The sequence below is a fragment of the Phodopus roborovskii genome, unplaced genomic scaffold, assembly GCF_943737965.1.
Source record: "Phodopus roborovskii unplaced genomic scaffold, PHOROB, whole genome shotgun sequence".
Lineage (NCBI taxonomy): Eukaryota > Metazoa > Chordata > Mammalia > Rodentia > Cricetidae > Phodopus > Phodopus roborovskii.
In genome coordinates this window covers 65,791,109-65,924,978 of record NW_026126418.1, presented here as the reverse complement: position 1 = coordinate 65,924,978, position 133,870 = coordinate 65,791,109, and the positions used below count along the sequence as shown (strand labels likewise).

General features: G+C 47.1%; 6 protein-coding genes and 1 non-coding gene across 15 annotated transcripts; 3 read left to right on the top strand and 4 right to left on the bottom strand.

Moving 5' to 3' along the window:
• The first annotated feature begins 2,390 nt into the window (after window positions 1-2,390).
• On the top strand, window positions 2,391-12,338 carry Noxa1 (NADPH oxidase activator 1). The gene is given in 13 exon segments (XM_051184786.1): window positions 2,391-2,601; window positions 5,053-5,135; window positions 5,875-5,983; window positions 7,113-7,247; window positions 7,445-7,552; window positions 8,447-8,500; window positions 10,850-10,895; window positions 11,041-11,129; window positions 11,300-11,454; window positions 11,676-11,790; window positions 11,918-12,032; window positions 12,150-12,218; window positions 12,221-12,338. Coding segments are annotated over 13 exon segments (1,314 nt in total). The 5' UTR covers window positions 2,391-2,424; the 3' UTR covers window positions 12,280-12,338.
• A 22-nt stretch (window positions 12,339-12,360) lies between these two features.
• Window positions 12,361-17,444, bottom strand: Entpd8 (ectonucleoside triphosphate diphosphohydrolase 8). The gene is made up of 10 exons (XM_051184785.1): window positions 17,388-17,444; window positions 16,090-16,230; window positions 15,885-16,002; window positions 14,927-15,077; window positions 14,641-14,800; window positions 14,297-14,524; window positions 13,944-14,207; window positions 13,654-13,764; window positions 13,129-13,263; window positions 12,361-13,040 (listed from the first exon to the last, which is right to left on the bottom strand). The coding sequence occupies exons 2-10, from the start codon at window positions 16,213-16,215 to the stop codon at window positions 12,849-12,851; spliced, it is 1,485 nt and encodes a 494-aa protein (XP_051040742.1). The 5' UTR covers window positions 16,216-16,230; window positions 17,388-17,444; the 3' UTR covers window positions 12,361-12,848.
• Window positions 17,445-42,609: 25,165 nt separating this feature from the next.
• Window positions 42,610-51,352, bottom strand: Nsmf (NMDA receptor synaptonuclear signaling and neuronal migration factor). Of its 8 annotated transcripts, XM_051184777.1 has the most exons (16): window positions 51,060-51,351; window positions 50,665-50,726; window positions 49,597-50,097; window positions 48,373-48,448; window positions 47,565-47,570; window positions 47,213-47,281; window positions 46,467-46,519; window positions 45,840-45,929; window positions 45,269-45,393; window positions 44,904-44,987; window positions 44,733-44,766; window positions 44,575-44,645; window positions 44,304-44,383; window positions 44,050-44,152; window positions 43,817-43,892; window positions 42,610-43,716 (listed from the first exon to the last, which is right to left on the bottom strand). In XM_051184777.1, exons 1-16 carry the CDS (start codon window positions 51,128-51,130, stop codon window positions 43,619-43,621), a joined length of 1,599 nt encoding a protein of 532 aa, XP_051040734.1. In that variant the 5' UTR covers window positions 51,131-51,351; the 3' UTR covers window positions 42,610-43,618. The 8 variants fall into 8 exon arrangements, with proteins under 8 accessions (XP_051040734.1, XP_051040738.1, XP_051040736.1 ...); XM_051184781.1 differs by lacking the exon at window positions 45,840-45,929 and having other exon boundaries at window positions 51,060-51,352; XM_051184779.1 differs by lacking the exon at window positions 47,213-47,281.
• A 360-nt stretch (window positions 51,353-51,712) lies between these two features.
• Window positions 51,713-118,707, bottom strand: Pnpla7 (patatin like phospholipase domain containing 7). Of its 2 annotated transcripts, XM_051184775.1 has the most exons (35): window positions 118,376-118,707; window positions 115,908-115,982; window positions 115,725-115,812; window positions 115,231-115,310; window positions 113,973-114,064; window positions 113,711-113,851; window positions 112,175-112,334; window positions 109,757-109,837; window positions 107,166-107,294; window positions 105,399-105,479; window positions 104,089-104,215; window positions 102,545-102,685; window positions 97,642-97,742; window positions 97,317-97,463; window positions 92,158-92,235; window positions 91,232-91,437; window positions 89,755-89,886; window positions 88,837-88,960; window positions 86,330-86,443; window positions 82,383-82,452; window positions 75,275-75,424; window positions 67,115-67,178; window positions 66,411-66,579; window positions 64,861-65,043; window positions 63,917-64,035; window positions 58,036-58,192; window positions 55,867-55,983; window positions 55,666-55,735; window positions 55,051-55,167; window positions 54,052-54,200; window positions 53,629-53,781; window positions 53,405-53,515; window positions 53,186-53,270; window positions 52,320-52,423; window positions 51,713-52,137 (listed from the first exon to the last, which is right to left on the bottom strand). In XM_051184775.1, the coding sequence occupies exons 1-35, from the start codon at window positions 118,403-118,405 to the stop codon at window positions 52,027-52,029; spliced, it is 4,056 nt and encodes a 1,351-aa protein (XP_051040732.1). In that variant the 5' UTR covers window positions 118,406-118,707; the 3' UTR covers window positions 51,713-52,026. The 2 variants fall into 2 exon arrangements, with proteins under 2 accessions (XP_051040732.1, XP_051040733.1); XM_051184776.1 differs by lacking the exon at window positions 107,166-107,294.
• Window positions 72,461-72,565, top strand: LOC127222898 (U6 spliceosomal RNA). The gene has a single exon (XR_007834582.1). It is a non-coding gene; the product is annotated as a U6 spliceosomal RNA (small nuclear RNA).
• Window positions 118,708-119,703: 996 nt separating the features above from the next.
• Window positions 119,704-120,566, top strand: Mrpl41 (mitochondrial ribosomal protein L41). The gene is made up of 2 exons (XM_051184773.1): window positions 119,704-119,789; window positions 120,011-120,566. The coding sequence occupies exon 2, from the start codon at window positions 120,034-120,036 to the stop codon at window positions 120,439-120,441; it is 408 nt and encodes a 135-aa protein (XP_051040730.1). The 5' UTR covers window positions 119,704-119,789; window positions 120,011-120,033; the 3' UTR covers window positions 120,442-120,566.
• A 2,458-nt stretch (window positions 120,567-123,024) lies between these two features.
• Window positions 123,025-132,161, bottom strand: Dph7 (diphthamide biosynthesis 7). The gene is made up of 9 exons (XM_051184772.1): window positions 131,891-132,161; window positions 131,354-131,487; window positions 131,036-131,123; window positions 129,396-129,487; window positions 128,754-128,926; window positions 126,253-126,322; window positions 126,098-126,163; window positions 125,575-125,747; window positions 123,025-123,644 (listed from the first exon to the last, which is right to left on the bottom strand). Exons 1-9 carry the CDS (start codon window positions 132,035-132,037, stop codon window positions 123,229-123,231), a joined length of 1,359 nt encoding a protein of 452 aa, XP_051040729.1. The 5' UTR covers window positions 132,038-132,161; the 3' UTR covers window positions 123,025-123,228.
• Window positions 132,162-133,870: the final 1,709 nt, after the last annotated feature.

The window sequence follows — 133,870 nt, the reverse complement described above, 5'->3', positions numbered from 1 at the left end:
AGGACTATGGACCCACACAGGGGTAAAAACCATATGTCTGTCCAACTGGCATACTGTGAACAGGACACTATGACTATAGCTACACCACAGGGTCCCTGACTTAAACATAAGCTATCTGGCCATTATGATGATCCATGTGAACTCTATGGAGAGCACATCATGCATGCTCAGGGGAAAGTCACTGTGACTGACATTTGGGTTTCATCAGAGAACAGCAGGAAATCCTTGTAGAATTTGGGACAACTTGCAACCTAAGAAAGTTGGTTGTCTTAGTTAAATTTCTATTGCTGTGTAGACACCATGACCCAGGCAACTTAGTGAAGAAAGAATTTATATGGGGCTTCCAGTTCTGAAGGTGAGTCCATGACCACCAGGACAGGAGTATGGTGGCAGGGAGAACAGTATTTGAGAGTTTGAACGGCTAGTATGAAGCAGAGTGAGAGGTGCAGGGTTTTTGAAACCTCAAAGCCCAATCCCCAGTGACATGCCTCCTCCATTGAGGCCTAACCTCCTGGCCCTTCCCAAACAGTTCCCCCATCTGGGTTCATTCTCATTCAAACCACCGCATGGGCTATGGACCACTCTAGGAGGAACTGTAATCTATGGAAAAGAAAATGGGCAGATGGGTGAGAAGGTAGGAATGGAGGCTAAGATGGCTTTCCAGGAAGGGGCACTGAGTAACAAAAGGGAAAGAAGTCCTCAAGAGAGAGGGCCAGCCTGCTCAGGGACAGTCCAGGATCTGGGGATTGGGGCAGAATGGCTGCACCAGAACCTAAGAAGACAGGTTAGGCTGGGTGCCGTGGCACACACCTTTAATCCCAGCACTTGGGAGGCAGAGGCAGGTGCATGTCTTGAGTTTGAGGCCAGCCTGTTCTACATAGTGAGTTCTAGGACAGCTAGTGCTAAACACAGAAATCCTGTTTAGAAAAACCAAAAGAAGGAGGAGGAAGAGGAAGAGGAAGCAGGTTAGCAGCACCCACCCACTCCAGACAGCAAGTTTAGGAAAACTCAGCCCACAGAAGAAAGCCAAGGGACACAAAGCCCCGGTCAATTTAGGATTACAAGCTCTGCTAAGCATCTACAGTTGATTGACACCATCCACATGATCTCATTCAGTTCTCATAAAGGCCTTGCCAGGACAGAATTGATCACTGCTATTGTTACACATAAGGATGAAGTGTATGGAAAGATAAATAACCATTCCAGGGTCACACAGGGAAAATCAGCTGTAACTCTTGAGCACAGAAGACCAACAACCAGGCAAGGAAGGCGAATGGGCTCAAGTTACAGTTGATCCTAGCTACATGAGTCAACCTGGCCAAGCCATGGTGCCCCAACACCCGGTCAGGAGAAAATCTCAGGAGGGATTTTTATCAGCAGCTTTAGACTGTGGGTGGGCCTCATCCACAGGCAGGATGTGTAAAGGTAGACATCAAAATCCATGAGCTCTGCACAGTCCATATTGGGCCACTCCTCCTGTCTATACAAGACACAGGCTCTGTCCAACTGGTTGTTTCTTTGGACAGTGTGGTCACACAGGGCAAAAGGCACTTGGAAGGAGACCCAGTCTCCAAGGCCAGACTAGCAAGGGGGAGGAGCAGCCAGGTCAGCGCCCACTACTGGAGAAAGGTCTTGCAGGCTGCACCACCGTTCACTCTGAGGCTTCCAACCCGGTTTCTGAGGGCCCTGGCTAGTTACACGGGAGCCAGTCCTGCCCAGCTTGTAGCTCCATCGGTTACTTCAGAAGGACATGCACTGGGCGGGGCTGAACCCTGTCAATCCTTGGACTGTTTATCCTTCAGGCTGCCCACCTGGCCTGAAGTCATTGACCACTGCGCAGGCAGCTCTGCCATACACTGTCCACACTTGTCTCAGGGAACTTGGCCCGATCGCTGCAGCGCTTCCGGATGATTTTCCCCTGAACACTCTTCCACGGTCCATTGAAGTTCTGAGTTTGTAGAGGGAAAGATGCGGTGGGCCAGGCTTGAATAAGGGGCGTGGTCACATCGGGCGGGAGGCATTAACTCCGAACGAGGTAGATGAGAGGGAAGGTCCAAATGGAGGTGGGCGTGGTCTTATTGGTGCTGAGCTGGGCCAGGGAGAGGACAGACTTAGAGGATGAAGGGGCGTGGCTATGTGGTCGGAGACCCAGTCCTCAGCCCAGGGGATTCAAGGGAGCTTAGGGGAGGGGCCTGGGACGGGGGCGGGGCTTCGTGTCCCCTAGTCAGTCACCACAGGGAGTATCAACCCCAGGTGTCTTGTGGGCTCATTAGTCGGGTCTCACCAGCTTCTTTTCTCTGCTGTACAGTAGCCTTGTCCCTGGCCCACAGCCCCCCAGTTTCTGTGGGACACCCTCCTCCAGCCCCGCACTCTCGGGCTAGACTCTCCAACTTCCTTCGCGGCACAGCAGGTATCTCCAGCTCCATGAGCTCTCTAGGGGATCAGGTACGGAACTGGCACCAGGGCGTACTGGCCGTGGCACGCGAAGACTGGGACTGCGCGCTGTGCCTCTTCTCAGACGTCCGGGAGCCGCCGGCCAAGATTTATTTCAATATGGGCTGCGTGCACCTAATGGCTGGGGATCCCGAGGCTGCGTTACGGGTAAGCACCCTGGGACTGGTGTCTGAGACCCTCGCCCCCATCCCTGGTGGAGGCCTATAGGGGAATGCAAATGAAGACGTGATGGTGGGCAGGAATCCTTATCTTTCAATGGACACCCTAGAAAAGGATGCCCTTTCTCCACCCCATAGCTGCCTGGAAGGAGAAGAATCCCTACCCTTTTACCTCGTCGTTTACCTAGAGATTGTTACACTAATGCCCCCTCTTAGTGACTGCCTGAAGCAGGTAGGAGCTTTGTGGTTGGGAGACCCATCTCTTAGTTGTGGCCAGAATGGGGCACAGGGCACACAGCCCCATGGACCAAATGCATCAGTCCTGTACCAGGCCAATCCATCAGGGCTGAGGGAGGGACATACTTGAAGACAGGCTGAAGGCTGGATCAGAGTCAACAGACTGGGACTCTGCCTGCAGTGATGGTGGCACACACAGTCTTCCCAGTTCTGAGCATTCCTATGTCTCCCCACCTGCTCCTCAGAGTAGAACTACCCAGGGACACACACTATAGAGGAGGCAGTCAGGGTATTCCCTACTGCATGTTCATTAAAGTGACAGCTATTCCTGGGTGTGTGATAGAAACCCTCAGCTCCCCACCTCCAACTCAGCATTCACATGGCAGTGATCTACCTGGACACCATGCAGATGAGAGGCACCAGTCTCTTCTAGTATTTCTTTCTTGAAATTATTATTATTTATTTACTTACAGGTGTGTGTAAGTCAGGAGACAACTTATGGGAGTTGTTCTCTCCTTCCACCATGTGGGGGCATCTGGTGATCAAACTCAGGTCATTAGGCATGGTGGCAGTGTCTTTACTCATTGAGACATCTTGCCAGCTCTCAGCTCTGCATTGGCATCTACAATTACTTCAGAATTCCTTCTTCATTAGAAGGCTGTTATTTGCCAGGCTGTGGTGCTGGCATATGCCTTTAATCCCAGAACATAGGAGGCAGAGGCAGGTAGGTAGGTACATCTCTGTGAGTTCTAGGCCAGCCTGGTCTATAGAGCGAGTGCCAGGACAGGCTCCAAAACTACACAGAGGAACCCTGTCTTAAAAAACAAAACAAAAAGGGTTGAACCCAGGCATGGTAGTGCCTGCTTTTAATACCAGCACTAGGAAAGTAGAGGCAGGCAGATATCTGAGTTTGAGGCCAGCCTAGTCTACAAAGCAAGATCCAGGACAGCCAGGGCTATACAGAGAAACCAAGTATCCAAAAAAAAAAAAAAAAAAACTGTTCAGGAAAGGAAATGTAATGATCTGTTACCAGGTAGTTCAACAGTGAGTCATGTGTTAGGCCAATCCATGCTCACCTCCTCACACTGTACCTAGAGAGGGGCTGGAAATGCTCTGCCATAAGAACAAGAGTGGCCACTGCCTTAAGTCAATAAAGTTAATAGATGTGCAAGCCTAGGCATATCAGTTACACCCGGAAACTCCAAGAAGCAGGTGGTACAGCTGCAATAAGGAAAACTATGGGTGCAGGTGTAATGTAGTTGCACTTCAACCTGTCAGTGTGAAACTTGTAATGTTGGATGCAGTTGCAAGCAGCCACCCAGTTTCCAGGTTGATTGTGGCATGTGAAAACTTCAAGTCAGATTCAATTCAACAGTCAGTCCACCGGGCCAGTTTGGCTATCAGGAAACTACACTAGGTTTAACTGATGGCTGCTTTTCCTTCTGGACACACACATTTCTGTGTCTGGTTTATGTAGCTGTGCTGCCTACACACAGAGGACTGCATTCTGCTTCTAATAGATATCTACCGTGCTATTTTGTGTGAACTACCGAAAGAGATTTTAAAAGATTTATTGATGGCATTTTATTTATGTGAATGCTGTGTCTGCATGTTCGCCTGCACACCAGAAGAGGGCATCGGGCCCCATTAAAGATGTTGTGAGACACCATGTGCTTGCTGGGAATTGAACATAGGACCTGTGGAAGAGCAGCCCTCTCCAGCCCCTGAAAAGAGATTTTTTTTAAAGCCAAAAGTCATCATGCGTTGGGGGTGCACACCTTTAATCCCAGCCCTCGGGGCAGAGGCAGGAGGATCTCTGTGAGTTTGAGCTCAGCCTGGGCTACAGAGAGAGTTCCAGGACAGTCTCCAAAGCTACAGAGAAACAACCTGTCTCAAACACATCAACAACAAAAGCCAAGAGTCTTACCCAGTTCTATCTCCCAGAGATAACTGTTCCTGACATTTTAGAGCACTTCCTTTTAGCTCTGTGTTCACTGTGGACAAAATGAGTTTCTATGCCATAGGGATATGCCCCGAGCTTTTTTGGTGCAGCTGAGGAATCTATGCAGTGATACATTTATCCAGGCTCTAGCTTGGCACCCGCTGCAAGCAGTTCTCATCAGTTGATAGATTTCCATTGCCATTGTGGCATTGGGTTCTTGGATTACTGAGTCTGCTGTTTGACTAGCATTTTTGTCCCTAGGCATTTGACCAAGCAGTGACCAAGGACACCTGCATGGCTGTTGGCTTCTTCCAGCGGGGAGTGGCTAATTTCCTGCTGAAGAGGTGAGCACAGCAGGATCCCCTGTTCCTTATTGGATGGTTCTTTGTCTCTGCAAACCAATGCTTGTACCCACTTCCTTCCCTCTCTCCCCCATCCCCTCCAGCATGGATGAGGATGCTCTTGTTAGGCTGGGGCCCACACATCCGGTCCTGTCTCTGTCAAGATTCACAGTACTCACTCAACATCCCTGCTTTCCTCCTCGTGTCTATAGTAGTGAGAACACTGTGTTTATAGCCAATTTGCAGGTGTGAAAACAAGGGCTTATCCAAGGATGTGGATGGCCTCCCAGATTTCCAAGAGTGAGTGAGGAAGGGTATTCAGGGCTGCAGGCTCCAGACAGCCCAGGAGAACTGATTGAGAGAAGTGGAGAGTCTAGTAGAGGACAGATTCCATCCAGTGTTGGAAGCTCAGAGATTAGAGGAGGCCCCATAAGGTTGGACCCGAGAGGCAAGAAACGAGAGTCCAGGACAGTGGGAAGAGGGTTTGGAATGTAAGCAGCGGCCCCTGTCAGGCAAAGAGAGCAATGCTCCGGAGGCTAAGCGGAATTGGACAGTAAACTCCCATTAAGCATGCTGGTCTGGACTTGAGTCCCATGGAGTGCTGATTTATAGGTGACCCCTATTGCCTTCAGGCCTCCCAAAGCTGTCAAAGATAGGAGGATGGGTGGGGTACCCCAAAAACACCCATTCACAGGCTCAGCTCCTCCCTTGTAGCTATTGAGAGGCCCCCTGATGCTCGCAGGTTCCAAGAGGCCATGTCTGATTTCCAGCTGTCCCTGGCACAGCTGAGGGGCAATGCTGCCATTGACTACACACAACTGGGTCTGCACTTCAGACTGCAAGCCTGGGAGGTGAGTGGGCATTTCACGTGTGCAGAGTTCAGACACCACGCAGTGTCCCTGGGGCTTGGAGGTACTCTCTGTGGCCCCAGGGTTCTGTTGGGGGAGTTCTAAGGTTCTGCCATTGCCATGGGTTGCAATAGGGATCCTAACATGTTGGCTGAGGTCCTGGCTGGAGTCCTAGGATAAAGTCTACAGTGTTGCCAGAGTCTGTCACCTTTATGTTGGTGTTACTGTCATAGTTAGCCATATGGAATGAGATGCCCTGTCTAGCTAAAGACTTTTGGAGCTCTGAATCCCCCAGCTCCTTGATTGGAGGCTGGAGTGGCAATGGACGGAGCAGACTGCTCACATACTTTGGAGCCAGCCAGCATGGGCTCATGTGGGAGAAAGTAGAATAGAATTGAAGATCATGGCAGAGTGACAGACAGGTGTGGGGGAAGGGTGTTAGCTCAGCAGCCGAGCCACAGGAAACAGTGGGTTTCTTATGCATATACCTCCCCAGGGTGAAGGGAGAATGGGTTCCTAGCATCATAAGAGCTCACATGTCACTGGGGCTGTAGGTTGGCCTTAACCCAGTCCACTTTGCCCATTAGAATGTTCTGAATGTGGGGTTCTGAATCTCCCTGGACAGCCAATGGGAACCCTTAGACATACTCTAGACTCGGGGGTACAGGGAGCAGTTAATGGGGGGTGTCAGAGTATAGAATTAGGAGGGTATTAGCCAAGGGAATACGTTGTGAGCCACCATGTGAGAGTTGGGGATCTAACCCAAGTCCTCTGGAAAAGCAATGAGTACTCTAACCACTGAGCCAGCCATCTCACCACACAGCCCCCCTACCCCCCCCCCCAGCAGCACAAGGGGACACTGTGAAAGGGAGAGCTACTGCTGCTGTTTCAAGTAGAAAAGCCCAAAGCAAAACATGGCCCTGCCAGGAGTAAACAAGATAACAGGGAATGACCATTTGGTATCTGGCAACTGAGCCAGGCAGGCAGCCAGGAAGCAGGTGGCCTGGTCTGTACCTTTAGCTCCTATGCAGCTGAACACACAGAAGGACCTTCAGCTACTGTGACTGGGGAGTTGAGATGAGGACCAGCTTGGGGGCCTGGCCCCTGCTGTCATGTCTGCCCTTGTTCCTAGGTCCTATACAACATGGCATCAGCACAATGCCGGGCAGGGCTTTGGGCCAAGGCTGCTGACACTCTAGTGGAGGCAACTTCCAAATGGCCAGATGGGGCCCAACGTATCCTAGACACTGCCCTGGACCAAGTGCAGGTGAGGAAGGCAGGTGACAATCACACTGGTTTGGAGCCAGGTTCTGTAGCTTATGCCCTCAAGACTAACTATAGCACATGGAGAGCCCCATACTTCCTGTAGCATGTCACATATGATGGGATCCCAAGCAGCCCCTCTGCTTCAAGACTCAGAGTTCTGGCAGCTATGGCCACCCAGGTTTACATGCTCCATTCCAGAAACAGGTACCCCTGCAGCTACGGCAAGTCCCCAAGGGTGAAGTCTTCCAGCCGCCCAGGCAATACCTACAGCATCTGAAGCCCATGGATTTCCTTGGCAAGGCTAAGGTAAAGCACTAGAGGTGCTTTCTAGGTTGGGTACTCAGCTGCCAAATTGGCAGTTGTAGCCTATGTCAAGCTTACGGTGTGGTGGCTCCTATACTGGATATCCAGTGTGTTTATGAGGACAATTGGTGTGAGGCCTAGGCCACTTGAAAGCCAGACAGGTAGAAAGTGGGCACAAGACTCCCAGGGTTAGGAGTGAGGCTGTTCTCCCGGAGGCAAAACTTACCGGAAGTCAGCTTTAAAGGGGGCGGGGGGGGGGGTTGGGCTCCAGCCTTTGGATGGGAATCCTCAGTGGTGCCCCTCCCCCACTTCCACTCATCTTCCAGTTGCTCCCAGTGTCTGTATTTCTGTTTCTCCATCTTTGCTACAGACAGCAAGGTCCCAGAAGGGATGTGTGTGGCATCTCTCACCTCCAAATAGAAGAGAGGAACTCAAGCAAATAGTCACTTGCGCTGTCACAAAGACAGGCCAACTTGCAGTTGCATCGATGGTCTCTGGGCTGGCCACACACCTATGGCCATTTGCCACAGCACTTGTGCAGGACCTGCCGTACTGTATGGCCATGTGCAGCTGCCTGAGGTTCACCCTGCCTGTGAATGTTCCCTGAGGTGGACTGAGTATAGGCGGAGAAGACTTATGCACCCATCACAGTTCACTGAGACCACTGCTACAAGAGACAGAAAGATTGAAAAAGTTGCACTAAAATTGAGTTGATATTAGTAGTACATGTTTCTCTTGGTCATACTTTCTTTTTAAGCTGTAGTGATCCAGCCCTCTTGAGCTAGGTGTAGGCAGCCCACACCCTACAGATTCCAGCCACAGAGATGCTGGGAACTAGGGACCTGGAGGAGAGGACTCCATGGGGCTCTAATCCAGCTGTATCCCTGCCCTCCCTAGGTGGTGGCATCTGTCATCCCTGACCACCACAACACAGATGGCTGGCCTCAGCAGGTAGGTGCGCAGGCATGGAGCAGACCCAGGCCCATCTTTGCCTGGTTTTTCAGAACTGTGTACTGATGAGGAAAATAAGGCTTAGGCAGGCTGAGCCAAGGGCTTGAGCCACATGGTGGGAAAGCCTTGAGAATGAGGGTACCCATTCTCCTACGGATGGGATGAAACCTAGACCTTCAAAGAGTTGCCATCCACCACATTCCCACTCCCGAGGGACAGCTCTGACCTGGCAGGGATGGCTGGTCACTTCCATCCATTCACTTGTCATGAGCCAAAGAGTAAGTGTAAGCTTCTGAGAGGGCAGGCAGCCTCACTGACAACCAGGCTGGGGATACTGTAAGAGTCAGTCATAGTGACCTGACCTCAGGGGATGGGCTAGTAAGGTCAACTCACTGGCACAAACTCAGACCTACCACAGGACCAGATAGGGCTGTCAGCAGAAAGTAGGAACCTCTGTTGGACATACAGTGGTCAGATCACATGACAGTCTGGGGAAAGACATGTCGGAAGGCCTAACCAAAGCCAACCTCCTTCCTAGCTATTGCAAGCCATCAGAGCCACTTGTGCCTGGGTGAGGAGTGGTTAGACAGAACCCCTTGCTGCCAGGCTGCACTTTAGGAGAATGTTTGACATGGCCTTATTACAGGACACAGGACAGTCACCTCCACTTTAGTTCTGCCCAGTATTCAGTTCATCCCAATCCAATAGTTCAATGTCTTTAACAGCAAACTTTTACAGCTAATCTCAAAATCTCCAGGTGCTTAAACCTGCATTTACCAGCTCCTGTACTGGGCTGTAAACCTCACAAGGGCCACACATTGCTTTTCCACAGTCTCCCTTTAAAACCAGTTCACAAGCCACAGCCACCCATGAGTGCCCAACAGAGGTTAGAGGTTTTCACCTCTTCGCCAACTCAGGGCACCCGAGGCTAGGCACCTATTTAGAGTTTGTCCTGGGCTTCTCAGGGTCAATGGAGAAGTCACAAAACTGGAGTTGGGGATCAATAGAATGCCTGGGAAGTGCTCAGTGGTGCTAGGTGAAAAGTTTCTGCACCCCGATAAGCCTCTCCATCAATGCAGTAATCCAAATCAGACCAAATTACACTGAATTAGAAAAAGCCCATGTTTAATGGATATAGAGTTCCTGGATGGCCTTCCAGCCCCCCCCAGAAAGAAGATGGAAAAGAGACTGGAAAACCACGTGACCATTTTCTGGGGGCCAGTTTAAATACCCTGCGGGAGTGGTCTTTAGCTAAAGCATCATTTGGTGGGCTTTCTGAGATGCAGCAGGATTTGAAGAGAGATTGGGAGGGGGCTTAGGTGGAGCTTCCACCAGAACATCCGGGACTCTTTGGGTCTATGAATGCCAGGGGCTGGGGTGAAGCTTCCACAAGAACACCAGGCACCCTGTTCATAGACTCAGCCCTGTACCTAGGTGTGCCTAGGACTTGGGCCTACCATGCATTTAGTCCTAAACTTCCTGCTAACTGCTCGCCAGGCTCCAAGACTACATCCTTAACCACTGGCTATGCCAGGACAGAACCCAAGGAGTTGCTCCCTTGAGCCCAGACCCACCACCTCAAGACCCCTATACTCTAGGTCCCACCCCAGGACTACACCCTTGCGGGGCAGGGGGAGGAATTTTTGTAAAGGTAAAACCACATCAGGGGGTGTTAAGCAAACAGCACCATTCAGCAGTGCTCTATGAATGCAGAACTTGACAATTAGAGAATAGCCAGGTTACCAGCTTCAATGAGAACTGAATACTTCAAAGGAGGGGGGAAGGAAAGGAGGCTATGAACACATTTAATCTACTTGACTCAAGGTATAAATTAGATTTACGCAGACAGAATACAAGAGATCATGCTTGGAGCAAAACCCTCCTGAGTGTAAAGGGTGAAGTCTGAATTGTAAAATTTTTAGGAAAAGGTGAACTCTCTATTGAAACTTGGCAAAGTGGTTTGCCTGAACTGTACTTTGCAATTATCCACAACATGCCCTGTAACTTCTTGACATACCAAGTAGGCTCTCAACATCCAGTTAAACATGCTTTTAAGTGGAAGGTCATAGCCCCCTGTCACACCTGGGCACATCTGTAGGTGGGCTCCTTATGTTGATGAAGTCCAGGGTAAGTCCTCCCACCTGAAGAAAAGTTGGCATTCTATATAATAAAACACTGGTGTGCATTCAGATCTTGCATAAATAAATTTTAAACCATTTATACAAAAATTGTTCTGCATAATGTAAGAGGTAACAAAACCAACTAAACAAAACATATCCAGATGGCTGCAGATGACGTGTGTGAGGACTGACACTGTTGAGGTCCTGCTACCCCTGTCTTCCTTTGCAGAGGTTCCAGGTGGAACAGGTTGGCCATCAGTCTCCTCCATCCACTGGTAAGAGGATCGTGAACAATAGGGGTAGGGGGAGCTGCCTCAGGAGAGCTGGGACATGGACACTTGTCCCTTAAAGGAAGTTTGGGGCTGGAGACAGCTACCTGCCAGTCATTCATCTACTACAAAGTGTCTCCTTTGTGGAAAGGTGGTCCCATGAGCCGTGCTCTGTGCTATGACTTGCTGGCATCTGGACGGCATGACCAGGGCCCCTCTGAAGACTCCTCAGGATCTGGGGTAAGAGCTATCCTGCCCTTTAATCTCTCCTCACTAGCCACTTGGGGCAAGGATGGCCCTAGCTCAGATTCCGTCTTCCTCCTTTCAGCCTAGCCTCTACCCTGACCCCTTGAGTCTAAGGACCGCCTGCTTTCAAAGGCTACACAATCCTGTCTCTGTCCTGTCCTCAGGGAGCACCAGCAAAGGACCCTGAATCTTTGGTGAGTGTCACTGTGCAGTGCCACTTTACGGTGCCCCTGAAGGCCCCAAGAGACACTGACCTGTCCAGTCTCCGATCATTGCTGGCTCAAGCCCTCCTTCACCAGGCACATATGGGGCAGCTCAGGTGAGTCAAAAGCTGCGAGGGAGGGGACCCAGGAGAAAAGGGTGGATCCGAGCTACAAGGAAGTGACGGCTGTCCTAGGTTTTCAGGCCTAAGAAGGGACCAAAGCTAAGGCCTTCTTAGCTCTATGCCTAGATCCTATGCAGCCACTGGAAGTAAGGGCCAGGACTGGAGAGCGACACCAGGCACTCCCCCACATACTGTAGCCCAAACTCCCTTTGCAGTTACCAAGTGCCAGGAGAGGAGAGGTTCTGGGTCCCTATCCCCACAGAGGAATCACTGCAGGGTGTCTGGAGGAATGTGACCATGGGCCCAAGAGGGTTGCAGCTCCAGTGCCGGGTGAGCAGAGGGTGAGGGGGTGAGGGGGAGGTGGGGTGGGGCTGTGATGCCTACTGTTGGCAGCCCAGGCAGGTGGAGGGGAAGCCCCTCTCTTGTGCCACCCCTGAAGCCCACTTTTCTGCCACAGGGGGTCTGGGGCCGACCAGTCCTGTACCAGGTGCTTGCTCAACATGATTACTCAGCCCAAAGGCCTGAGGATTTGGGCTTCCACCAAGGGGACACAGTGGATGTTCTGTGTGAAGGTAGACCCAGACTGCCCTTCCCCAACACTGCTGGCTTGCCCAGGCCTGGTGGGGGCTTCATTCTCTAGGGCTCGGTCTTTGCTGTAAGTAGGCACACCATCCAACATGTCTCCACAGTGGACGAAGCATGGCTGGAGGGACACCGAGATGGCTGCATCGGCATTTTTCCCAAGTGCTTTGTGGTCCCAGTGGGGCCTATGAGGAAGCCCTACCCATTCCAGGACTCAAGCTAGGAGACCAGCACTAGCAATACATGTTGTGATAAGAGCAGTTTTAATTTAAACAAACAAAAACCTATTCCCCTCATCCCTATGTGTTCTACCTTCTGGGACTGAGATAAAGGGGATCCAACCACAAGTTTTTGGGAGAGGGAAGCTGGGTTGGCCCACAGATCTGGATTCTGGCTGTCTGGTCCAGTCTGGTTATAGCGAATAAGCAGGGGTCTCTGCTGCGCTGGCCACAGCCTTTGGAGGTAGCCCTAGTCCCACAGCTGCCCCTCCCAGACCCCTTCCTGGTCCATTCCTTGGAAGATTACAGACCCCATAGCCAGTGTCACCCTGAGGGCAGAGGGGAGCCAGTATTGTCAGGAATTGGTCCTCCTGGTCTGCTCGATGGACTGGACCCCTTAATAGTCTGGGGTTCATGAAGGCAGGCATCCAGGATGTGTCTTGTGTGCTAAAGGCTTCCTTTGCTAAGGGCAGTTGATGGTGGCTCACAAGGTAGACAGTGCAAACATTTATGTTGTTGCTGCTGAATCCCAGCACTTGAATCGCTTCAGGTGCATTGCATCTGCGATCTGTTTCAGCTTGGTTTTATCTAGTCCTGGGTCCAGAAGAGCTGGACTGCAGCAGCTCCTAGAATGGCCACAAGGGTCAGCACTGCAAACACTACTCCAGCCATCCAGATGCTGTAGCTCTGCGCCCGCCACTGGCTCAGTGGCTCAGCTGGAATCATGCCTGTAAGGTTTAGCATGTAGCCCAGTGTCCAGCCAATGTCCATGCCACCTGCCTGTGAGACACATGCTGTTCAGGGCTGCTGGATGGCTGTCGTAGGCCCCATCCCATTCTCACCCTGAATCAGACATGCTGGCAATCACCTGCTTCTGGAACTGGATGTTGGGCCAAGTCTCCTCGCTGAATTTGTAGCCCTCCAGCAGCAACACCAGGATGTACAGGCCTGAGGCACAATAGTCCTGTAGCCAGCGTTCTTGCCCGGGGTAGCTGGCTTCCACCTTGAGTTCCAGAAGCCAATGAAAAAGTGAGGCCCCAAGGCTAGGGCACTCCCCTCCTAGCCATAGTGGGATCTCCATACATCCAAACAGTTTCCAGACATCGGGAAAGCGTTAAATGTTTTCAAAAGCCCTAAGTCCCTGTGGAGACTATCCTCCAGCTAGGAGTGGGTGGGGCCACCAACGTCATGACAACCAGAAGCTGATCCTGACAGGGCCCTGGAGACCTTTCTACCCAAAGCAAGCCACTCTCCCTACCACGGTGTTTTCCTCCCCAGTCCTGGCTTTACCACAAATCTCTGTCCAGCAAACCCAGTAAGAAGAGTCCAGAAGCCCTGCTTGCCATGGTGAGGTATACAGAGGGGGTGAGGGCTGGCATTCAGAGTCACTTACCAGTTTCCAAGGTTTCTGACAGAACTTCCAGACAGTGTCATTGACAATGTTCAGTGGCTGCCTGGAGGTGAGGTTCAGGAAGTGGAAAGTGTAGTAAAAGTTGGAAAATGCCTGGGGGAAGTAGAGAATGCTGCGGCAGTCCACACTTTAGACAAGTATTCTCTCCAGTTTCAGAATCCCCAGGAGCCACCCGAGGTACCTCCTGTTCCAAACTGTCCTTGGAGCCCCTGTGGTCCCAAGGGCACCTGGGGCGCCCCGGAAGGCAGCCAGAGCTTGTGGGCGGTGCTTACATAGAACTGACCGCGCACAGGAGGCTGGTAGACACCATTGAAAGCACAGTCTTCTTGGCCCTTACAGCTGGAGAAATTGAAGAGACGTTGGAGGGCTGCCACACAGGCCCCAGGGTTGCCTGTCCCTTCAACTGTGATGTTCTGGGTGAGGTTCAGGGAATCTGTAGTGTGGACACAGGGTGACTCGTACAGTGGAGCCAGTGGCAGTGTGGCCTGGTAGCCGCTATGGTAGCATGGGTGTCTGACCAGGGCTACTGGGCTTCTCTGCAGAGAGAGGAAAGGGCATGAACTCTAAGCCCTGCTACTCTACACCATGCCTCCCCACATCTCTGCCCTTCAAACACCAGCCTAACCTGTGCCAGCTCTGCTAGGAGCCTCCTTAGGACCTGGTCTCGCCCAAAGCACAGGTAGCTGTGAGTATAGATGCTGTAGTTGGCACCGTACAGGCGGAAGGTAGCCTGGGTGCTCTGGTCCAAGATGGGGCCTTGAGGCACGAAGCTGATCTGGGTGGAGGCCCCACCCAGGTCCAGAGCACCAACCAGCATCTTCTCTTCAGGCAGGATCCACTGTCCAGAGGAATACTGATCACAGATGAAATGCTTAGATCTGGGCAGCCACACTGGCCCTAGATTCTGGCCAGCCAGCCCCAGGCACTGACCTCTCAGACCAACCCCTTACCCTTGGGCTGCCCCTGCACCTTGAGGAGCATTCCCAGGACATAGTTGATAGTGATCCAACCAAAGGCACCTTCATCCTTCCCAGTCAGGATCTTGGCACCCCAAAAATCCACAGGAGAATTGCTTAGTGTCTGGGAGACTGCAGCTAGGATGTCACTTGCCTGAGAGCTGTTTTTCTGGCTGGGTAGAGAGGGCCATGCTGGAGGAAAGCCTTACGCCAACCTCCACTGTGCCTCAGCCCAGGGCATTCATTCAAGCCCGGCTTTCTGGAGGGACCCTGACAGATGCAGCTTGTTACTGTCTCACCTGAGCAGCCTCATTCCTGCCGTGGCCCCCAAGAATGTGGGCGTCTCTTGATGTTGGGTTTGTGGGATCAATGCTAGTGCCTTCTCCAGGCAGCTCTTCAGGCTTTTCCCAGCCTGTGTTGGGTCAGAAATGTAGGAAGAGATCCCAGGTCCTGAAATACAGTACCCTAGGAAAAGGCTCCAGGTCTGAAGGTTGGGACTCAGTGGTGACCACCAAAGATACGACACACCCTAATATTTAGAACCTGTGGATGTGACCATTTTTGGAAGAAGGAAGTTCCCAGGTTAAGGATTTTTGAATGGGACACAAAGGTGCTTGCCTATCATCTTAATACTCAGGAGGCTGAGGCAGGGGCATGGAGGGCTCAAGGTCAGTCTGGGCTACACAGCAAGACTCTGTCTCAAATAACAACAGAGGGCATGCATAGATAAGGCTAGTTTGGTTGCAGAATGGCCCCCAATCTAGTGACTACAACCCTTACATGGAAAGGTAGGAAACCCCATGTTTCTCCCACTTCTGGCCTTCTGGAGAGTGTGCCTCTGCCACCCCTGGGCCTCTCAGGCTTTTGATCTCTAGAAATGAGAGGAACACCAGGAAATGAACTCGGGCCCAGCCCTTGGAGGCTCCTGTCATCAGTGTGGTGTGGTACTTAGATGGGAAACTTAAGGAAACCAGAGAAGCAGATGTGGGATCAGATAGGGAGGTATTAGCTGCAGGGCCTGGGGAGGTATGGTGTCTGAGGTCTGTGTGTATATTCTCATCAGAACCAGCCCAGCTGTGTGACCCTGCCCCTCACTTCACCACTGTACGCCCTTGTCCATTAGGTTGGTGTGCTTTCCTGAGGACTAGAAATGTAGTTTCCACCTGTCACCAAATGGTCTCTCACACCGAGCCTCATGTCATTTGCCTGGGAGCCCAAGCCAGGTCGCAATGACCTGCCATGGGACTGCCCACTGACCTTCTATCTGGCAAGTCAGGGCCTGGCTGACCACTCCTGTGTCCTTCTCCTTGTTTGCTGGCCACTGGTACACAAACAGGGATGTGTGGGAGGAGCCGGCATCAAACACAATCCCAAACTAAGGACAACATTGGGATCAGAAAGGTGTGGAGGCCAACATCCTGGCCACCCTGCCCAACATCCTTGTCCCGCCTCTGAAGCAAACCTTGGTGTCCGCAGGCAGGAAGACATTGGTTGCCTTCACCAGGATAAGGATGAGCATGGTGAGGCCTGAAGCTGCTGCAATTCCCAAGAGGGCCATGAAGACCCGTTCCTTCAAGGAGAGTCCCATGGCAGGAGGGGTGGGCTGCAAGGATAACGTGGACAGCACTCAGACTTCACCCTGTTGTTCCAACCCCAGCTTTTTAGAGGAAGGATCTTAATATGTCCTAACTGACGGATGTTGCCAAATCTGGGACTCAGACAATCTCCCTTGTTTAGGTCAGTAGCCAGGACTGTCACAGTAAAAGAGGCCAAGATCAGGGTCCAGAGTCCAGCTGGGCAGACCCAATATTGTCACAATGCCTGGGGGCCAGTACACGAGGGCACAGCCTGGTGGAGCCAGGAGAGCCATTTCTGATGCCACTATCAACGGCTAAATGGGGCCCCATGTGAACCCCTAGACAGGCCTTGCGGAAACTCCCTCGCCTTCTAGGCCCCTGCTGTCTTGACTCCCCATAAGGAGCCTGAACTGAGCTGGAATGAACTCAGGGCTTCATACCAAGGACTCCCAGTGCAGGACTTCTCTCTGGGAGTCCAGGGGCCAGGTGCGGGCCCTTCACGAGGTCAGCTAGTATTCTATGCTTCTTAACAACGGCATCTGTTTCTTTTAGAAATCCTAAACTTGGGTTTCTCTGATAGGGATCTGAAAGATTTTAGCTGACCCTGAATGAACCTGGGCAGCTCACCAAGGCTGACCAAGGAATGCCATTATCCTTGGTACCCAGGGACAGCTACACTCTTTTCTATCCTAGAGCCCAGCAGGGATTCTGAGTCCTCACCCACTCCAGCCCACCAATGTGCAGAGTCCCTAGGCAACTCCCAGTCAACCCTGCTTCAAGGCAAGCCTCATAATGGATCACTGGACTGGTCAAAGCCAGAGTGTTCCCTGAGCCTCCAACAGTTTGAAATTCTGTCCTTTGTATCCTGTGGCGTATACTCCTAGAATGAAGACACTCCCAGCATTTCATGAGTGACAAACAGAGGTTAGGACCCCGGGAACAGACTAAGTGAAGCACGTGCCTCTGAGGGAAGTGAGACTGAGAAGGAAAGGACAAATGACCTAACCAGCACCCAAGCCACAGTGACAAATAGATCACAGGCAGGAACCAAGAAGACGCAGACCTCACCTCAGAGAATGTAGCTCCTGAGGCTAAAAAGAGGACAAGACACATCCCTCACCCAGGACAGGCAGTCCCCTCCCAGAGCCAGTCCACAGACCAGAACAGCCCCTTGGTCCCTCACCTGAGCCAGAAGCCAACCTTCCAGAGTAGCTGGAGGAAGTTATGTTCTGGGTGCAACCGACCTGCGAACCTGCTGTCCTCCACACCCTGTCTCCACCCACTTGAACCTGGGGCTGTGGTGGGAGGGGCAGGTCTGTTCTCTATCTCTTGCTCAGGGTCTGCCTTCTACTAGTTTTATTCTGTATCAACCCTGGGTTACATCTTGCTCCTGGGAAGGGAGAGAGGGCAGTGCTCCAAGTGCTCAGGGTGAACTTTAGAACTGTCCTGGGAATGACAGAGAAGGACCCCCCCCCCATTACTGTGGACCTTGCCCTCTGACCTACTCATTTGGGCCAGGCCAGAGCGGAGTCAGGTAACAGGTGCCTGAGAATCCAGGGCTAGAAGGCTGGGTGCTACAAACCTGCAAAAGTAGGAGAGGCAGATGAAGCCATTTAGACCTGTTGGGTTTTTTAAAAACATAAGGTACAGGGCCTGGACATGGCACAGTTGGTACAATAATTTACCTAGCATGTACAAAGCCCTGTGTTCAAGCCCCAGCACCACATGAAGCCACAGGTGCATAGTGACAACCCTAGCACTCAGGAAGCAGAAAGATCAGAAGTTTAAGGTCACCCTCTGAGTTCAAAGCCAGCTTGGGTCACACGAGACCTTGCCTCAAAAAATGAAAAAAAAAAAAAAAATGGGGCTAAAGAGATGGCTCAGTGGGTAAAGTGCTTGCTGTGCAAGCAGGAGGAGCCGAGATCAGAGGCATAGCCCATACATAAAAGCGGGTGTGGTGGCACATGTCTGTAATCCAGCACTTCCGACAGGGTCAAGGCAGAAGCAAATGAATCTCCAGAGAAACCCGGTCTCAGCTAGACAGACAGGCAGGCAGGCAGGCAGGCAGACAGACAGAAGATGGTGTCCTAGTTAGGACTTCTATGGCTGTGATAAAACCTTGTGACCAAAGCAACTTGGGGAGGAAAGGGCTTATTTTGCTTACACTTCCAGGTAATAGTTCATCACTGAGGGAAGTCAGGGCAGGAACTCAAGCAGGACAGGAACCTGGAGACAGGAGCTGAGGCAGAGGCCATGGAGGATGCTGCTTACTGACTTGCTCAGCTTGCTTTCTTATACAGCCCAGGATCACCAGCCCAGGGGTGACACTGCCCACAGTGAACAGGCCTCCCACATCAATCATTAATCAAGAAAATGCAAAGGCCAGTCCGGTAGCGGCATTTTCTGAGTTGAGATTCCCTCTTCCAAAATTATTCTAACCTGTGTCAAACTGACAGAACAACTAGCCAGGACAATTAACCTTGTCATCTTGAGATACACATAACTGTTAAATACTTTCCTTTCTTGTTCATCCCATAATCTCCTGTTAATAATATCACAGTATAAAACATTTCAACTTTTAAAAGCCCCACAGTCTTTAAAAATTCAAACATTTTAAAAGTTCAGTCTTGTAGTAGGATTTTTCTTTGGGTCACCAGCTCACAAATAACAACCCAGAGATTTATTATTAATTATAAAAGCTCGGCTTTAGCTTAGGTTTGTTCCTAACTAGTTCTTAGAATTTACGTTAATCCGTACTTTTTTTTGTTTATTCAAATTTATTTTATTTAGTTATTTATTTATTTTTATAACCAAGTCCATTTAAATGAAAACAAACATTTATAGACAATATTTGGGAATGTGGGCGTCATTCTTTCCAAACTACTTCCTGCTGGTAAGGGGCGCTGTCATGGGGGATTCTAAGAAGATGCAGAAATCCTGGCTGTAGTCTGCAAGGCTGCTTTGTCCAGCTGTTTTGAATGTAGGATCACTTTGTACTCTGTTTCAGGAGGTCTGGCTTGATCAAACCACATTAGTCTGGAAGGAATCCACAGCTTTTCATTTTCTGTGGAAACAAAAATAGAAATCTAATCCGTACTTTTTAATCTACATTCTTTCACAAAGTTAGTTACCTCATCTCTGTAGTGTCCATCCTGTTTCCTGTGCATCTTCTTCCCAGAGTCCTTTCTGTCCCCAGAAGTCCCACTTAACCTCTTCCTGCCTAGCTATTGGGCATTCGGCTCTTTATTAAATCAATCAGTGGGTACCTTGGCAAAGGCACATCTTTACAGTGTACACAAATAGGTACTTGTAGGTAACAGTCCAATGCTGAGGAAAGTCAGGGTAGAACCTGATGCAGAGGTCATGGAGGGATGCTGCTTACCAGCTGGCTGCTCGTGGCTTGCTCATGCCTTCTCATGCCATCCAGGGGTGGCCCTGCCCACAGTGAGCTGATCCCTCCTGCATCAATCATCAGTCACAAAAGTGCAGGGCAGGCTCTACCACAGGCTGATCTAGTGGGGACATTGCTATTTTTATCTAAGTTGTTCCATTTACCAATAAACTGGGGAGTCACATGTTGGAATGAAAATCTGCTAGATCAGAGAAGCAACCAGATGATCTTCCTTTTTGGCTGGAGACTCAGCAAGAGAGCATCTCTCCATCTATCCCAAACAAAAATGGCCTGACAATCTCTAATTGCTTCCTTACTGCTTCCTGTGGATCTCTCTATTCATCTTTCCAAGTCCTTTGTGCTCTCTATGGCTAATTCTTATCAACTAGTTGCTGGCTCGCTAAGGTTAATCTTATTAATACAGTCTCAGAATTTCACAGTGTGACCAAATATCCCAAAACAGGACATTTTCTCAGTTGAGACTCCTTCTTCCAAAATGACTCTATCCTGTATCAAGTTGACATAAAACTAGCCACCAAAGACAGACAGACAGACACAGGATAGAAAGCATTAGAAGCAGAAATACCCAGTATCTATTTCTAACCAATGCATACCCACACATAAATACAAACACAAACCATACATAAAATAAAAAATGAAATTTAAAAGGTACAAATCGCCTCACTTCTATGTAGTATGGAGTCCGTTACAACTATTGCCAGGGTCTCCCATGCCGCCCTGCCTCCCCAGTCTGCCTCATGCATGCTGCACAAGGTTCCTTTCTGTCTGCCCCCATGTGCTCTCTGTGAAGAGGGACTTCAGTTTGCTGTCCGGTGGAAGGGGACTGACTGAAGCTGCTGTAAATATCCTTGCAAGAGGATTCTTGAAGACTTCAGCTTCATTTATTCAAGGGCACATAAAGCCAAGCTTGCTGGCACACACCTGTAATCCTAGTGCTCCAGAGGTAGAGGCAGGCAAATCTCTGAGTTCCAGGACAGCCTGGGCTAAAAAAAAAAAAAAAAAAAAAACCCAGGAAAGGGATACTGGCATGCTTGGAAAAATCTGTTCAACCTGGTGTAAAATCATTCACCACAGGACACAGGAGACCCAATTTTTAAAACCTGTATCCATTTTCACTTCGGTCCAAGCTGATGCAAGGCATCAGTGTGAATATTAATGGCATTTTCATTTGGATTGAGATTTGAACATCTTCATGGGTCCTCTTACATGTATTTATCACAACCCTTACTTTAACACTCAGTTTAGAGGACCTTACACAGTCTTGATACTGACTGATTTGGGCTTGTAGTTCATGCTAGAGAGGTCATGATGGCAGCAGCTGGAGGCAGCTGGTCATGTTGTATCTTAAGTCATAGAAGCATGGTGGCACATGCCTTTAGTCCCAGCATTTGGGAGACACAGAGGCAAGACTGATCTACACAGTGACATCTATATGGTGAGATCCTGTCTTGTCAGGTGAGATGCTGAGTGAGGTAACCCAGAACCAGAAAGACAAATATAGTATGTACTCATTCATAAGTGGATACCAGACATAAAGCCTACAATCCACAACCCCAGAGAAGCTAGAACCTTCTTCTAGAAACAGATGGAAGCAGATGCAGAAATCCACAACTAATCATTAGGCATTGGGCCAAGCTCCTGGAGTACAATAGAAGTGAGGAAGGAGGCATAATATGAACAAGGAGTCAAGACCATGATGGGGAAACCCACAGAATCAGCTGACCCAAGCTAGTGAGAGATCCCTGACTCAGGCCTGACAAATGGGAAACCTGCATAAGACTGAACTAGGCTCCCTTAGTATAGGTGACAATGGTGCAGCTGGGACAATGTATGAGGCCACTGGCACTGGGTCCAAGATCCAACACTAACACACAAACTGACTTAGTGGAGCCCATTCTATATGGAGAGATACTTTGCCCAGTCTAGACACAGGGGTGTGGGGATGGAGAGGAGCCTTGGTCCTGCCTCAAGACTTAGTAGACCTCCTAGGGGAAGGAGCAGAAGAGAGCTAGGGGGAGCCATGGGGGGATCGAGAGGAAAGGAGGCTGGGGGAACTGGGATTGGAATATGAAAAAAAATAAAAGATGTTTAAAACTAAAGAGGAGGGATGACACGCTGCAGGTCCCAATGCCACTAAGATGAATGGAGAGGCGGGAAAGATGGAGGAGCAAAGTGGGTTTTTTGTCTGCTTGCTTATTTACTTATTATTCACTGGTTTTTTAAGACAGGATTTCTCTGTATTACTTTGGAGGCTGTCCTGAAACTAGCTCTGTAGACGAGGCTGGCCTCGAACTCACAGAGATCCACCTGCCTCTGCCTTTCCAGTTCTGGGATTAAAGGTGTGTGCCATCAACACCCAGCTGTTTGTTTATTTTTTAATTAATATTCTTATTTGTATTTTTTATTTCTTATCTTTATTGTTTCTTTTAAATTTTCCTTTGGCAGGGGACACTACAAGGGTGAAGGGCAGATATGGAGGGACTAAGAAATGAGTGGGATTGGGGTGCATGATGTGAAATTCCCCAAGAATAAACAAAAAAAAATATGTTTAAAAAAAAAAAGAGAGAGAGAAGAGGAGGAAGAAGCCAGGTGGTGGCACACTTCTTTAATCCCAGCATTCAGGAGGCAGAGGCCAGCCTGGTCTACAGAGTGAGTTCTAGGACAGCCAGGACTACACAGACAGACAGAACAAAAGGAGGAGGAAGTAGGGGCTGGGAAATGGCTCTTTAGTTAAGAACGTTTGTTGCTCTTGCAGAGGACCTGCGTTCATATTGAATGGTGAGAGCCAACTGTAATTTTGGCTCCTAGGGACCAATGTCTTCTTGTAGCCTCTATGAACATCTGCATGGACACACACACACAGGCACACATACACACATGAACACACACACAGGTACACTAATAAAAATAAAGTATAAAATTAAGAGGAGGAGTGATGCACTGGTGCTCCACTTGTTTGCTCTGTTCATGCGGTCCAGAATCCATGAAATGGTGTTGTCTCTAACAACTACAGCCTCTTTCAGCCAATATCTTGGCTGCACCTTTAAACTAGCTTGCATTCTCTTCTTCAATGAACTGTAAATTTATATCTTTCTGCTTGACTTTTTGCTCCTTTTTACTGTAGACTTGTGTGAGTACACAAAACAGTAACCACTCTACAGCCTGAATGCTCTACTGCCTGCAATTTCCTCCATAAAGCCTGGTGGTGGCAGCACACACCTTTAGTCCCAGCACTTGGGTTATAGAGGTAGATGATCTCTGAGAGGTTGAGGCTAGCCTGGTCTACAAAGCGAGTCCCAGGACAGCCAGGGCTACATAGAAACCCTGTCTCTAAAAAAACCAAAAAACCAAAAAAACAAAGCAACAACAACAAAAAATTTTCTCCCTCAAAATAAATAAATAAATAAACAAACAAACAAATAAATATGCCATTACCTTTTATATTAGCCGCACTCTATGGACCACATTCAGCTATATCCTTTGCCAGAATATCACATGAATGGCTCCTAGCCTAGTTCCTGATAGAACCCTGTTCACGTCTGAAACCTCACAAGCCCCTCCACTGTTCATATTTCTCTTGACATTCGAGTCTTCCAATTTCCCACATTCTTCCAATTGCCCATTTAGCTCTATGTGCAGCACTGTGGGGTGTTCATAGCACACAGCTGCAGACTCTTCCACACTCTCCCCCACAAACTGAGGGATTTGGAAGTTAGATGGGTTCCCTTGGAAGACAGACAGATAGGGAGAGGCACGAGGAGGAGGTTATAGAGATGGTAAACTTCCAAGATGGTGGGCTTCTTCTCCCCCTCCTTCCTGAGACAAATTCCTGGGCCTTTTCATCCTGCCTGCAGGCCCCATGGGATGGACTGGCTCAACAAGTTCAAGACTAGAACAGGACATGTTTATACAACAGCTTTGGCCCAATCAGCCAACCTGTTTTTCTTCAAATTGACCAACCTTAAATTAGAGAAGGAAAATCCTTCAGAGGTTTAAAAGTGCCAGCCTCAACACGAGACTAAATATGGAAATTTCCTGAGTCCCTCTCTGTTTTGCAGAGGGGCCTTTCTCTCTCTCTCTCTCTCTCTCTCTCTCTCTCTCTCTCTCTCTCTCTCTCTCTCTGTGTGTGTGTGTGTGTGTGTGTGTGTGTGTGTGTGTGTGTGTGTTCCCTTGCCCCTAATAAAAACCTTTCAGTCCAGCTGGCCTGCCCTATTAGAAAGCCTGGCAAGCAGCATCTCCTCCCCTGCAGCTGTTCGAGACTGTGCCTACAGGGTATTTAAACCACCTTCTTGAGAGCAGCCATGTGATTTTTTTTCTAGTCTCCTTCCCCAAATTCATCTCTGGGAACCGGAAATGACACCAAGGAATAATTTGCCCAACAAACCTGGCCTTTTACTTTTGATTCAGCTTGACTTGGCTTACTTTGTTATCAGAGACACTCAATATAGGGTGCCAAAACCTTTCATCTTGGTGCATTGTCTGGGAAGAGTTGAGTTTTCCTGACGGCCGACTATGTGAGAAACAGCTCTTCTCTTTACCACCCCCTCCGCCAGACTGGGTGAGTAACCCATTTCAAGTCATTGGCTATAGAGGACCAGACCTCTTCTGAGCCTGCTTTCAGGGTATCTTGCCAGGACACAGACGCACCAGGGCAACCCTGACCTGTTTCCATAGGAGCTCCTGTACAGGAGACATTCTGCACAAAGGGACATCCCACACTCAAACTCCACCCAAGCCTGTAGCAGCGGCCACATCTCTTTAGACGTTGGGTTCTAGCACAGATTTGTGAAACGTGGAGCTGCAGATCTAGCCCAATCCCCAAACGCCCTTGGGGTGTCTTTTACAAAATCTATTCAGATTGGGGCTGTCTGACACCATGTCCAGAGTGCCTGGTTTCTTGTGCTCTGAGGCCTGGCCTCAATTTGCTCTTGATAACTAGTCAAGATGGTTACTGGAGGACACCCTTGGCTTTTGCATCCTTTGTGACCTTGAAAGTTTCTTCTGACACGAGGACAAATGATCTGAACTCCCCTACATCCAGGTTTTCGGGTCTGTGCTCCTGTCCTTCCTTCTGCAGTCAGTGCCCCACGGCCCAGGTCTTGTTGGAACTGGGACCCTGAACATTCTGCTCTGACTGCGCCTTGGACTCACTGGTCACTCCCCCTTCCCCCTGGCCCCTACTTCCCCATCTCCCTCCTGTTCCGCCACATCCTCCATTCAAGGCCAACCTTCTTTTCCTTCATCAGCCTCTCTCCCCTCTTCGGGACAAAGGTCACAGCCAACTTCCTCCTCCTTACCCACCTCCCTCTCCCCCTCCCTCCCAATGCCCCTCCTCCTTCAATATCCCCTCCCTATCCTTCAATGCTACAACCTACACCCTAGCCCCCATCCACACACTGGCCTCCCCCTGCACTCCCCTTTCCTCTCTGGTGGCTTCTCATACCCAGTCTCGTGGTTGGGTTCATTCTCTACTAATCCCTCTGTTTATATTAAGGGGTTTCTTTATCTTTCCCAAGCCCATGACCTGACCTGGCATAACTTCTATGTAATCCAGGCCTCTACCCTCACTCCCAAGGAAGGAGGTGGCATTCAGGCAGCAGTGAGACAACATGCAGATCAAATCCACCTAGTGAACAATATGGTCCCTGTGGGTGATGAGCAGTGCCAGCTACAGAACCCTGCTGGGACTATCAGCCAGGTTAAAATGGCCACCAGAAGAGGGACCTCACGGTTCACTGCCTCCTTCAGGGTATGGAGATGGTCTCAGACAAATTGTTAATTTTGATAAGCTACAAGAGATTACACACTGAGCTGATGAAAATCTTGCCATTTTTTCTAAATCGATTACAATATACTTGCCTTGACCCAGCTTCCGCAGTGGAAGCCACCGTCCTGGCTACCCATTTCATTTCTCAGTCAGTGCCAGACATTAGAAAGAAATCTTAAAAGGTTGAGGAAGGTCTCCAAACCCCTTTTAGGTTTTTAATGCCCAAGAAGAGGCAGCTGAGTCTTCCTGACAGGCTCAGCTATAAGAGATTATGCTCCAGGCCCACCCCTTGGCAGCTGCCCGTGAGTGCCCAGGCACCCTCACCGGGGAACACGGGAAGCAAGTCCACAAGGCTCCATCCTGCCGGAGCTCAGCCCAGGTCAGCTCCAGGTCAGCTCCCCCGGGGGCCTGCTTCAAATGCAGCCAGGAAGGCCACTGGCCATGGAATGCCCCATGTGGCTCTATGCTGCCACGGAGGTCCAGCCTCACCCACCCTTTGAACCCCTTGGCCTGGTGGAAGACTGACGGCACCCAGTCTTGGAGACTCCCATCACCCTGCCAAAGCTAGGGTAACACGCCAGGTAGCAGGTGAGTCCATCACCTTTCTAGTGGACACAGGAGCTCCCTTCTCTGTTTTAACCTCTCACTCGGTCGGGTCCCACAGTTCCCTCATCAGTTTCTGTCACAGGGGTGGATGGGACCCCGCCACTTCCCTGCATTCTTGCAGGGCAATTCTTCTCACACTCTTTTCTAATCATATCCGTCTTCCCTGTACCTCTACTTGGCTGTGTTTTCCACATTCATCTTGGCCCCCACGCTCTTTCCTTAATAGCCTCACAGGTTCCTACCCTCCCCCACTGTCCTGTCCCTAACCTCCCAAATCAAGTAGACCCCCAAGAATGGATGTCTCCACCCCCCCCCCGTGTTTGCTACTCACCACCAGCCAGCCCTCGTTCACTTTAAGGACCCCTCCTCCTTCTCTTCCAGACTCCAGCTTCCTGTTTCCAAAATCCACTGAAGCCCTTTATTACCCTTTAATCTCCAGGACTTGTAGTTCCTATGGACTTGCCCTGCAGTACTCCCATTCTCCCTGTGTGCAAGCCTTTTGGGGCTTACCTCCACCTCATAAATGAGGCATTTGCTCCAACACACCCAGTTGCTAACAACCTTTCTTTCTAACACTCCCCCCACAGCTTCCCATTTTAACTTCCTGGACCTGAAAGATGCCCACTTTACTGTCCCCTTATACCCTGACTCGTATTTCCTCTTTACCTTCACCTGGGGGACCTGAACACATGGCCCTCCAGACAGCTTACATGGACTGTACTTCCTCAAGGTTTTCGGGATGGCCCTTATTTCTTTGCTCAGGCCTTGGCTTGGATCTTTCCACATCTGACCCTGGTCCTAGCATACTCCTCCAATATGTAGATGACCTCCTTCCCTCCCTGCCTCTGTCCCAGTGAGCCACCCCTCTGCTCCTGGACTGCCTGGGCTCCCTGGGATGTCATGTTTCCCCATCGAAGGATCAGCTACGCTTTCCCACTATGGCGTATGTGGGCATTCAACTCAGCCCTGAGTCTAAGAACCTCACCTCTGACAGAGGTCCCTTCCCCATCTCATACTCCCTTTTACTCCTTCCCAGAGGCTATGAAAACCTTATGCTCACCCTGAGCTCATCTCCTAGACCAACCACTCACACACCTCCAACTCACCCTCTTTGTTGATTTAGTGGAAATGACCACTGCATAAGCCTCCTGGCAGTTTCCCGGTCTGTCTATAAAAGATGGGGACCTCTTCACAAAGGGCCAAATAAATAGCCTTGACTAGAGCACTTCAAATACCTAAGAGTCAACAGGCTAACATCTATACTGACTCTAAATATGGCCTTTTAATAGCCCATACCTGTCCTTAGAAGGAAAGGGGCTTCCTCACTACTAAGGGCACTTCCATAGTTACCAAATCCCTTACAGTCAAGCTCTGGGAGGCCCTCCTGTAGAGGTAGCCATAATCTACTGTCAGGGACATTGGTCCTCTAAGGACCTAGTGATCTTAGGCAATGCCAAGACCAAATTAGTAGCCTGGGGACTGGCCTCCAGCTCCACTGGATCAACAGAACATATTTTGTTTTTGCATCCTCCTATCAGCCCTGTTATTAACCAGACAAAGATGAACTGAGAAACAGGCCACATAGACAAAGGATGGGCAGTTCTACTTAAATAACGCCTCATCCTTCCCCAGGACCATTTCAGACATCCACCAGACCTTACACATAGGACCCAAAGCTTTGCACCATTTCCTCGAGCCCCTCTTCCGAGCCTGTATTTCACAGGTCCACTCCTCCTGCTAGAAGAGTGGCAACCAACAGGGGGCCCTCCAGATACGCCAGCCCCTGCACCATCTCTGAGGATACAAACTGGGTGAGGACTTGCAAGTGACTTCACCCATGTGCTCACTCTTAAAAAGCTTCCAACATTTGCTGACACCTTTTCAGGATGAATACAGGCATTCCCCACCTCCAGGGCAATGGCAGATGTGGTAGCTCAGGTACTCCCTGAACACATCATCCCTCCGTTTGGCATACCATAGGCCACAGCCTTCACTTCCAGGGTCATCGAGCTTGGGTTTGAAGTCCTCAAAATCTCCTGGAAGCTCCATATTCCCTACTGGCCACAATCCTCAGGAAAGGTAGAGAGGGCCAATGAACACACCAAATAACAACTCACTAAGCTCTCCATTGAAGTCAGATTATCTTGGCCCTCTCTCCTCCCCATGGCCCTTACCTGTCTCAGGGCCACCCCTCTTACAGGCCTAAGCTCTTTCAAGCTCCCTTCTTCCTTAACCACCACCTCCCTGCCCAGACCCCTCCACTGGCCAGGTACCTACCCTGCCTCTCCCTTCCAAGGTCCCTTCTCCACTCACGTGCTGATAGCTATCTCCCTGCCCCCATGCTAATGGACCCAAGTACCTCTGAGCCCGCCCCACTCTCCCTGGGGGGACCTGAGTACTCCTCTAAGTCTCTAGAGCCCTGATGGACAGGACCCTACACCATGATTCTCCCCACCCATTCAGCTGCCAAGCTCCTGGGACAGCAATGCCAGCACCTATCCAGGATAATGGTTTGCAGCAGCTGGGACCCTCTGCCCTCCAGTTTTCCAAATTGTCCCAGTGAGGAGCCTATCTGCTCTTTTGCCTTGCTCATTCATCTTTGTCAGTACAACCAGGGCAGTTCTCCGATCCATTCTTACTGGCAATCTCCATGGCTAGTCCTGTTTATAGGGCCTGGGATAATACCTATTTTTTTTTTTTTCTCCTAGCAACCTTCCTTGTCTGCTTCCTTAAGAAACAGACCCCTGAGTTGTCCAGGGTGGCAGTTAACCACCAATACTTCTTCACTCATACCTCCCGCTGAGTATAAGCTCATTGACTCCCAACTCTCCCCCCAACACACACATCATCCCATGCCAACAGGAAGTAGCCAGACTTGAACCAGTGCCATATATTCAAGAAGGTTAGGATGTTCAGCTGGTCTGCCCTCTCGGAAAGCCCAGCAAGCAGAGGCTCCTCCTCCAGAAGTGTTCAAAACTGCACCTACAGAGTATTTAAACCGCCTTCTTGATAGCAGCATATGATTTTTCTGGTTTCCTTTTCTGTCTCATAGCTGGGGGCCAGAAAGGAGACCAGGGAATGCTATTCCTGATAAACCCTATCTTTTATTTTTAATTTGGCTTGATTTGTCTTTCGGAAACCTTTCACTTTCTGTCTGCTGCTGTCTCTGGGTTCCAGCTTTCTCTACTGCTCTCGGTTAAGCTCGATGGGGTGGGAAGGGGTTTCAAGACAGGGTTTCTCTGTGTAGTTCTGGCTATCCTGGAACTCACTCTGTAGACCAGGATGCCTTGAACTCACAGAGATATGTCTACCTCTGTCTCCCCAAGTGCTGAGACTAAAAGTATGTGCTACCACTGCCCAGCATATTTATTTATTTATTTGTTTGTTTGTTTGGGAGAGCTTGCCTTTTAGTTACTTAACTGGTAGATAATACAAACCCCATAAAGATACTTAGATGGTAACAAAACCAGTTCCAAAGGCCCAAGGACTCATGGTTAGGTTTATCACAGCAATGATCTCACTCTCAGTAGCAATTTTTTGGCTTATATTCTTGTCTTGTTTCTACAACAAGATACATTGCAGCAGGAGCTGGAGGCAACAAATCACATTGCATCTATAGTCAAGAAGCACAATGAAGAGAATGTTCTGGAAAACTTGCTTTCTCCTTTTCATTCCATTTGGAATCTGACCCATAGAATGTGCTACCTACCATTAAGGTCTTCCCACCTCAAATAACCTACTGGATAATCACCTGAGAGCATGCCCAGAGGCTGCTCTCCTACAGAGTTCTACATCCTACCAAGTTGACATTGTTAGCCATCGGTCCATATCCTTCACCTTTCACTTCAAATAGTCAACTTAAAAGACAAAACAAGATCAGCCAGTTCCAGACAGCTAGGACTATGTATGTAGCTTGTCTCAAAAACAAAAACAAAATTTTGAGGCAGGGTCTTTTTGTGTTGCATAGGCTGGTTTTAAACTTGAGATCCCCTTCACCTCAATTTTGGGGTTTGAATGAAATGTTCCTACTTGGTCCCCAGTTCATTGCACTGTTTGTTGAGGTTTTAACAGTTTTTCTGTCCCCTGATAACAGGTTTCTCTGCTAAAGCAGTAAGCCTAGTCAGGTCAGGCTGAAAAAGAAAACCAACAGATTTATTTGAGCAAAGCAACTCCCAGATGAGTTCTCCAGTCCCACAGATGAAGGCCAGAGAAGACTTGTGCCTGAACTAAATCAGGAAGATTATATAGCTTGTAGGCAAGGGGTGATGATGTGTCTGCCATAGCAGGGTTTGTAGTCAAGTATGGTCAAAAGCTGAACATTTTAGGTGGGGACTTGGGTTGCTAGCAACTTCAGGGAAGGAGCTGCCATAGCCACCAAGAATTCAGAATTGGGCATTTTGGTGACTTCCCTTTGTTTGGAGATTCTCTAAGAGGGTGAGGTCTGGAAAGACAGGAATGGGGCTTTCCAGATCAAGCACGGGCTGCAGGAGCAAGGTGGAGGTTCCAACCAAATAGGGTTAGGAGGCATTCATGGCCTTTTTGAAGGAAAGTATGCCAGTGGAGGTAGGCTCTGAGGTTTCAAAGCCTTGAGCCTTTCCCAGTGTGTTCTCTCTGTTTTATGCTTGTGGTTCAAGATATTAGCTCACAGAGTCCTACTCCTGCTGTCATGGACTCTAACCCTCTGGTACTGTAAGCCCAAACAAACTCTGCCTTCTGTATGTTACCTCAGACATGGTATTTTTCAAGGCAACAGAAAAGTAACTAATAAACTTAATTTCCCAAGTTAGAATTACAGGCATGAGCTACAAACTTTTTTTTTTTTTTTTTCCTTTTTGAGACAGGATCTCAGAGGTAGCTTTGGCTATCCTGGAACTTGCTATGTAAACCATACTTGCCTCAAACTAATATAGATCTGTCTGCCCCCACCTCCCAAGCTATGGAACTAAAGGCATGAATTATCATATCTGACTTTTACTTTTGGGGAAAGTGTTACATGTTTATTTTATTTTGTGTGTCTGTCTGTATGTCTGTGTACCACAAGTATGCCTGGTGCTGTGGGGCCAGAGGTGATGGATCCTCTGGAATTAGAATTACAGATGGTTGTGAGCTGCCATATAGGTGCTGGACATAGAACCTGGGTATGCTGGCTAGTTTTATGTCAACTTGTCACAAGCTGGAAAGGAGGGAACCTCAATTGAGAAAATGCCTCTTTAAATTCCTGCTGTAGACAGGCAAGCCTGTAAGGCCATTGACGGGGGAGGGCCAGCCCATTGTGGGTGGTGCCATCCCTGGGCTGGTAGTCCTGGTTTCTATAAGAAAGCAGACTAAGCCAGCCATAAGGAGCAGGCCAGTAAACAGTACCCCTCCAAGGCCTTTGCATCAGCTCCTGACTCCATTTCCTACCCTGCTTGAGTTTCTGTCCAGATTTCCTTCCATGATGAACAGTGATATGGAAGTTTAAGCCAAATAAACCTTTCCCTCCGCAACTTGCTTTGGTCATACATTTCACCACAGCAATAGAAACCCTAACTAAGACACTGAATCTTCTATAAGTGCAAAAAATGCTTTAAACTATTGACCATCTCTTCAGGCCTTTCTTCTTGCTACCCCACCCTCTAGTTGATAATCAGTATTGGCTCCATGTAATTCATCTATGGTTTCCTTTCCCAGCTCTCACTAGGGAAAAAATGTTTTTGGCACTGGCCCTGTAGATAAACCCTCCCAGGTATCCTGCTCTGCTCCTGAAAGTTGCAGAACCTGTTTAAGCATCTCTAATTAACTCAATAAACCCTTTATTTCAGAGATCCCTGCTTTGACTGTTTGATTTAACAGTGTACAAGCCAGATGGGATTGGTTTACTATAAAAACAGGATCTCAGATCATGGCCAACACTGTAGACAAGGAAGTCCTTTAGCTTGAGGACCCATCTGCAAATTTTTCTGTTGCAAAATGAAGACAGTTCATTAAGTCTCTAACCTTTAGTCTCAGCTTCCTTGGGGCCTAGAAATGTTAACAGAGCATCAACTAATTTAACAAGAGATAGACAAAGACTGGAGAGGGTTCTGGGATTCCTCAGCAAAGTTGACATTGTAAAAGTTATTATTAAGAACCTAGATAGTGTGCTGGGTGGTGGCAGAGCTAGGCTGATCTCTGTGAGTTTGAGGCCAGCCTGGCTACACAGCTAGTTCCAGGACAACCAGTGCTGTTACATAGAGAAACCCTGTCTTGGAAAAAAAATAAAAACAAACCAACAAAAAACCCAGGAAGGAAGGAAGAGAGGAAGGAAGGAAGAGAGGAAGGAAGGAAGGATGAACTTAGATAGTTTTAGGGGCAAGGTGGAAACCTAGTGCAATGGAAACTTCATGGAATCTACGAGAGTAACCCTAGCAAAAACTAGTGATGGAGGACATGGAGCCTGAACCATTTTGTGTAACCGGGAAAGGTCTCAAGTGGAGGGATTGGGACACCAACTCAGGCACAAAGCCTTTGACCTATAGTGTGTCCTGCCCACAGAGTGTTCTAGGACAGGAGCCTCACAGAATGGTCATCATAGAGACCACAGAGATTTCATCCAGCAACTGAAGGGAGCAGATGCAGAGTCCCACTGCCAAGCATTAGGTGGTGCTCAGGGAGTCCTGCAGAGGAGGAGGGAGCAGAGGAACCAGAGGACTTAGGGACATCCTGAGAATGCAACCCACAGGATCAACTGAACTAAAATCATAGGTGTCAGAACGTAGGTCTTTGCATATGTTATGGCTGAGTAGCTTGGTGTTCTTATGGGGGACTGTCTGACTCTTTTGCCTACTTGTGGGACCCTTTCCCTCCTACTGGCTTGCTGCATCCAATCTTGATGTGATGCCATGAGCCTGGTCTTTTTTTTATTTTATGTACATTGGTGCTTTGCCTGAAGATGTGGCTGTATGAGGGCATCAGAGCCCCTGGAACAGGAGTTACACAGCTGGGAATTGAACCTGGATCATCTGGAAGAGCACCCAGTACTCTCAACTACTGAGCCATATCTCCAGTCCTGTGCCTGCTCTTATTGTAGCATATTATGCCATGTTTGGTTGATGTCCCTGAGAGGCCTGCTCTTTTCTGAGGGGAGACTGAGTGGGAGTTGGTCTGGAGGAGAGGGGAAGTGGGGGGAGGACTTGGGGGGGAGGGAGGGGAACCTGTGTTTGGGATGTGATAAATGAGAGAAGACTTTAAAAAGGGAAAAAGAAATGAGGTGGACTGGAGATGAAGCTCTGTGGCAGGGAATTTAACTGGCATGTGGGAAAACCTGGGCTAGCACCACTGAGAGAGGAAATGAGATGAATAAAAGAAAAGTTGAAGGAATAAAACTGAGAAGGGAGGGGAGTCGTAGTGTCCCTCCAAGATGGAAACATCTAGGTTTTTACTGAGGCAACTAGTAAACAAAATGGATAGCAATTGCTTTTTTGAAACAGGTTTTCTTTGTGTATCTTAGGCCGTGCGGGTGCAATTGGAGGTCCCACTGAGATCTGAAAGCGAGGTAAATGGACGGGTCATCCCTTTTGCCATCCGGGACGTATTGGGGTAAATAGTAAACAGAGAGGTGGGGAATTCACCCAGAAAAGTTGAATTAGAATTTCAATTAAAGGAACTCCTAGAGGAACAGGTAACTGCAGTAAAGACAAAAACTCTCAAAGGCTTTTTAAAATCCATTCAACGGGCCAGTCTTCCGTTCATAATGGGTGGAGGCTTAAATGTGCCCAATTGGGAAGAGGTCCGGCGCGACCTACAGAAATTGCTAGAGAAAGAGGGACCTGACAGTCTGCCCCTCTCCTTATGGAGACTGGTAAAGGATGCACTTCCAACAGACAAGGTCTGCCTGTGACAGGTGATACAAGCTAGTAAAGAGGTTTTAAAAGAGATACAGGAGATGGAGACTTGGCAGTCATTATGCTCTGAGTCGGAAAGCAAAGAAGATGAGCCCCAAAACATATCCAAAAGGCAACAGGGTGCCCTTGCAGATCAGAGAAAGACCCTATTTTCAGGGGAGGACAGGGCCTTTCATAAGGACTCTGGAGTGCGGCCCACGGACAGATGGATAGTTTGGGCCTTGGTGAGGAACCCCCCCCATCCCCGTCCTGATGCCAGTTAGTCAGGAGAGCTCCCTGTTTCCCTCTTTCTTTTCCACCAATAATTCCCTGGGACTACCGGCTGCCAACGTGCCGCTGGAAACATCATTACTGAGTAATTTGACCTTCCTGACACAGGGGAGCCTTTGCTTACAGAGAGTGCTTAATGTTTCCTAGTTGCCCAATCGGTTATTCTCGGGGCCATACATAGTTTTGAGTAATGCTTCCATTGCTGATTTTCACCCCAAGGCCAGTATGAGCAATTGCTTGGGTCTCAGAGATATCCTATACCCTATAAACTTCTAGCAGGAACAGGGGAATGCTACTATATGGCCCCTTAGACCCAGGCCCCTATGCTGGAAGCTCCCCAGAAACTATGACTTGCATAGGCCCTTGCCTTGGGGACACTGTGCACCACAAGAGCCATGGCGATTGAAGGGAAAAGGGTTTTTGTGGTGGTTTGGACATCGCCCTCCCTATAAGAATTCCACAGACAACGGGTTGGAGTACCATTTTAGAAACCTGAACCAAGCAGGAGTGACCCCAACATTCTCAGGGATGTTTCTTTGTGGGTGCGGGCCTATGTGGATGCCTGGCCACTTGTTGTACAATGGGGAACCGCGTTTAATGCTACAGCCATTTGGAACCAGTCACAGGCTTTTGAGGACTCCTTGAGGGTTAACACATCTGTTGGGAGAAATTTCTTGGTTGTCAGCCTGACTTGTGTCTTGCCACTCTTTATGTGGTCCTTGGTTGGGGGGGGGGGGGACGGGACTCTCAATTGTTCTTCCAGAACCTTCTCCCTGAGCATCTTCTGGTCCCTGATGGACACTGGTGCCCTGGTAGTTCGAGTTCCTGCCCTCGCCCCCATGGTGGTGGAAGACCGACATGGAGAAGAGATTTTCCTCTACTGTCTGAAAAGAGACTTTGATATTACTGCTGCCATCATTACTGCCATTGCCGTGTTGGCGACTGCTGCCGCCATTGCAGGGATTGCTGTTGCTTAGTCCACGCCAACGCAGAGACTGTCAATCAGCCGGCAGGCAGAGTCAGCGAAACTCTGGCTACACAAAATGCCCTGAATGCTCATATTCAGTTTGGACTCCTTAACTTACATCAGCAAACTGCCTTACTTCAAGAACAAATTAATGTATTGTGGTTGGTGCAGCAGGACTCCTGCTTACACTTTTATCATTCCTCTTGTATTACCTTATTTGAAGTGCAAAATGTCGCTATAGGGGTCAACTGCCTCAATGCATACTTGATGGGGCCCTGGAATTCTTTGTAAACTTTACCAATGTTTTGGCTCACCAGGTATTAGAGGTCAATAAGACTCGAGTTACTCCTATTTCAGCAGAGGGCTGGTGGAATGCCATGGCCCAGATCGGAGGTTGGATACAGCGTTGGGGTGGTGTATTGTCTCTAGGAGTCTTGGGACTGGTAGCAGCCAGGGCAGGAATTCTTGCACTATGCAAGATCCGACAGACCTTTTCACAAAAGGGACAATTACATAGACAAGTGTTGCTCAGTCTGGCCATGGCTCTCCCGACAGTCATGGGGTCTGGTTACAGATGTTGCAGAAATGAGGATCACCTATGATGGGCAACTTGTAGGGAAACCTCCCGCCTAAGACAGGGAGGGGTTGCAAGGTCCCCCAAGGACAGGTAAGGGATAGTACACCCTACACGACCTCTAAGACATGGGTCTCTCATAGAAAATAAAAAAGGGGGAATTATGGGAATTGAAAGCCTTGGCTAAGAATTTGCTTCCCTCTGCTGCCCTCAGGTCAGGCAGCTGTAACCACAGAGAAAAACATGTTTACTGAAGCAATATGTTTCTTTGGTTCCTGGAATACTGGGACTGGCCCCTGAGACCACCCTGACCATTCCTTGAACTCTGAAATGACTAACCGCCCTCCTCCCCTTCCTCTTCTTCCATCTGGTACAGAGGTATAAAAGCCAGCCCTCAGAGTAAAATAAAGGAGAGAGCCTTCTTAACATCAAGCAAGAGTCCTGTGTTGTTAATTCCGACACCCTCCGCAGGTTCTCAGTCCCAGGCCATGCGGGCACAGCAAGCTCAGACCTTTTTCATAACTGGGCTTTGTTTACCCAGGGAAAATACATGTGCTCAAGTGTCACAGAAAAACCACACAGAAGGTACTGACTAAACATCATGTTTTCAGACAAGAGATGCTCAGTACAGCCATGATGCCTGTGATGTACTGAATGGCATTGCCCTCAGAGCAGTTAGGTTTGTTCTGGCAAGCGTGGCACTGTCCTCTAGCTTTCCTGATACACTGAGGACAAGGCAGAAGGTGCTGTTTGAGTGTGAGGGACCTGCTGGCATGAGGCTTGTACATGCTTCCTTCCCTCCCCTTGCAAGGTGCCACTGAAACCTGTAGTGAGATATTCACTTTGTCTCCTTCTGTGGCACTGACCACGCCCATTAGGGGCCTTTGAACTACAAGGGAAGGAGACTGGGGTGACTTCTGAACAGCAGCTACAGATATGTTCTCAGCCCTTTGTCAGAATACCACAGGCTGTGTACGTTTGTCTCCTCAGGGGAAACTTGCCAGCACTGGACATAGCCCTGTTGCTTGGTAGTGAACATAGTCCTCTTGCCCTGAGCTTGTGTAGCTCACCTTTTCTGAATGGAACAGGTGAGGCATCTGCCAGGTCAGTGGACTCCTACAAGTTGTCCTCTGTCACATGCACACCATGGCATGTATTCACACACATACGCACGCACGCATGCACATACGTGCATACACACACACACACACACTTAAAAATGGAGGGTTTGTGAGACTGGTTTATAGTCAGGGAAATATAACTCAAGGCATGGAACTAGAATCCAAAGCTGGATGAGGGCAGCCTTGTGACCTCCACTGTAGGTGATGAGATGGCTGTGTGTATGCTTGACAGGCATGGGACAGATGGAATCTGCAAGCAGAGTTGAGACCCCAGAAGAACCAGGCCCCTAACTCCTGGGTCTCTCACTTCAGCCTCTAGAACCATGACAAATCAGTCTGTTTTTCTTTGCTTTTTAAAAGGTTTACTATTTTATGCATATGAGGGTTTCCCCTGCATGCATGTCTGTGCACTACGGGAGTACCTGGTGCCTGTGGAAGTCAGATGAGGGCATCAAATCACGAGACTGGAGCTACAAGTTGTTAGCTGCCATGCAGGGTGCTGGGAGAAAAGACAGAGCTCTTAACTGCGAAGTCATCTCTCCAGTCCTGCTCTCTTTTATTTTCTTTTGCTGAACTTTCTAGTATTTTGAGTACTGTTTTACAACCTGCCCACACCTGTCCTCTTGTCCTTGCTGTTTGTCTTTCATGGTTCTTTAGTAGCAAAGTAATTCCGGCTGGTAGTATATTGAATCTTATTTTTGGGATTCTGGTGTTGTTTCAGTGCTCAATGGGCTGTGAGCTCAAGACCAGTCCCCTTCCCCAGCCACTGGGGCACTGCCTTATCTGGCAGCATCAGGTTCCACAGGAGGGACCTAGGAATGTGTCTGATGGATGGCGGGGTCAATTCTGATTTAATGGGAGTTATGCACAAGCACACTTACTACAAGTGGGACAGGGTAGCTCCCAAACCTTTGAGGTTCCCTTTTCTACTTCCCAGGCCCCAAGTAAAGGGGGGGAGTTGGTAACAACAAGTGGAAGAGCTGGCCTCCCTTCCTGCAGGTTTTGGGGCCACCTGCCAAAACAGGTCGTATGCCCTCTCTGCCCCACCAAGCACTGCACCCAGCAGTGGATATGACTGCCATGAAACCTCCATTTAAACATTTATTCCCAGCATGAATAGCAAAGGAATCACACCTTGGCACACCCTTAGTCCTCCAACCCCACTGGGATGGCTCCCATGCCTAAAGCTGGCACTCTGCCAAGCTGCACAGTGACAGGCAGGAGGATCTCTGTGAGTTTGAGGCCAGTCTGGTCTACAGAGAAACTCTCTCTGAAAAATCAAACAAACAAAAGGCATATCTTGAAAAACAAAAAACAAAACAAAACAAAACAAAACAAAACAAAACGGAGTAACCAGTCTGTCCTTCCTTCAAGACACTACATGGATGAACTGGCAATGCCCTGTTTATTGGCACAGCATGGCCATTGGGATCGTAGCCTCTTCATAGGTGCCACAGGGAGACTTCTGCCTGGAGAGTGTAGAGCTTGCCAACTGCATCTGCACAGCTGGTGGCAGTTAACTCTCCAAGAATGTTGTCACGGCAGAGCTGGTGTCTTTCACTCTTGCAAGTCAAGGTAACAAGGGGCCCTCACTACAGCTCATGGTGATTTCCTCATGATTTTCCTGGCCATTTAGCTTTTTCCTTTTTCCGTTTTTCCTTACATTGTCTCTTCAGGTCTTGGATCCTTTTTCTCTCTTGACCTTTGTATTATCATTCTGCAAAAGCTTTTTTAGGGGCTATAGAGATGACTTAGTGCTTGTAGGGGACCTAAATTCTTAGCACCTGTCTTAGGGTTTCTATCACTGTGACTAAAAACCAAGTTGGGGACGAAAGAGTTTGTCTGGCTTACACTTCCATATTGCTATTTATCATCAAAGGTAGTCAGGACAGGAACTTACGTAGGGCAGCAATCTGGAGTCAGGAGCTGATGCAGAGACTATGGGTAGTACCCTTTAGTCTTACTCCCCATGGCTTTGCTCAGCCTGCCTTCTTCCTTCCTTCCTTCCTTTCTTCCTTCCTTCCTTCCTTCCTCTTCCTTCCTTTCTCTTTTTTTGCTTGTTCTTCTGTCCATTTTTTTTTTTTTTTTTTTGAGAAAGGGTTTCTCTGTGTAGCCTTATCTGTCCTGGAATTCACTCTGTAGACCAGGCTGGCCTCAAATTTACAGAGATCCTCCTGCTTCTGCCACTCAAGTGTTGGGATTAGAGGGGTGCACCACCACTGCCCGGCTTTCAGCTTGTTTTCTTTTTAATGAACGAACGAATGAATGAATGAATTATACATTCCAGCCATAGTTTCCCCTTCCTCCTCTCCTCCCAGCCCCTCCTACCTGCCCTCTCCCTGTTCCCACTCTCCAAACCACTCTTCCTTCCTGTTTAGGAAAGGACAGGTTCTCCAGTAAGTATCAACAGAACATGGAATATCAAGTGGCAGTAAGACTAAGTCCCTCCCTATGTTTCAAGGCTGGGCAAGGTGACCCAGTATGAGGAGTAGGGTCCCAAAGCCCAAAAAGAGCTGTAGATAGCTCCTGTTCCCACTGTTAGGAATCCCACAAGAGGAGCAAGCTATATAACTGTAATGTATATGCAGAGTTCAGCCTGCTTTTTTATAGAACTCAGGACCACCAGCACAGGGACGGTACCACTCAGGGCCCTCTCTAATCATTCACTAATTAAGACAATGTCTTATAGTTGGATACTTTTTTTTTAAAAGGATTTATTCCTTAAGAATGTAAATGCTCTATCTGCATACACAACTTTATGCCAGAAGAGGGTACCAGATCCCACTAGAGTTGGTTATGAGTCACCATGTAATTGCTGGGAATTGAACTCAGGACCTCTGGAAGAACAGCCAGTGCTCTTAACCTCTAAGCCATCTCTCCAGTCCTTACAATTGGATCTTATGAAGGTATTTTCTCAATTGAAGTCCCTTCCTTTCAGATGCCTCTAGCCTGTGTCACATTGACATAAAACTAGCCAGGACAGCACCTTTGTTAGGCAACTCACAATTCTCACAGTTGCTTGTTGGTGTAATTTAAGAAAAAAGAAAAGCCATGCAAGAGAAAAAGGCACCATGTGACAGGACTCACTTCTCACTTGGAGGTTGGTTTTTTTGTCTGTTTGTTTAGGACCATAATTTAGAATATTTGTAATTAAGAAGGTTTTTCACATATTAAGTATAATAAGCTAAACTTGACAGCTACAAGAGAGGCTAGGAAGTAGCCTGCGCTATAGAATGATGGGTTCAAGGCCAGCATGGACAAGTTAGTGAGACCTCGTCTCAAAAGAAACATTAAAAGGGGATGGGAATTAGAGTTGTATCTTAATGGTAGGATGCTACTTATTAGCATGCCTGAAGCCCTAGGTTCAGTCCCTTGGCACCGCGAACACACACACCCACATCCTTCCTGAAACAGCTGGGTGGAGGGCTGAATGCCTTAATACCAGTACTGGGGCAGGGGGAGGCAGAGGGAGGAGGGACTTTGTGAGTTTGAGGCCAGCCTGATCTACATAGTCAGTTTCAGACCACCCAAGCTACACAGTAAGACTCTATTTAGGAATTAAAAACAAAAACAAAACAATATATATATATTTTAATGTTTGGGTACAGTATGGCTTATTTATTTATTTATTTTACATGCCGATCCCAGGTCCCTCTCCCTCCCTCCCTCCCTCTTACCCTCTCTCCCCCCTCACATGCACCCTGACCACCCTCTCCTCCCATCCCCCCACCCCAATTCCACATGTAGAGCAATGCCATCCAGGTGGGGTCATGTAAACCTGTCAAATAATTTGAAGTAGGGACTAGGACTTCTCTCCTGTCACAAAACAATATTCTTAACACCTTGCCTATTTTTAAAATATTTCTGCCTGTTTTTGGCTGTCTGCTAATTTTGATTGAGGAAAGTGGGTGGGTAGATGCCTCAGAAAGGCTCAAGGACATCTTAGATACCTGTTCCCATATCCATTCCATCTCCCTGCTTGCTGTCCTATACTTTCCCTATGTTTGGCCCTGGGTGATTTCTGGGTTTTGTTCTTTCTGCTGTATTCTGTCTTAGTGGCTGTGAACATGCTCTAACTAACCCTCAGGGCTATGGGCAGGCACCTCTACTACCCCAGCTAGATCCCAGGCTGAGCCTGCAGAGTCACTCAGAGCAAATGTTTGCCTGCTCTAGGGCTAAGCAGAAGTGTTGAAAGATGGGAACTGCTCTTGTCTGGCTTGTTTGATTTTACGCTGTATAAACTGGACATGCAGGGCCCACAGGAAAGTGACTGACAAACTGGACAGTTTAAAGTTTCCTGCTTTGCTGAGGAGTCTGCCAGACACACTATGGCCTATGGGCTAAAGATGAAACATTACAGAAGAACTTCAGGTGCCTGACCAGGTAGCAAGATGTCTCTGTCATTTCTAGAGTTTATATATTATCCATCTGTGGTCTTTGAAGGAGTTGAAGACAGATAGTTATGGTTATAGTTTTCCTTAGTTAGGATTAAGGATAAGTTACATATAGGACTTTAGACACACAAAGATAGGATAGATGATGGAATATTTTCTTTAAATATTGCTAAATGTTAATGGACTAAATATTGTTAACTGTGGTTCTTATTTGATAACTGTTTTGTTATATATTTTGCTATGTTAAGGTTAAAATCCTTCTTTTTATTTTAGACAGAAAAGAGAAGATGATGGGAGATGTCATTACGTAAATATGTTTCTCTTATTGGTTAATGAATAAAGCACTGTTGGCCAATAGGAAAGCAAGATAGGTGGGACTAGGAGACAAGGAGGATTCGGGAGTAGTAGGGAGGAGATTCAACATGTAGGACTTGAGAAAACAGAGGTCCGGATCCTCTCTCCAGTAAGACAGACCATGTGGAAATACTTAGATAATAGAAATGGGTTAATATTTAAGACAGTGTTAGCCAATAAGAAATGCTAGTAATAGGCCAACAGCTTTATATCTAATACAGAGTCTCTGTGTGTTATGTGGGGCTGGCGTGGCAGTGGGACAAGGCTGGTGGAAAAACCTACTCGTAAAAAAAAACAACACTATCCCATTGGCCTGTATAAGAGAATCATGTAGACTCCATGGGGCAGTGACTAGAAACACACACACACTCTCTCTCTCTCTCTCTCTCTCTCTCTCTCTCTCTCTCTCTCTCTCTCTCTCTTGGATTGCATGTGATTCTGTAAAAGAATAGGCTCATCTAAGCTAATCTTCCAAAACTGTTGATGGTGGCACCCAAACCATGCCTTCTTCCTCTTGATCCTTCCTGGAGTGTCCTGGTGGCAGTCCCTAGCACCTATCCTCAAAGCCTGCCAGGCTTTGTCATGCTGTATACTGTACCCCTACCCCACCCCCAGCCCTTGAACTGCCCAGCTACTCTGGTCCCTGGACAAGTAATAGTCAAGTAGCTAAGTCTGGTTACAGCTTGGACACTCTCTGGCTTCTTGCTCTGGTAATATGAACAGGGTGGCCTCAAAGAGGTTGGGGGCAACCCTCTATCCCATTCCCACAGATAGGGGCAGGGATAGGGACTGTTTCTGCTCACCTCAGACCCTACTTAGCCTTTTCCTGGGTTCACAGGTAACTCCCTATAATGATTGCTCCCTGGAAGATGCTGCCTCCACTTTCTCCTGTGCTGGTTGGTTGATGGACATTCTGGGAGATCACTACCATATCTTCCCATACTATGTATCCTTAAGGTGGATGCTTTGATGGCCTCACCCTTTCCAGGCCCAGGAGTGAGGGAAGCCGTGCAGCAGTGGCCTCAGGCTGGCATGCATATAGAGAGTGAGTAGCGAATGAGAAGACCCACACAGCAGCTGCAGCAGAGGGTCAAGTTTAATGGTCACTCTAGGGGATATCGTACATTGTTCAGAGCCCAATCCTAACTCCCCTTGGTCAGGGACACAGCCAGGTGCCCTCAGACCCCAGGCTCTACAAAAGGGGGGCCTGCCCCCAAGCTCCAACTATGTACAAGAGAGCCCACCCTGCTAGACCCTGGGCAAAACTGTGAGGGGAGTCCTGGGGACTTCACAGTTCACCAGCAACTTGACTTTCCAGCCTGGGTGACAGATCCAGGCCCCCACTACAGTGTTGGTGAGGGTCTGACCTTCCAGGGCCCAGCCCCTAAGCCTCTGTGCTTCCAGATCAAGGCTGGGAAAAGCTGAGTTCAACAGCAGCAAGGGAAATGAGTAGGCTTGAGGAGGCGGGCGACGGGGGGCAGCCCAGTGCCTCCTCAGAGAAAAGGGGAGGTGAAGCTCTTCCCTCCTACTGCCCAGGCTGCCCCTTGCCAAGATGAGGTCAAAGAAAGCAAGGGGTGACAAGAGGGGTGAAAGCAGACAGATTTGGCCAGTATAGACCGGGCCAGGCTAGGCAGCCTGACAGTGCCGGCCCCACATAGATGGGCCATCCTGGTGCTGGTGATCAAATACGTCAGGGCGGAGGGGCTGAGGGACAGGAGGACCTGAACACACACTGGGCCGGTTGTCTACACTGTAACTAGTAGCAGAGTGCTTAACTAGTTAACTAGTAATGCTGCCTCCCTTCAAATTGTTTCAGGGGTGTAAAAAAATTGCACTTATTTCTATGAACCCCATGGAGGGGCCCCAATGGTGCGGCCCCCAGGCGAGGCGTGACAGGACTGTGGCCTCTGTGGCCCACTGGTGCAGCGAGGACCAGACCCTACGAGAACCTGAGCAATGTCTGAGGGTCCCTGAAGTAGCTGTGGGCAAGACCAGGGCCACGTGGTTTTAGGTGCAAGAGGCGGCCCAGCTCCAGGTTCCCAGTCCAGAGGAATGGCCTGGTGGTGCCCGGGCATGGCCCATGCTTCTCACAGGACATCATCAAAGTCCAGCAGTTTTGAGTGCTGGCGGCTCTTCCACAGGCGGTAAAGCCGGAAGTCAAAGTAGGTCTCAATCATCTGCTTCCCTACGCAGGAGATGGAAAAGCCAGGAGGCTCAAGCCTGAGCAGGTCCCAGAAGGGTCAAACTTCCTGCAGCCCCCTACTCAGTCGGCTGGGACAACTCACCTTGGGCAGACAACTCCAGAGGTGACTCAAAGGTAACCTTGTAAGGAGTCATGAGGGTCCTGAGGTTCTGAAATAGCTTTAAGAAGGGCAAGGCCATGAGTCTGGGGCTAAGAACGGGGCCCACCCTCCTTGCTTAGGACCCCAGGCATGAGAGGAGGAGGACTCAGGCAGGAGGAAGTACCAGGACAAGCAGAAGGCCTTGTCCAGCTTTCTCACAAGTCTAGAGTTCCTACCTTCTCCCCATTGGGGTTCCCCAGAATGTAGCAGCCCATGATATGGATGACATTCGGCTCTGGGTTTACTTTGCTCATCAGGCGGCTCAACCTCTTCCAGAAGCTGGTGGGGATTACAGATGGCCTCAGCTCAGGGCTGAGGGCCCCAGGGCTGAACTCCACGGGAAGAAGCATGGGTGGAGGGAGGGAGTTGGAAGGAATATACCAGGTTCAAGAGTGCCCCACCCGCAACCCACAGTACCCTCCCCTCTCACTGGATCATGTCCTCTTCCTTCTCCACTTTGGCAAAGGTGGCCACCTTGTTCTTGAGCAAATAAAGGTGTCCAGGGCCGCCCTGTAAGAGGTCAGGTTCAGGCCTCAGGAGTACTAGAGGGAGGCTAGGATGAGATGTCCACATACCCAGTCCACAAATGTACCCACACATAAACACTCCCACCATGTGGACACATGCAGTAGAGTCTTGGGCTTGCTACCCCTACTACACTGACCTCTTCTCCTGGGCAAGAAAGAAAAGGCTGGTTCTACCTGGCAGAAAATCAGCATCTTCCAGATTTTGGCCCCCTTGTGATAGATGTTCAGTTTCTTCTCTATCTCCTCTGTGGACAGAGGGCTATGAGCACTGTCCCTCCCTATGCAGGCCACCCTTCCTGCCAGCCACCAGCTGAAGTGAGCAAGGTACATACCCAGAATGTCCTCGAATGTTGCATGCTCATGGTCCTGAGAACAGATAGACCACACATCAGAGCCCTTGCTAGCACCCCCTCCCCCAGGCATTCAGGCACCAGCAGCTGGACCCAGAGTGAGAGGCATACCCGGGATTTGTCTGGATGCATAGAGTTGGAAAGGACACTCACGTAGAGGATGGGGATGATGGAGGGGTCATCCCTGCGGATGATGGTAGGGATGTACTCAGCTTTTGGCACCTTGGAGGAGATCAGCTGTGGGGGACAGGGAAAGTCCTATGAGGTGCATCCCACAGCCAAGGGGGAAAAGGTCTTGTGATGACCCCCCACTCTGCTGTAACCAAGGGTAGAGCCCTCTGAAACTGCCCCAGGAAGCAGAGGGTTGATACCCTAAGGACCTTCACAGCTAAGGTGGAACCTAAAGACCCCTCCCCAAGCCAAGGATGGAGTGTGGGCATGGTGCAGAGGATCAGGGGACAAAGCTGTACTCTACTCCACCCACATGCCATGGGGATGTTCCCAGGGCCAGGCCTCACCATGACCTTGGGTGGCAAGAAGCCCTCAGTGTCACAGGCCATGGCCTCCAGGCCTTTCTCTGTGTCCCAGTCCAGGTCCTCACAAGCCTCATCCAGGGTGCAGTGTGAGCTCTGCAGGTCACTGCCTAGGAGGCAGGAGGGGGTCACCAAGACAGGGGCATACCACCCATAAAGCCCAGCCATGTCCTGGAGGGTGTTTGGGTAGGTTATAAGGTTGTAGTCACAGCACACTGAGGGCTGGGCCACTGACATCAGTGGAAAGCAGTCCCACATAGGAAGAGGAAGAGACATGTGAAGCTGGGACCCAGCACAAGTGTCACCTGTGGCCAAGTATGCCCTGAGAGACAGCGGGTGCCACCTTACAGATGCCCCAGTTAGCACTGCTTAGCCATTAGTTAACCCCACCTAAGAGATAGGAGATGCCAGGTACTCCCATCTCATAGACAGGTAAACTGAGGCTCAGAGAGCAGAAGCGCGGAAGCCTAGCAGTACTTGCATGGGACCCTTGGCAGGGATATGGGCCTAAGGGAATTTGTCAGGGAAGTGGGCCAGCCTACAACTGGACACCTACTGTCTCGGGAGTCGTGGGAAGTGTCGGCTTTCATAGGGGTGGGGTCGCTCCAGGACCGGCTGAAGCTCCGTTCGCGCCGCTCAGCGAACGCTGTAGTAAGAGCAAAACCCCCATTAGCCAGAGGGGGCAAAAAACAAAGCAGACTCAGGCCCTAGGCTGGGGGCTTGGGTGTGTGGAGAGGCAGACATTGACAAGGATGGGGCCTGAGGTCACATATAGTGGACTAAGACCAATGGTCTAAGTTCTGTGTAGTAGCACAGAATACTAGGAGCAGAGTCTGAACTTGGAGAACATTAGGGTGGAGACAAAAGGCACGGTGTAGACTATCGAGTGAGCTCAGGGTGGGGCCTAGGCTAGGTAGAGCACTGGGTTAGGGTACTGGTCAAGTAGGGCCTGGGTGACGTAGAACACTCACTGTTGGGGAAGCAAGACAGAACCCTGAAATAGGGCCGGACAGGAGCAGAACACCAGGAAAGGGGGCAAGGCCTGAGGGAAAGGCAGAACATGGCAAATGTGGAGCTACAACAGACTGAGGGAGGTGGACTGCCAACATGCAAAGCCCCAGCTTGCCATGAAGCCCCAGACTGCTAAGCACAGCACTACCCACTTCCCCGATACCCATCTTACTCTGGGCCTTCACCCGCCGACTGCCAACCATGCGCAGGTGTTTGCGGAAGTTCCTGAAGGAGAAACCATGGGGATGGGGGGTGAGTGTCCATAGAGGGGTGGATGGTGGCTCCTGCCCACCTAATCCCTGACCACATTGAGGCTGGACACAGAACAATCTTCCCAAGGCTCATATATAAGCCCTGCCTCCTCCTGAGATCCTTCTAGAACTCCAGAACAGAGGCATGTGTATCTATCTCTCTTGCCAGTTGTTTCTTGCTGAGGCGTCTCACAGTCATCTCCTCTGTTGCAGAGACACCCTAATATCCTCTACCTGAACCCACACCCACAAGTTTGTCTGGGGGTTTCAAAGTGTTCTTCCCCACTAGGGAAACAGGTTCTCTCTTCCCCCAAATTATGGGCCCTGCCAAGACCCCATGTCTGAAACAGACCAAATGTTTTCCCAGGCACACATCTGAGGTTGGTGGGAGTTGGAGAGGGTCGGCTGTGCCACTGGATGAACAGCTCTAGGCTTCAGGGCCACCTGGCTGCAGTATGACTATCAATGTACCATCCAAGGATAGGTCCAGAGGCTGAAATGCAGCCTGGTCACATGGCCTCTCCTGTCTGCCACGTCCCCAGAGCAGGGCCAGGCCAGTGGTCGCCACCACCCTTCCCCCATCAGGTCTTCCAGGGCCAGGAGGGCCCTGGCCAGGCCAGTGCAGACCAGAGACAGACCCTGGTGGCGAGTGGCTGGCAGGCCCTACCTCTGGATTACAGACGCGGAATCATTCTCCCGTTTCCGACGCTTCCTCTCCGCGTAGCCCCTGAATACCCTGAGAAACCGCCGCAAGTCAGCACTGCCCTTGACTGAAGGCAGGAGGGACACAGACGTGGAGACACAGGCGCAAGCACAGGGGCCCAGCGGGGCATCCCAGGCCCAGCTCCCAGCAGACCCTGCTGAGGCCTAGCTGTCCACAGGAAGCTGGGCTGATGGGAGCTCAGCACTACTCACTGCCCAGGCCCGGGGTCCCTGACCTGCAGACATCTGTCCAAGGGTGGGAGGGTCCCCCAGGACAATGGCTGTGTCCCTAAGTGCACATTGCATGGCATACTTACGAGATGCTGAAGTCACAGTGTGAAGAGGCAGCAAGAGAAAGAAGACAAAATGAGTGTGGCTCTCTGGCTTCCTTCAGCCCCCCAGGTCCCCTGAAGGTGGCTTCCTCCCAATAGGATGTCTACTGGACTCAAGGCCAGCTGTCAAAGGGCACCAGAGGCTGAGTCACTGGCACATACCACCAGGTGCAGGGTTCTGGCCAGGCAAGAATGGGGGGTTTGGCCTTACAAAAGCTTGCCTATGCCCTGTCCACTTTGCCATGGCAACTGAGGGTGGGCTTTGGGGGGGGGAACCTTGCTTCTGAGGCATATCCTTGGGAGGACAACTCAGACACATGTCACATAAAGAGGAACAGACCTCCAAGGGACCCCTGGTAACTGACACCTGCCATATATGAAGCAGAATGAGGCTGGAGTTTGGGGTACACATGAGGACCAGAATCCCCCACCCCAAACCACCTAGTGCCGGTGCTATCGCTGCAACTCTGTCTGAGTCAGGTCCCCTAACAAAAACAAAGATAAATGCCATGAGTAAATGGGCAGGCATGAGTGAATGCGAGGAATGTAAGGAAGGAAAGGGGCAGGGAGAAGTAAAAGTAAGATATGGTCTGAGGGAGCAAGCAGGTAGCCCTGCCTACTGGGACTCAGAGCCTCAGCCTGGCCCATCAGCAGACCTGGCACAAGCTGGTGCATGCAGCTGTTCACAAGAAGCCCCCAGCTGTGCCAGAGGCCTGGCAAGAGCTGTCAGCATTTCCTAACCCTAGGAAGAGGAAACCCGGGTCCCGGACTCTTGCAGTGGACAGTGACTCACGCTTGCATAGTTGTGGTTGCCGTCTGGAAGCTGAAAAGGTTTTCCTTGGGGAACCAGGTACGGATGGGGACATCATCTAGGAGAAAGAGGAGACTATGGCTAACAAGGACAGGTGTCCTGAAGCCCGATCCCTCCCTATTGGGAAGAGACTCTGGGCCCACTGGGCCAGCAACAGTAGTAGAGTCAAGGCAACAGGACAGAGTCCACTCAAGGAAAGAAAAAGCTGGCTCAGGATGGAGTTCTAGGAGGTAACTCCACCCACCCTCTCTGATTTGAAGCTCTAAAAACAAAAGACTCATTTTTAATTTTTCTTTCTTTTCTTTCTTTCTTTCCTTTGAGAGGGAGAGGGAGAGAGAGAGAGAGAGAGAGAGAGAGAGAGAGAGAGAAGGGGAGAGGAGAGGAGAGGTTGGAGCTGTCTGATTCTGCTGAAGCTGGAGTTACAAGTGGCTGTGAGTGGTCTGATGTAGGTGCTAGGAACCAAACCCTGGTCATCTGCAGGAGCAGAAAGTGTTCTTAATCACTGAACAATCTCCCCGCTCCCCCCCCCCCCGCTTGTTTAATTTTCCCGCTAGCTATTATGAGTATGAGGAACTTCCTCTAAAACTGGAGTCTGTCCTTGGACTGTCACATTTTTGTCTCCCCCTGGGCATAAGGTAACCCTTCTCAGCTGCTACCTGGCCCAGTAACCCTATCCTTATAGCCCTACAAGAAGCTTTAATAAGCTATAGGTCCTGAAAGTGGAGACTGCCTTGCTGAAGACTGTCCACTTCCCAGGATCCCTTAGAGCTAGTCTCTGAAGCCTGGGCATGGGGTTGCTGGGCTGTCCTAAGTGGGGTGCTCTATGGGGAAGGGTAGTTACTAAACACAGCATGCCCTTGGGGCATTCTAACCCTTGCCTCCAGTTAACGAGCTAATCTCAGGGCCCAAACAACTTTCCCTCCCTTGTAGTTTCTCAAGACAGCCTTGGCTTCCAATAAGCCATTTTTATACATATTCAAGATCCTCTCAGGCCCCCTCCTCCAGGAAGTATCCTTGATAAACTCTGGTATATTTGCTTGATCTGAGGGAGGCCACAACCCATAGGATTTGGGAAGGGTGGTGGGGAGCCCAAACTGAAGGGATTTTATCCTTCACACCATGATACCCAGCTGCACAGTGTTTGTTGCTGCTGAAGGCCAGCATGCTACCCCAAACCTGCCCAGGCCCAGAGATAAGGCCCCTCACCAGACACTCGATCAACACTATACATCCTCTCCAGCTTCTTGTGGCGGCCAGAAGCCTCAGGCAGAGGTGGCTGTTCCAGCCCAAAGGCCCGAGGGGAGGGACCGGGGACCAGCTGGGCACATCCTGGGCATTCTTTGGAGCCCTGGCGGCTGCCTGCCCAGCTTTGGCAGGGCCTGCTGATGTCCTCACGGCTGCTGCCTGGGCTGGCACGCAGGGGCTGGCTATGGTGGTGAGGGTGCCGCTCCCGCTGCCTCCTCCCTTTCACCACAGCTAGCTCAATGGTTTCAGCTTCAGAGCTGGGCAGCAGGGCTGGCTCTCTAGAGATGGTGTACACACGGGGTTGGGGGCCCTCTGTAGCCGGCTTCCCGCTGACTGCCTCATCTGAGATGCTGCCCTCGTAGCGGCCGTTGGAGACGAGGGAGAGGCGGCGCTTGTTCTGGGGGGCAGGCTGCATCTCTGGGGACCCTTCGTGGCCTGAGTAGGCGTCGGCCAGCAGGTGGTCTAAGGGAAAGGGACCAGGTGAACCTTCAACCTGCTGGTCTACCCTCCCAGTCTCCCGGTACACAAGGGCAACAGACCCCCAGCAAGCACCAAGCTTGATAAAGGGGCTCTGGTTACTAGAAAAGGTTCTTCCCGGTGTCCTGTTCCTCTCATTATTTGGGCCTGAAGCCCTTGTGAGAGTGTGAACTGGGGTGACAAACAGGACTTACTACCTGTGCATTATCATCAGAGGTAAGAATAGAAAGGGCAATTTCCCCCCACGAGTCTGCAGATACACCCATTTGCCTGGTGCCAACTTCTCCCCCTCCCCCCCAACCAGCTGGCCCCCGAGACAGTGGTGCCAGCCCTGGGGGTGCCAAGAGGCCTGTTGCCATGCCAACAACCCAGGCTGGGAGGGCGCCATGGAGATGGTGATTGGAGCTCCTCCTGGGGTTCTGGGCTCTGGAGGGCAGGGGATGTGAGGAAGGGAAGCCAATAAATCATCTAGGCTCACACTCCACTGGCCCTAGCCCTGACCTGGGGCAGAGAACTAACCCTACACAACCCTTTTGTTTCCTGTGCCCCTACCTGCACCGTTGCGGTTCTCAGGGTGACTCTGGGACAGGTACTCTCCAAACGCTCTGGCTGCTCTGCAGGGTAAGCAGAGGGAACACGGTCAGTGCATGCTGGCTACCAGCCTTCGACATTGGCAAGACCCTCCCCACCAGACCCACCCCCACCCTAGCTCTCCACATCAACATGAGAGGTGGGCTCTCTCCACCCACCACAGAGAGCCAGGACATCCTGACCACGGACCTCCGACCGCTTTCTGTCCAATCTGTCCAGCCTGTGGGCGTCAGGTTGTAAGGCCCGAGGCCCACTCTAATGGAAACAGGAAAGCTTCAAGGGGCCTGGGCAGCAGCACACACCACAGCAGAAGCCGGCAGCGGCTACCTGACCTCCGGTCTGTCCGCCGCACTCACCTTACTTTGGCCGCTACCGAGGACATGGCCTCGCTCCTCAGCGCCCTCCTCCTGGAGGCGGCGGCACCCATGGTCACGGTGCCCGCGCATCCCCCGGGCTTCAGAGCGCGCCCCGCGCCCGCCGCCTCTGCCGGGGGAGCCGTACCGTGCCTGAGGTCGCGCTAGGTTTCGGCCTCAGGGTCAGGGTCACACTCAGGCCCGGGCCCCGCATGGCCGCACCCAGCGCCCTGCGCGTCCAGCCACTCTAGGAGAGCGCGGCTGGACCCGGGGGCGGTGCTCCGCCTCCTGACGCCAGGCCTGGCACCACCCCCATGATGATAGATAAGGGCGTGGCTAGAAGGCGGCTCCTCCCGCGGGCTTTCTTCCTTGGGCGACCCTCTCCGAACTAATATAATGCTCTTCTATTTTAGGGCAGGATCCTTGTATGCCCTGGGACGAGGAACGCCTAAAAAACCCTAGAGCTCATCTTGGTTTTTTGGGTAAACCTTAGCTCCAACCAGACCCGGAGCATCCTGCCTGCCTAGATTGAAGCTGCTGCTTGGAGGTTGCAGGAACCAGCAAAAGAGTCCTGAGAAGTTATATGAACACCCTGCTGGGACCTGCTGGACCTCAGATCCATCTAGCTCTTTGCCATAGCAAACTTCACACCGGAGTGAAATATCCACACAATCAGAATGACTTTTATTAATATGGCAATCCCACTCTCCCATGCCTCACAGAGGCTTCAGAACCCCTCAGTATTGCTTGCTGTGGGGATGCAAGGTGTGTCCTTGAAGAGAAGAGGCCCATGACTCCTCTAATACAGCCCAGGTCCCTCCCTGGAAGAAACCAGATGGATACACCACCAGCTTGATCTTGTCAGGCAACTGAAGTAGCCTCCAAGGAGAGGGTGCAGCTTCAGTCTAAGGAAGGGTCAGGCCCAGCGGAGGACTGTGCTGTATTGTATTTAGTTCAGGCAGGAGAGGCATTAGAGTTTTGGTCCCTGCTCATCTTGATCAGGGAGCCAAGGGCAGGAGTCCTGGGACTGTTCTGGGGAAGTCACGCCTGAGGGCCCTTGCCACAATGAAGGCTCATCTTCCTGGAAGCAAATCATACAAGGTCAAGATATCTGAAGCAGGGGCTGCCAGGTCCCAGGAAGCATCACTTGGAGTGGGAGGGAGTGGCCAAATCAGAATCAGGGACCAGGGCAGGCACTGTCTGGATACCTCACATGGGCACAACCAAGGGCACTGGCAGGGCAGGCAGGGCCCGGCACCTCACCGAGTCAGAGTCCGATTCAATCCCAGTGCTCTGGAAGTCAGCATATGTCTCCTTGGAGATGTCTGGCAGCTCCTCCTCATACTCTGTCTGATAGTCAGATTCATCTGGAGCAGAAGAAAGGGCTGCATTGGTCCCTTCCCCAAGGATAGTGGCTGTGTCCAGCATAGCTAAAACTCAGGCAGAACATGGCCATGGACCCCCCGTCCATAGCTCCATGGTAACACATACACAGCCATCTATTCAGTCCTAGGGCTGCCACTGAAGTTGTGGCAGACTCAGCAATACATCACATTTGGCTCTGTCCACCTCACTCCACAATGTGTCCTATATGTTTTTCATAAAAACATGGAGTAAGCTGACCCTCCTTACCTACTAAGCATGCACAGGGGGCCTGGCTAGGATTGCATAAAGGGATACCAGCACACCCTGGGAAGCCCCTGGGGCACCTTTCAAGTTCCTCTTTAAGATGGAATACACAGCAGGGAATGCTGCAGGACATGTTGTTCTGTTTCACAATGGGGGTGAGGGTGGGGATGGTGTTTGATGACCCCATTGCAGGACGGTGTTTGTTGGACCTGGCCCTCAGGCTCCCCTGAAGGTCTGTGATGTGGTTAGGACACTACATAGAACAAGGGGAGAAGCCTGAATGGCCTAGGGGACAATCCCATTGCTATGGCAACTCTTGGGCTGGACAGATGATCTCAGGGTCTTGACACAAAGGAGCAGCAGTGGTTAAGCTTCTTGGTCAGTAGAGCTCAAGTGCCAGTGACTTCTTCAAGAGCAAGAGTGAGGGTCCAGAGTAGTGGGGTCTGGCCTCCTCTAGCCCATCACAACCTTTGTTCCCAGTTTCTGGACGTCTAACTCACCATCCACTGCAGGCACCTTGGCTGGCTCAATTCGTGACACAATCTCAGCAAGGTCCGTGAAGGAGGCATTGGGGCAGGTGAATGCCTGGAGTGAGGTAGAAGGCAGCACAGGGACTCAGCACATCACCTGTCTCAGGTTGCACACAGGTAGAGTGGACATAGAGAATGCTTTCAGTGCAGTGGGCCCCACCCTGCCAGACCCTCCACCCTGCTTCTCACCCCACAGTCCTTCCTCTTGCTCGTCCCCTGCTGGTCCTGCAGCATCTTCTCCAGTACACCACTCCGAACCCAGATGTCAAACACTGTCCGCCCATGTTGATACCCAACTTCCTGTGTACATAGGAGGTCCCATCAGGAACTTGGGGAGCCCCTTCTTGTGCCCTTAGAAGAGAGGCTGAAGAGTTAACAACCCTCTTCCCTTGTAGTCAGTTGTTGACACTCACACAGATCTCATCAAACTTGCCAAAGTCCAAGGTGCGGTAGCTATCAATGGGAGGTCTTAGATACTCGCAATAGTCACTGTTCTTCACCATCTCCAGCTGCCGGACGCAGCACACATAGGCCAGGCGTGTCTGAATCTCTGCCATGTTCAACACCTGCCAAGAATGCTTGAGTCTACTACCCTAGCCCTCCCTCCTGGCCTAGAAACATGATGGGCTCTGAGCCAGGGTCCTGAAGATGTGACCTACTGAGCCCCTCGTGTCCCAGAGTTAGTCCCAGGGCCTGGGAAGCAGTACAAGTGGCCCAGATCTGCTGGACTCTGAGCTTGGGAGGTGCTTCTACATCCCTGCTGCTAGGGATGGCACATGGAGGATGAGAATATAAGTCCCAGAGAGGCCATCTAGTCCATCTGGTACCAATCCTACCTTGACTTTTGTAGCCAAAGGGTTCCAGCGTTTCCAAAGTAGCCACCATCCAGACAAGGCATCACCATAGTTGGTGAGGTCCGTCTCATCCCGGCTGCCAACGTCAATGGCAATCACAACCTTCGCCCCCATGGATCTTGCCACATCCGCTATGGAGAAAAAGGTAGCCTGGTTAACACACAGGTTAAAAATGCAGGGCCAGAGGCCTGGAGAGATGGCTCAGCAGTTAAGAGCACTGACTGCTCTTCCAGGAGACTTGGGTTCAGTTCCCAGCACCCACATGGCAACTATACAACTGTCTCTAACTCCAAGATCTGGCACCCTCACACAGACAGACAGACAGACAAGTAGGCAAAATATCAATGCAAGTAAATTATTTTTTTTTTTTTAAATTGCAGAACCAGGGTATAGGGCAGCACTCCAGAAGGAATGGAAAAAACAGATTGGAGGCAGAGCCTGTATCACTGAGCACTAAAAGGGCCCTGCTTCTATTGCTGGCTCCATCAGGGGACCATGGGGTCCCTCTCTAGTATTCTTCCTGGGCCTATGGAGGCAGGAGATCATGTGCCCCAGCTTTTGTATAGCCATGTGCACAGAACTGTGTTCTGAGCCTTCTAAGTATGTAGCCAACAGGTAGCAGGTATGGCTTCACTCATAGTACACCCAACACCTGCAGGCTGTTAGTTTCCAACTGTGGGCACAGATGGAAATCAATTGCTCCTGGTTTGTCTCCTTGGCCTTTGTTCTGTTGCTGCTGCGCTAGCAGGCAGAGCCATATGCTGGGAGCATGGTGTGCGCATGTGCGTGCATGGGCACATGCGCATGTGTTCTCCATGAGCTGATGCCAGCCTGACATTTTCTCTTGGCATACTCCAAGGAAAACGTGTACCACCCCAGCCTTCCTGATGCGGAGGCGGTTGTGGCAGGCAGCCACAGGGCAGAATGACCAAAGAGCTATGTACCAGCATGGGGGGGGCACTCCCCCATCCTCTGCAGTACCTGGGAGGTTGTTGATGTAACCCCCATCCATCAGCAGGTGTCCATCCTTGGGGTCGCAGAGAGGGGGCATGTAGCCTGACAAGGACATGCTTGCACGGACGTACCTCCATAGAGAGCCTGGAGCATCAAGAAGGTCTGGTGGGAAAAGGGCTAGGAAGGAACCTTTCTCTGCCCTTTGTGGTCCTTGTCCTGCACTGGAGAATCAGAACCTTATCTCTGTCAGTATGAGAGCCCATACATCTACCTCCAGGGAGAACACTAAGCCGGACAGACCACCACCAGACCTCTCATTGCACAGGGCTTTGCCTTGAAAAGACATGGCATTGAAGTATTCCTCTATGGTCTCCAGATATCAAGTGAAGACTCCTGTGCCTGAGTGCATCCCTAACTCTGCTCATTTCCCAAAGGCCCTTTTATCCACCTGACATCCTCACTCCTGACTGCCCTACTTCAGTGTGCCTATGGCAGATGTGCTTGTGATGCTTGCTTCCTTTTTAAGACCCTCAGTGCCCTCATGGAGCTATCTGTCCATGCTCCCATACCTGCCTAAGATCCTAGAGCTGCTGAACCCACTAAGCTGACCCTTTGGTACTTTTGGTTGGGGAAAGCTCTCACCATCTGTGTGAACTCGCATGGCAGAGGCTGTGATGTCTGTGGTGATGGCAAAATAGGGGAGCCACAGGTCCTGTGGGGAGGACAGGGATCAGAGGAAATCTCCTCTCAGACTGTTCCCTGTCCCACACTGGCAAGGCCCATCTAGGGACAATTGAACATGGACAAAGCATCCAGTGCAAGCCAGGTGTGGTAGACACACACCTCAATCTGCCGGTCTCTGAAGATGCTGCTGATGCTGCTATTGAAGCCAGTTCCAGAAAACATAGATGTGATTGGGTAGGTAAGGTCCAATACAGCCTTCACCATCGATGTCATACCCTAGAGACGGGAGGGGGGAGGGGACGGGGGGGACGGGGGGGGGGGACACACCTTTGCTGAGGAAATCACATTTCCCCATCAGTACACAGGAAGCCAAGAGAATTCACAGGCCTCAAGTGTTAGGAGGTGAAGAGGCCAGCACAAGCTCCCGAGCTTAGAAGCTCAGGGCCTCACACAGCTATTCCTTGAGAGCCCCTTTGTGCTTTGGGCATCCACATTTTCCTACACAGGAGTGAGTACTAGGCTGGATATACTGAGCCACCAGCTTTAGAGCTTCCATAAGACAAGTGAGTGGCAAAGAAAACAAGGAATAAGACAGCTTGAGAATCTGCCCAGGGCCTGAGTTAAGGAAGCTGCTGGACTGTCCCATTGTCATCCATCTCTTTCGCACAGCTGGTGGGTAGGTATGTCCATAGCTCCACCCTCATTATGCCAGGGTGGCCACCTCAGCATGGTCCCACCACTTAGTTTACCCTCAGGATGTCAGGATGATGGGAAGAGCAGCCCAAGGTGCCCTGACTCTTCCCTTTGCTGATCCTCGGCACGAGATGAACAAGAGGAAGGAAGGAAGGAAAAGCACTTCTCACAGGCCCTGGGCTGGGCTCTGCAGCCCATGACTACACTCTAAACTGCTCTATACCAATTGAACACATTTTCCTGTGGTCACTGCTCTTAGAGGTCACCGACAGTGACTGCTGACATATCATTAAGGACAGGATGTGTCACCAGGTTCTCTTTATTGATGGTCACTCATACCATGAAAGAAACACTTCTAGACAGAGCCTTAGGCTGTGCCCTTAGCTTTGTGAATGCGGCAGACAGCCCACTCCTCGGCTTCTGCATGAGGATGACCAGTATGCTTGGCTTTGAAATGGAGAGCACAAAAATCTTCTGATCCCACGCATGGTTTCAGCAGGGCTCCATTTATCCCACAGAGCAGTCCAGCCTCGAGAAGACTATGAGCTGCCCGCTGGCAAGATGGAGCTAAGGGAACCTGCTCTGCTTCCTTTGACTCTGTTTGATGTTTCCATTTTCGTTCTGGTGTCCACTTATGACAAGGCTCAACTAACAGCAGAGAAGCTACATCTTCTGTGTAGCCTAGAGCCCACACTCAGCCCCTCCCTGGTTTGACTCATACCAAGCCAATACTCACTTCTCCAAAATCATCTAGGACTAGGGACCAGGCAACAAGGAATGCCTCCCAAGCATGCTGGAATGAGCCATACTAAGCAATCTGAAACTGCATATCCTGCCTTAGAAACCTGAGGCACGGCTGGGGAGTGGGAAACTCTTGGAGCTGTTGTGGGAGGACTCAAATGTGATCAAAGTGTACTTAGGAAATTCTCAAAGAGCTAATGAAAAGGTAAAAAGACATGAAGTTGGGAGGAAGACATGTTGGGGAGATTGTAGGGGAAGTGAGAGGGTTAAGTGGGAGGTAGACATGATATTATATATACATATAAAATTCCCAAGAATAAAAGTATTTTTTTTAAAAAAGAAATCTGAGGCCTGTACTCTTTCCTGATCTTGACTGACCCTAGCTCCATCTTTCTTCCCTGCCCACTGTAGTCCTGGTGTAGTTGCACCTCTTGTTTCCAGAGACTATAGGATCCACTAGCTCCCCTTTAATGGCACTGGCCCTCCATGTTGTCACCTGGTAAACCTGAGAAGACCACAGCCAAGCAATGGTGGCTCACACCTTTAATCCTAGCACTCGGGAGGCAGAGGCAGGCAGACCTCTGTGTGTTTAAGGCCAACCTGGTCTACGTAGTGAGTTGCAGGACAGGCAAGGCTACACAGTGAAACCCTGTTTCAGGAGGGTGGTTGGGGAAGACGAGAACACAAACCAGATCACCTCCCACTACCTGCCTTAGGTTCACATCCCCCCACCTACCTCAGGTCACTCCTGTCACCTACTTCTAGCCATCTCCCACCATCTGCCTGATCTTTTACTGCTTTATATTCTCCCTCTGCAACACAGGCCATGCCGTGACCTACATTCTTGTCTCTTTGAAATTAGAGCTTTCCTGAGTGTGGAGGGTACCTGCTTACCTCTGCCCACTGCTTGGCCCGGATCCGCATCTGGCTGTAGCTCCGCTCCTCAGCAAACAGAGCACCCATGAAAGCCCCAATGGATGTCCCTCCGATCATGTCCACGGGGATGCCACACTCTGCTAGGGCTCTGACGATACCTACCTGGGCACAACCTCTTCACCAGTAAGAACAGAGAAAGAAAATCAGCACCAAAGTCAGGCCAGCCCTTGAACTATATGCTCTGTGAGCCTCAGAGCAGCCCCCACGGTGAGAGGGTTCTTCAGAACCTGAAGTTTGCATGAGCACAGACAATGGTGCAAAGAGAGGAAAGGCTCCCAGAGGAGTCTGGATAGGATTTACGATCCCTCTCTGTGGAGGTGCACAGGTGACTGTGGGGCTGAGATGGAGGAGGTTTTACTAATGAGAGCCAGAGGGTGGCTGCTTTACCACACCTGTGGATGGGGAAAAGTGGAAATGAAAACCCCCTAGGGAATAAAAAGGGTCCTGGTAATCACTGAGGGTTGCCCTAGGAGTCAAAGTAAAGTAGAAACCAGCTAGCCCCAACAAAGACCAGAAATTCAGGTGCCCATTTTTTTCTTTTCAAACCAGGCTAGTTATGACCTAAAGCCTTAAAACTAAACATAGCAAGTCACAGGAGAAGAAAGGACCTCATGACTACAAGACAAGATTCAAAACAAACAACAGAAGTAAACCGAGGGATTAAAGATGGTAAAGTACTTGCCTACCATATGCACACTTGGTTTGATCCCCACTACCATACACATTAAAAAAGGTATAAACAGTCTCTGTGTTTAGCACCAGAAGTGTGGGTGAACAAAGTGTTGTGTGTAGTTCATGTGTTAGTATGCTTAGTAAAAGAGGCAGACACATGACAGATATATGACCCCAGTTATGTGAGGTATCTTGTAACAGGCAAATTCATGAACACGGAAAGAAGAGTTACCACAGAGTGCCAGGAATGGGAGTGAATGTGTAATGAATGCAGAGTTTATTTAGGATGATGAAATATTCTGGAAATGGATAGGCCTGACAACTGTATAACAATGTGAGCATATTTCATTGCACTATAATGGTTAAAATATTCATTTACTGTGTATATGTTTAGCACACAAAAAAGAACAATATGCAATACCACAAGAAAAAAAAAATTAAGTAGAACTTTTAAAACAAAGGTTGAGTCAGGAATAGTGGCACAGGCCTTTAATCCCAGCACTCGGGAGGCAGAGGCAGGTGGATCTCCTCGAGCTCAAGGCCAGCCTGGTTTATTTTTATTTCAGGTGTGTGGCTATTTTGCCTGCATGCATGTCTGTGCCTGCAGAGTCCAGATCCCCTGGAATTGCAGTTACAGGAAGTTTTGAGTAGCCATGTGGGTGCTGGGAACTGGACAAGGAAGAGTAGCCAGTGCTTGTGACCATTGACCCTTCTTTCCAGCCCCAAGCCTGGTTTACACAGTGAGTTCCAGAAAGACCTTGTTTCCTCAAAAAAAAAAAAAAAAAAAAAAAAAAAAAAAAAAAAAAAGAAAAAGAAAAAAAGAAAGAAAGAAAAGAAAATAGAGTTGAGGGCTGGGTGCACAGTGGCACACGGCTTTAACCCTAGCACTCTGGAGACAGAGGCAGGTGGCTCTCTGTAAACTCAAAGCCAGACTAGTCTACATATAGAGTTCCAGGCTGGCCAGGGTTATACAGTGAAAGAGACCCTGTCTCAAAAAAATAAAAAATAAAAACAAGTTGAAAAAATTAAAGACAGGATTGATAACTGACAGAGAATGTGAAACTATAAGCAGGATGAAGCGGAGATTATAAACATGAAACACATAACTGGGCTAACAAATGAGTTTAGAGGAAAACTAGACACAGATAAAGAGAGATAGGTATAACTCTATCGTGCCAGCATAACTCAGATACTACTGTCCTGAAATCACAGCAGCAGTTACAGTGCATGACACTCTCATACAGATGACATGGAGTTGCCAAGTAGGCTAGGCTGTACAGGCCTCCAGCGGCCACATTACCTGTGTAGCTAACACTTTACTACTAACCACCTACAGTAGCCTTACAGGGGCCTTCTGCACCGTACTCTTCTTCCTTTAACGGTTCTTTCAAAGCCCACACTTCTGCTTTGTTGACACTTTCTAACATATCCTTTAATTTCTGTTCTTGTCTGTTTATGGAGACACTATATCCCCTGCAGGCCTCAAACTCACCATCCTCCATCCTCCTCCTCAGTGTCATGGGTACACTGTTCCAGACTACAGACAAGGTGGGTGGTCTTTCCACTGTGTCAGAATTTACTTCATAAATAACAATAAACTCACAAGCTACCTTGGTTTTGTTGGCTGTGATTTAACCAAGCAGCCTGATTTCCCTTGATAGATGGCTATCCCATGCTCCTTTATTCCAATCTTAATTACTAATTAACTCTCAAATTGCATATGAATGTGTATCTGTGTATGTGAGAGAGTGAAAGAGACAGAGAGACAGAATAGCTACAAAGAGCTGAAGTAGAGTCAATACAGACACAATCACTGTAGGTGGTTAGTAGTACGCTATTAACTACATAGTTGTAGCTGTAGAGCAGCAGGGTTGAGGGGAGCCCATCCTAGCCTACTTGGCATCTCCATGTCATTAAAAGACCCTGTCTTTAGGCTGGAGAGATGTCTCTCCATGGTTAAGAGTACTGACTGCTCTTCTGGAGGACCCAGGTTCAATTCCCAGCACCCACATGGCAGCTCACAACTGTCCAGGATCCAATACCCTCACACAGACATACATATAGGCAGAACACCAATAAAATAATTTTTTTTTAAAAAAAAGACCCTGTCTCAAAAAGCAAGGTAGCGAGCAGTGGTGGCACATGCCTTTAATCCCAGCACTGTTGGGGGGTGCAGAGACAGATGGATCTCTGTGAGTTCAAGGCCAGCCTGGTCTACAGAGCTAGTTCCAGAACAGCCTCCAAAGCTACACAGAGAAACCCTGTCTGGGAAAAAAAAAAAAAAAAAAAAAAAAAAAACAATCAAAAAGCAGGGTAGATGATACTTGAGGAATGACACCTGAGACTATCCTCTGTGATTCCTGCCTCAACACACATACATAGAGACTGAGAGAGAGGGGCAGAGAGACAGAAAGAGAAAGGCAGAGATGCACAGAGATAGAGACAGAGAGAATGACACAAAAATTGTTACATTCATTCAAAGACAGAAGACAGAAGCAGCAGAGACTGGGATAGCACTGGCATAAATGCTCCTGGAAAGAATCTCAGTCAGAATAAATAAAGAACATTCCCAGCTCAATAATAAGAGTCAATCTCTTCAAAGTGGGCAGAGACTTCACTGAGATACTTCACACAGAGGAAAGAAAATATGTCCTCACAAAAACTGACATATAATTTTGTTCCTTATAACTGAAACCAGAAAACAACCAAACATCTTATCAGGAGAAAAGCTGTGCAAAATACGATGCTGACGGAACCCTGCCCAGCTGCACCACCGGGATCCCATCAAGAACACAAACTTCATCATCATGTCCAGTGGATGAACCTAGACATATGAGCATACATGAGATTTTTTTCTGGGGGAGGGGGTTGAGACGGATTTCTCTGTAGCTTTGGAGCCTGGAACTCACTCAGTAGACCAGGCTGGCCTTGAACTCAAGAGATCCGCCTGCCTCTGCCTCCTGCATGCTGGGATTAAAGGCGCTGGACTATATGGGAAATTTTAAGCAAACAAGCAAAGCAATAAATAAAAGATGTGTCAATGATAGCAACAATGCAATATTGTATTAGTAAAGCAATGAAAATGCCATGGGAGGAAAAAGCTGCTTATAATTCCAGCACTTGTAGGCTGAGGCAGGGTATCTCCGTCTCAAACAAAGTAAATAAAAATAAAATTGCAAGTGTTACAACATTTTAGCAGAAAAAAACAGTTGATACAATTGAAAAAAAAATTTCCAAGGAAACAGAACAAAAACAAAGATTAAAAAGATGTGAGAATCAGCTGTGTCTTTTAGGATAGCAGTATTAAACAGAGAAAAACAAACATTTTAAAATATGAAACACTTTGGGACTAGAGAGATGGCTTGGTGGTGACTAAGAGCTGCTTCTCCATAAGACCTGGGTTCAATTCCCAGCATGTACATGTCAGCTTACAACTGTCTATAACTATAGTTCCAAGGGATCCAACACCCTCTTCATGTCTCTGTAGGCATCAGACATGCATGTGGTGCACGGACATAGTGCAGATAAAATACCCACATACATAAAATGAAATAATTAACAGTGAAACATTTTCAGAGTTGAAGCTCATGATTTTCTAAATTTGAAAGGGCCTATAGAGAACCCACAGCATGGGTAAGAGCAACAGCACTATTGAGATACCACCAAACCCTTTCACGATACCAAGATTAAAAGAGCCCTGTAAGTCTCCAGAAAGAAAAGCATGACCAGTGAGTACAAATAGTACTGACAATCACAACAATACCAAAGCTACACACATGACACAACCATGCTGCAAATTTTCTCAGAGACTGCTTTCTTTTCTCTTTTGGTTTCAGATTCGGGGTTTCTCTGTGTAACAGCCATACTTGTCCTGGAACTCACTCTGTAGACCAGGCTGGCCTCAAACTCACAGCGATCCATCTGCCTCTGCCTCCTGAGTGCTGGGATTAAAGGCATGCCCACCATGCTCAGAACTTCCTAAAAAGGAAACGTTCAGAGTCCCATGGAAATGATTATCTCTGAAAGAGCTACACCCTCACAATGGAACCTCTGAGGATTATGAGGGAGAGGTATAGAGGCAGAGCCACAGGCAGATGAGGGACCAACAGGTACAGGTTATTTGAGGGTTAGGAAGTCAGTAGTCTAAAGTTTAAGGAAACACACAATTAGTCAGATAGGAATTAGTCAGAGTTGAAAGTATTTGTTTCTAGGAAGTCTACAGACTTGGTTCCAGGATGGGAGGCAGAGGCAGAGGCAGAGGACTGTTTCTTGTGTGCCTTGCAGAACCACTTGGCTTTTAAGTACACCTTGAGCCAATGGGTAGAGTCTTCAAAAAATGCTGCTGGCCTGACCTGCAAACCAGGACCAGGTCTGTACCTGTTTTAAGTTTCTACTATCCAGGCCCACAGGAAGGACCAGAGCCTTCCCCACCAGACAGAGTCACATCCCTCCTCTAGGCCAGTTCCCCCACAATTCAAGATATAATGGGCATGCACAGGGGGTTCACTTCACTACAGACTGAGCAGAGCCAGGACTTAGTTCATGGTGGGACAGCTCCAGAGCACCCCTCCTCCTGGAGAGATATGAGTCTGACATGATCCCTTCATGCATAAGTGGATCACTACTTCATCCTCCTCATGATGCCCTGGGCTTCCATTTCTTTCAGTTCAGAAGGGTCAGATGACAACTTGGGGGCTGGAATTATATGGGCTAAAAATCCTTTAAAGAACCTAAAGCCTAAGGAACTAAAGGATATTTCTCTAGTTCGTGAGCAGAGCAGGTCATTCCTCCATAGAAAATATATTAAAATGGAAAGAACCTCATGGGGAGCCCAATGGGAAACTGGCAAAGGACAAGAACAGACAATGTTCAAAGAGAAGACACATGGCTAACCAAACAAATGCTTCTAAGCACAGAAAGTCAGACAACACACACATTTTCTTCTACCAAACTGGTAACAGTAAAATCCAGAATGTTTAGGATATCAACACACATGTACCCAGATAATTTAGCATGTGGACCAACCACACCCTTGCCATCCATGCAGACTCTTCCCTGAGGACACTTTCCACCTGTGACACCATACTACCGTCCTCCCCATGCTCAGGGTAAAAGCCTGTGGGGGTGACTGTCACACACTATGGCACACAGTTGGGTGGGGGCTCACCTTGCTCCACCCCCTCCAAGTACCAAGGCAATGGCATTGCCTGTCAGCACCCGTGCCAGGCGGGAAAAGTCCGAGTGACGGTCTGGCGGTCGTTGGAAAATGCGTGTGTACATCTCAACCTGCAAGGAGCCAAAGGAAGAGGGAGAACAGGGAGGTTTGTGCATTTCTCCAGCTAAAACTCTGCATGTTCTGATTTGATTCAAATCCTATCCTTTCCAGGACACACAACACCTCATTAGCACTCAAGTGCCTGACAGGGTCCAAGCTCACCTGAGGGGTGCTGGCAGAGGACAAACAGACCTAGAGGGAGCTTGTAGACTGCCTAAGACCACAGAGCCCCTCACGATGTCCTCACAGGAGTCTCTCCACTGGCCCTTTATGTAGACAGCACTCTTGCAGGCATATGGTCTGGGCAGGGATACACTCAGGATGCTGACCACTGAGCTGTGGGTATTCAATGGGCTGCATGCAGCGTGGGGACATCCCCAGTGCTTCCCACTGAGCCCAAACAACTAAAGATGGCCTGAGGAAGAGGCGTCTTAAGATTGTATCTACTTCTGCTCTGAAGGGATAGCACAGTGACCTAACCATGAGATCTCTTTGGGGCCTCAACTAAATGTGAGACTTTCAGCCTTGATCGCTGAACCTAAGTGAAGCCCAGATTCCTGGATTCACTGGTTCCCAGGGCTTGATGGCCTCTCTGTGTTTGTGCCTCCACCATACTGTGACTTCCTTCATCTGCAAATTAGCCCAGGAAATTCAAAGTTATGGCCATAGAGACCAGAAGCAGAAGGGGGGGGGGAGCAGAACAGGCAAGCCCAATGAGAACCCAAAAGCCCTGATGCAGCAAAAAGGGGGAGAAAGCTACCTCTAAATGTATAACAGGAGGCCAGAGATAATGCAGTCAGGGCTCAGTCCCACTGCACCAGCCCACCAGGCCTTACCAACTTGGGCAAGCTCCTCTTAGAGAAGACGCGGCGTGGGCAGCAGAGGTGCAAGTGGCCAGAACACCAGCTTCGCATGTTGAGCCACTCCACTGTGCGGGCAGGCCCTGGGCCCTCCTCTTTGTGTAGCAAGATGAGTTGCTTCTGGGCACGCACAGCTGTGTTTTCCAACATCCGTTCCAGCTGGAGGAGAGTAAGGCCTGGTCAGCAAGTCCAGGTAAGCCTGAGGACTAAGCACAGTATAGAACCAAGGACCACCACAGAGCTGTCTCTAAGATCTACACTCTAAGATCTACTGCCCTGATGCTGGCCCCAGAGAAGACAGTGTGAGACCGGTCTAGTCAGTAGTTAGCCTATAAAGATGGCCCTTTGTGGGGCTACTAACACCCTGACCATATGGTCCACTTAACTGTGTGTGGTGGGTAGCCAACATGGCTGCAAGGGTGCTGGGGGTATGATATAGGAGTGCTCCCCCACCCGCCGTGTCTCAAAACTGCCTTGTGAATGTATGCTGTGACTTTCACAGATAATGCACTTTTGGGGCATCTACCTTACAAAATAGCACTGCTCCTGCATAATGGGAACACACACCAGAGGGAGGTGATTTTAGCTGCTCCAGGGTTAGACAGGCAGATGCTTTAAATGAAAGCTGAGCAGGTAGAATAGAGAGGAGATGGGAATGCTAATTCAAATGAAGAGGGGTCACTTCACACTACTTAAAGGTAAATGAGTAGATTCAAAGTGTTCATTCCTGGGGAGGACATGGAGGTCTTCAGTCATATCTGCAGCCACTCACAGAGGAAAACTGAAAACAAAACCAGGTAAGTAACTTGGCAGCATCTAGTAAGTACAAACATATCCTTTGGGGTCAGCAACTTAAAAAGTATTTGAAGAGAACTTGTACTTGCTTGTTACTATGAAGTAACTGGTAGAGAATGCATGAACAGATGGAGAGTGCTCACAAATGAAAAACTAAACAGCCATAAAAATAGATGAAGCAGTGGACTCTATCAAAACCCTAGGTATTAACGAAAAAGTAAATTTCTTGTGTGACAGTAGTAGCACATGTGGAAGGCAGAGGCAGGAGATCTCTGGGTTCAAGGCCAACCTGGTCTACATAGTTCTAGGAGGGACAGGGCTACACAAATAAACTCTATCTTGAAAAATCAAAACAAATAACATAACAAAAAATAGTAATTTCAGAACGATATAAAACAGGGCACTGCCAGGCAGTGGTGGTGCACTCCTTTAATTCCAGCACTTGGGGGAAGCAGAGGCAGTTGGATCTTATTTGAGGCCAGCCTGATCTACAGAGTGAGTTCCAGGACAGGCTCCAAAACTACAGAGAAACCTGTCTCAAAAAACAGACCTTCCCCACCAAAACAACAAAAAACCAGGGCACTATTTCTATGTAATCTTTAGGAGTGAATACAGCGAAGGTCTCTAAAGAGTGGATGGCAAATATGTGGATGCTCTTCTGCGTTTTTAAAATATTTCAGCTAAAAGAAAGGTAAACAGGTTCTGGGATGGAAGTCCCTCTGAGCGCTCACCTCACCCACTGCTGGCTCTTGCTCACCCAAACCCACAATGAGGATGCAGTCAGCCTGACGGATGCAGCGCTGGGTCCAGGGTGTGAGTGTGCTGTCTGCTTGATACAGCACAATCCGGTGGATGTCCTCCTGTTGCCCTAGCCAGCTGGAGAGCCGGTACTCATGGATACTGAAAAACATAAGGCAGGCAGCACCTCGCCTTTTAAAAACTTGTAATTAAAAAAACAAAACAAAACAAAAGAAAAGTAAAATAGGGTCTCACCATATAGCACTGACTGGCCTGGAACTCCCTATGTAGATTAGGCTAGCCTCAAACTCACAGTGATTAGCCTGACTCTGCCTCCTGAGTGCTGGCACCTCACCTTCTATGGGGTATCCCAAGGGGCCTCATCTTCATTAGCACCCCTCCCACAGAGTAGCAGTTGGAATTGGGCAGTTGAGCAGAGGCTGTGGCTTAAGAGCAGGTGAGATACAGAATTGCCTACATAAGAAGGGCCTGGTTGTCTCCTGGGACCTCTGATGGTACCCAAACAAATATATAGAGGGTATAGTTGAAATAGTTGGATGAGGAACATGCTGGAATATACAGATACCAAGGCCCAGAGTAATGGGATCCACTGCAGGACCATGTCAGGACAGCTAAGAAAGAAGTTTAGGCTGACTAAATTTCTCTACATGGGACCACAGGGGGGCCGGAAGCGCACCTGTCTAGAGCAGCAGACCCAAGGCGTTGTTTGATGTTGTCACTGGTCAGTAGCAGAACAGGACCTGAGAACAACCACCCATTTCAGAAATCTGTCTCAGCAGCCACCTCAAAGAACAAGAGTGTTTATGCCTTGTCCTGAGGTCAGCTCCCTGGGAGGGATTACTGGCAATTGGGATGAGGCAAGTTTCTAAGTTGCCTCTCCAAATCTGGGTCTCCTGCTGACATATGAGCCACGTCTTTGCAATCCTACCATCACGTGTGTGGACACAAGCTGGGGCAAGAACAGCATGCAACAGTAAAACTTAAATTCCTGTAATTCCCAAAAGCCACATCTAAAGTGGCCTGGATCTCATACAGATGCAAAGCTTTCACCTCCATGCCTCTCAAATTAGCCAAGGAAAGGTCTGATGTGGCTCAGAAGCAATGCAGAGTGGAGAGCAATGGTCACTCTCAGAAAGCTGCCTCAGGAGTACACTGGTCATAGATGGAAAAGGGTCTAGCAATGGGAAAGCCAATAATAACACGCATACTTAACAATAATATGTAAAATAATAATAATAATAATTAGTAATAATAATAATATCATTCTTAACAAGCCAGCAGACCCAGCCTTTAACCCCAGAGCTTAGGAGGCAGAGTCAGGTGGACCTCTGTGAGTTCAAGGCCAGCCTGGTCTACAAGTTTCCAGTCAGGCTAGCCTAGAGCTACAAAGTTAGATATTGCCTCAAAAAACAAACAAAAAAATCATTCTCAAACTCTTCCAAGCGTGTGTAATTAAGAGTTAATTCATGCTGAGTGGTGGTGGCGTACCCCTTTAATCCCTGCACTCGGAGGCAGAGGCAGGTGAGTCTCTGAGTTTGAGGCCAGCCTGGTCTACATAGTGAGTTCCAGGACAAGTAGGGCTACCCAGAGAAACCCTGCCTCAAAAAAATATATATATAAAGCTAATTCATAAGGGCCCCCCACCACACACACACAACAGGGCCTTATGCTGGCCTTGAACTCCTAAATTCAAGCAATAGGCCCAGCTTTGCCTTTCAAGTAGCTGGGACTACAAGTAAATACCCCTGTATCTGGCAATAGTATCATAGTTTAATTAGCAGCTGTTTCTTACAGGCATACAGAATAAAGGGTATCTTTACAGTTGGGAAGACTAGTGGAATGTGGCTATCACAACTCTAAGCAACTCTAAGTAAAACTGTACAAATGTAGCCAGGCATGGTGGCACATGCCTGCAGAGAAAAATGGGTCTCTGGGAGTTCCAGGACAGCCAGAGACACAAGAAAAGACCTTGTCTCAAAACAAACAAACAAACAAACAACAGCAACCAAAAAAAAAAAAAAAAAAAAAAAAAAGAAACTTTTTAAGCAGGCAAATCTGTCCCAGTACAGAAGTGAAAAGCAAAGGGCAGCACTTCCTGTATACTTCCTGTATGCACTTTGAGGCCAATGCTTCCTCAACCTGGACAGCAGTAGATGAGGAAACACATTTTTTTCACCACCTCCAGACAAGAGGCCTTCCTGCATAAGATAGATGGTATCTTGATACATAAAATATGGAGGTGCTGGTCTGACCTCAGCTTAGATCCACTCGCCTTCAGGGTACTTCTCCTGTCTAAGCTCCCCTGCTAGATTTGGGACTAGAGATAGTATTCTAGGCTCTCACAGCCAAGGCTTTCAGCTCTTCCCATTGCATGATGCTGACCATGTCTCTGTCTGCCAAAGGCTCTGGGTTCTGTGTAGGGAGGAAGGATGCTGCCTCCCACAGAGCACAAGGTAGGCAAATCTAGGTGAGGGGAGCCTCTGACCTCACTGGAACCAGATATTCCAAAAGTCAGGATGCTCACCAGAACTACCTGTCTCCACTCTATGGGGGGAAGCCCAAAGGCAGCATCCACCCAGGTTGCTATCCCAGGTCCCTGTGGACAGCACTGCCACCAGGCTTTCTGACAGTTTCTCTTCTAGGTTATTGGATCTAGAGAAGCTAGAGGACAAGGGAACAATACTGTCCTTGATAAAAGAAAACTTCTCAGATGGTCCTCAGGCTTGCATGGCAAATACTTTACCAACTGAGCCATCTCTCCAGGCTCTCCTCTTCTTCACAAGTCTAACATCCTTGGAAATGAAAGGAACACACCAAATGCAGCCACCTGATTCGAGGCAAAGGTGGGCACAATGTGGCTTTTCTAAATGAGGTTTCTGGTTCAACTGATAGGTCAGTTCTCCATGTGGCCTTGAACTTACCACTTTTCTTCTTTCTGACTTGTAGTTCTCAGGAATCACCATGGGATACGCTGGCTCCTGAGATCGGGAGGGGCAGGTCAGGAGAGCTGGGCTCACTCCTGCTCTTAGGCACAGGATGTTCTCCAATACTCTGACCCAGCCAGTCCTGTACCATGGGGTATAATACTCAAGGAAGGCTAGCCACTTTCCAAGTTCCTGAGTGGCCTTCTTGAGCCCTGGAGATAAGTTGGTAATGAACCAGTGTGCCTGCTGGTCCTTGCTGCCTAGTTCAATAAACTCGCTCTGGTGTTGTGTAGCAATTTCCTCCTAGATAAAACCTCCCATCTTAGAGAGAAGCTCATCAAGATATAGGATATTAAAAGGAGGTAAAACGTTATAAGGGGAGAGGAAGTGTTCCATCCTCTAGGAAAGTTCTATAAACTAAGGAAGTAAACAGCTCACATAATTCTAGGAAGTCACCGAAACTAACCAGATTCACTAGGTTCTGCCCTCCCCAAGGTTATATAAGCAACAAGAACTGCTGAGAGATGCTCTCGGACCTCTCAATGGCTTAGAAGAGGCAGATCAGCCAGGCTACCTCAAAGAGGCAGAGACCAGCTGAGCTACCTGAAAAGGACATTCTTCAACATGTTAAGCTGCCTATAGGTTATGTAATGAGTTCTAAGTTTTCAGTTTTCATGGCCATCACTCATGCTGGGGTAGGCTTTTGGTGATGCAACTATCTTTGAACTATCTTTGAGTCATTTCTGCTCCTGTAAGTAACCCTTTACCTGTATTCCTGTAAGAAACTGCATAAAACTCACTGGTTCATCAAGTTAGACTTTGGTGATATCCGTACTTTAGTTTGTCACTAGTTTCCCATCTGGGTTAAGTATCGAGCTATCTGTTCATGTTTTGTTGTGGAATATTTGTATACTGTACGACCATGTGTTGCTATGATACGTGTGATAAAAAGCTGAATGGCCAATAGCTAAGCAGGAGATATGGGTGTGAATTTCAGGCAAAGGGAGAACTCTGGGAAGGAGAAAGGCAGAGCTGCCAGGCAAATTCAGAGAGGAAACTGGAGGTGCAAGATGCAAGAGAGGTGATGCCATGTGGTACAACATAGATTGACATAAATGGGTTAAGTTCTAAGAACTACTTTAGACAAGCCTAAGTGAAAGGCCAAGCTTTCAAAATTAATAAGCCTCTGTGTCATTATTTTGGAGCTGGCAACTTAAAGATAGACAAGAAAGCTTGCTACAATGATTCATCAGGAACAGCATCACCTGCATGTGTGCACCTTATATGTGAGTATTCTCTCTCATCAGATTCAGAACACTGTTTGGTGATGACAATCCAAAGACATGGTCCCTGAATTAAGTAACCAGTAAGGTGTACTTGCATTATATAAAAATTCCTACTCTGTAAAAGATAGTGACCAGTAAAAATATTCACAAACAGAATGTCTTATGGAAAACGGTTATCCAAAATAGATACATCAGACTCTTACATTTCAACCATATGGAAACAACCAGAGAGCCTGGAGAGATGGCTCAGTTGGTAAAGTATTTGCCATGCAAGCCTGAGGACCATCAGCTCCCTAGCGACCATGAAAAAAAACCCAGGCTCACCTACATTCCCACACTGGTGGGACAGACAGTCACAGGAAGATACCTGGAGCTTGCTGGCTAGCTAGCCTAGCTGATCAGGGATGCATAGATGAACAAAGCACATGAAAAAAATATCCTGTACTACATACCACAAGGGAAACAGCAAAGAGATCAGAAGTTTTCAAGGGTTGCTTGAGGGAAGGGGTGAACACGCAGAGCAGGGGACCCTTAGAACAACTGAAAACACCTTGAGTGGTGCTGTAGTAATGAACACGCATCATCACATACACCTAAACCCACAGAACTACAGCAGGAGTGACCCTCATGTCCACTCTGAACTCTGGGCAATGGTGAGGCGCATAAGTCCCATTCTGTAAGGAACACTGGTAGTAGGGATAGCTGTGCATGGTGAGGGGGCAGGGGAGACATGGAAAATCCACATATCTTCCCAATTTTGCTTTGATCCTACAATTTTTCAAAAACCAAAGTTTTGTTTGTTTGTTTGTTTGTTTATTTATAGTCAAGGCCCTTCTATGTAGCAGTGACTGGCTTAGAACTCACTATGAAGATCAAAATAAAATTATTTATTTATTTAGAGTCAAAGTCTATCTATGTAGCAGTGATTGGCTGCTCACTATGAAGATCAGATCAGGCTGGCTTAAATTTGCAGCAATCTTCCAGCCTCTGCCTCCTAAGTGCTGGGATAAGAGGTATCACCATACCTGGTTTTAAAAAGTGAGTCCCCTTCCCCACCAGCCTCCACATTTCCAGAGAGCAAATCCGTACATGAAATGTTTAGTGTCATAAACCAACAGCAAATTAAAATTAGGGCATATGGACCAGGTATGATGGCAAATGCCTTTTTTTTATCCCAGCACTCAGGAGGCAGAGCCAGATGGAAGCCAGCTTGGGCTTCGGAGTGAATTCCTGGCCAGCCAAGGCTACACAGTAAGACCCTATTTCAAAAAAAAAAAAAAAAAAAAAAAAAAAAAAAGAAGAAAGAAAGAAAGAAAAGAAAAAATAAAACAAAAAAACTACAAGCAAACAACAAAAAAACAAGAGTTGAAGAAATTGAAGAACTTCAGGCCAGCCAAGACAACATGAAACCCCACCTCAAAAATATTAAGACTAAACAAATAAAATTAGGTCATACTATCACTATACCCCTATTAAAATAGCTAAAATTAAAATAGTGATGACACAGAATACTGGCAAGGATGTGAGGAAACTGGTCCTTCACACGTTGCTGGTGGGAATACAAATGGTACAGATACTGTGGAGAAAGCCTAGCAGTTTCCTATTAGACTAAACATACTCAGACTCCAAAGAAATGAAAATTCATATGTATGAAAAACCCATCCATTACACAAATGGTCACAACAATTCAATTCACAATATTCCCAAACTACAAACTACCCAAACACCCTTCGATAATGAGTGTCTAAATAAACTGAAACATGCCTTCAGTGGTGTGAATACAACATAGCAAAAAAAGGAAGCAAGTCACATTTGCTTTGGTAACACATATACTAAAACTGAATAAAAATAATACAAAGATTAGCATGGCCCCTGAACAAGGATGATATGCCAATTTGTGAAGTGTTCCATATTTTAAAAAAGAAAGAAAACCTCACTTGGCCACATGCTATGATTCTATTTTTGTAAATTTCCCAGAGCTACAAAAATCAGAGACTAAGGACAGTTGTTTGGATGTCAGTGTGAAGGGTGTTGATAGAATGCGGCAGCTTTAAAGTACAGCTGGAAGGGTTTCTACGGCAATGAGAGTTTTGCATTGCCTGGATACCTGACCATGCCTGTGTCAAAGGAGGGGGCACATGTGCATTTGTATACACACATGTGCATGTATACATACATGCCTTTAGGGAATTCTTAGCATCATATGTGGTGTTATAGGGGACAATGGAAAAAGTCATGGGAGCCTTTCTTTACTTCTTTGCTTCACCATTTCTTATGATTCTATTTCTCTTGAAATAAAAGTTTTCTCCACAGAGAAACTTGGCACTGCACTGGGTGCAGCCTAGACAATCTGACCAACATCTCTGGAAGTGAACGGGACTTTCTGTACTCCTGCAATATGGATTACAAAACAAAGATCAAGACTGTCAAACAAACCAGGTGTGGTAGTGCACACTCTTAGTCCCAGCACTCTGGAGCCAGAGGCATGCTGATCTCTGTGAGTCCATGAGCAGCCTGGTCTACATAGACAATTCCAGGACAGCCAGGGCTACACAGTGAGTTAAGACTCCAGCTCAAAAAACATAAACCAAAACAACAATAAACCTAATAATTTTAAACAATATATACTACTACATTAAGTTTTTATTTAAGAATAATTTATAAATAATAGATACTGTGGTATCTTTCAATTTTACAGATCTTTGGCTTGCATTTAATGTTTTATAACAGTGGTTCTTAACCTTCCTAAGCTTCCACCCTTTAATGCAGTTCCTCATGCTGTGGTAACCCCAAGCATAAAATTATTTCATTGCTACTTCACAACTGTAATTTTGTTACTGTTATGAATTATAATGTAGGTTATCAGATATGCAGGGTATCTGATGTGACCCCCAAAAGGGTCATGACCCACAGGTTGAAAACTATTGCTTTATATAATTTAAATATCTGTAGGGTAGAGGACATGTTTGTACTGTACTGAAATAGATATTCTAATAATATCTTCTTTTATGATCATTGAACATAACTACTGCATTCACTATTAGACCACCTTACAGAGACATTCCTGAAACTTTTACTATAACGTTCCAAAAGTATCTTATCATATGCTCATTTAAAATTACATAAACACTTGTAAATAAAATATTAAGAAATGAGGCCTTGAGCCAGACCAATGAACACTTGCAAAGAAAGATAATGAACTAAAGGGTAAACTGTGTGACTCAATGGGTCGCGCTATAGTTTTCACAATAAGATTTTTCTTTTTCTTTTTCTTTTTGTTTTGTTTCTTTATTTGGTTTTCAGTTTTACTTTTAATTTGGTTTTGATGGGGGGGGGAGTTGCAAGGGCAGAGGACAGATGCAAGGAGACAGGGAAGTAAGTATGATGGGAATGTAAGATGAAATATACAAAGAATAAATAAAAGTTCTTTTTAAATCTTAAGAAAAAAGACTGCTGGGGAAACCCACAGAAACAGCTGGCCTGAAGTGGGAGCTCACGGACCCCAGTTGGACAGCTGGGGAGCTGGCATAGGACCAAACCAGGACTTCTGAACATGGGTGACAGTTAGGAGGCCTGGGCAGTCTATGGGGCCTCTGGGAGTGGAGCCAGTATTTATCCCTAGTGCAGGAATGAACTTTGGGAGCCCATTCTCCATGGAGAGATACTCTCCCACCCTAGCTACATGGGGAGAGCCTAGGCCCTGTCCCAAATAACATGACAGACTTTGATGATCCCCGATGAGAGGCCTCACCCTCCCTGGGGAGTGGATGGGGGATGGGATGAGCGGTTGGTGGGGACATGGGAGGGAGAGGGAACAGGAATTGGCATGTAAAATAAGACTGTTTCTAATTTAAATAAAAATTTATTAAAAAGAAAGACAGAATACCTTATGACTTTGGAAATTCTCAAGAATTAATTTCCTATTTTTAGATTCCAAAATTTTAAACATACATTTATTTATTTATCTATTTGTGTGTGGGGGTGGGTGCACATGAGTGTGGAGGTCAGAGTATACTTGTGGGAGCTGGTTTTCTCCTTCCACCACGTAGGTACTGGGGATCAAGCTTAAGTTGTCAGGTTTGGTGTGAAACATCTTTAACTGCTGAGTCATCTTGCCAACTCTAGGCTTTAAAATTTAACAGCTTCTTCCTGACAGATAATCAGCTCTGGGTTTCATCCCAGGACTAAAATAGTCTAGCTGTTGGCCCAGAGAGTAGTCTCATTCTACCCAACCCCCTACCACAGCTACCTGGTCCCATCTCAGCATTTTCTATCAGGTCAGCAAGCTCCATGGCCATCTACCTACTCCAACACCCACTCTAGCAAGTGGGGTGCTGGCGTACACTCCTAGCAGGCTTAGGACACAAAACTATGGTCCGGTATGGGGGGACGTCTGTACAGAGGACAGGCATCTCTGGGTCCCTCCATCTTAAGGGTTTCTAATTCATCACACACTATTACATACTCTGTGCCCAAGAAGATCTCAGGGCCTGGAAATTCCTTAATGTGAAGGGTTCCCTTAGAATAGAGCCTCCCCTGGATCAAGAGTCACCCCCAGTGTAGAGGGCAGCCCACAGCTCCCGAGGAACTGAACATTTTTACCTTCAGGACCTCTGTGTAGCTTACCAATGGCACTGAGGGCATGCTGAAGTTCCAGAGCAAAAGCAGTTAGGGGCACATCCTCAGACACAGGCATCGCTGCTACCGTGGACAAGTTGCCAGGTGGGTTCCCCAAGTCCCATTTGTTGCTTGCTGTGTGAAGCCCAAGCTGGTGACCTGTAGGCACAGAGACAGAAATCAATTTGGAAGGCTGGACCACCAGCAGATCAGCTTCCATGATTCCAGATGACACAGGGTACCACCAAGAGGAATTTCACAATGCTAAAGCAAACCCTTGATCAATACCAAAATTGATGTGCTCTAGTTTTTGACCTGCCACAATGATCTTGACCTTCCAAAGCTTGAGAATTCAAGGAGCAAGAAAATTTGGAAAACACTCTGCCAGTTGAGAGCAACCCCACTCTCACTCCAATGGTCTCACCATGTAGCCTAGGCAAGCCTCAGATCTACCTCTCATAACAGTATATATACTACCACGCCTGGACAGACTTGCTTTTTATAGCTATTTTGTTTTGTTTTTAATCATTCTACAAACTGTCAACTTAGAAAAGCAACAGACACATCTTTGCCATCTCTTATCCACATGGGATTTTCAAAAACCAAAAAGCAGAGAATAAATGAGGAAGATCATTCTGGGGCAGGGGCATCCTAGGGAAACAGCAGAAGGGATGCCTGAGGGAGAAATTGAAGCAGGCAGAGCCTCCTTGAGATTGGAATATCCTACAGAACCTCATTCAAGACACCTAGAGAGCCTGGAGCTCCTCCCAGGGTCCTACTCAGCTGCGGAGGCCGAGGGCCACTCAACTAACACAAGTGCAAGACCAAAGACATTTTTGTTTTGCTATCCTGTGGCAGAAGATCCTGGTACAAGTTCTCTTGACTGGGTCCCTCCTGCATCCACAAAGGTGGCTAAGCACATCTCATGATAGGTATGCCCCAACTTGACCAGGGTTTCCTGTGATACTGTCATGCCAAGGGCTCCCACGTTCTTCTACAATGTCCTTCCTACCCCTGACATTCCTTTTTACTCTGACACAGACAGACCCATCTTTCATGTCTGGGCTGCCTGTTTTCCTTAAGGGCAGTTTCCAAATGCCTGGCTTCTCTCCTCCTGATCTCAGGAGCAGCTTCCAGAAACTATCAGATACACAGTTGCAAGATGTTGGACATGTTTCTGCACACAGACTGACTTAGAAGTCCAGTGCAGAGGTACAGGTTGGGCTCCAGGGCTAGGTAGAGTCCCATTTAGTGACCTATAGGCACAGAGCCAGGGATCAACTTGTAAAGCTAGGCCACTACAGGACAACCCCCACCTTTCCAGGTGACATAAGGTACAGGATAGTAAGAGAGAGAGAGTTTACAAAGGGTTTGCCATTCCAAGCAAACCTAAGAGCAGGGAGAAAGTGTGAGAGGTAAGGAGCCACACTCAGGCTGTGACAAGCAGAAATAATTCTGCATTTCTAAGAGGATACATGTATCTCACCGACACACATAATACATATGTAATACATACACCCTCCCTACATCATGTATATATCACAATACACTATATACATAACTCACATGCATATCTCATACACATCACAAATAAACCACACACACACAACTTGCATACATATCACCCAGACACCATGTATATATCCCACACAAACTCATATATGCACCTCACATAAACCATATGTGTATCACATATACACACCTCACATATATTATGTCATATACACACATACACAAAGATATTCACTGCAGTGTTGTTTAAAATAATTGGGAAGGCCAGGGATAGTGGCACAAATCTTTAATCACAGCCCTTGGGAGACAGCAACAGGAAGATCTCTGTGGTGTTGAGGCCAGCCTGGTCTATATAGTGAATTCCAGGCCAGCCAGGGATAGGCCAGCCAGGGATAGATAATAATACCCTGTTTCAAAAAATAAAACAGAACAAAAAAGACAACAACAACAAAATCACACAAAATATAAACAGAAATAGAGCTGAGGAGAGATGTTTAGCAATGGGAAAAACAGCTAAATGAATGACCCTCTTAGTTATCAAAAAATACAACACATCTTTAAGCCAGGTGATGGTGATGGTGCATGCCTTTAATCCCAGCACTCAGGAGGCACAGGCAAGTGGACCTCTGTGAGTTCCAGGCCAGCCAAGTCTACAGAGAAAGTTCCAGGGTAGCCAGAGCTACACAGAGAAACGCTGTCTTGAAAAAAAAAAAAAAAAAAAAAAAAAAACAACAAAAACCCCTACATCTTTATATAATGGTGAGAAAAGTTGTTGAATAGTATAGCTATAGTTAATTTATAAAAATAATTCCATTGTGAAATAAACATCTCAAACTTTCCAAACCGAAGTACCCATATCTCATTAAAACACATAAACAAATAAACAATAAACAAACACAGCCTGCTCAGCATGGCCCAAACACTCCCTGTGGACTGGGACCTAGTGGTCTCTGATCAACTCCTCAGTGCCTGTGCCTGGTACCATTTCCTGCTCACACATGCCTCAGCCCCAAAAGTAGCTCTGGGCCTCTGCTACACAGCCTCTTATGGCTCTGGTCACAAGGACTAAAATGGGCCCTCTTTGCTGCCACATTTCCCGGCTCCCTGTCTCTCACTCAAAGAGAACTGATGGTCACAGAGCTTGTGTGGCCCCTGTAATACCCACAACCTGTGGCTCCTGAGAGCCTCAGGGTTCCTCTGATATCTCCCCTCACTTCCTGGCTACCTCCTTGACCTACCCCTTCCCCTGCTCCATGAAGTCTTCATCTCCCAGGCCTATGGAAAGAGGTCTTCTTTATCTCATCCTCCTTCATCAGCTTCGGAGGAGAGTGCTATGGCCCTCTAACATGGCAGCTCCCACTCAAGCAAGGTACCCCAGTTGGTCCCAAGTGGCTTTCCCATCAACTGTAGGAGTGGGTGTTGTGAGGTGGTAGAGCCTCTACCTGGAGAGCCCACACAGAGGCACCAAGCACTCAACTGTCCTCTTCTCACGCTTATGCTGCTTCTGCAAACTGAGTGGTTGTTTACTGCTCCCATAATTAGGAGGAAACAACACCTAAGTAACAAATAAGTCACCCAAACCTCAAAGCCCACAACCCAGAGTACAGCCTAGCAGAAGCAGATGAAAATCAATGCTATATAATGACCTGAATACATCTTCCTTGGGTAACCTCTTCCACAACAGGACTTTCGTGGGGATTCCCATCTTTCTCCCATCTTCCTTTTCCACCCATCCACCTCGGATGTCAGAACCCTGTTTTAGTAGAACTAGTATGGCAGCTCTAGTGTTAGCTATGTGGAGTTCTTTCTTAGTCTTTAAATGAGGTACTTAAGGAACTTTTTATTGTGGTTCAAAGGGAGGTGGAGCAAGGAACACCTCATTTGGAGATTCTAATGGCTGCAGGAAGCAGCTCTCTCGATTCAACGGGTCAAGAAAAGCAGCTGGCTCTGTTTCTTTAAAAAGTCCTTTCCAAGGAGGCTGCCTCGGGAGCCTTACCACCTTCAACAAAAAGCAGCCTTTCTTGCTAGCAAGCAGAAGCCCTGCCCCAGCCAGAGCAGGGAGGTGGAGAGAGCAACTCTTCAGCTATGCTGTGCTAGTTTGATCAGAATCCGCAGAGAAACAGAACAAAGGACAGTACAGAGCTCCAGCAATCATACCTCTCAAGCAAACACAGCCTGACCAAACTACTAGGGCCTTCACAAATCACAGCCCAGAAAACTAGGGCAGAACTTGAACTATGAATACAAACACTCTAATATCTACAGAAGATTTAAATGGGGTATAATGTTTAAAAATATATTTGTTTTATTCAATATATTACATATTTTAAAAAGTTTAGTATACTCTGAATTACCAGGTACACCAAGAGCAAGGAATCTTTTCATTTTTGTTTTTGAGACAGGGTTTTTCTATGTAGCCCTGGCTGTCCTGGAACTTGCTCTGTAGACCAGCCAGGCTGGCCTCAAACTTAGAGATCCACCTTTCTCTGCATTCTGAATGCTTCGATTAAAGGTGTGCACCACCTCTAGAGCAAGGCCTCTTCATATGAATGAGAAAAGTCAGTCAACAGTCAAAACAACAGCACAAATAATGAAATACAACCAGTTACAGTGAGCAATCATGAAATCATGAACATTTCTGAAACAAACACAAAACCTTAGCAAAACAAAGAAGAGCCAAACAAGACAACAAATAAAAAATTCTCTGGGGGCCAAGATTGATAGTGGCATAAACCTGTAACCACAGCAGGAGATTACTAGACTAAGAGGGAGACTAGAGCAGGAGGATGCAAATTCTAGGTCAGTCTGAGCTATATAACAAGTCAGAGGGCAGCCTGGGATACACAGCAAGTTCCTGTCTCAAAGTAATTATAATAACCAAAAAATATTTTTAAACCACTTTGTATAGGCCAAACAAGAGAATAAAGGTGACAGGAAAAAGCAAGTAATATTGAGGACAGACCAAAGTAACAATTCTATTTGAACATCACAGAGACAAAAAGTTTAAAAAGTGACCAGTGCCCCAGATACCTCTGGGACAATAACAAAAGGCCCAGCAACCGTGACATTTTTGTTTTCAGAAGAAAGAATACAAGGTTCAAAGAAGATGTGAAGAAAGAAAAGCTAGGAATTTCTAAAATTTGATAAAAGATATAATCTATAGATTAAAGAAAAATTAACCCCAAAGGCATAAATCTAAAGATTTTCAAATTTCTGAAATGTGAAGATGAGAACAATTTAAGGGCAGGTCAAGTATCATTTATCTGAAATCCCTGAGACCAGAGTGCTTTGAGGTTCTGGCTTTTCCAGATTTTAGAACAAACCCATTCTACTGGTTAAACATTCCTCATCTGAAAGTGGCAAATGCTCCAAAATTCAACTTCTGAATGCTGACATTACACTCAAAAAGTTGCTGGATGGTGGTGGCTCACACCTTTAGTCCCAGCACTTGGGAGGCAGAGGCAGGATCTCTATAAGTTTGAGGCCAGCCTGGTCTACAGAGTGAGTTCTAAGACAAGCTCCAAAGTTACCCAGAAAAAATCTTCTCAGAGAGAGAGAGCTAGAGAGAGTCAGAGAGAGAGAGAGAGAGAGAGAGAGAGAGAGAGAGAGAGAGAGAGAGAGAGAGAGAGAGAGAGAGAGAGAGAGAGCTCAAGGGCCAGTGAGATGGCTCATTGGTTTAGAGCACTGGCTACTTATTCCAGAGGACCCAGGTTTGATTACCAGCACCCACATGGTGGTGGTTTACAACTGTCTGTAACTTCTATTTCAGAGGATCTGGCTCCCTCTTCTGGCCGCCAGGGGCTCTGCATGCATGTAGTGCACACACTTGCAGGCAAAACACTCAGATACATAAAAATAAACAATTTTTTTTTTTGTTTTATTTCAAGACAGGGTTTCTCTGTATAGCTTTGGAGCCTGTCCTGCCTGGCACTCACTCTATAGACCAGGCTGGCCTTGAATTCACAGAGACCCACCTTCCTCTGCCTCCCGAGTGCTGGGACTAAATGTGTGTGCACTACCACTGCCCAGTAATATAAACAGATCTTTAAAAAAGCAGACAACAACAAAACCCACGACACATTAAGAGAAGGTCACACAGCAAAGTGACCTAAATGGTGATAAGGCACTCTCATTCCAGTTAAAATGAAAAATATTGCTATTAATAAATGAAGATAAGCATAAAACATTGTATTCCCTAAAATAACCACAGACACCATCCAACAAAGAGAATGTAGAAGTCAGAGATAATAAAAATGGGATGCTTAAAAATGGTTAGGTAACCACGGCGATGGTGGCACACACCACCTTTAATCCCAGCACTCAGGAGGCAGAAGCAGGCGGATCTCTGTGAGTCTGAGACCAACCTGGTCTACAGAGCGAGTTCCAGGACAGGCTCCAAAGCAATACAGAGTAACCCTGTCTTGAAATACATATATATAATTAAAAAGATAGATATAAATCCTAACAAAACAGTTATGTTAGATGTTAGATGTAAGTGACCTAAATACTTATTTCAAACATAATGGTCAAACATAATGGTCAGACAGGCTGAAACCAAAGTAAGAGAGAAATCATGTGTTGAACAATATGGTGTCTCTCCTAAAATTCATGCCCAGTCAGAACTTCAGAATGTAATATCCTATGGAAATAGAGCCTTAAAGATGAAGTTAAATGAATTCATCCCAGAGAAGGATCACAGCTTCCTCTGCTGTGTGTACACTGCAAGCCCAGTTTGCTTAAATAATACTTAAAAAATATCAGATGTGACCCAAATGACGAGGTGTACTAAACGCAAAGAGCTAACCAGCAGCAAATTTGTCCTGTCAACAAATAGTCAGTAGTGTACACCAGTCTCAGTTATGTCTGTACAGGGACAGGCCACAGATGAGCTAGCCTGGGAGAACTAGCAGAAAATCAAACAAAGGTGAGGGCTGAGATGAGTAGAATAGGTGGGGAGGACAAAGAGGTATGCACAAAAATGCAGAATGGTAACCTAGGCAGGGAAGATGGAGGGAGGCAGGAGAGAGCCAAGGGCACAGTGCACAAAAAAATAACATAGTGACAAAGAGCAGCATGGGAATTCTTAAGTATCTGGGCTCCAGGGAAAGAAGACAGCCCTAGAACACCAAGTGACCAGTGGCTCCCAAATTAGGGACTCTTAGAGCTGGAAGGAAACAAACATGCTGGGGGAGAGTTTTAGTTCCTGACGCCCTACAGATATGTCCTCATCTCCTTACGCTTGGCACTTGACAGACAACGGCAGCTTCCAACTATACCACTCTTCCAGAGGCTTCATGTTCTACTTCCTTTTTCTAATCAGCTGACAAAAATAGAAGGCAGATATATCACATTGCTTTTCACAAATAGTTGAGCTTCCCTCTGTGCGGCCCATGTTGAGACATATCTTGGCAAAACATGCTGGCACTGTCACAATCTAAGTCCTCCTTACGCAGAGCTGTGCTCGGTGGGAGCTGGCGGATGTTTTTAAGAGTTATGCGGCACAGTATCCCACAATGCTACAGGGGTCTGCCCTGGCTTCTATGCTTCTGTCCCTGCCAGGGGAAGGGTGGGGCAGTAAGGGGACTGGGGAAGAGCTGAGACTCACCTGTTGCAGAACCCTGCTGGAGGCTGCCTAAGATCTTCTCACCCAAGAGATGAATCAGTCGGGTTACAACCTTGGGGTAGAGGAAAAAGGAAAATGGTAATATGCTGGGAAATGAAAATAACAATGATGTTCAAACAGCACCCTGGGGCTGCTTTTTCAAAACTGTCAGTGACTGGAAATAAGTATGTGCCACAATGAGACAGTGTTATTTCTTATCTGAGAGATGGGTCACTAGTCATGCCTTCTGGGATTGCCCTGATTACATTACCTGATGAGTAAGACCCATCTTAATTGTGGACAGGACCGGAGTTATAGAAGTGGGAAAAGGGAGATGAGTACTACCATGCATGCACTCATTGCTCTCTGCTCTTGATTTTGGATATAACATGACAAATGCCTCGTCTAGCTCCTGTCACTGTGATTTCTCTACTATGAGGGACAGTAATGTGGGACTGTGAGCAAAATAAAACATTTTTCCTTTGAGTTGCTTTTGTCTGGGTATTTGTATCACAATACAAGAAAAAAAGTTAAATCACCGGGGAAAAGGAGCTTGATTCGGGGAAGGGAGGTGTGAAGTGGTTGCTCAGTCCAATGGAGAAATGGAAACACAGAAAGTGCAAAAAGTGCACTCTCCAGGCTCTCACACTCACTCCATGTAGCAAATGATGAAAGGTGTGATGATATATTGTTTATGATTTAAATAATAAAGCTTGCCTTAAGATCAGAATGCAAAGCTAGCCACAGTTACAGAACCAGGCAGTGGTGATACACACCTTTAATTCCAGCACAAGAGAGGGATATAAGAAGCAGAGTCTCAGAACAGGCAATTAGTCTCCAGCCACATTGAGGACAGGGCCACCCCAGCCTGGGTAGAGGTGATGGCTCTCTGGTGACTTGGCTGCTTTGCTTCTCTGATCTTCAACTTGAACACCAATATCTGTCCCTGGATTTTTATTAATTCATGCTACATCTGGGTATAGCAAAGACCTGCCACAGGGCCACCTGAGAGTAGGGTTCATCTCACACAGGGCACCTGAGAGTAGGGTTCATCTCACACAGGGCACCTGAGAGTAGGGTTCATCTCACACAGGGCACCTGAGAGTAGGGTTCATCTCACACAGGGCACCTGAGAGTAGGGTTCATCTCACACAGGGCACCTGAGAGTAGGGTTCATCTCACACAGGGCACCTGAGAGTAGGGTTCATCTCACACAGGGCACCTGGGACACTTCTCTTTTGTTGGTGTAGGGTTTTGGGGATTTTGATTTTTCAAGAAAGGGTTTCTCTATAAAACCCTGGCTGTTCTGGAATTTGCTCTGCAGACCAGCTGGTCTCAAACTCAGAGATCCACCTGCCTCTGCCTCCTGGGTGCTGGGATTAAAGGAGTGCTTGACCACTTCGTGGCTCCAAGGCCACTTCTAGAATGTAAATTAGGGTTGCTTATTTGCCCCAAGGTGGCAGAGTCAGAGACACAGAAAACCTAAAAGAAACTGTCTACATTTTCAGATATGAAATAAAAAGTAGTCCAAGTAGAGAATTCTGAAAGTAAGCCTGAAAGTGTGATGCTTCCAGATGAGGCTACTCTTAATATATTTTGCTGTAACAGAAGATTTGAAACACATACAAAGCAGAGAGAAAAGTGCGGGAATTCCACTGTCTTCACTACCTCAGTAGCGCTATCTCATAAACAAGCCCTTGGGAGTACTCGTAGAATTGTATTATGAATATCTGAATGTTTCTCTAAAGGCCAAAAGCCAAAACAATAAACACCTATACTCAGCAAAGCATGATAATGTACACCTTCCTTACCAGCTGTGGGAGGCTAACACATGAGGATCTTAAGTCTGAGGCCTGCCTGGACCATAAGACCAGCCTGGGAACTTAGGAACACTGTCTCAAAATAAAATTTAAAAAGATCTGGGGGTTCAGTTCGGTGCTACAATGCTTGTATAGTATATACAAGGCCCTGAGCTTAATCCCCAGCACCATGAATAAATAAATTGCCACATTTAAAAAGAAGCAAATTCAAAGTGAGACTAATTTCTTTGTTGTTGCTGCTGGGTTTTTTTTGTTTGTTTGTTTGTCTGTTTGGGGTGGGGAGAGACAGACTTTCACTATTGTAGTCATGATTACCCTAGAACTCACTATGTAGATCATACTGGCTTTGAACTCATAGAACTCAGCCTATGACCATGCCTTCCATTAAAGCTAATTTTTTAAAAGGTTATTTCTGTGTGAAGTGGCAAAGATTCAAGGTAGGCCAATAAGTCCACAAAAAGGAATCTGGAAGCACAAATTTTCAGCACTGTAACATAATAGCCATAAGGACTGCTGGTGTAAAGCAGCTGCCTGAGTTTGCTAGCACTCTAGGCTCAGGAACCACATCACGTGGGGCTGGGAACAGCACAGCCACTTTGGAGAACTGTCTTCAGTTCCAAAAACACACATCTATCTTGTGACCTAGCAACTAAACCAGAGAAATGAATCATCTCTTTATAACAACATTTGTCAAGAATGTGGTCAGCAGCCTTTTAAACCCAATAGTCCCAAACTGGAAACCATCCCAACACCCACCAACTGGAGAGCAGACAAATGGACTGAGGTGCACAGTAGGATACTGCTGGACAATGAACAAAACCATTCACAAAAAGCTACATTTTTTTTGTACTAGTTCATTCATGTACAGTTAACTCAGAGGTAAACTGACTGCCTACTACACACAAAGCCCTGGGTTTCATTATCAGTCTCCCCCCCCCCACACACACACACACACACGAGGAGGAGTTGGGAGGGAGGAAGAAGAGGAAGAGTCAGAAAGAAAAAAAAAAAAAAAAAAAAAAAGAACAGACATCGGAAAGCAATTTTAAGAATAAGGGCAGTGGTAGCCCACACCTTTAATCCCAGCACTGGGGAGGCAGAGGCAGATGGATCTATGTGAGTTTGAGGCCAGCCTGGTCTAAACAGAGAGCTCTAGGACAGTCAGAGCTGTTAACAGAGAAACCCTGTCTCAACAAACAAACAGACTAAGGGCAGAATGTTGAGTGTTCCCTGGGGTTTTAGGTCAGAGTGTAGGTTTCCCCCTTCTCTCCTGTGACAACCTCATCACTCACAGGTAGGGAGGACAATAAGAAAAGGCAGCTGACCAACAGCTCAGAGATGCAGCCTAAGCACTCATCTTCTACCAACTTCTGGCTGATGCCAAAGCTCCCTTCAAGTGGCTATCCTAAGTTATAGGTATTGTGTAGCATTTTCCTTCTATAGAAAAATCTCCCATCTGAGAGAAAGTGCCTTAAGGCACAGGATATTTTAAAGGGGGTCATTAATTTATTCTGCAGGGAAGCCCCTCAAGATCAGGAAGTAAACTACTTACAGGCTTCAAGACATCCCTGAACTTATGGCAGACACTAGTCTCTTCTAAGTGTGAGCATATGTAAGCAGTAAAGTCTGCTGGAATCGCTGTCAGACCAGCATAGCAGAGCTGCCTGAAAAAAAACGCTCAGATCAACTGTCTATCTGGGAACGCTCAGATACACTGTCCAACCTTGTGGAGCTGCCTGCAAATTGTGCAATGGGCTCCAGGTTTATAGCTTTTGTGAGCCATCACCCATGCTGGGGCGGGCTTTTGGTCTCTGGGTCATTTCTGCTCTTTAAGTAATCCCTCATCATACTGCTGCAAGAAACCCCAATGAAACTCACTGGTTTATCAAGTTGCACTTTCTCTGATATCAATATCAATTCCATATCTGAGCTAAGTTTGGTGTTTGCTCATGTTTCCCCGAAATAGTGTCACACCACAATAGGCAAAAGAGTTCCTGTCTGAGGGTATGACCTCATGTGTCACTTTTACAACCTCCCACACACCTATTCCACAGTGTGTCTATGTGCACTTGACTAAATTCTCACCTGGGTCAGAAGTGCAGCTAGAACAGGGACTCTGCTCCACCTTACCTGTGGGTACCTGCGCTTGATGGCTGTCAGAGCTCCTGCTGGCAGCTTGGCCAGCTCTGAGTCCCGGACGGCATGCACTGTGGTTGCTCTGGCCTGGTGGGTTACTGTCTCCACCTAAGGAAGAAGAGCCAAACTCTGAGACCTCACACATCAGCCAAAGTTCCCAAAGGGCCAGGCTGACCGCACCTGGAGCCTAGCCACATGTATGTGCAGGTCGGGTTGGCAGAAGTGGTCTTAGAGTTTCTATTGAGGAGGACAGGGCTTATTTCATCTTATACTTCCAGGTAACTCCATCACTAAGAGAATTCAGGGCAAGAACTAAAGTCGAGGCTATGGAGAAGTGCTGTTTACTGGCTTGCTCCTCTGGGATGCTCAGCCTGCTTTCTTAAACCAATCACAGTGAGTTGGTTAACCCCACACCAACTATCAATCAAGAAAATGCCCCAAAATCTAGTGGGGGATTTTCTCAATTGAGGTTCCATCTTCTAAAATGACTCTAGCTTGTGTCAAATTGACATGAAAGTAGCAAGCAGCACAGCAGCCTATAAGAGCTGTGTCAGGAAGCATAAAAAGGATAAAATGACCTTGCCAAGCCCTTAGTGTACATGAAGCCAGTGGGCTCTCAATGTGACTGCTGTCCAAAGTACTAAGATGTTCTAGAAGCCATAAGCACCCCTAACAACCTGATGGTTTTCAAACACAGGCATGTGCTATATCTGAACATTCCTTCCGATGCAAATGCCTCTAAAAAAAGACATAACCTCTACTAGGGGCTCCACATCAGACATGTCCCTCAGAGCCTATAGGAGTCCTGGAGTGTGGAGGCACCTGTTTCTGAATGTTGCCAGCTATGAAAGCTTCTAAGTAGGAGTTTGCATTTGGACTCAGAGACTGCACACAGCATGGCTACAATACGGACAGGGAGTCCCAAACTCTGACATGGAAGACCTATTGCAAGGCAGAGCTCAGGAGAGACAAGGTGGGGGCAGCACTGCAATGGGGGCTGCACAAGAGGAAGTGGCCGTTAGCATATGCTTGCCAACATCAAAACGTTTGCCTAAGACCCTGTTGTCAGATAGCAAAAAGCCCCTGAAGTTCTAAAAAAAAAAAAAAAAAAAAAAAAAAAAAAAAAAATACCAGTTTAAAACTCAGAGGCAGGCAAATCTCTGTGAGTTCGAGGCCAGCCTGGTATATAAATTGAGTTTCAAGACAGGCTGCATTCCTCTACCTCAGTTCCTGCCCTGACTCTCCTCGGTGATAGCTTGTTACCTGGAAGCATAAGAGCAATAGCCCTTTTTCCTCCACAGTTGCTTTTGATTGGGGTGATTTACTACAGCAATGGAGACTTAAAAAAAGACACTGGACTACATAGTAAGACCTGGTCTCCAGGAAGAAGCAGAGTAGGGGTGGGGGGTGGGCTGCTGGGGTGGTAGCAGACTGAGTAGGATGTGATGGGGTAACAAAAAAACAACCAGATCCTAGGATGCAATGAATTAATATGGTCTTTTAGGTAATTTTTGTTTGTTCATAAAGTATCTTTTAAAAAAAATGTGTTTAGGCTAGAGAGATGGCTCATGGTTAAGAGCACTAGCTGCAACATGAGTTAGTTCTAGGATAGTCAAAGCTACATAGTGAGATTCTGTCTTAAAAACAAACAAACAAAACAAAAGAGCACTGGCTGCTCTTCCAAAGGACCTGGTTTCAATTCCCAGCATCCACAAAATGGCTCCGCTCACAGTTATCTGTAACTCAAGCTCCAGAGGATCTGATATGCTCTTTCTTTTACTTTAGCTCAAGCTGGCCTAGAACTCAGAGATACACCTGCCTCAGCCTTCTGAGTTCTGGGATTGAAGGTCTGTGACAGCACTGTAACCTCTGATGCCCTCTTCTAGTCTCTATGGACTCCAGGCATGCAAACATACTTATAGACAAAACACACACACACACACACACACACACACACACACACACACACACACACACACACACACACACGGAGCTGAGGCATCAGATTCACCACAATTAGGCCAGCTCAAGTCTCATGGGGAGTTACAAGCCTACCTGGGCTTGTAACCTGTCTCAAAAAGGAAAACAAACGAACAAAAAACAAACCAACAGAAGCCAGAAGTAAAGGCTGGAATTTACTGTCCTCATACCGCTCTGCAAGCCCAGGGGCTGAACAGTAACAGCTCAGGACAGAAAAACCCGCCTATGTAGGCAACACTCGGAAACTGGGTCAATTGCTAGTTACTCTCAGTCAAGTCCTTCTGGAGACTAGCCACCATGGTTTTAGCACTGGCTGGGTGCAAAGCAGCCAGAAACCAGGGGCCAGATTCTTGGACCTCCCAGAAGCTAAGATAGGGTTTTAGACACAGGACAGGGCCAGCAGAGAGGGGTGGGAGATGGCTATCCTCTTGCAGGTCACTCAGGCTTCCTCCTCCTCTTCAGGTAACCAACAGGCAGGTTCTAGAGCGTCATGGAAAGCAAAGAGGCTAGTTGGCACCTACCACACCAACAAGGTCTCCCCGGCCATATTCCCCTGCCAGGCGTTTTTTCCCATCATCCTTCCGGATCACAGAGCGCAGCCGGCCACTGAGAACGATGTAAGTACAGTCAGACTTGTCCCCTTGCCTGCAGAGACACAAAAGTGCTCAGATCCCCAGCCTAAGCTGCTCACCAAACCAGCCTCCCAACAGCCAACCAGGACCCAGGATGGTAATTTTTGGTTTGTAAAGTACAGTTACTTTCCCAGGCAGCAGTGTCACACACCTTTAATCCTTAAACTCAGGAGACAGAGGCAGGTGAATCCTTGTGAGTTAAGAGGCCAGGCTAGTCTACATAGTGAATTCTTAGTCAGCCAAGGGCTATATAGTGAGACCCTGACTCAAGCAAGTAAATATTTTTTAAAATGTATTTACTTTTCATTTTAAAATATTTGTGTTAACATATGGGTATACTACTACTTCAAATAATTTTAACTTTTTCTTGGCTTAAGTACCAATAAATATTGATAACAGTAATCTAGATCAGGTGAAGCCAGCAAAGGTAGCCCAGGGTCAGTTAGCACAGTAGCGCCTTACAAGACTGCTTCAAACAGGATGGTGAGGATTTATGTGTATGCACATGGGAAGATGTTTGTTGAAAATGCTTTTGTGTCTGTGCATATGCACTGAATCCAGGATGACATCAAAGAATGTTACTATGGGTGCCAGTAGTGGTGGAGTAGATAAGGAAACTTACCTTTCCATTATACAACCTTCACAGGGTGTGTGTAGCCTTGTCTATTAGCAATATCACTATATATCAATAGGGATTATTCAGCGATGGAGACACGTGCAGGCCTCTGTACACTGCACACCTCTGGGCCCCTCTATATACTGTCTACCTGTGGGTTCCTCTGTACACTACACATCTGTGAGCCTCACCTGTATATGGCACGCCCCGCCTCTACTTCCATCCAGTCTAGAGCAAAATCAATCTGCCGTACAAAGGAGGACATCCTCTTCACAACTGTGTGTGCCACGCCCAGGACGATATCTGGCCGTTTCCTCATGATCCTGTCATGCAATCTCAAGTCATGTCCATTCCCATCAGGTCTCCTCTCCCTTCCCAATCTTAAATCCAATCCTTCTAGATCCCCCTTCACACAGAGTCATAGCATTTGAGCTCAAGCAGAACCTTTAACCCCACCTACCATACAAGGACTCTTGATGCTTACTTGAGGGAAAAGTTCTATCTGTCTGGGTATGCCTCCTATCTGTAAAATGAAGTCCTCACACTTCACATGTTGAAAATATCATGGGACACAACATGGTACAACATGGGCACCAGGCCAGAGGCATTCAAGCAAGTCCTAGGAGAGGGAGGATACACTGGGAGGAAGCTTTCCCTTTACTGGCCCCTACTACTGATTTGGAAGCACCTTGGCTGAAACATATTTTTTTATGTATATTATGTCTGTGTGAGGATGCTAGATCCCCTGGAACTGTGGGTGCTGGAAATTGAACTCAGATCCTGTAGAAGAGCCAACTGTGCCCTTAACTGCTGAGCCATGTATTTCTCAGCTCTGAAACCTGGTTTTTTAAGCTGCCATGCTTCCTTCCACTGTCTTCTGACCCCTGACCTCTGTTCTCTGCCTGAACATCTACCCAACGTTTAAGCAGGAGAGCTACAAGGACACAGCAGACACCAGGTGACAATGAAGAGAGGCCTTCCAGAAATGTGGATACAAAGATGGATGCTGGCTAGCACAGATCAATGTGAGGGGAGGCAGCTCAGAAAAACTGTGGACCCTGATGGACCAAACCCCCCAGCAAGGAAGAAATTAAAATAGTTTTTAATCTTGTGCTCTGGAGCTCATAGGGACAAGCAAGAAGGCCAGCGGAGGATGACGCCTGCAGCCTCTCAGACAAGCTGAGGTTGTCACTGGGGCTGAAGAACAGAGCTGGTGGGTAGTTAGATCATAGTTTCTAGTCCTACAGTTATACAACAACTATACTGACTTAAGGAAGGAGAGTGAGTAGGACACTCCATAACCAACATCCTGACTTTCCATCCAGACCTGATCTACTGTGAACAGGATGATGGACAATGGGCCAGACCCTAATTCTCCCAATATGTGCAGCCTCAGAATGTACCAACAAAGAGATGTGACTGGGCCAGAGAAAGCAGCATATGTCAGATATCACAAGCCATGTGACGGTTCTCTGACTGAATGACTGAGCCTGTATATGGGTACCAAGGTATGCAGCCACCTAGCTAAATAGCCAGTTAAGGCCAGTATGTCTAACCCTGAGAGCCCTCAGGGACAGAAGACCCAGGGGACAGTTGAGCAGGTCAGAGAAGGCATAAAAAGTGCCCCAAAACTCAGAATGGTTCAGAGGAGGGAGCATGGTGACTCACTCATAGAAGTGGGCCTTAGAGATGGACAAAAAGCTGCAGTCTCTGTTGGCTTTGATGGTGAACATTAGGGGCTCTCCAGTGAGCACAGCTAGCTGTCCGACCATTTCCCCAGGATGTGTAAGAAACAGGCAAGTATCCTCCAAGCTGTCAATCTTCTGCTGGTATACATGCAGCAGCCCCGAGACCACAAACAAGATATTGACATCCTGTTAAAAACATAGAATGCTGACTTCAGGAAGCCACATGTGACAATGGCCCAGTATTCCCCATGGGCCCAGAACCCATGAAGCTTCACTGAGTCCCACAGACTCACTCACAGTACAAGCGGCTGCTTCTTTGCCTATTCTAGGTTATATATAACCTAGCCTTGGGCACATGTTTCCACTGAAAATACTATAGCAGTTATATAGCTTTATTATTTTGTTGAATGGTACCTATGATTTACTTACCAATTAAAGGACATTTAGTTTTCCAACCTTAGACACACATACCTTCCCTTCTCATACACCCTTTTTCTACTCTATATAAACATCAGCCAATTTCCCTACAGAAATGAAGGTGCAGCCCATCCCTTTGAAGCCTGTCTATAGAGCTATACCTCTGCTACCCTTTAGAGTCATATATTTTGATTCAACATCCACAAGGTCCAAATCCCAACTTCTTTGTATCAATTATGGGACTCTGCAAATCTCCTCACCCCAAGTCCCTCAATTCCAGAAAAGGAGTCAGGGTAGCAGGCACAACCATGGAGAAGCCTAGTACCTAGGCCTGAGTTTCCCAGAGACTAAGATAGTGCCCAGAGGTGAGCACTCTGGTATTGTGACAACTTCTAACCACTGTGGCCTCACTCACTCTCCATGCAGCACTGAGCTGCAGGGCTGGGAAAATTGATGATCAGTACTTTAGGATTGAAGTCCTTCACTCACTTGGTCTCCCTGTTTTGACACTATGGTGCCAGCAGGAACATGAAGAAATGAGACCCGGCCATCCAACAGGGAAGGGTCCTAAAACACAGAACAAATATCAAGAAGGATCATGAAGAGGTAATTAGGAGAAGGCACAAAAGATGGGGCTTGAGAGGATAGGACAGAGGCATCATGGGTAAGGTGGTATCAAGTGCTTCTGTAAGGACCATCTACTAACATGGACAAGGTGGTATTCTGCCTAAATACATCAGAAAATGCAGAGATGTAGATCAATATGCTTGTGAACTTACACAGAACAGAGAAGGAATCCCAGTAAGAAAGGGCAGATCATTTCATAAAGGTCACTGGCAAAAAGAGAATACAACAAATTGGGATACTCTTTCCATACTCATTACAAAAACTAGGCAACTGCCAAGTGTAGCAGTATGTACCTATAATCCCAAACACCCAGGGGGCAGAAACAGAAGAATCACTTCATCTCAGAATGCCGGGTCCAGCATGAGAGCTACTTCTTTCTTTTTTCTTCCTTTCTAGAGACATGGGCTCATGTTAGATAAGTCTAACGAGGGTACCTTCTCCTATCCTCACCTAAAAAATCTGACTTTCAACGAGGGTACCATCTTCTATCCCCACCTAAAAAAATCTGACTTTCCTACATGGCATATAATGTCAGAAATTGAGCTGGAATTCAACATGAGCAGGAAATTCAACAAAGCAGTCAGGAACCTGAGGGATCAAGTGACTGTATATTCTTGGGCATAATACTTGCAAAGGCTGAAAAACAATCCAAGTACTTATATTCACAGCTCTTGGTGATAGTAAAACAAAAATAATAAGAAAGGCCACTAGCCACCATGATCAATTAAGCTGGTTCAACATACAAAACTCAGTCAACGTAATCCACCATATAAACAAGCTGAAAGAAAAAAACTCCCACATGATCACCTCATTAGATGCTTAAAACATTAGACAAAATCCAACAATCCTTCATGATAAAAGTTTTGGAGAGATCAGAGATATAAGGAACATACCTAAATATAATAAAGGCAATATACAGCAAGCCAACAGCCAACATCAAATCAAATGGAGACAAAGTCAAAGCAACTCCATTACAGGAACAAGACAAGGCTATCCACTCTCTAAGTATCTATTCAATACAGTACTTGAAGTTCTAGCGATAGCAATAAGATAACTGAAGGAAGCTTGGAGGTGATAGTGAATGTCTTTAATCCCAGCACTCAGGAGGCAGAGGCAGGCCAATCTCTGTGAGTTTGAGGCAGCCTGGTCTACAGAGCGAGTTCCAGGACAGCCAGGGCTACATAGAGAAACCCTATTCTGAAATACAAACAAGCAAACAAACAAAAAAACAAACTTAAACTTTTGATTCATAACTTTAACATGAGGCTGAAAACTACATCACTCAAACGAGGTCCTGAGTTTAAATCCCCAACACTGTGAAAAAAAAAAATATCTAAGCATGGTCACATATCTGTGACCCTAGTATATAGATGGCCTGGGTAGAAACAAGTAGATCTTCAGAGCTTGCTAATTTTTGAGCACTTGGTTTAGTGAGAGACTCAAAAGTCAATATAAAGGACTGGAGGAGAGATGGCTCAGCAGTTAAGATTACTTGCTGTTCTTCCAGAACTCAAATTTCCCCACTCTTATCAGGCAGCTCACAACTGCCTGAAACTCCAGTTCCAGGATCTATGGATACCCACAAACATGTAGTATTCTCTCTCTCTCTCTCTCACACACACACACACAGAGGGAGAAAGAAGCATATGAGCATGTGGAGTGGAGGTTAGAAGACAATTTTGTGGAGTAGATTTTATCATTCCACCTTTACATGGTGTCTTAGATACAGTTTCTATTGCTATGAAAAGACATCATGACTACAGCAACTCTTATGAAGGAAAACATTTCATTGGAGTGTGCTTACAGTTCAGAGGATTAGTCCATTATCATCACAGTAGGAAGCATGGCTGTATGTAAGCAGTCACGGTGCTGGAGAGGTAGCCGAGAATTCTACATCCAGATCAGCAGGAAGAGAGTGTAAAACACTGGCCTGGCTACCAGCTGAAACCTCAAAGCCTGTCCCCAGTAACACACTTCCTCCAACAAGACCATACCTATTCCAACAAGGCCACACCTCCTAAAATTGCTGCTCCCTATGAGCCTATGGGGGCCATTTCTATTTAAACCACCACACGGGTTCCAGGAATCAAATTCAGGTTGTCCTGCTTGTACAGCAAATACCTTCACCTACTAAGCCATTATGACAGCCCCATTGATAGTATCTTTGTGTTTTGTCTAGTCTAAAAGTGAGTGGCTGTTACAGGTACACCTCCTCTATTGCCTTGTTTTGTGTATTTATTGTTGTTCAAACTTGTGCATACTAAACACAGACTCTTCCAGAGCTACACCAGCTCTATTGCTTTCATTTTTGAAGGACTGGGTTCTCTAGTTATGATGCAAGGAAAATCAGAGCCCCCAAAACTGTGTATGATCCCTGCCCTAACATGCACTATACACATAGATTTACTGTAACATACTTTTAATATTGGTACATGTGATATGCTATTTCAGCTCACTAGGAATCTTGCTCTGCAAGTAGAGTCTCCCTACCACAGACATATGTGCATGTGAGCACATACACACACCATTTCAGACCCAAGCATGTTTGTCTCATAGTATGCTACAAGGCACTTTTGTAGCATATGAAACATGGAAGGCACTGACTTCATTAGTGACTAGAGAAACTCAAACAAAAATTTGATTCTACACCTCCAGAACATTCATTTGAAATTGAAAAATATAGATGGGGTGTGGCTCAGGAACACAGTTCTTGCCTAGCATGTAGCATCTGTCTATCTATCCCTCATACAGAGAGGGGGGAGCACAGAGAGAGAAAGAGCCAGAGAGCGAGAAAAAGTTTGATGATCTCAACAGCTGGTAATGATACAAGTCTTGAGCCTCCCCACCCCAGTTTCTGAGGGAGAAAACTAGAGATGTCCATGGCCCACATCAAGGATGAACAAGATACCCACAGTGACTAGAAGCAACTGGGTCACTATAATCTCTCCAAGTACCCCTGTGCTGGCACTCCTATGTGTCCACCAGCAATGTGGGTGATCAAAGGACTAAGATCAATAAATATACAGAATGGGCAATGATGACTGGAACTAAATCCCAACTACAGGCCACCATGTGAATGAATCAACATGCTGAACATACAGCAATCACTCTAAAGAACATACTTGCCATAAATTACTGAGCTTAGGATCAAGTGAAATCAACAGGTCTAGGAGTAACAAGCCTAGCACAGAGAAGGGCTTCTTTTGTGGAAAGGGGGTTGGACATATGCACAGTGGGTTTGAAGGTTGTTCACAGTTTGCATTCCATCCATGTGCAGGCATGGTAGTTTGGATGAGAATGACTCTAGCTGGTTGGTGGTGATGCACACCTTTAATCCCAGCACTTGGGAAGCAGAGGCAAGTGGATTTCTGAGTTCTGAGTTCAGCTTGTTCTACAGAGTGAATTCCAGGAGAGCTATACAGAAAAGCCCTGTCTCAAAAACAAAAACAAACAAACAAAAAAAGACTAATATTTGAATACTTGGTCCCTACTTGGTGGAACTGTCTGGGAAGGATTAAGGGATGAAGCATGTTGGATTGGTGTGTCACTGGGGGTGGGTTCAGAGGTTTCAAAAGACTCACACTGTGTCTCTGCTTTCTGTTTGTGGGTCGGGATGTGAACTCATAGCAGATGCTCCAGCAACATGCTTGCCTGATGGCTATCATGCTTTCCACTATGATGGTGATGGGCTCCTATCCCTCTGGAACTATAAGCCCCAAATATAGCCTTCCTTCTAAAGGTTACCTTGGTCGTGGTGTTTTATCACAACATAAAGGGTAACTAATACAGCTGGTTTTGCAGGTTCTTATTAAAATGAACAGAGGTATTTTCCTAGCCTCTGTATGCAAGGTCTTCAACTTCTTGCCTTACAAGCACAAGGACCTGACTTTGATCCCTAGAAGCCATGTTTAAAATGCCAGACACACAGTAATATGTGCTTAGAATCCCAATGCTGGGGAGGCAGTGGCAAGGGGGTCCTGGAAGTTCACTGGTCAGCCTAACCATCAGGTTTCAGGTCAATGAGAGAATGTGTCTCAAAGGAAGTAGACATGTTCCTAAGGATGACACCCAAAGCTGTTCTTTAGCCTCCACACATATGTACACACACTGTGGTGATTTGAATAGGAATGGCCCCCATATGCTTGGTCATGAGAGGGTGGCACTACTTGACAGGGATTAAGAGGTGTGGCCTTGTTGGAGGAATCATGTCACAGGGATGGAAGGCTAGAGTGGTAGGCTTTGGGGTTTCAAATGTTCAAACCTGGTCCAGTGTCTCTCATATCCTGCTCCCTGCCCATCCAAATGTAGGACTCTCAGCTACCTGTCCATCATCATATCTGTCTGCATGCTGCCATGTGTGTAAACCAGCCCCAATTAAATGTTTTCTTTCATAAGCATTGACATGGTTGTGGCATCTCTTTACAGCAATAGAACACTGACTAAGACAGACTAACACACACATATATACACATATGTTCATGCACTTACAAAAATATGAGGGATGCCAGGTGGTGGTGGCAAATGCCTTTAGTCTCAGCACTCTGGAGGCAGAGGCAGGTGGATCTCTGTGAGTTTGAGACCAGCCTGGTCTACAAGAGCTAGTCCCAGGTGGCCTAGTCTACAAATAAAGTTCCGAGGCAGCCAGGACTGCACAGAGAAAGCTTGTCTTGAAAACCAAACAAACACAAAACAAAATAAACAACAACAAACAAAAAAAAATACACACATACAAAAAAAAGGGGGGGGGGAATTACTGAAAACAGATGTATGAGGGAGATGTAGTTCCAAGTGCCCAGGTGATTCTAAAGGCCTACTGCTAAACTGATTTAGGCCAAGGCTACACCTGCAGATGTGGATTTCCCACTACTGGCAGGCCTAGATAAAGAAGAGGACCACAGTTCAGGCCACAGATGCCCAAGGAAACATTAGAGGGATGTGCTTCCCAAAATAGGGAAACAAAGAAGCAGGTACAATGGGGATCAGGAGTTGTCACCACCTTCTCTCGGAGCCTACACACTTACATCTAGCTTCATCAGGGTAAGGAGGTCCTTTGTGGCAGCTTTGAAGATAGCATCTGTTTTCCCACTGCCTCCAGTCTCATTCCAGGAATTTTCTGAGTAGTGGAAGATGGCAGAGGGGATCTCTGCAACAATCACGCTTTTCTTTGCCTTGAAAAAGAACAAAGATATAAGCCATCAGAAGAGATGTAATGAGGAAAGAATGTAAATGCATCTCCATGATCCATTGCTGATACTGGTGATGTCAGATGTGGACCACATCCCAAAGCACTAGGAAACTGGAGAAGGCAAGGCCACAAGGGGACAATAACAAGAGGCAGGGATATACCTTATTGGCCACAGAGTTCCCAAGTTGCTCATCTGAGTGTGGCAAAACCCTGGCACGGTTGTATGCCATCCCCAGATCTGAGGTGGCTCCATCGTGGCTTTCTACAATCAGAAAGAAGATTCAGTTCACAGTCCACCTATTAGCCCATATGCACATGCACACAAAGAGCAGGCTGAATAGATGTCTAAGAGTATAAACTTGGTAGATAAGACTCAAAATCTCTAAGACAGCAAGGTTGCATTGCTGGCATTTTTTCATTACAATATCATGAGTCCATTTTACATTGTTTTAGCAGGACATCTGAAGGTAGTACTATGGTACTATAGAAGGCAAAGGTCCTCATTTAGCACATGGTTTCTGAGGTTGGAAGTCCAAGACTGGCACCATATGATCAGTTTCTAGTGAGGATACTTTTGTTCCATCAAATTAGTTAAGACATCAGAAAGAGAAACAGTTACATGCAGAAAGAACCAAACAAATGTGGTGGCCTTATTTTCTTTTTATTTCTTTTGCTGAGACAGGGTTTCTCTGTGTAGACCTGGCTGTCCTGGAACTAGCTCTGTAGACCAGACTGCCCTCAAACTCACAGAGATCCACCTGCCTCTGCCTCCCAAGTGCTGGGATTAAAGGCATGAACCACCACTGCCTGGCTTATGGCCTTGTTTTTAAAAAATGTTTTATTATATGTACATATTTTTTTAAAGATTTATTTATTTATTATATATACAGTATTCTGCCTGCATGCATACCTGCAGGCCAGAAGAGGGTGCCAGATCTCATTACATGTGGTTGCTGGAAATAGAACTCATGACCTCTGGAAGAACAGTCAGTGCTCTTAACCTCTGAGCGATCTCTCCAGTCCGTTTTGTTATATTTTTATTTATTTATTTTGTATTCATGCTACCTGTGCATATAATTTTTTTAATTTTTTAATTTAAAAAGAAAATAGCCTTGGAACTGGAGAGACAGCTCAGTCAATAAAGTACTTGCCACACAAGTACAAGGAACTGATTTTATTTTTGAGTCAGTAATTCTCTGTGTAGCTTTGGAGCCTGTTCTAGAATTTGCTCTATAGACCAGGCTGGCCTCCAACTCACAGAGATCTGCCTGCCTCTGCCTCCCCAGTTCTGGGATTAAAGGCATGCACCACCATTGCCTGGCATGAGGAACTAATTTATACCTCCAGCATCCACATTAAAAGTCAGGCATCTAGCTGGGTAGTGGTGGCACATGTCTTTAATCCCAGCACTGGGGAGGCAGAAGTAAGATCTCTGAGTTCGAGGCCAGCCTGGTCTACAAAGCTACAGAGAAACCCTGTCTCGAAAAAATCAAAAAAAAAAAAAAAAAAAAAAAAAAAAAAAAAAAAAAAGAAAGAAAAAAAAAGAAAAAGGATCGGGCATCTATGTTGACTCCTCATGATGGGAGCCCTTACCCATGAGGAGGAGTGGACCAGGGGTGGACAAGTAAACTGGAGGGTGGGCTAGAGAGGACATTGGAGTGGGGTGGGGGAGTGGGAGAGGGGTGGGGAGGTAGGAGTAGGGAGGAAGGAGAACTGTGGTTGGAATGTAAAATGAAAAAAAAAAAATAAAAACATGGAAAAAATAAAAAGTCAGGCATGAAGCTGAAGAAATGGTTTAGTGGTTAGTATACACATGGCAGCCTACAACCATCAGTAATTCCACTTCCAGGGGAACTAGCACCCTCTTCTGGCCTCTGTGAACTTTAGATATGCATTCAAGTCACTTAACATACATTCAGGCAAAACAATCATACACATACAACAACAATAAATATGGACTGGAGAGATGGCTCAGCAGTTAAGAGCACTTGTTGCTCTTGCAGAGAACATGAGTTTGATTCCCAGTACTCACATGGCTGTAATTCTAGTTCTATAAGATCTAACATACTCTTTTGATCTCTTGGGGTACCAGGCACACATGTGTTGTGCATATATACCTGCAGGCAAAACACTCATACAAATAAAATGAAAAAGTATGAAAATTACAAATAAATGAATATTTTTAAATAAATAAAAAGTCAGTTGGGAGGTGGAAATGGGAAGATCCTTGGTGTTCACTCATTAGCCAGATGAGCCAGTCTGGCCTACTGGGCAAGCCCCAGGTCCCAATAAGAAACCTTCTCTCAAAAAAAATGATTGCTCCTGAAAAATATCAGTGATTGTCCTCTGGTACACACACGGGCACACATGTGGGCGTACACACACACACACACACACACACACACACACACACACACACATACATAAAGGTACAAGCTCAAGCAGGCTTAAATCTAAAGCCAGACAGTAGCAACAAGGGTCCACTGTGTTTTCTCTGATGAGAGAAACTGGCTTTCTGGATGGTAGAGGAAGAACTCGGATTCTTCAGGTGCCTATCTGAATATCAAACTGTGGTGGCTAGACACAGTGTTCTAATTGGAAAGAAAATTCAAAGTCAAAACCACTTGTTTAAAGCAGTTACAGAAGCTTGAAAACTGGTTCAGTATTAGGAGCAAGTACTGTTCTGTTTTTGCAGAAGACCTAAGTTCAGTTCTTAGCATCCACACTAGGTGGCTCACAACCCCCTGTAACTCAAGGTCCAGTGGGATCTGGTACCTCTGTCGTCCACAAACACCAGCACTCACATACGCATACCTACACAAATAATTCTTTAAAGATGAAAATCAATCTTTAAATTAGCTCAAAGCAATCACCGAGGCATGCATCAAACCATGCAGAAACTCTCAGTAATAGGGATGCTCGTTGGATGGTAGCCCAGGAACAGAAGCCCATGGCTAGAAGTTTCAAACCTGTCCCAAGAGAAGGCACATTCTGTCCACAGCAGTCAGCCACACACGGTGACAGAACCAGAGAAAGGTGCAAAGAGTCCAGAGAGGAGCCCTTGAGATATACTACATGCCATGTGAGAGCACGTCCCCAGGAGGCAGGGGCTGTGGTTTGATGATACAACGCAGGTGGTGGTCTACACCTGTAACCTAAGCAGTCAGGAGGCAGAGGTGGGGGATTATGAATTCAAGCCTGAGTTACACATTAAGACTCTACTGAGGGAGGGACAGAGGGAAGGCAGGGGAGACTGTGCCCCTTCATATAACCTTTCCCATGCTAAAGGAACATAGCTATAAATACAAGTTTGGGGACTGATTAAGTAAAGTACTTGCTATGCAGATATTAGGGCCTGAGTTCAGATCCCTAGCACCCATCTAAAAGTCTCTGTTACATGTAGAAACCCTGTCTCAAAAAACTAAAACAAACAAACAAACAAAACCAAAACAAAACAAACAAACAACAACAAAAAATAAAACCAAAAAACAAAAAACCTACCAGGTGCCAAATGTTTAGCCTGCCTGCTTGCCTGCCTTCCTTTCTTTACTTCCCCTTTTCCTCCCATCTTCCTTTGTCTGCCTTTCTTTTCTTTTTTTTAAAGACAAGATCTCATTATATAGCCCTGGCTTTGAACTCACTCTGTAGACCACGCTGGCTTGAATTCACAAAGATCTCCTGCCTCTGTCTCCCAAGTGTTAGGATGAAAGACCATGTCACTATACTGCACTAAAGATGGTTTTTGAGACAAGAATCTTATTCTGTAGTGCAGTCTGGTCTCATACTCAAGACAATTTTCCTACCTCAGCCTCCCAAGTGCTGGGATTATGAGCATGAGCCACTGAACACAGTAAATGACTTCTTTTCAGTAGAGGCACATTGTCCTGATGATGAAAAGGCCCCTGCAGTGAGTTTCCTGACAGGAGGAGGCAGGAGAAATTATTTGTTCACAGTTAAGATTAAAGAAGCTGGAGCTGGAGTTAAGAGCACTGGCTGCTCTTTCAGAGGTCCTGAGTTCAATTTCCAGCAACCACAGGGTAATTCACAACCATCTATAATGAGATTTGTGCCCTCTTCTGGCTTGCAGGCAGAACACTGTACACATAATAAATAAATAAATCTTTGAGGGGAAAAAAAAAAAAAAGATTAAAGAGGCTAAGGCAAGAGGATTGTTGAGTTTGAGACCAGCATGTAAATATGTAGTGAGACCTCACAAATAAATAAATAAATAAATAAATAAATAAATAAAAAGACAGAGCTTAGATCTCGACTAGAACACATCCAGAAACAATGGGAGGAAGCTCCAGAAGCCATGCAGTGGAATATCAACAGAACACAGTGGCCATCAACCAGGTCTGAAAAGAGGAACTCTAATGGCCTTTAAATGAACAGGAAGCACCAAGTGGTGGTGGTGCTCACCTTTAATCCCAGCATTAGGGAGGCAGAGGCAGGCGGACCTCTGTGAATTCAAGGCCGGCCTGGTCTACAGAGCTACTTCCAGGACAGCCAGGACTGTTACACAGAGAAACCTTGAAAAACTGAAAGGGGAAAGAAAAAAAAACAAAAACAAAAACAAAAACAAAAACAAAAAAAGAACCAGGAAACCAACCACCAAGCTAGTACACAAAAGAAAAGGAGACAGGAAGGAAGGGAGCAGTGAGGTCAGGCACCTCTGGGCATTAAGCTGCAAATGAGGAGGCAGAGGAGACACAGAGCCTGTCAATTTGTGATGGGAACCCCAGCAGAGGTGAGCCTAACACTGAAGAGGGATATCCATGATGACAGATGGTACAGGTAGGTCCAGGGCTCAGCATTGGAAGCATCATACACGGGACTAGTACAAGAAGACAGTGAGCAAAATTCAACAGGACATACAAAGCAGCAAGGCACCCACCAGTGGCTCAGCCCCAGGAAGACAGTGCCTCAGGGCCACAGGCTCTTGTCCAACTATAAATGGTACCAAGTTCAGGGTATCTAGTTCAGGACAAGATGACACTGGGGAAAGGACAGCTTGACACACAGAACCTGTCATTAGAGCGAGCTGCAGGAATAGGGGACCTTTACCTTGGGAGGCCGAAAGACCAAAGCCTCTTCCCTGGGACTGCCTGAGCTCATCTGAGATCTCCCCATGGATGGAAGGCAGAGGTACGGAGCAGCTCCTCTTCAGCAGAGGCCCAGAGACCGTCAGGTGGATGCTCTCATGATCTGGGGGAGTCAGGAATGAGATACTCCAGTTCCATATGGTCTAGTGTCTGGCTCCAGTTACTACGGATAGCTCAAAGAACAGAGTCCCCCCCAAACAGCACGTGACCAATGCCCTCCAAAGTACCCTGTGAACTTGCAGATAACTTACCCAAACAGGGCCTTTAGGCAATCTCACTGTTAGCACTCGCTAGGGGAGTGATGCAAGAATGTTAGCCTCAGCTGGTCCTGCTCTCTTCCCTCTAACCCTGCATCTCTCTTGGCCATCCTTCTCCATGGGCCTCTTGAACTGACTACTCTCTGTTGCCATCAAGTACTCTGAAGGTAAACACTAAACCAGGGAATCTGCCAGCTGTCCCTCTCCCATGGCCTTCTTCTGGAGAGATGACCATTAGCACACCTAGGACAAAATAGGGCTTGAATGTTCCACCTGAACTTCCAGGGACCCTGGCCTTGCCCACCCTATAGGACACTGTCTGCTACTGCAGGCTCTGTTTCCAAAACATCTATAAAACTCCTCAACCCCAATCTCTGGATAGCTGCCCTGAAGCAAATACCTTCAAGAGGCCAACTCTCAAGGGTCCATCACTTAAACTGACCAAAGTTTCAAAGAGAAAAGCACTAGTCTTCAGGAAAAAAAGACTTAAATGACACCTATTATAAAGTGCATTTGTGGGGAAAATCAGATCAACCAGGGATGTATCTCAAGGTCACTAAGGTGGGATCAAATGGGCAGTTCCAGTCTACTTGACACCAAAGACTGTTTCACGTAGTTTCTCACTCTTTTTTTAGTCACCTGGAATCCTTCACAGAGTATGATAAACTATTAAGACACCGAAGGTGTAACTACTTTCAAAGTGGCTTTGTGGTAATAATACAGCATAGGCAATATATGTTGCTCAATCATTCCTGGACAGTTTATTCCCCAATCCAATTGCTCTGAAAGCGGTTGTCAAGTCCTATTGGAAGACAAAGCTGAGAGCTTGCTCTCCTGAACAGCATTCCCATGGAGAAAATCTCTCACTAGGAAGTACCAAAAGACAGAAAGCAAGATTCTTGGAAATATACAACATAACTCAGGGCATAAGAGGTTACCTGAAGGACGATAATAAGCCCTGAGGAAGTGAGGGAATCCCAGACTATTAAATCTGGGTATATACGAAGGGAGGGCAGGTGAGGAGACATGGGATTACATAAAAAGATCTGGTGACCTGTGAGGAAACCTGAGGGACAGGTCAGAAAACCTGGAGCCATGTAATAAGACCTAGGGACAAGTAAAGAGACATCAGGGGCAAGTGAGGAGACCAGGAAGCCGAGGAGGAGACCTGGGATGAAGGTGAGCAGACCTGGAGGCAGATGAAGTAACCTGGAGAGTGGAGTGAGAAGGTCCTGAGCTGGTGTAGTACCTGAGCTGCCAGACTCCAGAGACCCTGGGGACCTCTCAAGGTGCTCTTCTGGGCCATATGACATCTGTCTCTTGGCCCGTCCAGCTGCCACACTGGCTACTGACAAGAGAGGGATGGCTTGGCTTTCCTGAGGGATGAGAAGAACATTAGAATTGCTCCAAGAATTCCCTGGATTCCCCATAAACATGCTATCAGAAGAGTTCAACTATTTACCAGCCGTGAAGACAACGGAAACCACTATAGAATCCAGGCAGCTCAGAGAGGGTGAGCTTATTAAGGCTGTGCACACTCTCTTCTTAGGTTCTGCCTCCAATTCTTCACACAACAAAGCAACCACCCATGTAGTCAGCTCTTCATTAACAGGAAAAATTATTTAACATGAAAGACTATTCAACTCTTCATTAATAGGAAAAATCTTGTAACATAAAAGAATATTCCCTAAAATACCAGCAACTGAGCACAACAAACTCTAAAACATCACCAAAGAAATGACAGCTCATGGGTACCAAGCACTTCTTACCAACTGCTAGTTCTGCTTCTGCTGGGGCTTCACTTGTATGTTTCCCAGTAACTTCCTCTGCCCTTGCTTCAGGTATAGGAACAGAGCAGTAAATGAAGACCCTGGCTCAGTTGTCGCTAAGCCCTTCTAGATGAAAACCAGTGTTGTCCCATTCCACAGACTATAACTAGCCAGGTTTACCAGGAGGCACAAAAGTGAGGATTCAAGCAAGGCCTTGGCACCCTTGGCAATGCCCCACACCTTCCAAATCACAGATTAGTATCAGCTCAGCTCAGGGTTAAGTCAAGGGCAGGTCATGGAGCCAAGTACTAGCAAGAGGGGAAGGTGGAAAAGAATGATGGCCCAGTGCACAGTCTCAGTACCTGGGCCCCAGATTCTTGTAGAATTCTGACTTTAGAGGTATAGCAGGACTACTGGCAAGCAACAAAACAGGATAAAGTCTCTAAAGTTTGACGAGTCTATTTGCTTCAAATAGCCACTCAGTGCATATACATAAGCAAGCCACCAGTGGTGGTGCACACCTTTAATTCCAGCACTCGGGAGGCAGAGGCAGGTGGATCTCTGTGAGTTTGAGGCCAGCCTGATCTACAGAGCTAGTTCCAGGACAGGCTCCAGAGCAATACAGAGAAACCCTGTCTCAAAAAAAGAAAGCAAACTCAATCTACCACCACTTCTCAAGTCCACAACTAGGATGGCTTGCAAGACAGCTGAACTGGCTGGCACAGTCAGGGGTGTCCTGGTGAGAGCGACACCATCCTGACAGTAGGCTCTGTAGGAGGCCTGCACTCACAGGGTTGAAGAGCTCTGTAGTCAGCCCCAGGTAGTTGTGCAGAGCCAGGAAAGTCACCCGCTGTAGCCGCACCATGATGATCTGCAAGAGACAGAGGTGTGACAAGTCTAGGCTGGGTACCAACAGTCCACAGGGAATTCACAGGCCACAGACTACTGCTCAACTCTTTTGGGGCCCAACAACCTACCATTGTACAGCAGGATACTAACATGAGGGACACTATGGGACACACAGGAATTAAGCAGAGTTTTCAAATTTTCTGTAACTCTAAGATTACTCTACAATGTTTTAGTAAGAAATTTTAAATTGAGAAATGGGAGGTCTGAAAGCTTCTATGGAGTTATTAAAAACAATTTTTGTATGTGTGTAACAAAAGTGAGAGATGTGTGAATGTGTACATGGGGTCAGCCAGCACTAGGTATGTTTTCTAAGACAGGGTCTCTCACTGGGTCCTGGGACTCAGTGATTAGGCTGGCCTGGCTGGCCAATAAGCCTAAGGGATTCACTTGCCTCCCCCCAGGTCATGCATACTCAGCATTTTTAAAATTCCTTCTCTTTTTTTTGAGACAGGATTTCTTTGTGTACCAGCCCTCGCTGTTCTGGATCTTGATTTGTAGACCAGACAGGCCTGGAACTCATAGAGATCCCCCTGCCTCTGTCTCCCAAGACACTCAGCTTTTTTACATTGAGTTTTGGCAATCAAATTCAGGTCAGCTTACAAGGTCAGCACTTTACTGACTAAACTATCTCCTCAGCCCCCGCCCCCACCCTCACCCATTTCTTTATTTTGTGTATGTGTGTGGTATGAACATGCCACGGGGCACATACAGCACCCAGGAAATAACTTACAGGACTTGGTTCTTTGCTTCCACCACACAGGCCCTGGGCATTGGACTCAAGCAGTCAAGCTGGGCAGCAAGGCTTACTTGCTGAGCCATCTTGACAGCCCATTTTGTTAGGCTATGCTATCACATGCTATGTAGCACAGGTGGTCTTGAACTCAGGACAATCCTGCCTCAGTTTTCCAAAGGCTGGGATTCACCCATGTGCCACCACTCTGTCCAATTTGCAACTATTCTTTTTAAAAAAATATTTTTCTAGCTGGGCAGTGGTGGTACATGCCTTTAATCCTAGCAGAGGCAAGTGGTCTACAAAGCTTGAGGCCAGCCTAGTCTACAGAGCAAGTTCCAAGAGAGGCAGAGCTACACAGAGAAATCTTTTCTCAAAAAAAAAAAAAAAAAAAAAAAATAATAATAATAAATAAAACTTTGTTCTAATGAATAAATTTTTTTCTTATACAATATATCTTGATATGGTGGGATGGAGGGAGAGGGAACTGGGATCGATACGTAAAATAAGAAAAATAAATATAAAAAAACAAAAACAAAACAAAAACAATATATCTTGATCACATCCTCTCTACCCTTTGTCTGAGACATGGTCTTACTATGTAGCTGTGGCTGGCCTGGAACTTGCTCCATAGACAGGCTAACCTTGAATTTACAGATAACCCCCTGCCTCTGCCTCCTGAGTACTGGTTTAAAGGCATGCACCACCACTGCAGACCTGTATTACAAAGTATTTCCTAGAATGCACAACCCTAGCAGTAAATCCTGCCAGCAGAGCCAGTTCTGAATTCACCCACAGTGCCAAATTCAGAACTGACATATAACCAGAAACAGCCCTAATGAAATCCATACCAGTGCCCAGCTCCAGGGCCTGAGATGGTTCATGGAAGATAGAAAAGTCAGCCAGAAAGAAACTCACCTGCACTACCCTCACCAGAGTTTCAGGGTATTTCTCAAACACTCCTTGGAAAGCTGCTGCAGGGAGCCAGAGGATGGTGGATGAAACAGCTGCACGGGCAGAAACTGTTTTGTAGGGTGCAATGTGACCCTGTAACAACAACTTGGTTAGTCCTACACGAGGGACCTAGAAAGCTCCTGGGGGATTTCCACAACCTTCAGAGTTTTCTGGTGGTCATGCCAGGCTCCTACTCATATAGCTGTGATCTTCCCAGGCATGCTTGTGAACACTGGTAATTTTGACACAAATCAACATTTGTCACAGCAAAACACAGCAAAGGATTGGCTAATAGGAGTTGTGGGTCAGGCCCATTGACCTGTAAGTTTACTGGATAATGCTTATAGGGTCTGGCTCTTCAACCTCCCACCCTGTCTATAGCCCTTTGCTAAAAGAGTACAAAAGATCCAACCCATGTATGCTTTCTGTAAAGGTCACTGAACAGAAACTGCCATCATCAAATAGCCACTCATCAGTTGTCAAACACAGTCACACACAGTAGCCGTGCATATTCCTGTGTTCCCAGAGAGGGGCTGAGCTCTTCTAAGACATGGCAACTGTAAAGATGTTCTACCACACACATAAGCTTCTGTACTCATATCTCTTGCTGAATATATGGGGAAGGTGTCCCTAGGTCACACATTATCTGCATCCTTAACTTTGTAAAAATCAATCAAAACAGAGCAAAACTTCTACCAGATAGCCAAACAACCAAACAACAACAAAAACCACACCAGATTGTCCTCCACAGTGACTACTGCACTCTGCACTCTACATTCCCACAAGCAATGAGTGTGAGTTCCTAACATTATGTGTCCTCACAGCACTTGCTGCTGTGCTGTGTTCCTGAAGACCTCTAGAAGTCCTGCATAACTGAAACACCAGGTGGCAGTTTAGGAAAGGGTGAAGAAGCCAGGTGTGGTGGTGCATGCCTTTAATCCCAGCACTCAGGAGGCAGAGTTCAAAGCCAACCTGATCTACAGATCAAGTTACAGGACAGCCAGGGCTACACAAAGAGACCCTGTCTGGGGTGGTGGTGGTGAGGAACCTTTAGCAGACAGAGCCTCGCTGGAGAACGTATTCACTCAAGGGGCAGGCCTTGAGGCTTTACAGCCCAGTCCCACTTCCTCTGCTTCCTGATGGTTGATGCAATGTGACCGCTACCTTCCTGTTCAAGTCATCATGTCCTCCCTACCATGATGGAACTCAAAGTCTTTGCTTATGGCTTATCCTGAGATTTAAAGAGGCTCAAGGACAGAATCAGTAGACCTTTTGTTTTCATTAAATACACAATGCTTGTCTCTGCTCTCTAAAAAGGATGTAAATCATCATAATCCCAAGGAATAAGACAAAAACCAGCTAAGAATGAATGGTGGACACAATAATCTCAGTACTTGGGAAGGAGAGGCAGAAGGATAAGGATTCAGAACAATACTGTCTCAAAAAACAGTCAGAAGATATATCTCTATGGTAGAGCCCTTGCCAAACATGTAAAGACCTTGGATTTAATCCCTATCTGTAAAATAAGAAAAAAACTATGAGTACTTTAGGGTTGCAACAGAATTTCAGAAGCTAAGAAAACAAGTGACAGCCAAGAAAGAGCATGACACACACCTCTAATCCAAGAAGAGGCGAAGGCAGGAGGACTGCTGCACATTCAAGGCCATCCTAGGCTAAATAGTGAGTTCTAGGCCAATCAGGGCTACATAGTCAGACTGTCTCAAAAGAGGAAAGAAGGCTGCACACAACAGCACAGGCCTGTAATCCTAGCACACAGGAGGTGGAAGCAGGAGAATTAGGAGTCCAGATCATCCAACCTTGAATACATAGCAAGTTTGAGGCCCATCAGGGTACACGACACCCTACAAAAACATAGAAAAAGCCTACAGACACTGAAGTCCAGGGCTCTCAACCCCTGAAGGAAGAATCCAGTTTATTGTCTAGTCTCTTGCTTAGATTTCCAGTTGACAATTTGAATAAAGAGTGAGCTGGGCATTGGGGTTACATGCCTTTAATCCCAGTACTCAGGAGGCAGGGGCAGGTGCATCTCTGTGAGTTCAAGGCCAGCCTGGTCTACCGAGTGAGTTCCAGGACAGGCTCCAAAAGCAATATAGAGAAACCCTGTCTTAAAACAAACAAACAAAAAATAATAAAGAGTGAAAAATGTCTGGCATGGTAGCACACAATTGTAATCCCAGTATTCTGGAGGCCAAGACAGGAGGTTGAAGAATGTGAGGCAAGTCTGGCCATACACAGTAAGATCCTAGAACCAGAAAGAGAAAGTCAGACAGGTGAAGAAGAAAGAAAACGGACTACTGAAGCCTTACTAAATACATTATATCTTAACCACAGTGTCAAAGTTGTTCCACAGACACCTGTTAATTACAGAGTGCTGTTCTCATCCTAGATAAGCCCTCTCATCTGTGTTACTGCAGACAGGTAGCCTTTAACAATAAGGGAATCACTTTTGTCTACTAAGACATGAAGAACAGACCTTGCAGGCAAGCCAGAGATGATTGGGCTCCAATAACAGGGAGGGAGTGAGGAGTACTTACAGTGATCACATCCAGAATGCTGAGGAGGCTGTGGACACTGTCCCCAGGCAGAACCTCTTTGACCACCACCTCAGTGCCATCCTGTGCTTAGAGAACAGAACCACAGGTATCAGTATAGGAACTGTTTGTATAGGACAAAAAGGCCCAGCCAGCACCAGGACAGTTGGCACAGAAAAGCCAAAAGGAGGAGATACCATTAGCAGGGCTGGAAAAATGGCTCAACAGTAAAGAGTACTTGCTGCTTTTCTAGCAGATCCAAGTTTGGTTCCCAGCACCCTCATCACTGAGCTCACAATCACCTGTTACTCTAACTTCAGGGTATCTGATGCCCTCTCTGACCTCTACCCCCCACACACATGTAACACATACACACTCACACACAAATAAATCTTTGAAAAGAAATAAAGAGATAGTATAAGCTTGAAAGGAAGATGTTAAATAATAAATGAGCTGGGCAGTGATGGTGCACACCTTTAATCACAGCACTCAGGAGGCAGAGGCAGGCAGATCTCTGTGAGTTCAAGGCTAGCCTGTCTACAGTGCAAGTTTCAGGACAGCTAGGCCTGTTACACATAGACACCCCAACTCAAAACAGCCCTCCCCCCAAAAAGCAGGCTAAACAAACAGGCTGAGTGCACAACAGGGTATCAGTATTGTCTTAAGTGACCTCACAGTATATTATTAACTCTGGCTGTAAGGTCCAGAAAAAGTTCCATTCTCTAAAAATGTAACATGTATTTTCATAACATTACTTTGTCACACATAATGAAATTGTGTCTCTATCCCCAACTTCCCCAAAAATGTTAAGTATGGCCTAGCAAAATGGCTTGGCAGTTAAAAACACTGCCCTGTAAGACTGATAACTTGAGTTTGATCCCTGGAACCCCACAGTAAAAGAAGAAAACAGATTTCCCAAAGTTGTCCTCTGACCTTTCCAAGTATACACCATGGCATCCCCCCCCCCACACAAATAATTAAAAATGTTTAATGTCAGGTCTGGTGGTGTGCATTTGCAAACCAATGCTAGGGAAGTGAAGGCAGGCAGATCTCTGGGGCTCACTGACAAGTCATCCTAGCCTACTTGGTGAGTTCAGACCAGTAAGAAACCCTGTCTCAAAAATCAAGGTAGTCAGGAATAGTGGTACATGCATTTAATCTCAGTTCTTGGGAGATAAAGGCAGCCAGAACTGTGAGTTCAAGAGCAGCCTGGTCTACACAGTGAGTTTCAAGCCAGCAAGGACTACATAGTGAGATCCTGTCTCAAAATAAAATTTAAAAAAATGGTAGCATCCAAGGAACAACAATTCCACACCCACATCTACATAAATATACAAGCACTGTGCTGGCTAGCCAAATGTCAAGTTAATACAAGCTGTAGTCATTTGGGAAGAAGGGAACTCAATTGAGAAAAATTCTCCCACCACAATGGCTGTGGGCAAGCCTTTGGGGCATTTTCTTGATTGATGACTGATGAAGGAGGGTCCAGGTCACTGTGGACAGTGTCACCTTGGGCAGGTGGTTCCAGGTACTATTTAAAAAAAAAAAAGTAAGCAGACTAGCTGGCCAGTGGCACACCTTTAGTCCCAGCACTTGTGAGACAGAGGCAGAGGCAGAGGCAGAGACAGGTGGATCTCTGTAAATTCTAGACCAGCCTCATCTCCAAAGTGAGTTTCAGGACAGCCAGGACTTCACAGAGAAACCCTCTCTCAAACAAAAACATAGGCTAATCAAGCCCTGAGACAAAAGCCCTACTCCTCTATGGCTTCTACTTCAGACTCTGCCTCCAGGTTCTTGTTTGAATTCCTGCTGTTTTTCTTGAACGATAGACTATGATATGGAACTATAAGCCAAAATAAACCCTTTCTTTCCCATGTTAAGACAGACACATACACACACAGAGGAGTAGAGGAATAATGAAGAAACCCTAACCCTAACCTAGTCACTGCCTCTCAATCCTAGGACTCATCCAAACTCAGCAAATTCCTCCAAATCTAAATTAGTTATTTAGACTGATTATAATGACCTTCTAAAGGACCAAGTTTAGTTACTACCAATAAAAATTACAGTATTTTTGAATCAGATACTCATACGTGTCTAGCAGTAAAAGATAATGCATCAGGTGTGTTGGTTCAGGTCTGTAATCCCTTCATTCAAGAAGCTGGGGTAGGAGAATTGCCATGAATTCAAGAACAGCCTGGGCTACACAGTGATTCCAGGCTATCCTGAACTGAATGAAACTGTCTCAATGTGCATAAATATGTGTGTTGTTTTGACAAAATAAAAATAGCAGCTGTGTTTGACCACTGGGATAAGAGTGAATTTTTGCCAAAGAACTAAGGTTTAAAATTCTATACTAACTTTTTGATGGAGAGCTTTCAAAGCATCCCCTTCCCTACCCTGGCCTGTGGCCTGACTCACAGCATCCTGGATGCAGACCTCCAGACGTCCATCCTGAACCACATAGATGCTGGTGTCAGGCTCCCCATGCTGGAATACATGCTCCCCCTCTTGCAGTTGCACAAAGACCATGTGTTTGCAAAGCTCCAGGAACAGTGGTTTCTCAAAGTGGCCCAGGACCCTGCAACAAACAGAATATACTATAGAAAATTTTCTCAAGGAAGGCAGAGAGAGTAAGGAACATAGGCCACTGTACTCACCAGCAGCAGGGCCAGGGCTAGCCTAGACCTCTGTAAGGCCAAGGCCAATTCAGCTTATCTGGCATCATAGGTTTTTTGTTTTTTTTTTTTTTTTTTTTTTTTTTTTTTTGAGACAGGGTTTATGTAGCTTTGGAGTCTGTCCTGGAACTCGCTCTGTAGACCAGACTGGCCTTGAACTCACAGAGATCCACCTGCCTCTGCCTCCTGAGTGCTGGGATTAAAGGTGTACACCACTGACACCCAGCTTTTGGCATCATAGTCAATAAGCTCAAAAAACTTCTCAAACTGTGACTTATCAATGTAAGCCAGATACAAAGCAGAAGACAATACAGTAGCCCTCTGGAATGATGTACTAACATCAGAAAGAGGAAAGTGGGCCAATGAGGTGGCTCAGCATCTAAGCACTTGTGATACAAGCCTAACAACCTTAAGTTCAATCTTCAGAGCCCACATGTCTTAGTCATTGTTCTACTATTGTGAAGAGACACCATGACCAAAGCAACTCTTAGAAAATAATTTAACTGGAACAGTAGCTGTGAGCTACATCCTAACCCACAGGCAGGGAACAGGGGAAAGGCAAGAGCAACAACAAACACAAGCATGTGGGCCTTCTGAAACCTCAAAGCCCATCCCCAGGGACACTCCAACAAGGCCTAATTATTCTCAAAAGTGCCACTCCCTGATGACTAAGAAGTCAAATACATGAGCCTATGGGGGCCATTTTTATTCAAAAACACATGACATAAAGGTGTAAAGGGAGAGCTAACTCCACGTAACTGTCCTCTAATATCTACATGAGTGCTGTGGTACATGTGTGCCTGCCCTCACTTACACATCATTTACACACACAATAATACCAAATTTCAAAAGTTGAAAATAAAAAATCTTTAAAGAAAATAGAAAGCTGACATAATAGTACACAATTGTGATCTCAGCATTTGGGAAACTGAGGCACAGGACAGCAAGCTGAAGGCCAGTTTAGACTACACAGTAAGATCCTGTCAAGAAAGGAAAGAGAGAGATGACAAAGACAAAGACCCAGCTTGCAATTTTTTGGGTTTTTGAGACAGGGTCTCTCTGTGTAACAGCCCTAGCTGTCCTGGAACTTCCTCTGTGGACCAGGCTGGCCTCAAACTCACAGAGATCTATCTGCTTCTGCCCTCCCGAGTGCTGGGATTAAAGGCCTGCACCACCACTGCCTGGCCCAGTGCAGTTTTTGATCCATTACACACACTTCTCACACTTGTTCTTGAACTTGCCACCGAGGATAAAAATGCTGAACATTTTTTCTTATTACCGAACATTTTTCAGCATGTACAAAACTTCTGATGGCAAATGAGAGTTCTTCACATCAAACTCTGTAAGATCAGCCTCCAGCAGGGAGGGTGGGGGCTCCTTTGGCTGCAAAGTAGGGTATTCTTTCTTAAAGCGCAGAATCCTATAAAGCAGAGACATTTAAGAAACCCAATACTGTGAACACTCCAAAGCCCCCAGAAGCTGTGTGTCCTGACATAGAGGAGCCACAGCTGTGGTCAGGACGTTCAGGAAATTCCCAGTACCTCTTGGCCAAAGAAAGTACTTTGGTTCTCTTCCTGACTCGCTGCCGGGGTGCAGCTGTATTCCCAACCAAGGTATGGGGGAGCGTGGTCACCTGCAGAACCAAGAGAAAGACTGAGTGCTGACCTAGTGACTGGCAAGGTCTAAGCTCTCAGCTCAGGGTCTATCCCCAGGACCTGCCTTCTTGACCTCAGCCTTTAGGGCCTGCTCTCACCAACCCCCACTGCCAGGCTTCTTGAATTGGACATAGCAGTCAAGTACAAAGTGACACCATTTGGACAAGGGCACAGCACACAGTCCCATCCACCCCACAGTTTGGTGCTCACTGCCCTCAAGTGGCCAAGTCTTCAGAGCTCAGTGGCTCCATGCCTCTGGTAAAATTCCTGAGGTGAGTGGGAGAAAGCAGAAGGAACCAGCTGTGGCAGTTAACCAAAGGCAAACAAAGATTCAGACCAGTCTGCTTATCAAGGGAGCCACCAACTGCTGACCCTCAGTGCAAGAGGCCCCTAGGTTTATGATTCAGAGCCCCAGAGATATGGAGAAGAGGGCTTTTTATCTTGGGACAAATGTGGTCCTTAGGGAACTGCACTACTCCACCCGGGGCCCCGGGAGCTGGGGTCCTTCCTCTTAGCCTTTCAAATCTGACAGTGACCACCCACCTTGAGGCAAACACATGCCCTCTGTACCTGCCCCTCCTGTACCTAGGATATTTCTGGAAAGCAGCTTCCTCTCCTATTTCTTGTTAACACAAACCTGCACTTCCTTGGCACTTGCTAAAACAGTTCAGGTGTTTCAGCCACTTAGACCCACCTGCACTATGCCTCCCAGGCTGCCTCCAGGGTTAGTGAGGTATTTCCAGGTAAAAAGTATTGGTCCCACTTGAGAGGTAGATAATTATGACTTAAAACATCTCCTAAACTTGTACCCAGTGGTCGGAGTCATGGGACCAGAGGAGAGGGGGCAGCACAGATCTTGAGGGTCCCCATTCCACAAAGATCTGTTTAGAAGACTCTTCCATAGTGGTGGCACACATGTCTTTAATCCCAGCTAGCCTGGTCTCCAGAACAGGCACAGATATACAGAGAGACACCTTATCTTGAAAAAGGAAATAGAGATAGAGAGAGAGAGAGAGAGAGAGATAGAGATAGAGATAGAGATAGATAGATAGATAGAGAGAGAGAGAGAGAGAGAGAGAGAGAGAGAGAGAGAGAATGACTCTCACCACTGCCTTGTGCAAACCAGGCCTTCCATACAAGTTACCTTCCTCATGATCTTCCGGCCATAAAACATTACTTTGTCTCTCTTCCGGAACCTGTACTGAGGAGTGGGCTCTGCTTGTCCTGTGAGAAGAGGGAAGGGGCACTGTGAAATGGCAGGATCTCTATATAGCCTTGAATGGGTAGGAAGTGAACATGGCTGCAACTAAAATAAAATAAACTACAAGCAAAAGACAGGCCCTGAGTATGAAGATGCTGGCAATAAACCATGCTCTGGGCTGCCCTATCCCCGGCTACCTCTCAGTAGGGTAGACAGGAGTTTCTTCTGTTCTTACTGGATCCTAGTTTTTGGAAAGAGCAGAAAGGGCTATGGACAGACTGGGAACCTCAACCTGAGCCTCAGTAGGTGACCACATTCAAACAAGGTTGTGAGGGAGGTTCCCAGGAGCTCCAAATAACTCATAGGACACAAATGCAGACTCCCATCCCACCCCACCCCTGACACTGCTCAGCCAGAGTTCAAACCAAGATACTCACGCAATCTGCTCACCCTTCTGTACACAAAAAAGATGGTAACACCAACAAGGGCCAGGGTAAGGAGGACTCCGATTACAATCCCAACCAGCTACACAGGATGGAAGATAGATAACAGTGTCGGTAGGGCCAAACACAGCCACAGGTTAATGAGGAACCAGCCCCTGAGAATCCCATAGTGATTACCATGGTGGACTGTGAATGCTCCTCCATGAAATGCAGACCCCAGGAGCTCAGGGTGCTCCCCAAACAATAGCCAGCCTGAGGAGAGAATAGACAGGGCGCCCAGTTTCTCAGCCTGGGCTTGGTCAGAGAACAAGAGTAAAGTCAGGAGCTGGGGAGAAAGTCAACAGCCCTGAAGATTTAATGGGGGATACCAGATAACTCAGTGGATAAGGCATTTACTGACAAGTCTGATGACCTGAGTTTAATCCTGGAGACCCACAAGGTGTTAGGGTAGAACAGAGTTCCATAAGTTGTTCTCTGACCTCCACATCCGTGCCATTACATTTGCACTGCTACACACATATGCACAGAAATTATATATATGTGTATATGTATATGTGTATATATATATGTATATGTACACACACACACACACACACACACACACACACACACACACGAGAGAAATGATCTTACCAGGGGTACTGAGACCCTCTGAGCTCAACTGCAAGAACAGAAAAGCAGTAACCTGTCTCCTTTGGCAGTGGGATGAGTAAGTACAATAGCTGTGCTATTGGCAAATGCATGCAAATTAATAAACCCAACTTCCAGGATGGAGAAACGGTTCAGAGGTTAAGAGCACTGGCTGCTCTTCCAGAGGTCCTGAGTTCAATTCCCAGCAACCACATGGTGGCTCACAACCATCTGTAATGGGATCTGATGCCCTCTTCTGGCCTGTAGGCATGCATGTAGACAGAATACTGTATATGTAATAAATTAAAAAAAAAAAAATAAGCTAGACTTTTGGCTCTCCAGTTCTAAAGAAGCAAGCCTAGGAGAGGTCAAGGCTCATGTCTTGGTACCCTCTGGATACCAACAGGACCAGGGCCACAAACCTCCAAGATCCATGATAGCCCACTCAGAATAAGTGCTCAGAAATTCCTAACAGTGTATAGAGTTACTGATGCCCACATTCATTGTAGTCCCTGAAAGGATGAGGCAAGAGGATCATGTACACCCAGGTGATCAAGCCCTGCCTAAACAACCAGTGAGGACCAGTTTTAAAAACAAAAAGGATGAAGAACAAAAAGAAGCCCCAACGGAAGATCCATCTGGATTCAGACATATCCAAAATCATTTTGCATGCCAAAGAAGAAATGGCAGGGAGAGCTGTGTCTCTGCCCACTGCTACTGCCAGGAAGGCACTAACAGCACTTACAGTGTCTAAGGAAGGGAAGGAGGCAGGAGAGCAAGGGTTCAGGGCATAATGGTGAATGGGGAACAGCAGGGGAAGCTGAAGACAAAAGAACCTGCCCTGCAGCATTTCCTCAGTCCTCTAGTACACATCTACCCCTTCTTTCCAAGAGGTTAGGAAGAGCCCACTTCCTTATCCTTTGCAGTTTCTGCCTAACTGCCAAGGACCAATGCCTAGCCTTAAAAACAAGTAAACAAAAAACAAGCCTCAGACTCAGCAATCCCTGCCAGAAAACCCAAGGAGAGCTGGAGGCCACTCAAGAAGGAACCCCAAAGGCACAGTTGTGCATCCTAACAGAGTAAGTGGGTTGCCTAGAAAAGAACCTTGTCATTTTAGTTTGGGAGACAAATAGCTGAGTATTGTTTAAGGGTGAGGAAGAACCTCACCGATGAGTAGTTCACAGGTGACTTCACCACTGTGTGGATGTCACAGGGTGCATTTCTACAAGCACTATTACCCTACCAAGCAATACAATCTGTGGGATCACTATTGCATGTGGTCTGTTGTGCAATGTATAGTCAATATGCTTTTTGTTTCAAAATTGAAGCACTCAGTCTCCCTTATCCTCTGCCCCAGCTTAGTTCTCAAGACTAGGGTGCACAAGAGCACCCCAACCACACCTACTTTCCTCGGAGCCTACCTTATCCAAGAAGACACTCTTACATGCATACACAGACACAGTGGACCACCTCAGCCTGTCTAGCATTTTATGGTTATTCTAATGGTCTATTCTTCTAGCTTAAAAATAAAGGCACAGGGTATAGTGGCAGACATCTTTAGTTCCAGCATTTGGGAAGCAGAGGCAGGTGGATCTCCGTGAGTTCAAGGTCAACCAGGTCTACATAGTGAGTTCAAGAGATATGTAGAGTGACCTTATCTCAAAAACAAAACAAAACAAAATAGTCCACCAAAAAAAAAAATTGGGCCCTTGGGATGTGGCTAGTGTTGAGAAAAAAAAACTCTTCCAACATCAAAAGTTCTACTAGAAAGCAGGGAAGTAACAACTACTACCTTAATGGAAGAAAGGCTTCAATAATGACTTAACAGCCAGGTCCCATTGTCCACTGTGAGGAACCATTGTCTAGTAACAAGAGTCAGTTCTCTGACAGGCAGTCTCCACTCCCACATTATCTGGGTCTTCAGGAAGCCTGTGAAGAAACCTGAGGCAAATGTCCTTCTGCCCCACCTGAGAGTTCTAAGAGTTCTGGTTCTCACCCATGCCTGGTCTACCTACCTCAAGGCAGAGATCTTCCTCTTTCTGCATGACTGAAAGCAAAGTAATGTGGAGGGCGAAAAGGAGACAGGCTGAGACAAACTGCTCCACCAGAAACCTTTACAGCAGGACAGCTGTAGTCCCAAGCCTTGCCAGCTCTTTTCCAAGTCAAACGCTCTTATTGGAAGGGACTCCAGAACTCTGTGCTCCAAAACAAGTTGTTTTCCAGAAGCGACTGCTCTCTCTGTGCTTCCGTCTCCTGTAAACAGCCCTCACGTGGTCTTAGGGGAACCCATAACTGTGGCACGGAGTGGGGGCGAGAGTGGCGGTGGGGGATGGGGAATTGAGCGGTACGGTCAGGGATCTAGCAGCCACACAAGCAGCGGCTTGCGGGTGGGGGAGGAGACCAGAAGTCTAAATTGGCTGACAGACAGTTCAGGGAGGCGGGACTGTTGATACTGGTGGCATAGCTAAGAAAGTGGCTCAGGTACGAGACGGAGCAACAGGCAGAAGAGGAAGGCGCGGAGAAGAGTGACCCAAGTGGAGGGTTGAGTGGCTGGGGATGAGCATCGCCCAGGAAGCTTGATGTCTCCAAGGGGAGAGACGAGGGATGGAGCATAGAGGGCTTACAGCTCAATAAAGATCTGGGACAAGGGCGGGGGAGGAGGGGAGGTGTCACAGCCCAAAAGGGGTGAGGGACGGGAAGGTTATAGCTTAGGAGTGATCAACGAAGAGTCGTGACAGGGAGGGAGGGAAAGGAGGTCAAGGTACGGAGGAGAGAGGGGTGAAGGGTGAGGAGAGGGGCCCAGCTAAAGCAGGCAGCGTGTGAACAGACAACCCAAGCACGGAGGGTGTGGGCCAAAGATGATTAACTTAGAGGACCACTAGGACCCAAGTAGACTTGGCCACGCGCCAGATCGTGGGCTAGACCGCTGGTCACTAGCCCCATCCTCAACAGCGCGTCAATCCCGGAAGCCACGGCTCAGTGGTGACTGGGAGGGTCCACAAGCCTCGTCCCCCAGGACGTAGGGCAGCACCGATGACGCCCGAGCCACTGCGGTAGCCGGCCTCCGGCGCAGCGGTTGTGAACGTCAGGTCGCAGGGCTGACGAGGGCCAAGGGCGACCTCTCTACAAGGCAGACCTAGACCGCCACCTCGCGGCGCAGACGCGCGACTGCGCACGCCCCACATCCGGTTCTGCGCGGCTGCGCGGATTGGCCGGGTCCCCTCGGCCAGGCTGGGCATTGGGCGCATTGACAACCAATCCACGAGGCTCTTGCTGCGGAGTGGCTGGCCCTGCCGACGGCCGGAAACGCGAGGGAGCTTCTTACCTTGGTTGTTTTACACCGCTCAGGTCTGGCTATTGGTGTCTGATCTGTCTCAGGTCCAAAGGGAGAAGAGGCCTGCGGGCCGAGCTGGAGAGCCATCAGCCCAGGTCGGTGAGCGTTTCCAGTTGGCGCCGCCAGCGCGGGGTTCTTCGGGGTCCGGGATCTTTCAGGGTTAGGGGTCTTCACTTGTTGGGGTCTTGGGTCCTCTGACCCCGTGGCTCCTTGGATCATCTGCACCCACAGGGCCCACAGCATTCTCTGCCCTTCAGTTCTAGGTACTCAGTCCGTCTGGCTCTGATTGGCCCCCTCAACTGCCTTATTCTTTCAGAGCTGTCTTCTGCAGAGCCCACTATGGGTTTCCTGACCGCCGTTACTCAAGGCCTGGTGCGGGGAGCAGATAGGATGAGCAAGTGGACAAGCAAACGGGGACCACGCACCTTCATCAAGAGCCGGGGTGCCAAGAGAACGGGCATCCATGGCTCTAATGGGAAGTTTGTGCAGATAAAGGAAATGGTCCCAGAATTTGTCGTGCCGGACTTGACTGGCTTCAAGCTCAAGCCTTATGTTAACTACCGAGCTCCTGCAGGCATAGACACACCCCTGACCGCCAAAGCGCTCTTCCTGCAAACAGCTGCACCTGCTATTGAAAAAGACTTTAAAGAAGGGACTTTTGATGCTAACAACTTGGAGAAATATGGCTTTGAGCCTACACAGGAAGGCAAGCTGTTCCAGTTGTATCCTAAGAATTTCCCACGCTAGGAAACAGTGACAGTGACCAAAAGTTTGCCTACAAAGTGGATACAAACCTTGGATTCTGAGTGTCTCGAAGAATAGGAGCAGCTTCCTTATGCAGTTCTATTAAAGGCCTTTAGTATCTCATACAATGTGTGTTTCCAATCAAGTAATTGAAGTGTGAAGTGTGCTGCAGGCAGAATCCATGAAGTAGCTACAGAATCCATAGCCAGGGCTAGGCACCACTCAGGCTCCAAGGGAAAACTAAAGACAGAAGTGATAAGAGCAGTTAGTGCCAAACTGCTTTTGCGTGACCTCAGGCATATGTCCCATTTAAGACTTAGCTGATCCTCATGTTTGTTTAGCACCTTTGAAACAAATTGGGCCAGTAACTGAGACTTGATCCCTTTAATGGCAACAAAAAAATTAAAAATGTTATCAGAAAATAACACAAGGACTGGGGAGAGAGGTCATCTCATACAGTGCTTGCCATGCAATCATGAAAACCCAAGTTAGGCCCATGTAACAAGGCAAGTGTGATAGCCCATGCTTGTAATCTCAGCACTAAGAAAGAGACCCGCAGGATCTCTGCTCAGTCAAGTCTAGTCTAATCAGCTAACTTCAGATCCCAGTAAGAGACCTTGCCTCAAAAGACAAGACCATCTTGAATGGAACCTTAGAGTGACCTGTACCTGCCACACTAAAGCATATATGTACGTACACAAGCTAAATCTCAAGGCATATTATTGCATTTAAGAGATTAGGGAGGGGTTTAAGTTTGATTCTATTTTTTTGTTTTTTGAGCTAAGTCTTTCTACATATCTTTAGCTGCCCTGAAACTCACTATGTAGATCTCCAGGCTGGCCTCAACCTCATACCTATGAACTCAGTGTTTGGGAATCTGAGGTAGGAGGTAGGCCTCCCAAGAGTTCAAAGCCAACCTGCCTGGACTACATCATGTGTTTATGATTAGCCTGGAATATATAGGCATGGGAAAGGAAGATAGCTGGCTGGGAGTACAGCTCAGTGCTAGATGTTAATAAGTTATCTAGCATGTGCGAGTCCCTGTATTTCATGCCCAATAATTAAAAAGACACTTATGTATCTTACTGAGGGTTAGTCACATTCCAATGCCCTCTTTCCTCCTAGATAAGACATTAAAAACGGGAGTCTTGTTAGCTATACACCCCGATGTGTTTCTATAGTACCCATCTAGCTAGACGTGAAAACTGGGGAAATTATTAACGCTAGGAAGAAGTGAGTATTCCATATTGATCATGCCAAATACTTAAAATTTAAAATGTTTACAATCCTTTTATTCTACTACCCATTTTAAAAATGACTTCAGAGCTGGAATAGTGTTTGGTTAGCATGCAAATGCCTGAGAAGTAAAACCTCTCTAGGAAGTAACTTTTTTTTTTTTTTTTTTTAAGATTTATGTATTTTAGGGCTGGAGAAATGGCTCAGTGATTAAGAGCACTGGCTGCTCTTCCAGATGCCTGAGTTCAATTCCTAGCAACTATATTGTGGCTCACAACCATCCACAATGAGGTCTGTTGACCTCTTCTGGTCTGCAGACATACATGTAGACAGAACACTATGTAATAAATAAATGAACCTTTAAAAAAAAAAAAAAAAGATTTATTTTATGTACATTGGTGTTTTGCCTGCATGTTTGTCTGTGTGAGGGTGTCAGACTCTCTGGAACTGGAGTTACAGACAGCTGTTATGTGGGTGCTGGGAATTGAGCCAGGGTACCCTGGAAGAGCAGCCAGTTCTCTTAACCAATGAGCCATTTCTCCAGCCATAGGAAATAACTTGTGATAAAGTGAGACTTTATAAGTTGGATGCCTGGGAGCCACATGGTAGGAGATCCAACTCCTGCAAGTTGTCCGCTGATCTTTGCATGTGCACAGTGGTATTTGTGTACTCACACACAAATTACAAAAACAAAAACAAACAAACAAACAAAAAAACAGGGACTGCAGGCTAGAGAATGTTCAGGGGTAAAGAGTATTGCCTTCTCTTACAGAACCCACAAGGTAGCTTACAGCTGTGAGCTACTTCTACATGGCCCAACACTCTTTTGACCTCTGATAGTATTATGCATACATGCGGAGCACAGTAAAACACTTGTACACATAGAATAATTTTGTTTTGTTTCTTCAGAAAGGGTTTCTCTGTGTAGCCCTGACTGTCTGGAACTCACTCTGTAGACCTGGCTGGCCTCAAACTCACATCTGCCTGCCTCTGCCTCCTAAGTGTTGTGATTAAAGGTGAGCTTGTTGGGTAAGAACAAATCTTAATCTTTCTTCTTCTTGTTGTTCTTCTCTTCTTCTCCTCCTCCTTTCCTCCGGTTTCTCTGTGTAATAGTCCTGGCTATCAGTAGACCAAGCTGGTCTTGAACTCAGAGATCCACCTGCCTCTGCCTTCTAAGTGCTAGGATTAAAGGTGTGATCCTCCACCACCAGGCTAAGAGCATATATTTTTGCAGAGGACTCAAATTTGGTTCCTAGGACCCACATTTTACTCACAATCACCTTTAACCATAGCTCCAGGGGGATCCACTGCCCTATCTGTCTTCTTCCAGCATCCACACACAGACATGCATGCATATAATTACAATTTATAAAAAATTAAAAAATTTGAAAAGTAATTAATGTAAACAAGGATTTAAATACAAATAAAGGGCTGAAAGTCAAAATATACCAAGACACTTAGTTGTAGAGCTGGAAAACCCCACTCATTGCCAAAACAGAATCAAAGTCCACTCTCAAGTCACTCACATCCAGCATGGATGTAAAGAGTGCAGCCTCAAGCTTGCTTTGTCTCCCACTTCCAGAGGTGGAGAACATGGTCGTAAAAGGAGCAGGTGGCCAGAAGGCTATTGTCAAAATTCCCTCCACTAAAGAGGCTGAGATCACAGATCTTGGAAGAGCGGCTGCTTTTCATGTCCTCTGTTAATGGAAGGAGAGAAGTGTTCAATTCAGCTCTGCTGTGAGCTTTAGTGGGGCCTTCCACATGGTGGTTCTCTATTTGTTCTTGGAAAGGTGCTGGTGGCTCCTCTGCAACCTTCAGGTCTGCTGCTTGGGCTCCCATGCCATTTTGATCAAAGGACCAGGTGGGTGTGGGCTTCTTCAAATGGAAAAGAAGCCAAGACCAGTCAGCTCCATACACTAATGAGTTTGGCATTTCGTGGGATATTAAGACAGTCATGTCCTCCTTCTTCTCTGCAGTGAGACAGAGAAAAACCAGTATTACTCAAAGCTAATCAGCCTCCATTTATGTCTCTCCTCAACTCCTCCACCAAGGACAGCCCACATTCATTGAGTCGCTGGCAAGTCTGTATAAGAAGAATGAAGTGCACAGATGGGCAGAAAAGAAACCAGATATGCATTTTGCAATGTGCACTGTGCCTCTGAGATCAGCCAGGGCTAAAACAGACCCACAAACAAGGGACATGTTTCCAAACTGCAGGATTCAGCAAAAGCTTTTGAGAAGGGGGTGTAACTCATTCACAGGGGTAAAATGGGAAGAGGATAGAAAAGAAATGGGGAGCACAGGGCAAGAGAGAGAGCTCAATAGTTAAGAACACTTGCTGCTCTTGTAAAAGACCTGGGTTTGGTGCACAACACTCACATGGCGGGTAGTAACTGCCTGTAACTCTAGTTCCAGGGATTCCCAAGCCCTCTTCTAGCCTCCTCAGGCACCAGGCATACACACAGTGCCCATACATATATGCAAGCACTCAGACATACACATAGAATAAGTATTTTGAAAAGAGAAAAATGGAGAGCAGGTGTGCAGTACAGAGGCTAAGAAGACTAGAGTAAGTGTGAGGAACCAACAGCTACTGCCTCTGGCTGGAGCACAATGGCTAGGAACTTGCAGTCCTGAGCAGATCTGCAGTGGACGTTTCTTTCTAGTAACTTCCCCAGACAGCCCAAAGGAAAGTGTCACAAATACGCCAGGACACAGCACAACAGTATAGAGCCACAAGAGCATGGAAGAGACACTACAGACAGAAAGGAAATTTTCTTAAGGACAGAGCAAGGTGACAGCTGGTAAAAGCAATCCTCAAGAACCAGCAGGGAGCCGGGCGGTGGTGGTGTACGCCTTTAATCCCAGCACTGGGGAGGCAGAGGCAGGCGATCTCTGTGAGTTAAGGCCAGCCTGGTCTACAAAATGAGTTTCAGGACAGCCTCCAAAACCACAGAGAAACCCTGTCTTGAAAAACCAAACAACAATAACAAAAAAAAAAAAAGAACCAGCAGGGACACCAGATACGGTTGTTCCCGTACTTCCCATGCCCACAACACTGAGATAGGATAGCCATCAAGTTCAAGGCCAGCTTCAATTGAAGCCTGCTTGTATTACATGAGATCCTGGAGATCCTGTCTGCAATACATACACACAAATTAAAAATCTTTTTAAAAAAGAGAAAGAAAGCTGGGTGGTTGTGGCACATGTCTTTAATTCCAGAACTCAGGAGACAGAGGACAGCCAAGCAGCCAAGTCTACATAGAGAAACCCTGTCTCAAAGAAGAGAGAGAGAACTAAAAAGATACAAGGAAGTAGTGACTTAAAGAGCCAGTTGGTGGTGGCTCATACCTTTAATCCCAACACACTTGGGAGTCAGAGGCAGGTGGATCTCTGTGAGTTCAAGGTAAGCCTGGTCTACAAAATAAGTTCCAGGACAGCCAGGGCTGTTACACAGAGAAACCCTGTCACACACACACACACACAAAGCTACCAATTGAATGATGGGATTCTTTGGATTAGATTGCTTCTTTTCAGGGGGAGTAGAAGAGAAGGGGTATAAAGAAGAGAAACTGTGACTGAAGAGTGAGGAGAGAAAGGAGTTAGGGCTTGATGGGAAGAGAAAGGGGGATGAGAAATGTTTCTGATAGTGGAGTTCATGTTGTGGTTCACACAGCGAAAATCTTTCAGCACACCCTAGTGGTGAGGCTCTTTACTTACAGCCATGGGTAGTTAGGCTTAACTAATACTAGGTTCTGTGAGAAAGGGAACAAGAAGACAACACATGTGAGACATGAGTTAACCAGAGTCCAAACCATTCACGGGCAGAGAAATCAGAAAGGCAACCGGACTGTGGTACACTGACTCCCTGCCCTGAGGCCAGCTCTTGCCCCCACTTACCAATGGTCTGCTGGCAGTTGAGAATCTTGAAGCCACTGTGCATGCAGGCCGCCAGGAGTAGGTGGTGGTGGACTGGGTGCCACTTGAGCCTCCACACGCCTCCTTGCACTGGTACATCTGCCAATGGCTGCTTTATGTTCCGAGTGTCCCACAGCAGAACATGCTCATCATAGCTGGAACCATCCAATCATTGTCATATAGGAAAGTCCCTAAGACCTCCCAAGTCCTGTCCCACTAATATTTTCTGAGACAGGGTCTCACTATGAAGTCTTGGCTGACCTGGAACTCACTATACAGAAAAGGCTGGCCTGAAACTCACAGAGATCCACCTACCTCTGCCTCCTTAGTGCTGGGGTTAAGTCCTGCACAAACTGCCTGTCCCACTTATCTTTAAGGACATAGGTGAACCCCATTTTATGGACCCAGATACTTGAAGTATTGGTTGAGAGCTTTAGACTCAGTTTTGAAGTTGTTGTAGAGAGGTGAGAAATGCACAAACCAGCAGACCCACTCCAGGGCTTACCTTCCAGTAGCCAGAATATGTTCCTGGTGGGGGTTGCTCTGGATGCTACACACACCCATGGAGTGTCTATAGGCAAAGGGGAGCAAACATGTTAGAGGACGAAATGTCCTAAGACAGGAGCATGGAGGGACCATGCACAAGCTCTGATCAGCTACCTTTTGCTAGTGAAGATAGGTGTGCCAAGCATCCTAGAGTCCCAGCCTCTCAGAAGGCCATCATCTCCCCCTGTAGGAAGACAGAAAAATCCACTAACAATGACATTCAGGTAAGGAATCTACAAAAAAGTCTCTTAGGTGCTTTTTGTGTGTGATTTTGTGGTACCACTGGTTAGGAAAGCCCCAGAGAGACATCAGAAACAGTCACTAAGCACTCTATCTTCCAGTTCAGGGGAACTTGGTGGTGTACACCTTTAATCCTATCAGAAGACCAGGAGGCAGAGGCAATCAGACCTCTGTGAATTTGAGATCAGCCTGATCTCCATAGTGAGTTCCAGGACAAGACAGCCAGAGCTACACAGTGAGACCTTGTCTCGAAAAAACCAAACAAACAAACATGATTTTTTATGTTTTGCCTACATGCATGTATATACACCAGGTGAGTTCCTAGTTCCCATGGAGGTCAGAAAATGGCACCAGAGTACCCAGAACTGGAGTTACAGACACTTGTGAGCTGCCATGTGGATGCTGAGAACTCAACCTGGGTCCTCTGCAAGAGCAGCCAGTTAGTGCACTTAACCCGAGTCAGAAAAAGCACTTTCATTCTCCTCTGGTTAACAGGCCCCAGGCTCTGCACTCCTATTCTGTAACCTGTAACTAACCAGAGACCCTCTTAAACTTTAAACGGTGAATCAGAAAACGCCACTTCTCTGCAGTTACTCCACTTCACTCCAGTCCCTCTTGCAGCCTGCAGAACCCTGAGGCCTGCCCTTGTTGTCTCTGATGGCAAGCACTTATGTTCTCACATGTACTGTGCTGGCTGCTCTTCTCTCACACCAGGCCCTCACCTGCTGTGGGGCCTACTCAGTGCTGTCCCAACACACCCTTCTTCCTTCTTTTTCCAGAACGTTATCACACCTCTGACACTCTGTGCCATTCCCTGTTATTACACATCAGGCTTCCACTTTCCCCCTCAATGTGAGCTTGGAGAAAATAGTCTGTTTGCTAAGCATTCCTATTATATTAATTGCTTGTACTTCTGTTTGTGATTCTGCTTGGTTTTGGTTTTTTAATTTGGAGGAGGATTGTTAGTTTTGGTTTTGGGGTTTTTGTTTCAATTTTTTTTTTTTGTTGTAGGAAATGAAGGTTATTGTGTATAGCTTTGCTTGGAGACAGTCTGGCTGTACAGGTAGCCCAGCCTAACATCAGACTCACAATAATACACCTTTCTTAGCCTCCAGAATACTGGGATTACAGACTGAACCTCCATGACAAGTTCAGGAAGTACCTGTGGAGTGAATAAAGCGGTAGAACTAATCCTAGAATTAAAGAACTTCAAAAACAGGGAGTGGAAAAAAAAGAAGAAAACTTAAAAAATGGACTCTTCATGGTTCTTACAAAAATAGTTCAAGGGTATGATAGCAAATAACACAGATATGGACCTTGCCCCTGGAAAATAAAAATAAGCATTATTCATATAATAGTAACCATGGTAAATGCTAGGGCTAGTCAGAGATTTGACATGGACTGGGGTACTGAAGGTAGTAGTGTTGGTTCAAGCTTCTCACTAGAAACAGAACCAAAAGAGTGGCCAAGGCCTTTAATCCCAGCACTCTGGAGAGCAGAAGTAGGTGGATCTCTGTGAATTCCATGCCATGCTACATAGTGAGTTTCAGTACAGTCAAGACTACATAGACACCCTGTCTCAAAACAAACAAACAAACAAAAACCAAACAAGACCAAAAAGGGAAGCTGGGGCTAGACCACACAAGGCCCCGGGAAACTCAAGTGTTTTAAATTTTATCCTGTCTTATCCAAGATCATCCCTTCCCAGCTCACATAACTTAGCTCCACCTGGGAGAGAAGCCACCCAAACAGCCAATTTTGTCAATTTCTCATTCTCATACAAACAGCCCCAAAGTGATAAACCACTCAAAAACTAGAAAACCTACCTACTTCCCCCATGTCCTTTCCTTTTGGAAGGTTAGCTGGATCTAGAAAACGACAAACCCAGCCAGGTCATGGAGGCACACACCTTTAGTCCCAGCACTCGGGAGGCAGAGGCAGGCTTCTGTGAGTTTGAGGCCAGCCTGGTTTACAGAGTGAGCTTCAGAACAGCCTCCAAAGCTACAAAGAGAAACCCTGTCTGAAAAACACCCCCATTCCCCCAAAAAAGGACAAACCTGAAATCCGTGTGACAAAGTCTACAGAGAGCAAGCAAAAAGTAGATGATTCACAGTGAAAATACCAGGAAACTGGGCAACTTGACAGGGTGCCTGCTCCCTCCAGCCTTGGCCAGCTCTACACAGAGCTTTAGGTGCCAAAGGCCAACTGTTCATATTTCCTGAGAAGTGGGATGTGGTAGTAGCCATAGCTGCAGGCCAGAGGATGTATCTTCCATAGACAGTCCTAAGGTCACAGATTTGGCCTAGCCCCATTCTCTCCTCTCTCTGTCCTTCACAAGTCTTCATCAGAGATGAGTATACTGATGTCCAACTCACCTGAATACACAAGTTCTGTCTGCCAGTAATTGAAAGCAGCAATCCAGGCCTCAAAGTGATGGGCTGGCCAAGAAGCCACTAGCTGTAGTTCAGCTGCTCCCTCATTCAGCATCAGGAGGTGCAGCTGCCCCTTAGAATCACTGCTAATGATCTTCAAGGGCTGGTCTCTGGCCCTAGAAATGAGGAGCCAAAGGACGGCCTATTAAACTCTCCTTACCATTCTGTTCTGGGTTTCTTTTGTTTGTTTTTGAGACAGGTTTAATGTAACCCAGGTGGGCCTTACACTTGAAGTCCACCTGCCTCAGCCTCCCAAATGCTGGTATTACAAGAAAGAACCATCACAATCATCCTCTTCTAGTCCCCATGTATTTCTCAGGTAGCATGCAATCATGCCTCCAAGATGGCCTCTTGGGTATCTGGCAAAGGAAGAAACTATCACATAGTTTGTCATTGAAACCCTGGTTGGCTTCTTTTGATGATGATGATGGCATCATCACTACTTATCTGAAATGCTACAGGTTTCTGTTTTAAGGTAACACCCAGGATTGGAGAATCAAGCTAGAAGGCAGCTTTAATCGTTTGTGGAATAGAAACAAGAATTGTTCCTCAGGTCACTCAGACCCCACCCAACTTGACCCTTACCTTCCATGTTTCCCAGTTGACCAATCCAGGGACAAGGACAGACATCTCTCCTCCAGAGTAAGGCTAGATATTGGTTGTAGGGTGTGACTGTTCTACTGGAGAGAAAAGGGACACCCTTGTCTAGGCAAGCCTCCATTCCCTGAAGGTGCTTCCTATATAAGCAACATGCATCAGTTACTTCTGTTTGTTTTTTGGGATAGAGTCTCCTACACTGCTCAGATTCATCTTGAACTTCCAAGTTCAAGCAGTCCTTTCACTTCAACTCCCCAAGTACTGGGGGTTGAGGCGGGCTCTGCCTTGCCTGGGTTTTTGTTGTTACTTATGTTTTAATAGTGCTAGAGATGGAGGTTTGAGGCCTCATGCATGACAGGCAAGCAGTCTGCCCCTAGTGTGCATGCTCAGCCACTAATTAACATCTTATCTATGAGTAAGCCCTTGTTACTTATCAAGGAAACTCATTCCTTAAGAAGGACTTTGCCTATAAAATAATTAAAAAACTAAAAAAAAAAAAAAAAAAAAGACTTTGCCATATATGTATAACCTTTGGGCAAAAAGGTTTCTCAGCATTGCCTTTGTGTACTCCTAGACACATTAGCCACTTTGTGGGTTCCACAAACCACTGCTGAAACATGCTTTGCCTCACCCTTGCCTTCAGAATTCTGCCACTCTACTCCCAGAGACAAGGAGAATAGAAACATACTACCATTTCTATGTCAGAAGCCTTTAAAACGTTATTTCTCTTGTCTAGGATCTATGTGAGCTTTATTATCTAAACTACCTGAATAGTGTTTGACGCCATAAGCAGGCTGCTGCACCAATGCTTTCTTGGATTTTGTGCTCCAGCCATGAAATCTGATCCTTAGACCCAGTTCTCCTTCTCTCATTCCTAGGACAAGGTTGCAGTGCACAGGCCTAAAGCAAGACTTTCTACAGAGGTACTCAGTTACCACCAGTCAGCACCTTCTAGATCTTCTTGAGCCCACAACAGCAACAGCATTAGTATGTGTCCCTGCACCCCAATTAGGGCAGTTTGTAGTTTGCTGATGTATTTCACCACCCCCCACAGATCTGATCTGGGCCCTTCCATAATAATCAGATAAAGTCATGGCACAGGGTCACTGTGAAACACATAGGGGACGGGATCTATTAGGATTTTAGCTCTCCCAATTACAGTAAGAAATATTTCTGGGCTAGAGATGGCTCAATAGTTAAAGCTCTTCCTATTCTTCCACAGGAGGAGAATTCAGTTCCCAGCATCCATATCAGGCAATTAATACTGCCTGAACTTCAGCTCCAGGAGACCTGACACTTCTTCTGGCCTCTGTGGGCACAGCACTCACATGCACAAAACTAAAATAGAAATCTTTTAAAAAAGAAAGACCTACATGATAAATTTACTGGTATTTCTAGCCTTGGTATAAACTTCAGACCTATAGATCACCTTCTATTGAGATACGCCATATGACCTCATCTCACTAGAACCCAGTATAACTTAAAATAGACTCCATGATTTCTTAAAACATTTATGACAAAGTCTATTATGGAGGAAGCCACTATAGGAAAATGTTTATCAGTAGAGACTCCTCATCAACACTCTCCACTAAGGTCCCTTTCCCATTAAAGCATGGTCCATCACTGACCTCATATTCCATCAGATGGAGCAGCTCTACAGATCCATTGGCGTTTGCCAAGCCTAAAAGTATGTGGCCAGACACTGGAATATGACACCTGATGGGAGAACACAGGAAAAAGTATGCATTCACAACTTGCAGGAACATCATGAATTGCAATGATTTGTTATATTTCATTTCTAAAACCAGGTTAGAGCCAACTGTTCTGTCTCCAATAAAGGCTCTCCAGATTAGTCTTGACTCTGGGGCTGGGAACTGATGAGGGAATGTCAAGCAGGGCTTTCTACCTCCCAGGCATTCAAACCAGATGGGTTACCCAAATCCTACCATTTCATGTCCAGGATGGCAGAACAATCCCTTCTCTGGATTTCAACCAGAGGTTTAGCTGTGTTGTCCTCATTGAAACTGTACAGGTAGAGACGACCTAAACGAACTTGAGACTTGTTGACATCCAGTGCAGGCTACAGAATAAACATATTAACTGGTTACCTTAACAGATACTGAGATCACAAAGGATGGGAAACAAAGCTAGAACAAAGCGGAGGGCCAGGACAGAGAATAGCTTCTGACTGAAATAGAAACTCTTAATTTCTGAGAAGATAATCCCTTTTCCTGCAAGTGTTCAATGTACAGGGGCGCTCTTCCGGACCTATTACAGCGAGGTCTGTTCCGACCTGCCTGCAGTTACATGGCCACAATTCCACTCTTACGTGGTTGGTTTTGGATGCGCAGAGAAACCTGCCGGAGATAGGGATGGTCCTGAGAGGTCCCACTTTACTCTCCCATTAGTTGTCACAGTTCTAGGCTTTTTATGGAGGCAAGCAGTCCCACTACTGCCCTTGCCTCACCCTCCCAGCCGCGCACCTGGTCCTCGGGCGTTCGCAGCTGGTAGGTCCCACAGGCCATCAAATGCTCGCAACCCTCTACTGGGCACCACTCCACCGAGTCTGCTGTAAACTCAGTGTCCACTGCCTGCAGAGCCTGCATCGTTCCCGAGCGGCTGCCCGCCATCGAGCCAGAACCAAAAGATGCATGCGCGATTGCCTCTCTACTTTCCTCAGGCACATCCGACCCTGGGAAGACTTCCGGTGCGGAGATCCTGCGCCCCCTACCTACCGGAGGACCGCAGGAAACCTGTAGAGTCATACTAGGTGCGGGAAGCCAAAAGGCTTAGTGAAAGGAAAAACTGATTTCAAGTAGATGCAGAAACCCTCAAGAAAATTCCTGTATTGTAAATAACAGGTTTGGGGAAACAAGGTTTTTACACCTTGTGGATCCAACTATTTCCCAAAAATATGTGTATGTTCAAGTTAACTCCAGTAACTCATAACCTTTGGAAATCTTTTTTTTTTTTGGGGGGGGGAGGGGGGACAGGGTGTCTTAGTGTAATCCTGGCTGTCTTGGAACTAGCTCTGTAGACCCGGCTGGCCTCAAACTCAGAGATTCACCTGCCTCTGCCTCCCAAGTGCTGGAATTAAAGGCATGCACCACCATGCAGCAGCAAAATGATGCTCCGAATGAGTTTTGGTTCAATACAGTCTGCATGTAAGGGAAAATTTGGAAACATGCACAGAGGGTTTAATGTTTCCTCTTAGGTCTGAAACAATGCATGAGCCCAGAATGTTATCAGATGTAGAGACATGCAGCACCTTTGCCCAGCACTTAACAGTGGCTGTAGCAGCAAGCACCTTGATGAAACCATGAGACAGACCCAAGAGACTATAATCTCTAGTTTTAGTCCAACCAGTTTTTGGCACTTAGTTACAGCAGCTCTAGGAAGCAAATTCACAGGACACCTGGATATCCAGCCTGGGAACTGAAGCAGGGATATGGCTTTATACACAGCTTGCAGGCAGGCCAGTTAGCAGCTGAAGTAGTGGCACCTAGGGCATTCTAAACAGACCTCAATCCCTCCAGCATTAGATTGTTCCAAGGTCAAATAGCCCAACAAACTACATAGAGGAGAAAGGATTCCATAATCGGACCACCAGAACATTCACAGAACAGCCTAGATGATTGGCAAGAAAGAACAGGAGGTAGGGAGAGATAATCAGAAAGGGTGGTCAGGGATGAAACACAAATGAAAGTGGCCTGATACACCTTCACTGCACAGGAGCATCTGTGCTAGCAGTATACAAGATCGGTGGTGGCGCACACCTTTAGTCCCAGGTCTTGAGAGGTAGAGTCAAGCAGATCTCTGAGTTCCAGGACAGGTTCCAAAGCTACAGAGAAACCCTATCTCAAAAAACCAAAGAGTTGATGGAAAAGAACCCACAGACTAGCCCAATGTATACCATCACCTTTACCAGCAATGCCTCAAAGTCAACTGTCTAACTCTTGTGTGTTCTCTAGGTGGAATTTTCTGATGCAAAGTTGACAAGAGTAAAGCAGCCCCTGCTAGTCAGGGAACAAAGATAGGATAAAGTCCCAACCTGGCCATTCTTAAATATCACAGCTTGTAGCCTAGATTGCTCATCCCAAGAAATTTGACCCAAATGGGAACTCTTTACAACAGTCCTAGCCACTTAAAGTCATTTATCCAAGTGGAGATATGAAAGGTTTGAGTCAGCTGCTGTAGGTAGCAATATTTTACAATATATACACACATCTCCCTTCCCCAATGAGATCACATGGATTGATGTTCGACCTAGGATCTGAGCAGGGATCCCAACTCTGCCATCTGAAAATCACCATGACCTTCAGAACAGAAAAGGTAAAGTTTCTTGATACAGGTTTGACACAGGAACCTGTTCAAGCTTAAACACTCAAGGGATGGTGTTACTGTGATTATTTCAGTTATCCTCTCCTCCAGGCCACTGTGACCACAAAGCAGAAAGTTACAGG

What these genes read in the sequence shown, in the direction of transcription:
- Mrpl41 (XM_051184773.1), top strand. Translation starts at nt 120,034, where the DNA reads ATGGGTTTCCTGACCGCCGTTACTCAAGGCCTGGTGCGGGGAGCAGAT.
- Nsmf (XM_051184777.1), bottom strand. Translation starts at nt 51,130, where the DNA reads ATGGGTGCCGCCGCCTCCAGGAGGAGGGCGCTGAGGAGCGAGGCCATG. An exon ending in CCATCATCCCCATCCTCTAC is followed by an intron (nt 44,767 to 44,903) that starts GTGAGTGTCCTT and finishes ATCTGTTCTCAG; the next exon opens with GACCATGAGCATGCAACATT. An exon ending in AGATGCTGATTTTCTGCCAG is followed by an intron (nt 44,384 to 44,574) that starts GTAGAACCAGCC and finishes GACCTCTTACAG; the next exon opens with GGCGGCCCTGGACACCTTTA.
- Entpd8 (XM_051184785.1), bottom strand. Translation starts at nt 16,215, where the DNA reads ATGGGACTCTCCTTGAAGGAACGGGTCTTCATGGCCCTCTTGGGAATT. An exon ending in GCAGGAATGAGGCTGCTCAG is followed by an intron (nt 14,801 to 14,926) that starts GTGAGACAGTAA and finishes CTCTCTACCCAG; the next exon opens with CCAGAAAAACAGCTCTCAGG. An exon ending in ACATCCAGTTCCAGAAGCAG is followed by an intron (nt 13,041 to 13,128) that starts GTGATTGCCAGC and finishes TGTGTCTCACAG; the next exon opens with GCAGGTGGCATGGACATTGG.
- Dph7 (XM_051184772.1), bottom strand. Translation starts at nt 132,037, where the DNA reads ATGGCGGGCAGCCGCTCGGGAACGATGCAGGCTCTGCAGGCAGTGGAC. An exon ending in TCCATCTGATGGAATATGAG is followed by an intron (nt 129,488 to 131,035) that starts GTCAGTGATGGA and finishes TCTCTCCAGTAG; the next exon opens with AACAGTCACACCCTACAACC. An exon ending in CAACTGCCAGCAGACCATTG is followed by an intron (nt 123,645 to 125,574) that starts GTAAGTGGGGGC and finishes GTCTCACTGCAG; the next exon opens with AGAAGAAGGAGGACATGACT.
- Pnpla7 (XM_051184775.1), bottom strand. Translation starts at nt 118,405, where the DNA reads ATGCAGAAAGAGGAAGATCTCTGCCTTGAG. An exon ending in GTACTTTCTTTGGCCAAGAG is followed by an intron (nt 113,852 to 113,972) that starts GTACTGGGAATT and finishes TCTGCTTTATAG; the next exon opens with GATTCTGCGCTTTAAGAAAG. An exon ending in GGAACTCTGTGGCCAATAAG is followed by an intron (nt 97,464 to 97,641) that starts GTATATCCCTGC and finishes TTCTTTTTCAAG; the next exon opens with GCAAAGAAAAGCGTGATTGT.